Source organism: Urocitellus parryii, chromosome 1, assembly GCF_045843805.1.
Source record: "Urocitellus parryii isolate mUroPar1 chromosome 1, mUroPar1.hap1, whole genome shotgun sequence".
NCBI classification, from domain to species: Eukaryota; Metazoa; Chordata; class Mammalia; order Rodentia; family Sciuridae; genus Urocitellus; species Urocitellus parryii.
The window spans coordinates 162,752,031-162,896,209 of record NC_135531.1 but is presented as its reverse complement, the minus strand read 5'-3'; the positions used below and the strand labels follow the sequence as shown (position 1 = coordinate 162,896,209).

Below are 144,179 nucleotides of genomic sequence, written 5' to 3'. Positions count from 1 at the left end.
GCCTTCAGGTGCTGGAGGTGTCCCCGAGGAAGTGAACAGCCTATTCCCTTGTCCCATTCTTCCAACTTCGTGTTTCAGAGAGAACCTTAGGGGTGGATTCCTGTCCCGGTGACCATAGCCAGGGTCTGGTCAGTCTGGCTTTCCTCAGCCGAGAGGCCCCTCAGTCCAGGGTGAAAAGCACCTGTGCCAGGAGGTGCTCACTCCATTCTCCAGCTGCCCTGCCACTAGGGCTCCTCCCCTGGGGCCATGAAGAAGCCCTCGGTGGCAGCGGGTACCTGTGGACAGCAGCAAAGCCCCTGTGCCCAGGTTTCCAACGTTTTACTTCAAGCCAACTCAGTTGGTTCCCTGCTGCCTCTCCAGCTTGCCCGCGGGCTTCCTGAGGCCTGGGCGGCTCCCACACCTGCGCACAGCAGTCCCACACCTGCGCACAGCAGGTGCCTTTTTCACTCTCCAGGCTTCCTGCTCTGTGAGGCCCCAGGCAGGTATCCAGATCCTCCCCCACCCAGCTCTGCCACCTCCCCCAGAGCAGCTGCCTCTTGGCCTGGGGAGCCCCCATGGGCCACGTGGTCCACTCTGGGTTTTGAAATAGCCCAGGCATTTAGACAGGGAATTCTGGGGTCCCGGGACCCTGGAGTTCCCCTGGAGGGGACGTGTGTGGGGTCACCTGGGCATATTCCTTTGTTCCCAGAGTCTTCCCTCGTGGGCTCAGGGATTGCAGAGGGTCCAGGCAGGGTCTCTGAAATGCAGGGCCCAGGGATGGAGCCTCTTGCCCTGGTCACAGTGCAGGGTGGACAGTGGGGAGGAAGTCAGGTCCTGGGTCTTTGCACTTCCAAGTGGGAGCTGAGGAAGAGCCTCAGGCCTCTCTGGACCCTGCTCTTCTCCAGACCCTAATGATTTCTTTCTGAGCTTCCTCTGGCTCTGTCCCAGGGTCCTAAATCGGCCTCAGCTTCTCTGGGCCTCCCGGTCTGGTGCTAGCACCTCCAGGGACACAGTGATGCTCAGAATTTAACGCTTGGACTCTGAACACAAGACCTAGAACCCAGAAACAAAGAAGCTCACAAACACCTTTTCTGTGACCTGGGATCATAAAAGCCAGGTGTCTTGACCAGGCTCAGCTGGACAGTTTCAGGTGCCCCGGGCAGGCCCGCCCTCCCTCCTTCCCTCAAGTTGGGTCAATGGTCAGAATCTTTAAAGAAAAACAATGAATTGAGCAAAACAGAAGGTTCCTGATCTTGTGTAGAGAAGGGCTGGCCTGAGCCTCTGAGCTCCGCAGGGCTTGGTCAGGGTGGGGGGGGGTACCTGTGGGGACAGGATCGGAGCCGCAGGAGGGAGGTCGTGATAACCATTGGTGGGTTTTAGCAGGTGCCATGGCGTGAGCCTAATTTTCACCTACATTTTCTCAGTAATTGAAAGATTTCGCAGACTAGTGAAATCTCCTTTCCAAAGCCCTCAATTTTGGAACCTGGCGTAGAATGGCTCAATTTATTTTCCAAGAAAGGACTTTTGAGAAATAGATATCCATTCAATTGTTCATCAGGTTGACAAATATTTATTGAGGGCCTACTCTGTGCCAAGCATTCTTTCTGACCCTGGACATGGCTGCAAACAGGACAGACACAACCCAGCCCTCCTGCGGAGGGTCAGACAATGGGCCAGGCAGGAAATAGCCACAGGTCAGATAGGGTAAGGCTCCGAGAAATAGCAGGTCAAGGGAAGGGGACGGGGCACTCAGGCCTGGCTGGAGGGTCATAATGTTCCAGAAGGTGGTCAGGGGGAGGTGTCCCTGAGGGGCCATCTGAATGAAGTTTGGCAGGGGCTGGGAGTGGGTGGATGGAGCCCTGCAGAGGGCAGAGTAGGCAGAAGCCCTGGGCCCTCCCACCCACGAAAAATAAAAACAGGGGAAACAAAATCAGAAAAACATTCACAGAATAAAGGCCAATCCTTCCCGAGGGAGGGAGTTGGTGGTCTCTCATGGTGAGGTAGATAGAGGGACACAGTTGTCCGCTGTACCCACCGGGCTCCAGGACCCTCCCATTCACACCCAGATCTGTGGCTGTCCAGTCCTGAGGCACAATAGCAGGACAACTGCCTGTAACCTGTGCTCCCCACCCCCTGTGCGCTTCAGATCACGTCTCACACCCACGTGGCGTGAATGGCGTGTCCGAGCTGCGGGGGCTGCCAGGGGATAGACAGGAGAGCCCTTGCTGGCTTGTCACAGAGACAATGTTTGCCTTCTTCCACCGTGTTTTGAATGTACACATGCAGAAATCAGCAAGTACAAAGGTCCCAAAGGGCCACCTCTGTGTGCGTGTGCATGTGTGTGTGTGTGTGTGTGTGTGTGTGCACACGTGCGCACTGTCATTATTTTAAACGTGGGTAAGAACCTGTCCCGAACCTGTTTTTGTCTGTACATGACACATGGCAATTTATTGTTATCGCCGTCTATAGATGGGGGGTCTGAGCCTCACTGGGGGCAGAGGGGACACCTTGCCTGTGGTCACAGGCTCAAAGCCAGGGTTTGGTCAGGTCCAGCAGGGCCTTGGCCCTCCCCAGCTGGCTGCACTGGCTGCCCACACCCTGCCCCCAGCCCAGGTCCCCCCAGTACCGATGAGGAGGACGGTGGTGCCTCTGCTCAACCTGTCCCCCTTCTTCTTTCCTTCCCCGTTCTGCAGGCTCAGGAGGCCGGGGCGTGGGCAGCAACTGGACGGGCAGGAAGCGGGAAGCTCCGGGGGCCAGGCTGCGAGGGCCCTGGTGTTGGCATTTGGCCTGCTCAGGAAGCCCAGGCATGCTGCCCGGATGCCGCCTGGAAGGCAGCATCGCTTCATGCTAGCTCACGCCACTGAGCACTTCAGAGCCTCCTGCCCTGGGCCCAGCTCTGTGCCACCTTGGCAAGGCTGTCCCCACAGAGGGGTACATTGAAGGCAGGCAAGACGGGGCCCTTCACTCCCTCCTCACTCACCCCTCCCTCCACGGAACCTTGCTGAGCCTCCTTCACTGCTGGGAGCCGGGTCTGAAGGTCTCTTACATGCCCAGTGCTGTGTGTGACCTCTGCATTCTTATTTCAAAGGGCATTAAGTCAGAGGATGATGGAAGACGGGTGTTTGGGGTGGATTTGTTCAGATTGGAGGAGCCCACAGAGGTTTGGGGAGAAGGTGAGATCTGGGCGGGGCCCTGCAGTTTGGGGTGGGAAAGGGCACCCAAGCAGATCCCCTGAGCAGAGACTGGACAGTCAGAGAGGGTGTGCTGGGAGCCGAGAGAGGACCCTCTGGAATGGAAGGACAATGGGAAATCTGTTCCCCTTCTGGTCTCTGAGTGGCCACTGTGTCCCTCAATTGTCATCCTGCAAACCAAGTTTAATGATCCTCTTCTTGCTTGTCTTATCGGGAAGTTTTGAAGGTCAAAGGGACAATGGAGACTTTGCAGAGAGAGGTCACCTGCATCCTTTAGTTGAGGGCTCTCCCTGACATTCCCATGGTCCCAGGTTCAGCCTCTGTCCTGGAGGGTGGGCTAGACTCTGGTTTTGATGGTCTCCTCAGGGCTGGCCTTTGGCCACACCTCATCTGACCCCTGCATATTTGTGGAGGTCAAGATGTGTCCTGCTTGTTTGCATTCCTGGGTCCCCGTGGACCTGGCTGGTGCAGGAGGAGATGGTCAGAGCTCTGGTTGTGAAGTCTTTCTGCACCGCCCCCCCTACCGTGCTCAGGCACCTGTTGCCTGCGATCCCCAGCAAGTCGGCTCCACCTCTGAGCCGGTTTCCCTTGGTGAATGGAGAGCGACACAGGCTGTTGGTGAGGAGCTGCTTCCAGCTTCCATGAAGGGTTGTCACTGATCCAGCCACCAGGTCACCACCTCTCCAGGAACCCCGGGGGCAGGAAGGAGCCTGCGTCCTCAAGACTGAGGGGCTGGGGGGCAATGGGTGGGCGGCTACCCCCATTTACACTCACTGGACCTTCAACAGGATTTACTGACACCTTCCAGGTGCCCAGCATAACACTGAGTGCTTTGTTGCAAAATATTTAGGCTTCTAACTTCAGGAGTGGACTTCTGAGCAGATTTTAATAAGCAGTCAGTGTAAGATTATGTGGCCACAGGAGAGTCAAGCCACAGCAGGCTGAGTTCAGAGGGAGAAAAAGAGAGAGAAGCCGGGAGGTACTGGTGGCGGGGGCCAGGAGTGGGGTGAACACCAGGGGAGACCTCCCAGAGGACCTCATGGGGGGGGGGGGAGAAGTCCAAGGGCCAGGAACTGCCTGAGGAAGGCTGGCAGGGAGGACCCACAGCCCAGACCTGCTTAGCTGGAAGGGGAGGGTGGGGCTGGGTGGGAGAAGGCAGAGAGCTGCCTGCACTGCCCGGATTCCAGGGTGGAGACAGGGTGGGGCTGTCCCCGGGGCTCAAGTCCAGGCTCTTCGCAGAGCCGGGAAGGTGGGGAGCCGGGAGGGTCATTATGACAGGTGGCCCTTGCTGCAGGCCTCCTGGCCCTTTGGATAGGACACACCATGGGAAAGAAACAGCCCCTGTGCCCAGTTGGCTGTGTGGCCTCAAGTAGGTCACTATGTTTCTGGAAACATGTAAAACTATGGTAAGGACCACGTGCTGTCAACTGCCACTCCAGCCCTGGGATCTAGACACTCTTGTTATTGATGATGGACACTTTGGCTACTGCCACCCTACCAAGCCCACTCCCTACCAGTGGCAAGGTTGGCCCATCTGGCCATGCTGGTGTCACAGGACTCTCTTCCCTGGCACACCTGGTTCTGGGGATCCCTGATCCTGGAGGCGTGTACTCCACAGCCAATCAGAGGGATGCTTCCAAGTTCACTTTCACCCAGCCTCGCAGAGTAGGATCTGTGAGTGACCCCAGTTTTGCAGATGAAAAAACTGAGTTTCAGTGAATGCATGTATTTGTCAGATCATGGTGTGATACAAACCAAGTCTTCAAGAAAAAAAGAAAAAAAACTGGAACCAAAATAAAAAATTTAAATATATTTCACATGTTATGTATTTACACTTCTGTACACTAATAATTAGAAGATATCTGTAGAAGAAACTGTATTATGCTATTCATGAAAATTCTACAGGCCATGGACTGAAATTCTGGCAGGAAATTTCAAGTTCTGTTAATCTTGAAGGGAAGTATTTCCTGGAATTGGCACAACAAATAAATGATTTAAGAAGTGAAGATAACATGAGTTTTGGATACTAAAATGGGCTCCACCACTGAGATCTTCTGAGCTTAATCGGGGCTGTGTCTGTGGTTTGAAGTTCTGGTGGGCAGCCTCTTATCAACAATACAGACACACTGTGTACCTTCAGCAGGGACAGAGGACGCCCATAGAGGAACAGTCTACCTGCTGCAGTGTGGGGTTACAATGTTACTGTGCGGCACACGAAGTAACAGAGTTTCGTAGATTGGAGGTGCCTGGGGTCTCTGTGGCATTTCTCTATGGGGAGGTGGTGGGTTGCGTCTGACCTGAGCCCTGCACACTGGACTCCCTGGGGGTTGCAGTTCTGAGGAGCCAGACGGGGACTGGGGCTCGGGGCCTGAGGGAGGCCGGGCAGAGGTGGGGCGTGGAGAGATGGTGACCCCTGACACCTGGCACACTTGTGGCAGCCGGAGTCTGTGGGGCTGCTTGGCAGCCGGATGGCCTTTTCCTCTCCAGTGAACGTTTCTGGGTTCAAGACCACTCCAGCAACCATGTGACACCCAGCAAAGACTCCAGAGCTGTGAGGCTGCCCTATGGAAGCCTGTCCTGGGCTGTGACGCCCGCTCTGTGCACTCTACTGTGCAGGAAAGGCCACATCATTTTATTTCCTTGAAGGCTAATTAAATTTCACCAGAGTCCACATTCGTGTTGACCTGGCTGGAAATTCTGCCTCAGTTGCTCCACGAGATGAAATGAAATGAGACCAGGTGACACCTTCTTTAGGGCAAAGTCCTACCCACCAGTTTCCCACCTGAGATGGTCTCCAGTCCAATCCTGCCCCATGACCACTGCTGACCTCTTCCGTTCCCTCCTGCCTGGTTTCCTGTGGGTAGAGGTGTCTTCTGCTGCCTGCCGGGATCTGGCCTCCCTGAGTTCAATGTGCCCTTTGGCCACTCTGCTTGGACCCTGCCAGCCCCCACCCTCAGCATCCTCAGTCTCGAGGAGTCTCCCCTGTCTCACCACACTCAAAGGCACTTGGCTTTCCCTCTTCCCTGTCACACAAGAGCCCCAAGTTCAGGCTTTTAACTCCCCAGGCTGGGGAGCAGCCTGCCTCTAAGAGCCCCCTGGGTGGCTTGAGGTGGGACTACTGTTTACAGTGCAGGAAGCAGGGTGTGCTACTTGCTATATTTTCACCTTGGGGTGAGTTTATTAGGATGCAACCCTTTTGTAAGCTCAGGAGCATTATTTTTAAAATCTGTTTTAATGCACAATGAAGCAGAGACCCCATTTTAGGGACTTACCCAATGTCTTCTAGCTTCTGAGTGGCAGAGTCCAGAGGAACTGAATCCCAGTCTGAGTCCAGAGACTCTGGTGTTGAACACATGTGTGCATGTGCATACACACCACTGCCATTGCACATACAAACACACACACACACACACACACACACACACACACACGGGTGTGGGCCTGGGGTCAGGATATATAGGAAATTAGAATGCGGTTAGTCTGGAAAGAGGGGGAAGGTATGAATGGCCAAGAGGTCACATAGCATCCCTCTGGCCCCAAGCGTGAAAGGCAGGGCTGATTGTACCTAGGTGCCGTGGTCTCTTTGGCTGTCTGTCTTCTCCTGCACACTGTGATGCTGTTTCCTTGGGGTTCGAGGCCTGCTTCCTCTCCTGGAAGTACTCTCGCCCCTCACCACAGTCCTAGATGATTGGGTGGCAAAGAACCAAGCATGGTCGTTCTCCCTGGAGGGTACACTGCTGCCCCCAAACCTTGCCCTTGTCTGACCAGCGGCAGACAGGCTGTGACAGGCGAGTGGATCCCTTTCCTGTTCCTCCTGCGTCCAACCTCATCCTCCCAGTCCCGTTGCTCTGTCAATTGTGCAGGCACTGTTCATTTCCATGGACTGTGCTGCTAAAGTTACTTTTGTAAATTTTGTATTCAATTTCATAGAGAAATAACATTTTAAAGCTGTAAATTTCTGTAAGCATTTTAGTGTTTCAGACCTGGCTTTGTTTTAGAAGTCGTGAAGACCAGTCTTGTGCCCCCAGAGCTGGCCCACTGTAGTACTATTCATTCATTCATTTAAAAACTATCTGTTGAGGAAGCACCTCCTAGAAGGGGGTCACTGTGATAACCATCATGTACCCAACAGGCAGGCATCCTGTATCCAAGGAGACCACAGAGAAGAGGTAGAAAGCAAGTTCATAAGGAAGGATTAAGAAAGATGGGTTCAGGTGGTGACGTGGCAGAGACTGTGCAAGAGAACCCAAAGCAGGGACCCCAACAAATACTGGGACACCAATGTTCATAGCAGCACTGTTCATGGGAGCCCAAAGGTAAAAATCACCCAGATGCCCATCAACAGATGAGCAAACAAAACGTGGCACACACCTACAGTAAAATCATGTTCGGCTTTAAAAAAGGAGATGAGGCCCAGGGTACAACACAGACTTACCCTGGAGGACACCATTTAGTGAAATTCGCCAGTCACAGGAGAATGGATGCCGTGTGATTCCCCCTGCACACGGCACCCAGGGGTCAAATCCGGGGCAGAAGGAGGGCAGAAGTCACCAGAAGCGGGGACCCCGTGGGTGGGAGGGAGTCTCTCTGATGCAAGGGACGTCTGCAGATGAGAGGGGTGTCAACCACATGGCACAGTGCCTGTACTTCATGCCACTGAAGTGGACACTTGAAAGAGGGTAAACTGGGGAATTTAATGTATGTATATTTAACCAAAAAAAATTATATTGATTATTGTTTTTTTTTAATTTTTTTTTATTTTTAGTTTTCGGCGGACACAACATCTTTGTTTGTATGTGGTGCTGAGGATCGAACCTGGGCCGCACGCATGCCAGGCGAGCGCGCTACCGCTTGAGCCACATCCCAGCCCAATTATTGGTTTTCAAAGGCTACGTGGTAGGAGGTAGATGGCAGGGGTCCGGTGTGTGCTGACCTGGCTGTGGAAACCTCCAAAGAAGGAACCCTGGAGCTAGAGAGGCCGAGACCGCAGAGGCCAGCCGGCTTGGCAGGACTACAGTGTGTGGTGCCGACCTCATAGAGACGGGGTGGGACCCGTGGGCAGGGGACCCAGCTTTTATTCCAGGGCCAGTGGCAGACTACAGAGATGGTGACCCTGGGCATGACATAGCACCCTCTCAGCTCTAGAAGCTGACTCAGGCCAGCTGTGGCGTGCAGATGGCCAGGGCGAAACCGGGTGCTGAGGAATGTGAAGTGGCGATCGTGGCAGTCCAGGTGAGAGGTGAGCCCTGTCCACATCTGCATCTCAGCCTGCTTGCCCACAGCCCCCGCCTGTCCACCCCCCCCCCATCAGGCCAGCGGTCACATGTTGGGAAAGGAGCATGGGGAAATCAGAGTGTTGAAATCCACTGGTGCCTGGTCACAGGCGCTGCACTGTGGGCGCGGGCGTGGCCCCCATTGCCCCTAGGACGGCAGCCTGATTGGCTCAGCTCTGCTTGCCAGAGGAGGCAAAGGCTCAGGTCCCGGGGTGGAGCCGTGGAGAGTCAGGAGTATTCGACCTGAGAGTCAGGCAGGGCCAGCTGGACCCAGCAGCCTCTGCGCGAGCGGCTGTCTCGGGCAGAGGGGCACCTCCTCCATCTAGGTTTCCTGATCTGTCAAGGAGGCTAACAGCAGTACTTCCCTCACAAGGTTGTTGTGGGGATTTGGAAGCCAATGTGTTTCTGTGTCCAGTTCAGGGTAAACATACAGCAAAGGACAGTTACACCGACGTCATCATCACCAATGTTTTGCTGCTGTAGATCCAAAACATTTATTCCATCTGCTCTGGGTACAATAGGACCATGAGTTTAGGTCCCTTTCATTATAAGGTGGGCAACAGCTTTCTGTTGCTGGAACAAAATGCCTGAGAAAATCAATCATAAGAAGGAAAGATGTGTTTTGACTTGAGTTTCAAAGGTTTCAGTCCCTGGTCACTTGGTTCCACCACCTTGGGCCTGAGGTGGTGAGAGGACACTGTGGTGGGAGCCCAGGGCAGAGGAGGTCTGTTGACCTCATGGTGTCCAGGAAGCAGAGAAAGACAGGAAGGGGCTGGGTCCAAATATCACCTCCAAGCGCGCAGCCCCAGTGACCTGATGGGCTCCCACCAGGCCCCACCTCTTAAAGGTCCACCACCTCCAAATAGTGCCACTGGAAGGGCACCAGATTCGAACACACCAGCCTTTGGGGGACAGTCCAGATCTGAACCACAGCAGCTGCTGTTCAGCCCTCCCCGCGGCCCAGGGGCAAGCCGGGCCTCCACTTTCCCTCCTGCAGCTCCCGCAGTAGCCTCCCACCTGTGCCTCCTCAACACCCAGGTCATATGGCACTCAGATGCTGGAGTTGCCCTTCCAATGCCCATGGTCCCTGCTAAGGGGGGATCGCCCCTGTTTCATTCATCACCATGTTGACAGGGGACAGGATACGGATCCCAACTTCCAATATTTTTTCCAGAATAATTCAAAGCAGGGCCTTAAAGAGATAAGTGCACATCCAAGTTCCTAGCAGCCTCGTTCACACTGGCCAAGAGGTGGACAGCGCCCATTGGTGGATGGGGACAAAGTGTGGCTACACACGCAGGGGAGCGTTATCAGCCTTAAAGAGGAAGGACACACTGACCATGCCCAACCTTGAAGACACGGAGCCAGGTGAGCTCAGACAGCCACAAAAAGACAGAAACAACATCAACAAAACCCAGTACAACAGGATTCCACTTGTATGCATTATCTCACGTCAGATCCGTAGACAGAATGTGGATGGTGTCCCCACCGGCTGGGGAGGGTGTGGAGTTTGACATCCTGCAAGACGAAGGTGCTGTGCAGGCAGGTGGCACTGCAACATGGACATGCTTGGCCCCACGGGGCCGTGAGCTGAGCATGGCTAAGATGGTGAATCTCCTGTTACAAGGGGGTTATTTTTTTCCATCATGAGTCACTCTGAGGAGTGCAGGTGGGTTGTAACCTGGGTCCCGTGTAATTGAGAACGACAGGGTTGCAGGCTCAGGGTGACAACCAGCCACAGACGAGGCACTGTGGGAAACCGGGGCCTGGGCACGGTGTGCTGGGGAAACTGGGCTCTGTGCTGGTCCTCACGCAGGCACACTAAGGAAGCGCTGAGGGAAGCCCCCTGGGCTTGTCTGGCCTGTCCTCGGCTGTCCCTGCCCCAGCCTGGGACGAGCTCCCCTGGCTGGATCCAAGGGTCCCATCTCCACCACCCCCCCCAGGGCATTTGTCACAGGTGGTCATCTCCCTTTCTGGAACCTTCCTTTACCTGGCTTTAGGGACTCCGCCTCCCGGTCCTCCCTTACTCCCTACGGACACCATCTCAGTCTCCTTCCCTGTTTTCCCCACCGCCCTGCCCTCCCCTTGCCAATGTGCCCAGGGCTCTATCTCCTTCCACCCATACGGACTCCCCAGGATGTTAACCCCTCGATGGCGCCTGACCTCATGTCTCCATCCTGGGCCTCTCCCCCCAAGGCCTGACCTGGGGTTCTTCTCTTGCTCGATACTTCCACAGAGATGTCTATTTGACATCTTAATGACCAAATAGGAGAGCAACTTTTTTTTTTTTTTTTTTTTTTTTTTGGTACTAGGGATTGAACTCAGGGGCGCTCGACCACGGAGCCACATCCCCAGCCGTATTTTGTATTTTATTTAGAGACAAGGTCTCACCGAGTTCCTTAGCACCTTGCTGTCCTCCTGCCTCAGCCTCCCCAGCCCTTGGGGTTACAGGTGTGGGCCACCGCGCCTGCCGGAGACCCCATTTCATATACCCCAGTAGCTTCCCTTCTCAGGACATAGCAACTCCACTTCCACTTGCTCAGACCATAGACCTGGAATCAGCCTGAACCTCTCTCGCACATCCCACATTCAATTTACCAGTAAGCCCCGTCTGTCCAGGCTTTGACGTCTGTCCAGCCTTTGACGTCTGTCCGGAATCTCCGTCTTTGTTTCACTGCTATCCACTTGCTCCAGGCCCAGTAGCCGCTCGTCTCCTGCAGTAGGATCGTTGCCGCTGCCTGAGGAGTGGTTTGTCTGCTTCTGTCTTAAACTCACCTCTCAACAACTGATTCCCAGAATGACAACCAGAGTGATCCTTTGAAAACACAAGATCCCGTCCTTCTCTGATAAAATCCCCAGTGGCCTCTCCTTTCAAAACAGGATGAAAGCAGAGTTCTCACAGCACCTATATGCCCACCTAATTGGGTGCGGGTGCCTCTGTGACCTACCTTGTCCCACCAGCCCCCCTGCTGCTGTATTCCCAGCCTATTTGTAATTCTTTGAACATGCTTAGTGGCTTCCGCCCCAGGGCCTTTGTGCTTGCTCTGCCCAGAATCTTCTGCCTGCTGATAAATCTGCATGGTGCTCTCTCTGTCCTCACCTCTCTCTACTCACAGGTCTTCTTATTAGAGAGAACCCTCTGTCTCTGTATAAGGAGCCATATCCCTGCACTGGCCCTCTGCCCTTTCCTTCTCTACCCCTTACCTTGCTGTATTTTTGTCCACAATACCTAGCACCCTCTGACCCTAGGTCAGGGCTATGAGGACAGGGACCTTGCCTGACTCGTGAGCTGCTGTATCCCAAGAGCGCAGTACGATGCACACAGTGGGTCCTCATCAGCAGGTGTCCAGGGAGTCAGTATTGAGGGAGCCTGCTCAGCGTGCCCATCTGCGAGGAGGCCGCGGCCTGTCAGTGTCTCTGAGCTGTGAACTCGCGGAGCTGCGTCTTTCCCACAGGAGAGGACGTCGCTGTCGCAACAGCCTCAGAACCAGCTGCTCTAGGTGGACTTACTGGGTGATACCATGACCTGTCCCCAAACTGGAGAGCTATGTCTTGTCCCCATTTCTGCTATGGTCCCCTCAAGAGCCCACCCCACTGCTGAACCTCCAGCCGGTATCTCTATTGCCAGGGATGCCATCTGCCCTGGGCCCAGGGGGGGCTTCTGCACTGCTGGGGAAGAGCAGCGTGAGTGCCCCCGCTCGTCCTGGGAGGCTGGGCTTGCTGGCCACGGGCCGCAGAACCAAGAGCAACCTTCCCCCAGCCTGCCTCTCCAAGCTAGAATCTTTCCTTCCTCCACTCTCACCAGCTGGCCTGGCAGTGACATCTGGCAGCGCTGCACTGATTCCCAGGCTTTTTCTGTGCGTTGCCATGGAAATGGGCCCCTGGTACCCCAGAAAAATATATTCCAGTGTAGTTCATTCCCACACCTGATTGCCTTCACAGAGCCCAGAACACACACGCCCACGTGCACACACACAGTGACCTCAGTGCGAAGGGCTCTAACTGCCCGGTGACACCACATGAGAACGAGCGAGTCACACGGCAGGCACTTGAGACTCACATGGGCTGCTGTGTGGCTCACGTGCGGGTGGGGGTGGGGGGGAGTAACCTTGACTCACAAGTGCATGGCTCCTGGCAGGAGTCGCTCCAGCTCCTCCTGCATCCCGCCAGGAGGCCCATCCAGGAGGGAGGCTTTTGCTTTCCCGTGAAATCAAATCTTTGTTCTAGGTCCACTCAGGAGAAGGGGAAAGTCACCGCCTTGCTCTAGGTAAGGACCATAGCAACCACGATTCCCTCTTAGCATGCCTGCCGCTTTGTTCCTGGGCTGAGGAGGGCCCGGCTGGCCTCAGGGACCTCCTGTGTTCCCTGACCTTCCTGGGGGCCTGCCCTGCGAGGCCGAGGAGGGGCCTTGTATACTGCAGGAGCCTCAGGGGAAATTCCTGGGGTTGACAGATGAGCTCTGTCCATGTGTGCAATGCACAAGTACATGCTTCACATACACACACGTGTGTGTGTGCACAGGCTCATCTCATCTAGGCCTGCAGAGATCCTCTGGTTATCCCCCACCCAGACATCCCAGCCCACCTATCTCCCAGGCAATATGGGCTCCACGGACACCTTTCTTTTATTACACACACCTGCCAGCTCAGACTCACGTGGGCAGAGGATTTATAGAGTGGTCAACCCTTTTCCGTGTCCTTTTGCAAAGATCCTGAAAAACCAAAAATAAACACCAATGGCCGTTGCAGAGTGAGGCGCTACTCCACCCACCCAGGGGCTTACGAAGGCGCGGACCAAATCCAGCTTTCCGGCCCTCGGCGCAACCCCGACTCGAGGTCCCGACGCCCACAGTGTTGGAAGCAGGTCTCAGAGAGAGAGGTCTGCGCTCCAGATCACAGCAGCTTCTTTCACAACAGCCAAGAGGTGGAAGCCACCGAGGATCCATCCACGGATGGATGAGTAAAGAGAAAAATATGTGGTTCATATACCATGGAATGTGACTCATTCTTAAAAGAGAGGTCACTCCGACCCACGCTACCACACGGAGGGTGCTTGCTGACGTGACACAGGTGGGAAGGACTGAGGGGTGGAGGAGGAAGGTGCTCTGCTCCCGGGAGGCGCGGGGTGCTGTGGCACTTCCTCTCGGGGTGCTGGCCCTTCCTGTTGGTGTGTGGCTGGCAGCCCTGGGAAGGCCTCCCGGAGCACTCAGCCTGGGCACCTGGAATCCGGGGGAAACATACGGGGCTGGTGGTTGCCCCCATCCAAGAGGTCCAAGGACAAAAAGAGGCTGGGCTGGCCAGCTACTTGGACTGTCACCAGAGGAGGGACACTGAGGTGGCCATGGCCAATACTCTGGCATGACTGGGCAGAGAACAGGGGAGCATCTTCCCTGAATATGTGGATCATGTGCAAAGGGAGTCCTGGTGGGAAGTTCTGCCCCAAAAGGCCACCCGGGTGCAAAGAATCCCAGAAGTCCTCAGGGGTGGGCAGCTGGCCAGCCCGACAGCAGAGACAACCCCTGCCTGGTAGGAATCGAAGCCGCAAGGTCCCCAATGGAACCTCGAACCCAGAGTGTCCACAATAGTCAGGCTTGAACCTCTGCTGAGCCAGGGGGGTTGGGGGGACCAACCCCAGCCCAGGAACTGGGGGTCAGCTCTCTAAACCTCTTCCACATCGCCTGGACACACCTCAGAAGGCCTACGGAGTAGAAAAGGGAGGGGACACCTCTTTCCCTGGTGGGATCTTCTGTCCAGCCCCAGGGGCAAGTGGTCAAGGCGAGGGACACCTGATAGTTTCTCCATCATAGATGGGGTTTTAATCATGGAGATGAGGGGGTTCTTGAGATGCCAGGATGTGGGGCAGTGTCTGAGCTCCTACCTCTCCAAGATCTCCTTGGCCAGGCAGGGAGACAGCGGTCCCACCAGCATTTTGCAAGGACAGTCATTTCAAAACATGGATTTCCTGGCGGCCTGGAATCTAGAGAATTCTGCTCTTCTCTGAAGTGCTCCTCCTAGGGACAGAGTGAGCCGGACACGAGGACCCACAGGGACCTGGGTCCCAGCTCACACTCACATCACCCCTCAAACTCTGTTTTTGCTGTGACTGGCTGTTACAGTAAGTTGATTTCTTCCCCTGCAGCACCACACACACACACACACACACACACCATTGTTATTTGGTTTTGTTGCAAACTGACCACAGCCAAAGTAGGAAAGAGGGTTCCAGCAACCACAACAAAAGGACATACTTGTTTCTTTTAGATTTAAGGAAATTAGAAACACAGCACATTTAAGGCCCCACGTGATGACTTATCTTTGAAATTTTCATAATTTTGGACACAAGAACTGCAGTGCGAGCTTGGGCCACATGTCAGATGGAGCCCACTGAACACTGTCCAGTGTCCACCGCCTCTGACCTATGGGACTCTTTCTTGTGGCACTACCTAAGAAGGTGCCTTTGTAAGACTCTATGTATACAAGGGGGTAACGGCTCATGTACAGCAGGATTTCCATGGAGATTAAATGTACAACAAATACCAGGCCCTAACTGTCTAGTCAGGTCCACCAGTTTCCAGCTGTCTTGTCCACGTACTGATGGGCAAGAGGTCCTCCGCTGCCAGCTGCGTTGCTCAGTTTTCCAACATCCCTCCCTTGACGGGAGGGAAAGGACTTCAGACTCACTTGTCTTATTCTCTTTCTTGACAAGAGCTCTTGCTTATTCCCTGATCTTTTGTTTTGTACCCTTTTGTTCTCAGAAAGCAATATCCGCTCTCTCTCCTTCTGAACACAGGATTGTTCTTCTTGTTCTTGGCAGATTCCTTCTGTCCCCAGCACCATCTCCATCGCCTTTGGGATCCTTTTTATCTATTTTTTTTTTTTTTTGTCGTTCCTGAGGCTCATGTGGTTGCCTAGAGACTTTGGCTGGTTCCTGTTGAAACTGGGAAGCTGCTGGAAGCCTTTGAGAGGGGGCTTGCTGACCTGAGAGCGGCTCTGCCCGCGGAGCCCAGAGGATGGGTGTGCCCTCGGCTCCTCAGCTTCCTTGGAAGGAGCATGCCAGCCTCCTCCTCTGGGAGGAGCCAACGTGGCTCTCACTGTCCAACGTGAACTTTTCATTTAATATTCCTGCAAAATAAAGTCTCCTGCCCCATCCTGATGATTGCCTAATCCGTCTTTCCAGAGAAAAGAATCTAGTGTGATAGGAGGGACATTCGCCTGGGTTCACTGGCTGGGTGATGATGGTGGGGTGGGTGGTGGAGGCGATGGTGGTGAGGGTGGCAGTGTGTTGGAGACAGTAGTGGAGGTGATGGTGGGGATGATCTTGGTGGTGGTGAGGGTGGCAGTGTGCTGGGGAGGGCCGTGGAGGTGACGGTGGTACTGATGGCAGTGGAGGTGAGGCTGCGGGTGCTGGTGCTGACATCGCTACCGTCTTCAGCTCCACTCCTCCCCCCAGCACCAAGATAACTGGTGCCCAGCTCCTGAGATGCTCCCAGTCCCCCGGCTTCCCTCAAATGGGCGTCCCCCTTTGTCAAGGAAGTAACTCTTGACCCCGTCGCTGCCCTTCTAAGAGTGGATGGGCAAGTGGCAGCTCCTGACCTCTCTGCTTTTGTGAACTTGGACCTCTTTAAATTCCATTGTCCCTTTTAGTGGGGTTTGAGGAAGGAGCAGATACAAAAAAAGAAATTAATTTTTCCTTTAAGTGGAAGTTCCCCACTGCACTTTTGATACTTAAGTTTGGCTCCTTTTCATCCTATTTCCTGCCTTTTCCCTACTTTTTTTTTTTTTTTTATATAAGGAGCAGGTTCCATCTCAGCACACTGAAAGCCCAGTGTGAATGAGATTCTGGGCTCGCCTTGGTCTCAGCCGAGCTCCACACCACAGCTCTGTGTCTCTCAGAAAATGGAAAAGGTCTGGGCCACTTTGATTCTTGAGTTTTTCTAATAATATTTTTTTTTAAATGAAGATATACTGAGACAAAAATGAGGAAAATTAAAAGATATTTTAAACATTTGCATTTGCCAAATTCATTCTTTCAACACTGAAAAAAATTACAAAGCAATATAATTATGTTCTATTCACAAGATAATTACAGGATTTATTAAAAGTGATAGTTGGTAACATATAGGCAGAGCGGCCCGGTAATGATCTGTGGGGTAAAACAGTGTGACGAGTGTCTTCTTTGAATTTCATTTCAGCATCCAGAGACAATCTCAGCCTTCTGAGTCCTATGATTTCCGCAGACAGGCTTCCACCCCCTGTCTGTGCCCTCTCCACGGGTACACCCCTCCTGCCACCAGATGGGACCTGGAACGTGGGCCGGGCAGGCACAGAGGGCAGAGCAGGAGTGAGCGAGTGACCCAGCTGCTTTGCTCCACAGGCCCCGAGTTACTTGTGACTGAATGTCCCCAGGTCCTGCCTGACAGGGAGTCAGAAAAGAGGTTAACCAACCCACATGGTTCACCCCCCTTTCTGATGCTTGGACTTCCAGATCTTCACTCCTAGGACTTGGAACATGGGTGGAGTCCTCCAGTTCCCTGTACCTTAATAGACACTTACATACAAACCAGGGTGGGAGGGTGACCAGTCACCGTCTTCCTCCTGACCCACCCGATGAAGGGTCTGTTTCTGTTCTTCCACTCTTTCTTCTACCAGTGAGGCACCACAGGCAGATGCACATGTGCACACAGGCAGCCCTCTAAATGAACGGAACGCTGACTCTGAGATCAGACAGACACGGGTTCAAATCCCGACTCCCTGCCTGCCCTTAACAAGTAGATGACTTTGGCTTTGTCACCACCTCTCTGCTCCAGCTTCATCTGGATAAGTGATTTCATAATATTTTCAACTGCATAAGATGATTTCAGAATAAGATCATGTGAAATGACACATTACAATAACACTGGCTGGAAGTGCCCATCACGATGCCGTCGACATCGTAGGTGCTTGAGAAACCGAAGCCAGATGATTGTCATTGACTCTTTCATTCGACTAACATTTAATAAGCCTTTAGGAAGTGCCAGGTAATAGGGGGTAAGACAGCGTACCTGTCTCCCAAAAACGCGTCCTCCAGGGTCAAAGGGGGACGTGCACACAGGCAATGGGCATGCTGCATGTCACATGCCCAGGACTTGCCTCTGGGATGCGCCAAGGATGAGGGCAGTCAGGACTGCCCAGGAGGATGGACAGGAAGAGCCCAACCGGACGAGCAGTGGTTCAGTGGGCCCTGGAGTTGGGAGAACTTGCAGGAGACAGTTTGATATTCTGCCTTGTTAACTGAGCCTCAAATTACAAGTACTTTCAGTGCTGCTACATAATCTTCCCGTCATTCTGAATGACTGCATCATATTACACTGCTTCAAAATACTGTACTTATCATCACCTTTCCTCCGTCATTGGATTTTTAGGTCACCAATTTGGAGCTATCATCAATACCCCTGTGATGAACACGCATGTGACAGATTTCCCTCTCGGGAATGATTTCTGCAGGATAAGTTGTGGGTCAAAGGCTAGGAGCCTTTTTCAACAGCTCCTGTGACTCGCTGCCAAGTTGTTGTCAAAAGCCTCACATGAGGGAAGTGTCAATTTTGCTATTTTGTCAGCACAGGTATAACGGGTGCTTCCATGCTGTCTTAGTCTCCATTTCCTTGACAATGGGAACCTCAAGGCTGCTAGGGGCAGGAGAGGGCTGCGCACTGACTCAGACCCGGGTTTGGAAGGTCTGTGAGAAGCAGGGTTCGTCTTACTGAAGGGCAGGGGGACCAGGGGCCAGCCAGTGACACGAATGGCTTTCCACCTATCTTCTATGGCTGACTAAATGGATAATTAACCTCACAAAAATCACCATCGAATGTATTTAATGGGGGAAAGGTTGTCATTTCCAACCCCGACCGCTTTTTTAGGAAGGTGGCAACTGTTAAAAGGGGACTCTTGACTCTTCCACAAGCTCTTTGAAAGGTGTAGAAAAGCACTTGAAACCAGAACACCACCTGTGCATGTTCCATGATTGATTGACAAGTTGCTGTTTTCCCGTGTCCTAGAGCCAACAGGGTTCGCCTCCCTTTCTGATGCTTAGACTTCCAGACCTCTACTCCATTTTCTGTTGCTCGAATGAAGTACCTGAGACCAGGTAATTTATAAAGAATAGAAATGTAGTGCAGTTTTGCAGGCAGGGAGTCCGGGGCGTGGTGCCGGCCTCTGTCAGCCTCTGGTGAGGGCCTCCTTGCCACAGCACAACATGGCGGAGGGCAGCACGTGAAGGGTCTCTTTCTCCTCTTAGAGTCCCTGATGCCATCGTGGGGCTTCACGCTCATAACCTCGTCCAATACTAGTCTCATCCCTAAGGCCCCACCTCGCAATACCTCTCACGGGAGTTCAGAGACTCCGTTTCCACCTCCTGAACTTGGGGTGCAGATTCCAACCATAGCACCTGTCCACTGTGCCCTCAGGGGAGGGGACGAGTGAAGGTCCCTCAGGATGGAGGGGAAGATTCGAGGAAGTCCGTTCTAGAGGAGGCGAGGAGGGAAGCGCCCCTCTGCTCCCTGAGGTGGCTCCTCGGAGGGGAAGCTGGGGTGAGATGGACAGACCAGCTGCCCAGGACGCTGGCTTCCCCGGCTCAGGGAGGAGCCCTGGGGATCGCCTGGCAGGAGGCTCCTGAGAAAGTGGGACAGGCAAGGTAGAGGGGCGTGTGGCCTGTTCCCCTGGGTATGGCAGGGAGCCCGTGCAACTGAAACAGAATCCTGCACACCACCGTGTCCAGCTGGGGCAGGGACAGGAAGGAAGCCCATGCAGGAGGAAGCGGCTAGAGGAGTGAGCCGGGGCGGGGGTGTGTGTGAAGTATCTGCACCCTCCCAGGGACCCCAGCAAGGGACCCTGAGTCACTAAGAGAGGCTAGTGTGAGTGGACTCAGGACCAGAGGCAAATGGCTAATCATGGTCCTCAGCAGTGGGAGGCCACACCCTGTCCCGAAGTCCAGTTGAGACTGGTCATCCTCAGCAGACCCCCCAGGCTGAACCAGGCGGTCCACAGCAGGGTGGGTTGCAGGAACCACGAAGCTCCCGTCTACCCGCACCAACTGCCACCTCACGCCACCCACACACAGGAGAAGGTGCCTCCACCGCTCCATTCACCATTGCTATAAAGAAACATCCCATGCTAGGTACTTCATAGAGAAGAAAGGTTTATTTAACTCACAGTTTGGGAGGACCAAAGTCCAAATGGCACGATGCCGGCTCTGGTGATGTCCCCCGTGGCTGTGACACAGCATGGAGACTTGCATCGTGACAGAAGCACATGAAAGAGGGGGATCTGACATTCAGACAAGGATGACAGAGAGCTGGAAGGGGCTCTTTCAAAACTCACTCTCAGGGGGGTTCCAGGGTTCCAGAAGAGCTACTTGAGGTCCTTCAGAGGGCACGCCCTGCCATGACCTGAAATCCTCCCAGTAGAACCCGCGTCTTAAAGCTCCCGCCATGTCTAACATCATCACCCCGGGGACCGAGTCGGGCCCACTCTATCTCCATCCAAACCATGGGGGGCCAACGGCTTGCATCACAGAGGCAAAAGAACTTGGAATTCCCAGGGAATTCTGGGAAGGAGGGAGGAAGCCACGGAGGCGGGAAGGCAGGAGACGACTTGACAGCCCAAAGACAAAGCCCCTGACAAGGTCTCCCTCACTCCCCCCAGGACCCAGAGGAGCTCCATCTGGCTGATGCTGGACACTGGGTGGTGTGTGAAATAGAAAAGGAGCCTCCATTCCCAGCCTCCTCCCTCTGAACCTGAGGATTTTTTGTGATCTCTTCCTTTTCTCCAAGGCGGCCCCACAAGAGAACAATCTTTCCGGGGATCATTTTGAGAATGAGACAAGGAAATGCTTGTAAAACTGACGGCGGTGGCAGGGGGCTGGGAGCAGCAGGTGTCAGCAATGACGGTGACGATGCTGATGTGTTTCCTACCCCTTGTCCATCTCTCCTCCTCCTGCGCCCAGAGCCCTGCCCAGCCTCAGTGGCGAGTCCTGGGAGTCTGAGCCAAATGTAATGATGTAAAACACACCCGATCGCTGAGACTTCAAACAAAATTAAAACCACGTCCACCAGGATTTAGATGGATACATGTTGAAATGTCAACATTGTAAATATACCGGATACGCTACTGAAGTTAATTTACTCTCTTAATGTGGCTTCTAGAAAATTCTGAATTCCATATGTGGCTTGCATTCTATCTATGGATAGTGCTGCTGCCCTAGACAGCTGACAGCTTTTTGGAAACCGTAAGTGGTCTTTCTACAAGGGTGTGTGTGTGTGTGTGTGTGTGTGTGTGTGTAGCTGAGCTCTTGCGGGAGGCGGAATGAATCCCGTGGCTGGCCAAATCCGGCCCGAGCTTGATTCTGAGCTTGATGGGAGAGTGCTTCAGAGGCTCTGTGAAGGAGCCTGACCTGATTACATTGTTTAAAAGACACCGGCAGCAGAGTGGAACCGGGGCTGGAGGGGCTCAAAACCCAGCGCCCAGAGAAGCGTTGAAGTGAAGGAGAACCAGAGGACAGTGGCCAGCCCTGTGGGCTCTGGGGCCAGGCTAGTTGGCTGGAGTTCTAGCACTTGTACTAACTAGCTGTGTGACCTCCAGCGAGTTACCTAACTGGGCTGTGTCTTAGCTCGTTCCTCTGTAGCGGGGTCTGTTTGATCCTTGGGTTGCTACAAGGTACCGAGTCAGCGTGGGCTCCCCTAACAATAGGCCAAGTGGTTTAAAACAGATGTCGGTTTCTTGTGGATCTGGAAGCCTGAGGTCAGGGTGCCAGCCTGGTCAGGCCCTAGCAAGGGCCCTCTTCCAGGGTGCACACTGCTGACCGTGTCCCTGTGAAAGGGCACTAATCCTGCCCAACAGCAGGTGCTGGATAAACGCCAAGCCCTCCACAGGGCCCATGGCTGAAGGCACTGGCTGCGGAGACCTGACTCTGGCTGGAACTAGAAAGTGACCCAGCTGTGGGAGGCGCTGTCCCCTGGGCGGACTCACACCTGGGACTCTCCAATCAGTTCCACCGCAGGGTTGGCTGCTTCTGTCCTTGGGCTGGGCTCTGGTGGGCAGGCCGGGCCTGGAGTCTGTCCAACAAACGTCCCAGCCGTTTTCCGGGAGGTTCCTTCGCTCGCCCAGTGGCTTCGGTCCAACCTGTTCTCCTTTTGTAGCCGGGATTTTGTAAGAGTCCAAATTCCAGGCCGCCGGTCAGCAGCATGGCCTTGCTGACCACGGGAAGCCCGCCTGGAATGCAACCCCGCGGGCTGCCCAGGCCTCCTGCCCCAGGCAGTTCCCAGGGAGGCTGGTAAAGCAGGAAGGAGGTCCAGGCTCTGCACAATGGCTGCCCGGGTTCTTTATTTTTTTTTCCCCTCTGCCCTTTTTTAAAGAATGAGACACACCTGCTACCAGCTGGGACTTCTCTGCCTCAATCTGCTTTACAAATAAATCCAATCCTTGAGCCCGAGCCTTCTACTTATCGAATACTTCATGGTTCACAGAAGATTCCCAATCCTACCACAGGCTTCAGTTTTACAATGGGGTGGGGGATTAGAATTCAGAGAGGGCCAGTGACTGGCTCCAGGACACACAGCCAGGAAATGGCAGGTACAGGGGGTTGAGATTTTTCTACAAAGCAAATCAGGCAAAAATAGTGTTTGAGTTCAGTCCTCAGGACTCAGAGCTAGCCCTTCCCTCTGGGAGTGGAAGGAAGGACAGGGTCCCTTGTTCCACGCAGGTGTCATCATGGGGAGGGATTTGTCCTCGGAGGTAGCTCAGTAGTGACCTCACACTGTCCTCTCGTCACAGTTCAAATCTAGCCCCAGCTTCTCCAGTTCATCATCCACTACACACACACGCACACACACACACACAAACACACAAACACACACACATAAACACACACACACACAAAACACACACACAAACACACAAAAAAACCACACACACAAACACACACACACAAACACACACACAAACACACACACACACAAACACACACACACACACACACACACACACACAGAGCCCTGGGGATGGAAACCAGCAACCCTACAGTTGAGATGCACTCCCAGATTGCCCCCCTTTTGTATTGGGGTAAAAAAGTGCACGAGGTCCACCTTTTCACAAATTTTCAGGCCTACGGTTCAGGACTGCTAGCTCTGGGCACCCTGTCCTGCAGCAGGTCCCTGGAACTCTTCCACTTGGTGCGACTAAAACTCTCCAGCCGCTGAGCAGCGACCCCTGCAGTCCCCCCAGCCCGGCTGCCACCTCCGGGCTCTGCTGCTCTGCACTGAACCATCCTGGATCCTCCCAGACGTGGAATCCCGCCAAGCTGCCCTCCTGGGACTGCCTGCTCCATTTTTCAAAGGTCTGTCCAAGTAGCCAGGTCGGTAGGAAGAGCTCTGAGTGCCGTCCCCCGCTCAGCCCCCAGCCTGAGTCTCGATGACCTTAGGCAGATCACTAACCATCCGTCGCCAGGCCTCAGTCTTCTTCTCTGAAGAAGGGGGTGTCGAGCCTTAAAGAGCTGGTGCTCCCCTCTATGCTTCTGAACCTTCCAGAAGACGTTCCAGAAGACATCAGCTTGGCTCTGCCACTGACCACCTGGGCCCAGGGCAATGCGTGTCCCGACCCTGTACCCTCGGTGCCCTGCTCCGCCGGCCTCATCCACAGGTCCCCTGGGGCCTCCCACAGGTGGCCCAGGATCCTGTCCAGGGCCTCAGAGCAGCCTCCCAAGCCTCCCAAGCAGTGACAGTGGACATACAGGACACCACAGTGAGGCGCAGTCTCCCTCTGCACCCCCACAGCAGCCCAGGGAGGCCTGGGCACCATCCCAGAGTGGACAGGGCCCCTGGGGGGGCAGGTGCCATGTGCTCGTTTCCCTAATTGTCCTGGCTGGTCATTGTTTCTGCTGATTAATTCCCAATGAACACTGGGAGCCCAGCATGGGCCTGATTCTGCAGCTTCCTGGAGCCAGTTCCCAGATCTTTCTGGCATGGCTCCACCCTGGGCCTTCCTGCTTCCACAGCTGCCCCTCAGGGAGGGCCCCGGAGCTCACAGGGAGCCACCCTCCCACGGGACTGTGACACCAGGCCCATGGTCACCATGCTCCGTCGGTGGAGACTGAGGCTCAGGGAGGCTGAGTGGCTCCCACTGTCCCACAGCCGGTAAGACCTTGGTGGTGATGAATCTGCCCCACAGGTCTCCAGATGGCCTGTGCACCCGCAAAATGCTGGTCTCCGCTTCCTCCTCCAATCATCAGAACCCATGGCCCTGCCCTCGCAGGACTTGAATTCTTTAGAAGCAACGAGCCCCTAGACCAAAGGCAGGCCTTGTCTTCCCGAAGGTACATCTGTGACATTCGAGGGGTTTCCAAGCTAGCCGGGGGATCTCCCGGCTGCGTTAGGAATACACAAAGCCATTTGGCTTTTAATAACCTGGTGAGAAAACAGTGTGACTTTCAAGTCTTTATTAGGCCCGGAATGCATTTTCCAAAGCAAGAATGAGCTGACACAGGCAGAGTGTCAGCTGGAAAAACAAGGTCTGGGTTAGGTGGCCCAGAAAAGCCTGCTTTGGTGCCCAGAGCTTCCCATTGACTTCAATTGCTGGTTAGCACAGGCCAGCAGAAGCATTGTCCTATCTGTGAATGCGCCATTGGAAATGACCCCACACAGTTAATGGGGGCTTAATAGCGGCTTGCTTGGTCCTTGGATAGGGCTCCTGTTGTCATTTTTAGTAAGAAAATTACCCCGTCTGTCATTCCCTTTAAACCCCCAACAGTAATGATTAGCCAGGCCCCACGAGAACCTGGCCTACCCTTGACCTTGGCTGGATGGAAGCTCGGTGACCCTTTAAAGACCGTGGAATCATTTCATTCTGGCCAGCTAGGGAGGTGAGGTTGGAGCAGAAACTTGGTAGAAAATGGTCATCATTCACATTTGTCTCTTGTTTCCCATTTTTTTTCAGAGCCCAGGGTGACCCTGAGGCCACAGCGAGGTGTCTCGAGTAGGGATCAGCAAACCCAGCCCAGCCAATGCCTTGGTACAGGAGTCCTGCAGGCCTGTTACTCACGCTCTCTGTGCAGCTTTTGCCCCACCCCCACCCCCAACAGTAGAGGTAGGCAGGCCTGGCAGAGGCCACTCAGCCTGCAGAACGTTAAATATTCACTCTGATCCTTTACAGAGAAAGTCCAAGGGTCTCTGCCCTCATTCATGAAGGCCAAGTGTGAACCCTGCATCAACCCCTGACCAGCTGTGTGAACTTGGGCCAGGGCTTTGACCCCCTCTTCTTGGAATCGTTTCCTTTACCTGTTCCTTAAAGCCTAGGCCAGCACCCGTGTGCGGGGGGTGCTGCTGAGCTCTCCAACCTCCTCAGCCACAACACTCCTTTGGCCGTGGGTGGGCCTGGCTACGCGACTTTCCTGGAGCCCTGAAATGTGAGGGGCAGTCATGTGCAGGTGTGGCTTCCCCGTGCCCTGTCTTCCTCGGCCATGTTGAACAACACCACGTGCTTGAATCTGGAATATCCCCAAAGGCTCATATGCTAAAGGCTTGGGCCCGGCTGGGCACTATTAGGAGATGCTGGAAACTTTAAGAGGCAGAGCCTAGTAGGAAATCTTCAGATCATTAGTAGGGATGCCAGGGGACTGTTGCACCCCAGACTCTTCCTCTATCTCTTCCTAGCCATGAGGTGGCCAGTTTTGCTCTGCGAGGTGCCCGCACCCTGATGTGCTCCCTCTCCACAGGCCCAGAGCAGAAACCTCTAAAACTATAAGCCCCAAGGAAGCCCTCCTCTTTACAAGTGGGTTATCTCGGGTGTTCTTTACAGCAGTGAAAAGCCGACAACACAGGCCGTTGATGACCACATGCTGCAGAACTGAGACTCGCTCCAAGCTCCTTCCCCACTTGGACCCCCACTTTGATCTCCATGGAGGCGTGTGGGTGAGAGAGGAAGCTGGGTAGCTGTGGTGTCTCAGGGCTGAACTGAACTTGGGGAAAGACACAGAGCCCAGAGGAAGGAGGCAGGAAGGGCAGCATGACCTTTCTCTGGCAGAGAAGCCAGTGCCAACCACAAGCCCTCTCCAGCCAGCCTGCGGTTCGCACCTCTGACCTACGCTGCTCCCACAGGCCACTGGGAGACCCGAGCTCCTCAGGGCCACCCCAGGGTCTTAACCAACCCCGGCTCTCAGAAGGCCGGCTCCCCAAGTGACCCAGCATGGGCACTTAGTCACTGTCTGGCACGTGTGGACTGAAACAGGAGGTAAGATGGAATGGAGTGAGCCTGTCCCCGGGGTGGGCACCCACAGGAAGGCAGGCCGCGTTCATACCGATTTTTCCTCCACTGGATGAAATACTTCTGAGCACCAGTTACCAGAACCAAGTTGTCTGGCCCTGCCACTTGCCAACTAGGTGACCTTGGGCAAGTGCTTTAAAGCCTCTGTGTCTCCCTTTCTCACCTGTAGAACAGCACGGAGTCCGTGTCCGAGTCAGGTTGTAGCGAGGTACACAGAGAAAGTGCAGACAGACGCTGCTGCAGATTGGATGTGGTTTGTGTCTCCCCCAGGGGTCAGAGTACGGGAAGCGTGGCCCCAGAGTGTGGTGGTGCTGGGAAGGGGCGAGATCTATAAGAGACGGAGCCTAGTGGAATCCATTGGGTCATCAGAGATGATTGCCCTGGAAAGGAATCAATGTAGTTTCCACGGGACCCTGGTTAGATCTCTTGCATGTGTTCCACCATAACACCATCCGCCATGACGTGATACCGCCAAGGGACCCTGACCAGAGACCAAACCTGATGTTGAACTTCTGCGAAATTGGAAGCTGAATAGACCCTTTTTAAAAACAATGCGCCCAGCCTTGACTATTATAGCCATGAAAAATGGAATCTGATCTATGCCAAGCACTGGATGAATGCTGTTAGGGTCGTAGGATGCAGAATTCTGCCCCTCATTCCAACACCCTCCAGCTTGTTGGGCTCACAGCCCTCACATGCCTACGTTTGACTGCTCACATTATCCTGCCATCATCCAAGCCCAGCTCAGAAACCATTTTCTTGTCCCCAGGAAATTGGAGCAGCATTTCTTGTAGATCCTGACCCCAGGTAGGACAAAGCCTGATCCATACAGTGTCGGTCACCCTCTGGGCACCGCGCCACCCCCCCTCCCCTCTGTGAGGGCGGGGGCAGGGGAGGGGGCACCTGGCAAGCCTGGCCACACCCGGTGTGTTTGTGTGTTTCCACTTTCATGCTTCAGTTGTGGTCACCCCTGACTCATCAGTTACTTAACAAGCTCCAGGACAGTTCCTCTTCCTTGTGACACCTCGTCAACAGCCCATCTAGCTGGGAGACCACGGGCTCCACAGGACATTCTGTGGGCTCAGCCCTCCTCTTTCCCTGCTCCAAGGGCTATTCAAGGGCAAAGACACTGCTTGGTTCTTTCTCTTGCTGTGTGTGTGTGTGTGTGTGTGTGTGTGTGTGTGTAGAAATTTGCTTGTCATGGGGGGAAACGTAGACTCTCTGGCTGGCTGATCAGGAAGGTTATTATTATTATTATTATTATTATTATTATTATTATCTTTTAGTTGTAGTTGGACACAATACTTTTATTTTATTTATTTTTATGTGGTTCGAGGATCGAACCCAGCACCTCGCACATGCTAGGCGAGCGCTCTGCCGCTGAGCCCCAGTCCAGCCCCAGGAAGGTTATTATTTTTAACAAAATACTAGTAGCTTCTAATCACTGAGCATTTGCTCTAAGCCAGGCAGCCTGCTAAGCACTTGAATTAACCGGTAGAGTGCTCATGATAAGATTGGGAGGCGGGTGCTTTTTACATACTACAGCTCAGAGACTGCAGCTCAGAGAATAACTTGCCTACCGAGTGCAGCTGAAGGGTCCAGGGCAGGAATTGACCCCAGCCTGTCTGACTCCCAAACTGTGCCCTCCACCAGTGCTTCTCAAATGTTTTGGCCCACGAAGTTCAACTTGTTAAAGTTGCACACGCTGATTTGGCTGGTTTGGGCTGGGGCCGAAGACTTAGCATTTCCAAGACGCTCTCCCGCAGGTCCGTGCCTCTGGTCTGAGCGCACATTTTTAAGTCACAGAGATCTAAATGACACTCGAGTTCCTCCTGACCTGCAAGGTTGATGGCAGGATAGTCGGCAAAATTCTTTCCTAGAAGAATTTCCTGAAATGGAATGATGAGAAAGACTGTGGCCAGGAGTCTCAGGTCTGAATTCTAGCAGTTATTTCATGACCATGACCTTGGACAACTTCCACACTCAGAAACTCAGTGTCCCCGTTGGGAGGAAGAGGACAACAGTTCCACGTGAAGGAGGACCACAGAGGATAGAGGTGAAAATGCCCCTGGAAAAGGAGTCTGTAGGCTGCGGCAAAAGCTTCTAAAGTGACTCATTATTAAAGTAATAAAAACCAAAAGATTCTCATTACTAATAACAATTTCCAATTGAGAGAGCCCTATTGCATTCACTTCATTTTTCATTTATCCCCTAAACCTTTTATTATAATTTTTTTTAACCGTCTGTCTAATGATCAAGGGTCAAAGATTCATTGAGGTGTTTTATTGTGTTAATTAGGGACCTCAGCCACCGGCGCCCTGGAGCCCTGTAGAAGGCTCTGTAAAGAGTTGTTTTACACTCACAAAACGATTCTCCTAAGCTCCTTCCATCTTTGGCAAAATAAATGGAACAGGGGGAAAACATGGATCAAAAAAAAAAAAAAAGAAAGAAAGAAAGAGAGAGAGAGAGAGAGATCCCAAGGCAGTCAGGAGAGCTGGGCAAAGCTGAGGCCCACTGCGGCTTCTCCACCTTGGGGTCCAGCCCAGAGCTCAACAGATGGCTGCAGGAGACATCGTTAATCTGACCATTGGCAGGCTGGTGGAAGGGGGCATTTCTCATGAGCGCCACAGTTTTCCCTCTGCATCACACACAATGCCATGGGCTGCAAACTCTTCCTCCCACCATCAAGCGCTGATCCTGAACTCCCCTCCTCAATTCTATGCTGGCCTGAAGATGCGGTTATACCAGCCCAGGCCATGGAAGGACTGACAATCTCTGCTGTCCCCACTTGGAAGCCAGCTGCACGCTTTGCCGGAGCTTGGCGCTGACTGCTGTGCAGAGTGAAGCCATTCCTGGACAGGGACTGCGAGGGTAGGCCATCCTGGGGCTGTGGCTCCAGGCGAGCTTCTGTTGGGTCAGGCTCCTGAGCAACCTCAGCTCCACCCATGGAGTGAGAGGACCCCTGAGCTGAGCCCAGCCAGCCCACAGGATTGTGAGAATGATACAGTACAGTTCTTTGAGGTCCTTATGTGTTGGGATGGCTAGTTACATAGCAGTTGATAAATAAACCGGCAGATGTTTCTTTTGAATCTGTTTTTTTCCTAATTTCCCCTTCCATTTCTACGTCCAATAAACATTGCTATATCTTAGGCAATGGCTCACAGCCTGGTGCCCACAGCAGCAGGTACATCACTTGGAAATTTAATAGAAATGCAGATTCTAAGCCCTACTACCCCAGGCCTTACTAGATCAGAAACTGGTCCAGCAACAAACCTCAGTGAATCTCATAAAAAACTCAAGTTTAAAGACCACTGGGCTCAGACGATGGTTCTCCCTCCCAGCTGTGCATGTTTACCACCTGTGGACCTTAGACATGCACACTTGCTTTGGGCTTCCTGACTGGTGAGGCCTAGTGCGCGTGGTATTGAGCATTCCATGCTGATTTAGCTGCATGGCCACGTTGCCTGGAGGAAATAAAGATGGTCCTCATGGTCTTTGGATCCCCTAGGTCAGCACTTCAAAGCACAAAGGATTCACCTGGGATGTGGTCGAAATGCAGATTCTGATTCAATGGTGAGTCAGAACTTCAGGATTTCTACTGTAGACATCTCTCAGCCAAACCCATAAAGGATTGGCTCCAGAACCCCCATGGACACCCATGTCTGCAGACATCCAAGTCCCTGATATGAAATGCTGTGGTATTTGCATACGGCCTATGTTCATCCTCCTCTGTGCTTTAGCTTATCACCGGATGGCTTATAATACCCAATGCAATGCAGATGTTCTGTAGTAGTTGACATACTGTATTGTTCAGGGAGTGATGTTGAGAAAACAAAGTCTGTACACATTTACATTTTTTCCTGAAGAGTTTTGATCTGCAGTCAGAACCAGTAAATCAGAGGGCTGTCTGTACCCTCACTCCCAGGTGAGACTGATGTTGCACACCTCACCTGGAGGAGCCTCGCTCTGGGGAGTCACCGTCATCTGGGAGGTCTTAAAAGGCCGTTTTTAGGACCCCTACACACACTATAAATGCCTTGTCCTGGGTAGGTATATAAAATGCTATCAAAGTGGCCACCATGGCCCTTCCATGAAGATTTCAGGGTATACCCCCATTTCAGCTTTGCTTCCAAAGATTAAAAAAGATGTTGTCCAACAGACACGGAGAACGATGCTCTAAGGCAAACAGAAGGGCTCTTGTTAAGAAAGCCACTGGGCATGGCCACCGTCTAACTGGGGTGGGACAAGGAAATGTTTTGTGGCCAGATAATAAACAGCCTCGAACTTCAGACTCCAAGTTCTGAATTTTATCTACGGTTCATGGGGAGACATGGAAGTTTCTTTGTAGGGGAGTAATGTCTCTGTGCAATCAGAACCTGGTTCCCACAAATGGGAGATGGGCTTCCCTGATTGCCCATCTTTTTCATGACCACAAGATTTATATCACAGGACAGAGAGACGCCAGGGAGGCTGGGGGGCCTGGAATTAAATGCAGCAGACCCATATTTTGAAACTGGCGACTCGTCTTCCCTGAAAGTGGACCGTTCCCTTGTCTTTTGGAGAAATTTGTCCCAGGCAGAAGGAACAACAAGGTCTTTGCTTGCTGAAAGCACAGCTCGGCTCACATGTTCCAAAAGTAAGGCTCTCCATACCACGATGAACAGAAAAATGTGCGTGATGGAATGAAAATCCTGCTGCCTGGCTACCCGTGGGCAGCCTGGGTTACTATGGAAAATTCCTGATTAAAGTCAGCAGAAGAATTTCCTAGCTAGTGACTATTATTAATAGGAGGCTCAGCCTTTCGCTGACATTCAAAATTGGGTTCTTTAATATGTCACTGCACAAGCAGGTGATTAAACCCCTATGTTTTTTAAAAGCAAAAGAGAATGCACCCACCTTCAACGGGCTGAGCACCCTTTTTAATAACCCACGCGGTCCTGCTCAGTTAGCATGAGAACAAAACTGCAACCATGAAATTATTTTAACAAGACCATAAAAAAAACAATTTGCTTGAGTGATGTTCAGGGAGAAGGGGGGACCCACCCTCTCTCTAAACTAATTAAACTGTACTATATGTCCTTGGTCGGTTCCTGACATTTTTCTGGTTCACTCAGTTTGAAAGCCTGCACGAGGATCGGCGCCAGGCTCCAAAATGCCTAACTCCAAACAAAAGCAGGGTCCCTGGAGAATTCCTGGGCATCCAGCAAATTGAGGGGAGTTATTTGGGGTTAATCAATGTCCTTCAGTGACAATCACATCTTGCCTCGTGGAAAGGATGGGAAACAAGGAATCCCTGTGTGAAGCTCAACTTGGGATGAACTGAGAACCGACATTGACCTGATTATGGCTTGGTTTTATGTTTTCATAAAATCATAACCTGCTCTGGGTCGAGGCGTTGGCAGGGTCTCTCATTTCCTATCCGTCGTCCCCTCCACTCCAGCTCACACGGGGACTTGTCTTTTTCCCACTCCCTCCGGCTGTTACCAGAAGCCACTGGCAATTTCCTGCACATCTTTACAGACAAGCGCCCTATTCCCAGCTTGGAAGGGACCAGACACTGAATAATGGCTGGGAACTTTGGTTTCTGGCAAGAGAAGCAGCCGGGTTGAAGCTGAAGAGGCCTCTGGGTGTTGGTCAAAGTCAAACTGGAAGGCAGAATGAGGGTCTTGGACGCAGCCCAGCTGTGCCTGGGTGAGACAGCAACCCCCTGCTGAGAGGCACGCCCTGGGCGTGGAGCAGGGATAGCACAGCCCTCTCCAAACTCATGTTTCCAAGCCCTTTTGGAATTTCAAGAAAGCCATTCCCTTTCGGAAAAACTCTGCCATTGATGAGGCAATTCTTTAGATTCTGAAGAACTGTAAAGCGTACCATTCACTTCCATTGAAAGCCAGAGACAGAGACAGGGCGCCGTACTTGGGGGAAACAAGATGAACCCAATAGAGGTGCTCTCTGACTTCAAGGAAATGAGGCTGTCCTAGTTTCAAAGAGGAATCGGTGAAAGACAGCAGCATGAGGATCGGCAGCACTCCTGTGGTGATAAGGCCGACCGTTTTCATTACCTGCCTCAATATGCAAAGGGCGTGGGTACGTGGACATGTGGGCACACAGCTGCCAGACCCTGCTTAGCTCCTGGTGATGGATGCTCATGATCTCGGACTGCTTTCCCACTCATCCCTCCACCTCAGCCCGCAGGAAAGTCCCAGCTGGAGTTATTATGGAGGAGAAAATAGTCAGGTATAATGGACTAAGAAAGTACCGAGTTTAGGAGTCTGAACTGTGAGACCCGGCTGTGGAACTTAGAACCTGTCAAAAGGGGGACAAAACGTCCATCTCTCAGGACTCCCAGATAAAACACCTCAACCCAATGCCTGGGACATAGCCAACCCTCCATGTCAGCCCTGTCCCCTCCTGTTCCATGTGTGCCTTGTACACGGGTGGCAAGCCATTCCACAGCTCTGCCATGCTGTCCCCTCCCCATGCCTCCTCTCCAGGGCCATTGCACATTCTGTCTCCCACCATAGAGCGCCATAAAAGGGGTTATCTAGCTCTTTGAAGAACAGCTGCTCACATCCACATAGAGGAAGTGTCACCAGGAAGAGAAGCTGCCGGGAAGAGCAGCAACCCCTGCTGTGCTCCTTCCTGTTTTGAAACCCAGGGACTCACTTGCAATAGAGGATGGGCAGTAGAGGTTAGGGAAGAGGGTTCCCAGTGCCCTAGGCGAGAAGCCACCTGCGGCTGGTACTGGCATGACTGACCTGACCGGGAGCTCTCAGCCTGCTTCTGGCTTGTCGACAGGCCCTCTCTCTCTGTGGGGTCACATTCTGTTAGAAAAGCCAGGTGCTGGCCGGGCAGTGTTGGGTGGCCCCTGGTGTAGGAAAGGTGGCCCAAGGGAAGGATACTCAAGCTTCGATCCTCCTTTCCTGTCCCCATGAGACGTGGAGCTTCGGTAACCATTCCCAACTGTCTGTCTGCAGCTCATCAGAAGCACAAGACCTGGCCCTCAACCTGACACCAAGCCACCACCCGCTTTAAAGCCCCATGGCACCTCGCCTGGACGCCTGCAATTGTCTCTGACCACTGCTCTCCGTACCTCCACCCAGGTCTCCCTCACTCCCCACCGCAGTGGGCTGTCTCCTCAGACTAAGTGCGTGCATTACAGGCCTGGCCAACCAGAGTATATCACCCCAGCCAGGGTGACTGGTCCTGTGATGGGCTGTAATCTAAGCCAGTGAGTCATTGTAAGTCTCATCTGCTACACACTCACTGTGTGCCAGACACGGGCCAAACCCTGAACAGCCTCACCTCACCAGCCCACTAGTCCTCTGGGGTCAGCACTCTTACTCCTAGCTGGGGTGAGAGGGTGGGGGTAAAAATCTTGCCAAAAGAACCAAATGAGGTCACGATCAGAACTTGAACTCTATTCTTTCTGACTCTGGAACCCAAATTAAATGTGAGTGTGGACCTAAAGCGCTCTGGGTTATGTTGTCTCCCAACAAGAAGGTGTTTCGCTTTGAGGATTTGTCTTCTAGCAAAGCCGACAGGATAGTCCCATACAGACAAACCAAGGAAATAGGGACCCACCTTGGGGTCTGGCTGCCTGCAGCTCCGTGAGGTCATCCCCTCCTGCCAGCAGGGCAAGGCCAGCACTGCTTGCTGCCTTTCAATGCTAAGTCTCTCTCTCTCCCTCTCTCTCTCTCTCTTTTATTTTTCCTGGATAAAATCTACCATATTATAATAACCTGCTACATCTTGGTGGATAGATCAGCTCGTTCCTCTGAAATTGATGTGGATGTTTTCATGCATTCATCCTAGAATGAAATCTGCAAGCATCCTCCTCTTTGGTTTAGTAGGAGGTAAAATGGGCTTTGTAACAAGTCCCTGTCTCCTCAGTGCAATTTAACCGGCCAACCCGAGACAGGAAGAGTCACGCTGTGGCTGTGCCCAGGGACCTGGTGGGAAGGGCCTAGTGCTTAGAGCCATGTGACCACCAACCAGGTGCAGGAACTGGTAAACCCAGGAGCTGGGGGCACCACTGGGGCTCAGAAAGGCATACCCCAAAATGTAGGCCTGAGAAGCAAGCTTCCCTCTGTCCTCCTCCTGCCCTCCTCTTCATCCTGCCCTCCTCTTCCTCCTACCCTCCTCTTCCTCCGGCCCTCTTCTTCCTCCGGCCCTTCTTCCTCCTGTCCTCCTGTCTCACCCTCTCATCCTCTCCTGAGGGAGGCCATGGAGACTGGAATTCTCCCCTAAGGTGGGGCATAGAATTCAGGACCTTCTTTCCCCAGAGCCAACCATGAAGCCAAAACACACCACAAGTTTCCCCACCTTACCGTACAACAACTGGCCCTAAAAAACTTAAGACCCTCATTCTGGAGGGGTTCTGCCCCATACCAGACAGGGAGAAATACTTCAAAGGGAGGACTGAGAAGATTCCAGGCAGATTCTGGAAGATTCTGGCTGGGTTTCCACCCTCGGACCCCAGCATCAGTTCTGACCCATTTATCCAAACATCTCCAAGGCCAGGCTGTCTCTGCTTCAAGAGACCTGGGCACAAACACGGGTGGTTCACCTGGGGTTCTAGCCCTCCATCTGAGGGCTCTGGGCATGTAGAACTCGTACTAGACAAACATGCTCAATTCTTCTCTTGCTGGGCTCTCTTGTTACAGGGGCCGGCCGTGACACTTCAGGCAATGATTACCCCTTTCTCCCCATGGCTCTGGCTGAGAGGGCTAATCTTGGGTCTCAGGTCTGGTGCAGGGCAGAGCTCATTCAAGTCACATGCTCGGCATCAGGCTGCCACATACCAAAGGCTCCAAGATTGCAGCTCTTTTTATTCCTTTTTTTTTTTTCCTACTAAGAGGAAGAGTTGGTTTTAAGACTCATGAGTATTGGATTAATTAATTTATACCCTAATCCAAGCACATGCATCTCCTCTCTCCTTTCTCCTATTTGTCCCTTTAAAATCAAATAATAACATTCCTCCCATCAAATGATCACCGATACAGCTATTTCTTTCAAACTGGAAAGTGCACAAGACATCACTTAGTTCTCCCTGTAATAAAACCCATGATGAGGTTCTTAGAATGACCCAAATCGTAGAGTCAGAAAGTAGAATGGGGGTTGCCAGGGCAACGGGAGAAGGAACTAGGGATTGCTGTTCCAAGTGTCTAGAGTTTCAGTTTCATCACGTGATGATGATGGAGGTGATATCTGCACAGCATCATGAGTACATTTAGAATCAGTGGGCTCCATATTTTAAATGATTAAGATGATCCATTTTATATTTTGTGTATTTCACCATGATGAAAAAAATTGAAAAACAATTGGATTTTTTCTGATTATAAATTCAATATCCATGTATTCTAGAAAATCTAGAAAGTTCAGAAGAATATTAAGAAGTAATGTCATTAACATTCACATCCTGCTGCCTAGAGAATTATCATCAGTGATCTGGTGTATTTCCTACAAAATTATTATCTATGAATGTTTGTTTTTGAAGATGAATAATATTATTCCACGTTAAAAAAAAAAGTTGAGGCACTTCTTTCCAATTTAGCTGTCAAAGTTTTTCCCATGAGATAGTAGTATACATTGTCCTTAGATGATACCAATAATTCAGCATCATATTTTCCTCCAATATTTCAAGGATCATATTTTCCTCCAATAGTTCAGCCACTCTTGAGAGCCAAATATGTCGCTCAACTTTGAGGAAAACTTAGGATCCTTTGTGAGCTTGTGATGCGCCAGCTCCCTCCCTGGTCTTGACCTAGCAGACCCACACATCCTTCATCCCTTGGTCCTCTGTTTGTGGTCTTTATTGTAGTGCTGCTGTGTGTTTTCTTATTACACATATGTAACTTCAGACGTAGAATTGTAATCTGCAGATGGAAAGAAGTTAACTATATCTAGTCATTGTGAAGTGATTTATCGAAACGTTCATTTTTCAAAGCTGTCATAAACGCATAATCTAGAAGTCGAGTGATAAAGAAGTGTGTGTGGGTGGGGGGGCGTGTTTCGTGTGCGCGTGACAGGCACCGACGGCGCAGAGACCGAGCCCTCCAGCCCCGCTCCACCCTCCACGTGTCGGGCTCCTTGGCCTGCACAGGCTCCTGGGAACAGTGTGTCACTGGAGCGTGTCTGTGAGCTCAATCTGCTATCTTCTGATAAGGGAATGACTCGTCCCCTGTGGCGCGCAGTGGTCACGGCCCCTGGCCACTCCCCAGCCTCCAGAACGGCACCTGCCCTCCACTGCGGCTCCCACCGTGGTTTTCTTGTTTTCAGTGCAAATCTGAGCACAGACTCTCTTTAAACCTGTCAGTGTCCCCTACAAGGTACACTTCGGAGCTCCCTAGGCTGTGCCACCCTTCATTTTGAAACTGAGAAAGAGCCCCACAGCAAGAAAGCAAGTGAAGGCCCTCGGGACCGAGCTATCTGGAACATCTGGGTCTGGGCATGCGCATAAGAGCGTCAGAAAGGCCCTGTGCGCTGCAGGAAGGTCAGGAGAGGACGCTGGGGAGGGCGCCAGGTCCCCTGCTTTGTTATCACCTGCTCTGGGTCCAGAAGCTCATCCCAGACTCAGCTGTGATTTCAGACCCAAGGCCTTTGATTGCAAAGTCGACGAGCAATCCAGGGGGCCGGCTTCGCCTCCACAAGGCGCACCCCGTCTTGCAGGACCGGATTTACACCTGGCCTTACTATTGGCCTCCCCTCTGCAGCTCCCTGAAGGCACCCGACTGCAAGAGGTGGTGGATTAATCTTCATGGTGTAGACCGGATTGCGGGTGAGAGGCGGCTGTAGTGGGGAAGAGGGTGGGCTCTGGAGTGGAGGAGAGCCAGGTCCCAAACCCCACTACTGGGCCTGAGACCAGATGGGCCTCCCAGCAAGAAGACTTCACCTCCCCACCTCAGCGCCCATCTGCAGAGGAAGCCAGGCAGCGCTTGTCCCCGTGCTGGTCAGGTCTCCGTAAATATCCCACGGACTCATTTCCCTAAGAACCCTCTAAGGAAACTTCTGTATCAAACCCATTTCACAGATGGGGAAACTAAGATCCAGGGAGTGCCAGCAAGCACTGAATTCAAACCCATGCCTGCACCAGAGTCCCCTGCCCCACCACCACCTGCTATCAGCTTCAGTGGTACCATGACAGGAGCCTTAGAGAAACCAGGGTTAGCAAAAGCTCAGCTCCAAGCCTCCATCCAGCTCCCCTTTCCTCTAAGGAAGCCGGTGGGGAGAGTAGCACTAGCTGTGAGGAGAGGGGGTGAGGCTGGCCCCCAAGACAGCAGCTAGATGCCAGCACTCTCTCCTGCCTCTGCCAGGGCAGAATGGGTTGACTTCTTCCCGCTGTGGTAGTGGCCGCTCGGCCAGGACCCCTTCCTCTAGATTCATCGATATTGGAAGACCACACTGTGACAGGCAGGGTGGGACCCTCCTCTGGGCTCTGACTGCGGACTCTGCCTGTATCATGGCCCTTATCAACCTGGCTGGTAATTACCCTGACTCGCCCAGGGCAAGAGTACAACACTCACATATCATCCGTCCAAATCTTCAAAGTTATAAATCAAGCTAAAAAGCTGCTAAATAAAAGATGTTTTATCCACAGATCTTGACAAATACATTTGCCTAAAAGTCCAGAAGGCCAAGATGGAATTTTTAAATGTCTGTGCTGCAGTGTGGTGACATAGGTGACGACAGGTCCCCAACTCCAGCCTGACCTGTGCTCTCACTTCTCTTCGTGCCTCAGGCTCTGCCCTGTGCTGAGATGGGCCTTGCCCAGGCAGGAACACCTGAGGGTACCCCAGCCTCATGGACAGGCCCCACCATCCACGCCCCTCCCACCACAGGCTTAGAGGACTGTTCATAGCTTGTTAAGACTTGGGAGGAAAGGCCCCGGGAAGGAACCCACACATTTCCAGAAACACGCTATTTGGGCAAAAAAACCCATGGTCCCTGGGTGTTTGCACAGAGCATGATCTAAAGCAATGATGTCTCAGAGAAATATAATGGGAGCCACAAGTGTGAGCCACATGTGGAATTTCAATATACTAGTAGCCCACGTCTTTTTTAAAATGTAAAAAGAAACAGGTGAATTCAATTTTAGCGGGGTGTTTTACATTGCCCAATATGTCCACACTGTGATCATTCCAATATGTGGTCATCAGTCATTTTCTATTAGTGAGAAAGGCTTGGGGGCAGAGGCAGAGGGTGCCTATTCACAGTCAACTGACCGTGTCCATCACCATCGCTGTCCCCATTTTACAGATATGCAAAGTAAAGCTCGATGCATGGAGTGGGGCCAAGAGCTAGGTTTCATTCTGGCATTTGCCTCCCACCCCCTCATCCTGCCACCATGCTGATGGTGGGATCTAATAGTGTTTATTCCTCTATCTGACTCCTCAAATCTGCAGCCACAAATCCTTGAGGAAAGGTAGGGATAGTGGGAGCTTTCAGAGAGTCAGCCTTCTGTCACTATAATGAACTACCTGACAAAATTCACTTATCAAGAGAAAGGGGTTTTTTGGCTCATAGTTTTGGAGATTCCAGTCCCAGATTGGAAAACTGGTTGCTTTGAGCTTCTGGTGGGCATGTGAGATGGTAATGGTGGGAAGCATGAAGCAGACCAGACTCTTTACCACATGGCCAGAAAGCAAAAGAGGAAGAGGCCAGGGACCCATAGTTCCCTTTAAGGAAATGCCCCCAAATGACCTAAAGACCACGAGGCCCCCACCTCCTGAAGTTTCCACCACCTCCCAGTATCACCACTGCAGGAACAAGCATTAAATACACAGACTTTGAGGGACATAGCAGAAGGAGTGCGAGTTTTCCCACGGGAACTCCACAGGACTGTTCTGCAGTTACTACTGACACAGGCCCCAGGAGGGAGGCCTGTGGCATACAGCTCTGGGTGCCACTGGGGGACCCTTACCCAGCAAGCAACTTGGACAAGGGTTCTGGAGTCAAGGAGGGAGTTCTGAAGATCAAGCTAGCTGCTGTGGAAGCACCCCAACTTTCCAGGGCAATCTCCCACTCGTCAGAGTCCTCTTGCATCCTCTGAGCCTTGTTTTAGTTACAGAACATTCCCTGGGGACTAATTGTCTTCTCACTTCATCCACTACTCAGGGACATTGTGTATGAACTCCGGGCCTATTTCTTTATCTTGTTTTTCGGTTCTGAAGCAGGACCCTCCCGTGCCTACCTACCTCTAGGCACGAATTCACGTGGAGGGCATGGCCCCGGGATTACCTGTTGGAAAAGGAGAAGCAATAATAAAAAGGGAGCTGATATTTCTATGGCTGAGAATGAGGTCATGCATGGGAAAGCCTTTGCCCAGCTCTGGGCCAGCTCTGAAGACACAAATGCCCCGGGAATTCGCAGTCCAATGGGAGAGCGCGGCACAGAAGCAGGACAGCGAGACGGCACCTGCTGGGGGTGGCGCAGGAGGTAAACACGAGACCGTCTTGGATCTTGGATCTTGGCACCTCCCCTGAGATGGGAGAGCTTCTGCAGGAGGTGAGGACGACCTGGAACTCAGAGTCAGCTCCTCCCGGCCAGAGGAGCTGCGGTAGCACAGGGCTGGGCGCTAGAGCAGGTGAGCAGCAGGACTGACGCATCCTTGAGCTCTAGACAAGGCTTCGCTGGGACTGTGGAGTGCGGATGTGAACGCAGTGACCGCTCCAGGCTCTGCCTGTAAGGAAAGGAGAGCAATATTTGCCCTCCTTTCCCAGGTTCTCTGTCAATGTCACCGATGAGTTGACGGAGACACAGACTTGGACGTCCTCTGGGATGCCGACTTCATCTCGTGTTTACCTTCTGCGCCACCCCAGCAGGTGCCAGTGGCCTCAAGAGGTTCCCCTGCCTCCGGTTCCTTCCCCTGGGGTGACTGTCTGCAGCACGGCCAAGGTGGTCTTCCTGAAACGCAGGCTTGGTCTTGACCCTCGTGGGCAGAGAGGCCTCAGGAACTCCCCGTCTGTCAAGTTCCTAGAGGAGTCAGAACTCAGCTGATTTAAACAGAAAATAGAGGCCTGAAGAGGCTACAGGGGGAGGCACAGGAAACCACCAGATGGTGTTGGTAGCTGTCACAAGGCAGAGGGCGGGACTCGGGGCTCCACCTTCTATTGCTGCATAATGAATCCCCCCAGCACAGCGAATCCCCCCAGCATAGCGTTAGAACCACCCCCCACAGGCTCCGCTCTCCTGTGGCTCTGCAGGCTGACTGGGCTCCGCTGGTCAGTTCTCTTCCATGTGGTATTGGCAGGGTCGTGGGCATCTGAGGCTCTACTGGCCTGAGATGATTCTTTGGTCCTACCAGTGGATGCCCTGGCTGCCAGCTGGAACTTAGCTGGAAATGTCAACCAGAGCTTTTCTGATCTCCTCCAGGGATCAGTGGGGGCCCAAAAGGCAGGAATCCATGGGTGTGAAAGGAGGAGCCCAGATCTCCTGAGGCCCAACCTCAGGAGTTATCAGGCATCACGTTAGCTGTGTTCTATTGGCCAGAGCAAGTCATTGGTCAGCCCAGATGCAAAACAGTCTGCGCCCCTTCCCGGGGCCTGGAGAGGTGAATTCCGCAGCTGTCTCTGTAGGAGGCATCCCTTACTTGCTTATCCCCGATACCTTGAAATGGAGGGTGACTTTAATTAATATCTATTGGGGATTGGCTGATCAACTGATCCATTCATTTACTAATTTGTTGACTTGGGAATCACTATCACAGAATAGATCAGTAGTCTTCAAATAACGTGCTGGGAGCAGCCAGGTGGATCATCAATAAAATGGAGACACCTGTAACTTCAGATGAGAATAACACACCTTGCAAAGTATTTTTAGGTTTCATTGGCCACATGTCTGGACCCTGCCAGCTAACCCTGGGTTAGACGACCCAGTAGAAGAAAATCTTAGTCTCTAGAGAAAGAAGTTTTTATTTTTGGTGGGCCAAAACCCCCAAACAGATCCCTTCTCCCCTTGCCCCAGGTTGTCCTCTCATCTACCCTGTATCTCCGGCTCTTGCATGTTACACAGGCTCATGAAGTCAATGAATATTCTGAAGGACTAGAAAAAGGAATTTTTTTGTTGTTGTTGTTTTAAAGCTTATTGTGTTGGTCAGTTTACTGACACTGTGATAAAATACCTGAGACAGATAACTTAAAGGAGTAAAGGTTGATCCTGGCTCACGGTGCAGAGGATTCAGAGGCTTGATCCCTTTGTTTTGGACCTCTAATGAGGCAGAGCAGCATGGCAGGAGCAGGAGGTGGAACAGAGCTGTTCAGCTCAAGGCGTGCAGATGCAGAGAGCAAGAGCTGGGGTGGGACAGGAAAGGGCGGGGACAAAACAAACCCCTCCAGGGACCTACTTCCTCCAACTGGGCCCAGCCTCCTGAAGTTAGCACTACCCCCCAATTGCCCATTAAGCCACAAATTCACGAATGGATTAAATCACTGAAGAGGTCAGAGTCCTCCAACAAGCCCCACCTCTGAATGTTGCTGCACTTGGGGACCAAGCCTTCAACACGTGAGCTTTTGGGGGACACTTCAGATCCAGGCCAGAAGGCTCACCCTCATCGCCCAAACACCAACACACACACCCACTGAATGCATCCACAGATCCTGTGGGTTCTGGGAAAATGATCTTCTATCTAGTCATCCATTTCTTAAGTCTCTACCACCACCATCCCTGTCACTTATCTATAAAAATATTGCTTTGCTCTGAAACCATTGTTGCCTGTGGTTGTTTAAAAAAAAAAAAAAAAGAGGGCACCACCCTTAAATGTTTATGATAACTCCTGCTCTTTTTCTGTCCTTAAATCATGTTAAAGAGAAGTCAGACCCCCATCAAGCCAATCCCTGGTCTTCAGTGATAGGTGGATAGGTCTGTGTGGGTTAAACTGTGTTACCCAAAAAGATTCCTTGAAGCCCTGACCCCCGTGCCTTCCGGTGTGACCTGATTTGGACACAGAGATGTTGAAGATGTAATTAGCTGAGATGAGGTCATCCAGGTGCAGGAAGGGCCCTTAATCCAATATGACCAGTGTATCAGAAGAGAGAAGAAATGCAGACCCTTGGACACTCCAGGGAGAGTGCCCTGGAACGGCAGAGGCAGAGACTGGACTGTTCTATTTGCTGGCCAAGGGATGCCAGAAGACGGCCAGCCACTGTGAGAAGCCAGCAGGAGGCTAGAGAGCATTTTTCCCAAGTTCTGGACAGCCCTGCTGGCCACTGACTGGGCCCTCTGACCTCTGATGCTGTGAGCGACCTGGATGATCCTGTTCTCAGCCACCCAGTTTGTGTTCTCTCTCAGGCGCACGGATGGACACGGCTTCATCTTTGAATCTGCCGCTGGCCGAGTCTTTCCAAAGGAAGCAGGTGATTGGTTTCAGCCGGGTGAGGGTGACGAGGACTTTAGAAGCACACACATGCTCTCAGTGGATTCTAAAAGAAGAGTCATTTTGAAGTTAGAACACAGCTCCTCTTTTCTATCCCCAAATAAGTAAATAATAAGTTCTCGGGATAATAGGGGTGGGAAAGATGTTGCCTGGGAGTATCCTGGGCCCCCTCCACTTAGTCCCTGAGTGGCCTTGACCCAGGTGTCAGTTAGGCTCCTGGAGGAAGCACTGCTCATGCGACTGTCCAGAGGAAGGCCCTGCAGGGAGGGACCACGGCTGGAGGTGCCGGGAGGGTTAGGGAACAAACCAGGATGGTGGAGTTGGCCAGGAGGGCTCCGTGGGGAGAAGGTACCACTCTAGGGCTGAGGGACAAAGGAAATGGTACTCCTGGAGTCCCTGAGGAATCAAGGCATTGAGGGATGCAGAGCTGGGCAGCTGGGTGGCATCCAGCCAGGAAGGGTGGGGAGGAGAGAGAAGTCTCTCCTCCCACGGGTGCTTCCCATTGGCTGGTCCCAGCAGGAAGCCCAGAGGGAAAGGGAGCCCAGGAGCAAAGACAAAGCACAGAGGGCAGAGAGAGAAAGACTCTGGGGATTTAAATGGAGAATAACCAGTCCAGCCAGTTAGTCTCCATTCTGATCTTAGTATTTCCCTCTGCTGAATGGGCTTGAGAATACTGACCTGAAAGGCCCGCGTGTCATTAACCGGGGAATGAGTTATTAGGCACTTAGCGCAGTAATTGGCCCAGAAGTCCATTCCCGATAAACATCTGGTGATTAAATAATTGACTGAATTCTTTGATAAGGCATGCACATTAATTTTGTTTTTCTAAAAAAATAAAAACCTCACATGATAGACTTGGATAAATTATGCCTCAATTCTGTGCCATAGAAGGTACAAAGGGAATTGTGCAGCATATTAGAGATAACAAACCCCAAGTTGAATCCGGAATTCCAGAATTCAGGAAGGAGGCTTCGAGTCAATCTTATCCTAAAGAAGCACCAAGGTGTAGGCACAAGGGGAGACTGGAAGCCAGTTGATCCAAGACATTTGGTTCCTTGTAGGATGGGGGGCGGTCACATGGAGGCACAGGTGTCGGTGACTGAAACAGCAAGCACCGTCAGTGGTAGATTGGCCAGAGCACACGGGGGCCCACGTCGAGTGGTCCAAAATGGTGCCCATTTCCACGGACTGTTGACTTAAAGGTTACATGGAGGATGGGGCTTCATTGGGGCAGGTGGACTTTGAAGGGGAGGTGAGACAGGAGTCATTTTTATCCTTAGGAGCTGTTTGAATCCTCCCCCAGTTGCAGGAAGAAAGGGAAGGAATGGATTGAGTACCTCTGATTGGGGGCTGATGGTCTACAAGGTTCCTGGATGTTGCTTCAGTGAATCCTCATAGCAACCTGCGGGGACAGCCAGGAAAACATGCCCAGGGCCGCACCTTCCCACATGCTCTCTGAACTGGGTGGTCCAAGAGGAACTCAAACCTAGCATGTGATTTTTCCCCTCCCACCATATGAGGCAAACCCATTGGCCACGCTCCCAAGGTATGGTCTTAACAAATGCTACAGAGACCTTATCACCATACTGGGAGAAAAAAGAAATCAACATGGGAACAGGAAAGGAGGCCTAGATTTGAACTCCAGCCTGCCTTTGCCCCGGGAGTTGGTGCCACCACATACCAGTGACTGATCCATGATCCCAACAATGGCTTCCCCTCCACACACACAGACACATTTTAATGTCTCAAGAATCAGAATAGGTTTACAATCGATGGCATGTTAAAGTTTAGTGGATAGTAGTTCTTCCTGAGGGATACATAAAATAAGGGGAGCCCCATCATTGTAGGTCCCTTATGTTTATCAAATACAGTGGATTCTATATCCAAGCGCATCTGTGGCTCCAACCAACTGCACATAGAATATACTTGGGGAAAAAAAGAATCACATCTTTCCTGAACATGTACAGACGTTTCTGTCATTACTTCCTAAACAATACAGTGTAACAACTATTTATATATTATTAGATATTATAAATACGTTATTTAGAGTGCAAAGGAAGATGCATTCATTCATTTGTAGGTTATATGCAAAAACTATGCCATTTTATACAAGAAACTTGAGGACCACGGATTTGGGGATCTACGGGGGTCCTGGAACTAAGGCCTGCAGACACCAAGGAGTGACTGTATATCATTTTGTTGTTTTTGTTTCTCACAGATGAGTAATTTTGCTGTTTACAAGCAAGTCCGGGGGCCCCTGACCTTGCCTGTCCTGGGACATCTTGTTCTGTCTTCATTTGCCATCTCGTCCCTCCTCTAGGGTCCAGCTTGGTCCATTTGTACTGGCTACTGTTGGGTGCTTGGATTCCCTCTCCCTCGCCCTCGTGGCCCACAGAGCCCTGATTGGATAGAAGTTTCCACCCGCCAGGAGAGGCTCTCCACCCCTATCCCAGTCAGATACCGCCACAGGCATCGGGGGATGGCATTCCCACCCCTGGGGGTCAGTTGGGGGCTGGACTTGCGAGCCAGTTCCACTGTGAAGGAAAGGGTGCTGGGGACACCAAGAGAAAGCCAGTGTCCCCAGCTTTTAAAGAGGACATGAGAGATTTTCTTCTGTCCCATTGACACGGTCAGGTCTTGATGTGCCTGGCACTGCAGGGACCTCGAGGGGTACTGGGTTTGGCAGGGGAGTAACATGAAAGGAGCCAGGCTCTGGTGATATGGCTGAGCAGAGCTGCCTCCCCTCTTCCCACCCTTCTACGGGAGCACTCCCTGCTTGGCGAGATTAAAAGGTTACCTTATCATAGAAGCCACCTTGGGTTTGGCTTCTCCCTCTACGCTGGCTGGCTCCACTTCGTCCCTCAGGTCCAGCTCAGAGTCACTCCCTGTCACCTCCCTGTTGATGTGCCCCCATCAGGCCCGTCACTCCTTCATCCCATCCTGCTACTTCCTGCAGAGCCCCCGGGACTCATTAAATGTCCCTTATTTAGAGAGCAGCCTCCTCCCCACGCTGGAACATAGGCCCCAAGGGAGCAGGGGCGAGTCGGTCTTATGCTTTCCCTGTCTCCAGGACTTAGCTTGGTGTCTGGCACGTAGTAGGCTCTCACTGGGTCATTTCTGCAGGAATGAGAAGTGGACAGCTGGCCCTTGCTGGCCTTCTGAGCCAGGGCTTCTGTCTTGTTGGACACTTTTAGGATTCTTCATCTGTCTCCTCTTGGATTCAGGCTTCTGGTTTCCCTCACAGCGCCAGCTTCCGAGCTCAGGACGCCGCTTCCAGTGGATGACCAGTGGCTTCCCCTGACCACCAGCAGTCTCCTTTTGCAGATGAACTTTTAGACAACAGACAAGCATTGCGTAGGCATCTTCCGGTCTGCAGTTCCCTTCTATGCTCAGGAATGGATGATGCCATTCTCTAGACACGACCCTGGCACAGAGTTTGGACTTAGCATCCCTCTGGTCACCCCCTGCCTTCTCTGCCAGTAGCCCCCACCTCATCTGCTGTTGCAGGAAATGTTATGGTGGCGATCACGTCAGGGACCCCCAAATTCCTCAGAAGATGAACTGAGGCTCGGACAGGGAAGGAATCTGGCACTAGGCAGTGGGCACAAGTCATGGGAAGGGATCCCAGGTCCTCTCTCTCCACATTCCATGTTCTTTCCAATAACTGGCTACTTCTCTTAGATGGACACAGAGAAAACTGGGATCGAATCCTAAAGTGTTATTAACTCCAGGGTGACCTAGAGCCCATCATTTCAATTCCACGAGCCTCAATCAGCCCACCTGCAGATCGGGGTGTTTAGTGAGTTTCCTTCTGGGGTGTGTGTGTGTGTGTGTGTGTGTGCATGCATGTGTGTGTGCAGGGGTGTGTGTGTGTGTGTGTGTGTGTGTGTGCGCGCGTGCGCACGCGCACGTGTGTGGTCCTTAGAAGATTGTATCGGTTGATATAAGGATAATAAAACACTAAACAGCTTTTACTCTGAGTCTGTTTTGAAGGCCTACCTACACTGGGATTTTAAGGTTGGACCCTTAGGAATGTGCATTTGCTGCCTTGCCCCCAGCAAGAGGCTTGGTGTGAAGTGGGCACCCTCTGCTTGCCTCCTGCCTGGCCCATTGACCTTCCCCAGCCCCTGGACATCTGGTGCCTGCACTGATCCATTAGCTGCCTTGTCTGCCCCTAGAGAAGAGCAATTCAGGCCACCATGAAATATTTAAGCAGCCCTGACAGCCGATCACTTACTGCAACTGGGTTCTGTTAGGATCCTGGGTTGGGTTACAGATGAGAGGACTGAGGAGCAAAGGCAGAGAAGTCAAAGGCCCTGTGCAGGGCTGCCCGCAGAACAGGAGGGGGACACTGGAAGACAATGGTAGCTGAGGATGCCACTTTGTAAAGAAATGCAAACTTGTCAGGCTCACAGCTTGCAGGTTTCTAAAGAAAAGCCAACGCCTGGGATTCTGTTCCAGATGGCAGACAATTGCGGGCTTTAGAGTTTCAAAGGTCTGGGTTCCGATCCAGCCTGGCCATTCTCCATCTATATGATCTGGCAAGTCACTAAATTGTGCTGAGACTCAGCTTCTCTGTGCAAGGTGGAGAACACCTACCCTGTCGCCCAGATCACAATGAGATTTAAGTGCAATCAGGTGTTTGGAGGTTCCTGGGATATGTCCCCCTTCCACCCTACTGGGGACGTTGTATCTGATTTGGCTTTAGGAGTGAGTCAGGTGTCTCTTGGTACCTGTAGGATGACTGTGCTGAGGGTCACCTGCATGGGAGCCAAGTTCCCTCCATCCAGCCAGGTAAAACATACTCCAGACTCTTAGAATTTCTGTTCTGCTTCTTTCACTCCCCACCCCCACAAAAGGATCTGAGGCTACAGAGCACATTTAACTTTTATTACTGTTATATAAAAAGAGCAGGAGCAATGTTTACTGTTTACTCTATAAACATCATGAGCTCATGTTTATAGAGAGCTCACTACACGCCAGGCCTAGGGTGAGTGCTTTGCCCACGTTATCTTCTTTCAAAGATAAGCACAGTGCCCGTCCCAGCAAGCAGCAGAAGCAGAGCTGCTAAGCATCGATGGCCCTGTCTGGCTCTAAAGCCAGAGAAACCCTGACTTCTAGGTCATGGTTCTAAAATAAATGGTTTCAATGGGATCGGAAGAAAGATGGGGGAGGATTGTCCTGGAGAGCTTTAGAGTTACAATAGCAACAATGATTTTTCCTGCAGAAATGTCAAACACTAAAGGTGCTTTTATAGCTGGGGGTTCATGGCCATAAAACCAAAAACCTAAATGCCATCAGCTTCTGCTGGTGTTGGATCACATGGCACCTGCCTTATCACCGACAGCTCTGACACAGGTGCAAAGCATCCACCTATTTCCTTATCCTTTATGATCTTTTTCAACCTGAATCATGATAAAGTCTCTACAATCTAGCAAATGTTATAACTTCAAGTCTTTTGGCCTATTGCCCTTGTGGTTGGGGAGTGGGTAACTGTAAGGTCAACTGTGTGCCATAAACAATCCATGGAGTAATGTCCAGTTTGCATGATGGACACCCAAAAGCTGATGGCTGAGTGCCCATGGCCTCCGAGCTCCCTGGCAGCCCTTGCCCAAAGAAAACCAAGTGGAGTCCGAGCCAGACCTCCCTCACTCCAAGGAGACGGCAGATTCTCCAACGGGTTACCTTGGCTTGGTTGCTTGAAAGTGGGGTGCCGTCCCCCCAGGCTTGTGGTGAGACGATTGCCTCTGGCTGTGGTTTCTATAAATGAAACAGGGACTATGTCTGCCCTATTAGGTGCAAGTCAATGGGATTTGGAGGATCTGGGCTCCCTTCCCCTCACCCCCAGAATATTCCAAACTCCACCCTCATGTCCTCACAGAATCTTGACAGTTCTCTTTTAAGGTGGGCTGTCCACTCCCCATTTGACAGATAAGGAGAAGGAGGCTCAGAGAGGTAAGATGAGCTGTCCAAGGTCACACAGCCAGGAAATGGCAGGGTCTGAACCAGAGCCCAGATCTCCTTCTGAGAGGTACAACAATGTGCCCAACCACACACAGAGAGCAGGAATCCACAGGGGACCAAGCCCAGCACCTACTCCAGTCTATCCCACAGCCTCCTGCTACCATCGAGCTAGTTAAAAAGTATCTGCTACACACCTGCCAGGAGCCAGGGAATACCGGGGGGCTCTTATGCTATGACTGTGAGCAAGACGGGATTTGTGTCCCCAAGGGGCTCACCTTGTAGTGGGAGAGAAGATGACAAATGAGAGAGCTGGTAGGTTGACAGAACCATTCTTCTTGGGACTGGTGTCCATGGCAGAAATACTCAGGACTCTGGCAGGGAAGAAGGGCAGAGGTGTGAAGGCATGTCCAGCAGGGAGATCCAGGGAGGGCTCCCTGGAGGAGGGAACTTTACCTGAGAGCTACGTGACAGACAGGAGCCGCCATGGCAGGGAGAACAGGAGGGGCAGGGCCCGAGGTTAGAAGAGCTCCCCTGGCACAGAGGTGGAGACCAGAGTGTGGCCCGGAGGTCATGAATGAAGACCAGAAGGCTCTGGATGCACCCCCAAGAGCAACGCCGGACATGAAGAGCTCATGCAAGAGGTAAGACCACCAGAGGTGCATTTTAGAAAGGTGAGGGTGTGTGTGTGTGTGTGTGTGTGTGTGTGTGTGTGTGTTGGAAAGGGGGTGTGGGGGAGAGGTATACGGGGAGAGGTATATGGGAAGTTAGAGAGATGCTGCTGTAGATGCCCAGGCATGGCCAGATGAGGTTGGTGGTAATGAGATTTGGGACATGTTTAAAAACAGCATCATCTGTATTTGATGCTTTGGGGACGGACGAGCAGCAAGCCCAGGGCTGGGGGCTGTTCAGAATGACTGCCAGGCTCCTGGCTCCCGCACAGCAGGTGAGAAGCAGAGCTCTTCTGAGGGCATTGCAGCAGGATCTAGGGGAAGAGCTGAAGAGCCCCTGATGTGAGGCCACCAAAACCCTCCACCCACAGCACAAAGATAACAATCCCCCCTCTGCCCAGAGCCTTCCGGGAACCCTGGCCAGACAGGCCCCGCTGCAGCCAGATTGGGTTCTGTGCTCTCTAGATTGGGTTCCTGGAAGAGCTGTTCCATTATTGATAAGGAGCCCTCCTGACATCATTGCAAGATGATGAGGCGCTCCCCTGGCTGCCCTGCAGATCTGGGTCCTCCCGCTCAGTGGCCAGAATATGAGGGGGAGGGGACAACGCTGAAATGCAGCCAGAAGAAAGCATTCAGCACAGAGAAAAAAGATGCTGTTGTAAGAACTCACACCTCCCAGCCTTTGCTGTGTCAGGCATGCTCTTCCAAGGGACCGTACTTTTCTTAAGAACTCTAACATGGAGGCCCTATAATTATTCCCACTTCACGGAAAAGTAGGCAAAGGGAGGTTAAATAAGTTGTCCCAGGTCACCCATCTTGCAAGGGGCAAAGCCAGTTTTAAACCCGCAAATCTGGCTCCAGATTATGGACTATGGACTCCCCATTATTCTGAGTGCCTGCAGGTGCTCTTGTGGGGAACTGGAGCTGGAAGCTGAGGAAGCCATTCTGCTTTCCCTTGCTTAAAATGAGTGAGTTGGGGCTGGGGGTGTGGCCCAGTAGTAGAGAACTTGCCTATTATGCATGAGACCCAGTGTTCACCGCAGCATTGCAAACAAACAACAGATGAATTAGCTGGAAGGCCACAGGAAAACATTTAACTAAGCCCCTGTCTGGTGTTTATATAAATCTCTTAGCTTGATTTGCTAACCTCCTTCCAAGGGGGAATCTTGTCATCCCATCCTACAAGATGAGAATACTAAGGCTGGGCAGCTAGGAAATGATAGACCTGGTAACCCAAGGGGCCATGGCTGCTCCCACCTCACTGCATATGTATGTGAATAACATGTTCACACACCGTGCAAGCTCATTGCCAAGACCATGACTGTTTCCACCGGAGCACACCTGCTGCATAGTGTGCAACTGCCATCTCAGGGTCTCCATCCCCACCAAAGCCCAGTGGAAGGCCCCTTCATTCTGCGGCTCGGCTCCCACTGCTGCTGTGTTTCTTTCCTCTGATGGCGGATGCCTGCCTTACTTTTGTGATCTGAAGAGAGGAAGCGAGATCCCAGACCCATTTCTCTAATCTTCCACCGATTTACTGCTTGGAAATATGTAATTGCTTCTTTTCATTTTGCTGTCTTAGGAAATGTTTCCCTCTCCCTCTTCCTTCTCCTTCTGTCCTTCCTTTTCTGTTCACCCAACCAAATGTTCCTGAGCAGGGTGCTGTTGCAGAGAGCCCAGCGGACCAAGCAAACAGCCTGTCCCAGCTCTGCCCCTCACCACCCTGTGGCCTCGAACAAGTTCTTCCGTGCCTCACAGTCTCAGCATTACCGTCCACAAAACAGGCTACCCCTGCCACCCATGACACGTGGGTTGCCAAAGAGAGGAAACAGCAGCAGCCGAGAAATTCTCCCATGGGACACTTCATACCCAGTGGTGCTCAGTAAATATGTGCGGGGCACCACGACTTCAGTGTGGAAGGAGACAACAGGAACACTTTCCCGTCCCGCCCCACCTGCTCTTGTCAGGAAGATGTTTTTCTAGGCCACATCCAAAGCTGCCCTGAATCCTTAGGAAAACAAGGACAGACAGCGGAGAGACGGAACTAAGGTGATTCCGCCAGTTATTGAGGCTGCTGGCTTACAATCAGCAGAAAGCACCCTAGGGCTGGTCCAATCCTTGAAAGAGGCAACATGCAGGTCTGCCCCAGGTCCTGGCTCTGCCAAACCCCAGCTCTGTGACTTAGGGACAAAAGTCCCATCACCCCAGAACCTCGTGATCATTTTCCATAAAGTATCCTCAAATCTGTTATGAAGATAAAGCGAGAACTGTGTGCAAGATCAGGGCATATGGAATATGGATAGAAGGACCTTAACTTTTGTTCTCTTTTTGCTAAGTGGGCATGGTGGAGGTGGGGCGCTTGTCTAAGACAGATTTTATTGGTTAGTTAGAATTTTGGCAGCTCCATTGAGAGCACCTAAAGGGTGGGCACTTGACAATTTCATAGTCTCACTATTCAACAGAAGAAACTATCAGAAATACGCGTGTTCTGTCAATGGGAGCAAAGGTAAGTATGGCCAAGCCACGTTTCTTGCATCCAGTTTGGAGCTAGCTTCAGGGACAGCAGCCACCTGACTGTGTCTCCTGCTCCCATGGCAGAGTGGGCTCCAGGTAGGCCTTTTGGGGAGACTATGATTACTCCAGTTGTCAGCAACCATCGAAGTGAGACGAGTGGGTGATGCATGGTTAGGTAGAAGGAGTAAATTCCAGGGTTCTACAGCACAGGGAGGTGACTTGTACCTCACAATAGCCTAGTATATGTTTTAATAGTAAGTAGAAGAGAGCAGCTCAAAGGCTCCAAACAGGAAATAATGGGGAGGAAATGGAGATATTAATTCCCTGAATCCATCAGTACACACTCTGTCCATGCATTGAAATATCACACTGTATACCCCATAATTATGTACAATTGTTAATATGTTAAGGAGAACATTTTTAAATGTTAAACAAACAAAAAAAAAGTGGGACAAGCACTGTGAGCAGACCCGCACCCTCCATGATAGGTTCTGAGCTTCACAAAGCACACATAGAGCTTACTGGGCCCATTCATGCAGTCAGCTCATGCATATGCATGAAGGCGCTGTTCAGTGACCAATCCAGGGGCAGCTTCTCAGCAAAAAAAAGGAATGGGCATTAGACCAGGGAAGCCGAACTCTATTCAAATCTATGTTTTTGCTTCTTTCTTCTCTCTCAGCCTCAGTTTCCTCATTTGTACAAATGAGGACAATCTAATCAGGGCAGTGGGGAATATTGCAAGAGAAAATTGATATGAGAATTACCAAATGCAGTGATTGGAAATAGTAGGGGCTTAGCAAATGCCAGTTAAATGAAAATCTACTGGGGACTACAGAGTTGTTATGGCTTCATGTATATTTCTTGGTATCCCAGGATATGTCAGCTTGGTGTCAGGCTCTGGGCATATGGAGATGAATAAAACATGCCATTGTGGGGGCTTTGTATTCACAAGGTCCCTACATCTACAGAGTCAACCCAATATCAAAATATTTTTTAAAAATTTTTCCCTTAAACTGAATGTGCACAGACCCCACCCCCCTAGCCATCATTATTCCCCAAATAATACAGAAACTATTTACATAGAACTACATTCTATTAGGTATCACAAGTCATCCCGAAATGATTTAAAGTGGGCAGGAAGATGTGCATATGTTATATGCAAGTACTAGGCCATTTTATATACAGGACTCGAGCATGGGTAGGTCTCCTGGGAGCTTGGAATGTATAATTCAAATTAATCCTGAGAACCACTATATATGCTAGATGGCTAGGTCCCAGAGGTTCATGTGAATTGTGTCCACACAGGTCTCTGGGGTTCCTGTTCTCAGATTAGACCTACAAACCACCTTTCCTGAGAACTCTTTTCCTAAGATGGGGGGTGGAGAAGGGGCAGTTTCTGGAACCACCCCCTGCAGATAGCAAAAGATGGCTGTACTTTATTACTTGTGTGTGTGAAACACACACACACACACACACACACACACACACACAAAATATCAGGGAAGACTCCACAGAGGTAAATTTTAAACCAGGTTTGGAGAGCATGAAGTACCCTGCAATCAAAGTCACTCCTGAGCTTATCAAGTTCTCCAGGTCATTTCTTGCATTCATGAAAATGGCCACAGAGAAAACTTAGGTTCCACACACAATTCAATTTCAATGGGTTGAGCAACCCCACCCCAGTACAGCAGGACAGAAGGCAATGTTCCACTTCCAGCTGGGCTTGCTCCAGTCCAGTCGTGCCTCAGCCACTGTGTGCCACAAATCCATAGACAGTCACTATCGCAGGGTACCAAATACGACTGTGCCTGCAAATCATCAGCTGCAGGGAAACGATGGCCTCTTTGTCACTCGGGTAGTTCCAAAATCTCCCTTTCGCCTGTGTAGCTCCCCACTTCACTCTCTGCAACCCTGCTTTGTACTCCTAAGGGCTGATCTGGGCTCACAGAATCAATGGTGCCCTTTACCCACGGTACCTGGTTGGGCTCCAACAATGGGGATCCCAGGCCAGAGACTGGGGAATCAGGCAGGAAAGCGAAACAGGGCTTTTCAAATATCTGCTTCTGCCTTGCTGTGTCACCGTGGGTTGGCTGAACCCCTCAATCAAAGACCATAGCTCCTGCTGGGTACCCTCCACATGGTGCTCTCTGTGTCCTATCTCCTCAAACCCAGGAGAGATGAGAACACTGGCTATTACCAATCCCAGGGAAATGTGGAACTGTATCTTGTAGGTCCCCTTCACCTTTGTAAACAGCTCCTTCATTAAACTCTCCTCCAGTCGCCTCATTTGAGCATGCCATCTGTTTCCTCCCAGCCCCCGACTGACACCTCCAGGTTCCTAGACTGCAGCCTGCTTTGCTCCGTGCATGTATTTTTCTGGACCAGTGGAAACTAAGGCTGGAAACTTGGCTGTGATGAGATTGTCCTTTCAGATCCTCACACACCCTGTGTGCTATTCAGCTGGGGCCCTAAGAGTCACTTTGCCTCTCAGTTAGGAAAAGAGGTTTTCAGGTCTCATATGAAATCAGGAACCTCAAAGATCTGTGTGGAAAGAATCCACATGGACCATTCATCTACCACACATGGTGGTTCTCAGGATTGATTTAAATTATACATGCCCACCCCCCAGGAGAACATCTGATCTGTCAACCCTGTTTCATCAGACCCGTGGCTTGTCTTTATTCCCTAGTGATTCCCACAGACATTGCTCCAAACATGCACTCTGTGATTTTGTTCATTATGTGTAGAAAGGTAAGACATATTGTTTTCAAACCCTAGTTCTTACCAGGAACTGCAGACCATACAATAAGTGGTAGACATTGGTGCAGGAAATAGATGACTTATTCCACCTGCTTCCTGCTTTATCCACTTATTGGCTTGTAGCTCCAAACAGTTACTTAACACCCTGCTAACATCTCAGATTCCCCCCATATAAAATGCATATAATAATATCACCTCCCTTTTAGAATTTCTGAGAGGACTAAAGAAGTAACATCTATAAAGCTCTTATATAGGTGGCTTCTGATTACATCCATTATCCATCTAATCCACATAACATAGGTGTATGTGATTGTCTTAACTTTCCAGGTCTGTTTGACTTCTAAGCCTGCACACTGTCACTGTGGCCACAGAGAGTATGGCTGGCTGACAGAATTTGAAAGGGGTGTAACAAATATATTAACAATGGCCAGTATGTATCAGGTCATTAAAGCACTAGGAACCAGGATAAACGTTTTACACACATTATCCTGATTTCAACTTACAGTGATGCAGTGAGGAACCACCATCATTTTCCACGAGAAACTGGGACACCATCTTAACCAGGGTTAAGTTACGGGCACACGGTCATGCACGCCAAGTGGCACCTGTGGGACTGAACCCTGTTCCTTCCACGCACCTAACCACCAGGAAAAGACAGAGTGTCACACCTCTCGGCCAACAGAACTCAGGCATCTCCAAGAAACCTGTCTGCAGTGTAACTCATCCTAATATAGACCAGGATGGCATCGTGTGCTGCAGAAGCCAGCGGAGCTTCGCGCGGGGGCTGGCTAACGCAGCATCTGATGTCATCTATTCCATTACCCAGTGCGCAGAAGCTCATGTTTAAAAAAAAAAAAAAAAAAAAAAGTGCTGAAGAAACAGAAGGCAGGAAGGCCCAGAGCCCAGACAACTGAAAAGCAGCAGCTGGCATTACCAACGCTGATCACAGTGGCCACCAAACAGGAAGTGCCAGAGGACCCTAAATACCCAAGTGATCCCTGGTCCCACTCATACAGCAAGGAAGAATGAGGGCGCTCTGACCAGACCGTCCAGCCAGGCTGCCAGAGTCAGGGCAGCCGCACCGAGCAGGATCACTACCCCAGCAGAACCCATATGGGGGACAACAGCTCTAGTACAGTCCACCCTCTGTGCGCTCTGCCATCCCCCGGCGAGACCTCAGCTTGTTGCCCAGTCGCGGCAGAACAATTCCCCATTTCCCCTCAAACAGGTTCACCGAGGACAAAGGGAAGGACAAAGAGCAGTGGGGAAAACAAGATGTGACGTCATCCAACACAAGGACAAAGGGTGGGACAAAGGACAATCATGTGTCCAACCCAGGAAGAAAAACACTGGGGACAAAGCTAATGAGTAGGAGCCTCCTGAGAGAGAACGTGACTCAACCCTGCAGGCCCAGGCTGCCGCCGTGGTGGGGGCCACCCCTCCAGCTCTGGGGAGCTTGGGGACCACTCTGCGTAGGCCCAGCACCGCCTCCAGCCTGCGGGCTCCACGCTGTGGGCGGTCCCCTGGCAACGATGATTGGGCCAGGGGAAGGGTCAGCTGACCCAGATAGGCCAATCAGAATGCCACTGGAAGGGCCTCCCACAAGGGCGGGGCTTTTCCTTTCCCCTTTTGTGCTCCAAGTGCCCAAGGTAAAGGTTCCCTACTTTTGGCCACCTCTTTCTCTAAACGGCGGAGTCTGACTCAGCCAGTTGGTCTCCTGGGAGCAGGAACAACCAAGGTCCCTTCCAGATGGAGCTGGGACGGTCCTGTTCTGCAGACTGGATTGAGGAATGCTTAAGAGGGCGAAGACGGAGGATGAGTAAGGGAAGGACGGAGGCAGACCGAGCAGAACAGGCTTCCAGAACAAACACACCCCGGCTGGCTTTCGGTGTTGAAAACCAAGTCATTTTAATCCGAACAGCAGTCTCCCTGAAATACTGCCCCTAAGGTGGAGGTCCCCGTGAACTCTTGAGGTGTTTTTAGCTGAGTGCACTTGGAAGCACAAGGGACAGACTACTTTAGTCCTTCCCCAGACACCTCTTATGATCTTCCTTCTGAGACAGGAAAGAGGAAGGGGCTGCTCCAGGCCTGGAGCTGACAGCCTGGTTCCCAGTGCTGGCTTCAGGTGGCCCTGCAGCCTGGGTCAGGTGACCTCACCTTGCTGAACTTCAGATTCCTCCTTTGCAAAGTGGTTATTAGGATTGCAGCCACCTTCAGGGGTCAATTAAAAAAAAAAATGAAGCACAAGATACTTTGCACATGGTTAGAGGTGGATAAATAGTAACGATGTGTCTGATACATTGAACAAGCAGGACTCTTAGAAGCAACTTTATTTTTGTCTACCATTTCCCTTCAAGAATATTGTGTCATCTGACCCTTGCTCCTGAATGAGAGGATGGACAGATCCATAGGTTTTCTAATCTCTGTTGGCTCACAAAAGGTCCTGTGGTCACTTTAAGATAGAGACAACGACGGGATTCATCCCTTGTGTCTCCTCCTCCTGCTCTGGCCTGCTGCCAGCAGGAGCCGGTGGGTCTGGCTTTTCTGCTCTTTCTCTACCTTGCTAACCTAGTTTCTGGTCCATCCAAGAATCATGTCAGGATAAGAAAGGCAGGTAAGGAGGATAGGAGGGCTCTTCATTGGTTGGGCCTCTCCAAGGCTGGCTGTGCCCTTGCCCCCTCTGGCAGGTGCTTCCAGTTCACAGTGCCCCTCCTGGTGCCCTGTAGATTTTCTGGAGACAGCCTTGCTGTGCCACCTGTGATTCCAGGTACCTGTGTAAACAGAATTTTCATTTGGATCATCCTTCCCCATCGCCCCTTTGGCCTCCCCTTCCAGGGCCTTCCTTCCAGACAGGGTCCCTTTCACGATGACCCAAGGCTGACATTCTTACTATTGTTGTAAAGGTGGCCCCTGCCCTCTGTCACTCTTACCTCTGACCTGACATTGAAGGTCATGTGCCCACTTTGTCTCAGTTCTCACTGGCTGTTACAGTATTTGTGAGCATGCGCTAAACCCAGGCCCACCACATTGCCCAGTTGCAGGGCACATGAAGCTCCTTCTGAGTGTCTTAGTGGACCAGGACTGAGAGGGACAGCACCAGCACCTTTCCAGAAGAAGTCTCCAGGAACTCTTCCCTGCATGTGAGTGACCTGGTCCTTTCCTACCTCCAGAGGTGAAGGGCTTTGAGGAACATGCCACGTATGCACTTCATCTTTCGGTTCACAGAAAGTGACCATGTGCATTGTCTCACTTATTCCTCACAGCTACTCTGTTTAGGTAGTAGGAAACTGAGACACAAGCTAGTCCAAGATCCCACCCTGGGAACTGAAGAGTCAGATTTGCACACACATCTGACTCCTTTCCACTACCACAGACAGCTAAGCTCCCCAAGGAGAGGACATGTCGGAGCTCTGCGGACCTTGATCTCTGTGGCCTGGCACTTGACCCTGGATCCAGGGCACTCTGGATCCAGGGGATGTCCCCAAGACCTGCGTGGAGAGGCAGCAGATGCCTCAATACAGAGCCAACACACAGCAGGGAGGCTTCCTTGATGTGGGTAGAGGCGGCCAGTCCTGTGACTGGCAGCTGGGTACAGAGAACTGGCCAAAAAAAAGCCTCGCTTCCTTTGCACATAAAGCCTCCATTCTCAGCCGCACACACTGGCACAGGCACTCAGATCAGAGCTGCAGAGGTCAGACAATGACACAGATGCAGGCGAGAGCCAGTTTGCTTTCTCAATGCAAAACCCAGACAACGCTTGACACACACACACACACACACACACACACACGCACGCACGCGTGTTTCATACGAACTGGCATTTTTATAGGGAAAGCTGAGATTTCTTGTGCCATAATTTGGGGGTCAGATGGCAGGGAGAAGTCTCTGTGAAGACACCTCTATAACCTGTGTCCCAACTGAAAATACAGCTCACTCCCCGCCACAATTTGCATCTGTCCAGCGTCTGTTCCTTCTCCACCTCTCCAGTGTTGACACCTTCTAGTGGCCTGGGTCAGCTACTGATGAGAGATAGTCAGCACCCCTCTCCAAGGACTCAGAGTCAGGTAGAGAAGCAAGGAGAGAAAGCCAACAAGAAAATACGGGACCACAGAGGTAAAGTGGAAATGCAGTCCTGGGCCATCTGATGATGCTTCAGTTAATCACAGGTTATGCATATGACAGTGGTCTCAGAAGATGATACTAACACGGAAAAACTCCCAGCTCCTAGAGACGTCAATGTTGTAATGTCTCAGCGCAGCGCATCCCTGGTCATTTAAAGGCATAGCATGTGTGATCATATGCAGTGCCTGGCTCTTGACAATGGTGATAAATGACTGTGGTTCTAATTTATGTACTCACTATATTATGCTTTTTATCACTATTTGAGAATGCACACCTTCTGCTTACAAAAAGAAAGTTTACTACAAAGCAGCGTGTCGTGCTCACTGGCCACAGCTTAGATTCACTGCCTCTCTTGGTTGCGTGGAGAGGCTGCATGGAGGACTGACGAGACCGTCTAGGTTTACGTGAGTGCATCTGATGTTCCAATAACAAAACCTTCTGGAGATGCGCTTCTCAAAACCATGAGGCCACGCATAAGGCCACAAAGCGGGATGAGATGGGTGGGACTTGTGGTGGCTTTCCAGATATTAATGACACTGGAGGGGGAAAGCAAATTGCTGGAACATGGGCCACACCTCTCATCATAATCCTCATGGGCCATGGAGTCCACGTGGGACCGAATCTGATTCCGTGGTGGTACCCTCAGTGCTCTCTGTTCCCGTGGGCCTCTTGTGGCCAAAGTGTCCAGGTGTACATGTGATTTCCATCAGGCAAGATTGCTAAATGCAAACCTAGTACTTCATTTGTGGCTCAGTCAAAGCAATAGTGATCTAACTGGTCCAACAACGGAAACTGAGCAATCTTACTACACCACGTCCAGTGATAGGCAAAGTAAGACTGTTGCCAAGGAAATTTTGACAATGCGGACTAAGTCATCTTCAAAATGTAATGACCCCCAGACAGGTGCCATTGGGCTGAGCACAATTTTCCATGTTAGGAAAGATCTTTGGTGTGCAGATTAGAGGCCTTGGCTAAGTAGCCATCTTTGGGCCCTTTGTCCTTGGAGTACCTGGGGTCTCCTGATTCTCAGTGACCAAAGCACCCTGATTCTATTGGGTTTCCCAGCTATGAAAACAGTAACAATGGAGTAGGTCCCCACTCTGTTTGTGGATGTACCTGCAGGTTCTCCCCCATGCTGTTTCTTTAATTAACCTTCCTACCCCAGAAATAAATACTCCATATCAGAGCTGGGAAGTTCTCTCCAAGACAGGGAGCATCTGAGCTGAGACCTTTCCCTTGACAATCTGAACATCAAAACTCAATCGAGCGTTCATAGTCATTGCTTAGATCCCTGTTTCCAAAGTGATCTAGCCCAACAAGCCACTAAAGTAACATCCAAATATTATCTTGCAAAGCAAGCAAGAAAGAAATATAAAAATCAGGCTACTTCATCCTTTGTCTCTCATGAACACATTTTATGAATATTTTCTTTAAAAGATTAATCTGCTGAGGACTTGGAAAAAAAAAACGTATTTGTGTGCATTCATTAAGCCTTCAACTTTGAAGCACATTCTGGGACTAATTATTTTTTAACAAACTAATCAGCATGTTTCATTCATAAATTGGGATTTATCAGTATAGCACATGAAAGGAGAGAACATATTATTATTTTAATTTGGTTAATATACAAAAATGCGCTGTGTTCCTAATGACCTGCTTTCGCTAAATAGAGGCAGGCTGCAAATAGTAGCGGCTTTTGTTAATGAGGGTGCTGGCTCCCAGCCCCAGCTGCTGCACTAGACACTGGGTTTGCACCCTGACCTATTAGAACATGTGCTCCTCCCTCAAAAACTAAAGGCCTCCTGTTTGTTTTGCTGATAGAGCCAGTGACGCCTGCTTTGTCAGTGTGAGGAGGAGGCCTCCAGGCTGGGCTGGGGGCGCTGTGATTAGGGCTATTCACTTTTGCTGGTTATAATCCACTCACACACTCCCTGAAGCTGCGAGAGTAAGGTCTAGGCTGGGCGTGTAGCTCAGTGGTCCCGGAGTGTGCTTGGCAGGCAGAAGACCCTGGGTCTCGTCCCCAACACCAAAAGGAAAAAAAAAAAAAAAAAGAGTAAGGCCCAGCTTCACAACTGTGAGATGCCACTCTAACCTAGTGACCCGGTCTTCTCCTGCCCTGGAGTGCCTGCTGTCCAGTGTGCAGCTTGTCTGCCTTGCCCAGAAGTTTCCGGCTCTGAAGTCCTCTGATAAACGGATTTCTTTATCAGCCCAACCCAATTATCCCACTTGCTCCTGCGTCTCCTCCTTGCTTCTGGGCTGCTCCTGTACACTTGGATTTAGAGCCACTGAACCAGGAACCCAGGGTCACACAGTCTATCAAGGAGCCTGGATTATGTCCTGGATTATGGAGGCCAGTTTGGAACTGGAATCTTCCGGTCCCCTCTGGCCTACAGAACTGCTCTGGCCTCACCTAAAGTGCAGCTGAGGAGGGGTGGGGGCAGGAATCACCGCTGGCCTTTCTATGACACACTGGAGCAGGGTCCAGTCGCATTCTTTCTGTCCAGCCCTGGAGCCAGCCTGCCGAGGTCTCCACCCGGGACATCCTGATGTGGCACATTCTACAGCCAGGCGGTGCTTTGTGTGTGTGTGTGTGTGTGTGTGTGCTTTTGTGTGTTTTAAAAGAGAACATTTCCTCTCCTGGTTTCGTTTTTTTTTTTTTTTTTAATTTTCTTGGAGAAGCTATTTTTAAATTATGAAAGAAATACACATGCTCAATGGAGAAAATTTAGAAAGAGCAGAAAACTGTCCATTAGAAGTTGATCTGCAAGAGACAGCCAGCAGGCAGGACATTTGGAGTGCTGTCCACCAGCCCCTGCGCCTGTGGCGGAACAGGTGGGCTGAGGCAGGGGGAGCAGCCGGGGCTTCCCCCTAAAGCTCTGGGTAGATCTGAACCAATTCTAAAGCAAGAGGAAAAAATGGTGCTATATTTTAAATGTGTAATACAACAATCAGTCACATGATAAATGGCAATAGTGCATCTATGATTGTGCATAACTGAATTTAAAATATCTCTCTGCTCTTTGCATAACTGCATTTAGAGATCATGTCAAAAATATAAATCAATGGACACAAGGCCGGGTCAAATGGCTTTCCCGAATCCCTGCTCTCCCCAGGGTCTTTCATATACACATCACGTTTCTATCATATATCTGAGATTATATCACCTTTGCATTTTTATACTCCTCCTTAATATTATTTTCCTAGCCTTTTCCAAATCTGTAAAAAATTCTTCTACAAGATTCAATGGGACCCCAGCATTTCACTTGGTAGACTTACCAATTACTAGGTCAAGGGTAGGAACATTTTCATGTTGCTCGATTTGTTCCCAAACAGGTGGCACTGATTTACCCTGAAAGTTAGACACTTTCTTTATTTTAATTAATCTTTAATTGCACAAGAGATTCATAGAGTACATTCTTCTTGAGAAGGAAGAAAGGCACATGTCTCTTTTCTGTCATTTCTTCCAGTCTCTGAATCCCTTGGAGGTAGCTACGGTTTTCAGTCTGATGGAAGACGCTGGCAAGGCTTTACGTAGTTACCTGAGTTCTTACTTGAAATTATGCTATGAACTAATAAAAACCTACATCTCTCTTAATGATAGAAAACCTGGATTTTTCACACAGGTGGTATCATTTCATATGTACTCTATAACTTTGTTCTTTTAATACGTTTGTCTTAGAGATTGTGTCCTAAATTTCCATACATTTCCACAGCATAAACACAGACCACTCTACCTAGCCATTTCTTCGTGCATACAGATTGGGGTTCATGCCAAATCTTTTCATTTTTACAAAGAGTGCTGCCAAGTCTCCTCTTTTACATGAACAAATTATTTGGACAAGTTAAAAAAACAAATAAACAAACAAACAAACACTTGTCTCCTTTTCTACTTAAGCTTGTTTTGTTCCACTTCTTCTTCCTTACTTAAAACTAAATAGTTGACTTTCTGGGTCTTGGGCTGTGCACACTAATCTTCATCAATATTGTCAAATTGTGCAGAATGCTTTCCGTTACTTTTGTAGGGATTAGAATGCTTTGGATTTAGGCTTAATTATCAAGGATGTGATCTTGAAGGGTTTTGTCATGTCGGATGTCCCCCAAAGGTTTCTGCATACTTTCATCCATTACTCCACCCATCTCCAACACTGTGGGCCCCCGTGTGGCCTCTGACCGGTGGCACACAGCCAGCTGGGTGGATGTGACACTCTCCCCTTCACCAGCCCCATCCTCTTGAGCCCCGATCAGACACCTGATTCCCTTCGGCACCTGCCAAGCCCCTGCTCGTCTTTCCAGATAGCACTCAAGTGTCCCTCCTTGGAAGCCCTCCCTGGAGACCAGGCAGAGCAAGGCAGCCTCATGCCAGTGTCCCCATGGCACCTGTGTTTATTGGCTTTGATACTTGTTGCAGTAGCAATGTAGCCATCCCTCTCCTGTTCGAATGGGTGATCTGGGCCTCTCCATGGGGCACGGCATTTGGCCATGTTGTGGACCTTGGCAATGACAAGCACATTCTTATGGCTGTCTGTCAGCCTTCGAGGGAAAGGGACCCAGCTTATGCAGGTCTCTCCATAGACGGCTTAACACAGAAAGGCCGTAAGCAAGCAAAAAAACAAGAAACATTGGGTGACTAATTATTGGATCTCCATGGTGAGGAGCTTGATAAAAACTAATGAATAATTGGTAACAGACTCCTGTGCACAAAAATAAGAACTCTTTCTCTGGGAAGTATCTATAACATTCCTCACTTCAATATTTCTTCATGAAGTCTACAGGCTTTTTATGCAACATCTTTTTTAATGCATCACAGGAAACGATAAACTGAAAAACCTCCTCAAACAGTTGGAATGTGGTATCTTTATTGTCATAAATCTCTGAGTAGGATCTCAACTATGAAAAGAAATGTATGAAAAAAGACTGGAAATAAGTCTATCAAAACTAGAGAAGTCGGGCTAGGAGTGAATTTCTCTTCTTCTTTTTACATTTTTAACATTTTCAGACTCTTTTGCTGTGTATATGAATTTATTTTTAGTCATAGAAACAGAAACAATGTTTTTCAGTCATTTAATCAGGTTTCTAAGGAGAAAATTGTAAGTGCTCTGGGATGTGCATGCATACGTGACAAGAGAAAATAATTCCAAGAGAACTAACCAAAATTTTCAACCTTCATATTAGATAGTCACTCATTCAGTACCAACCAGGTTCCTAGGATGAGCTGGGGATTATACTGGGGCAGAGTGTATGGTGGTAAATAGTCAGATACAATCCTTGACTGCACAAAGCTTCCAGTCTAGAAAGAGCCAAGAGGGACTGGGGTTGTGGTTCAGCCATAGAGCGCTTGCCTTGCACGTGCGAGACCCTGGGTTCCATCCTCAGCACCACATAAAAAAAAATAAATGAATAAAATAAGATATTGTGTCCAACTACAACTAAAAAGTAAATATTAAAAAAAAAAGAAAGAGAGAGAAATACAATACCAAGAAATATAATACCAAGGTGGCCAGGCATGAAGGAGAAAGGAGTCCAATCCACTAGCAGGCCACCTCACGATTCCCAGAACACCCAAAGACACAGGGAAAGACTACAAATGGGTGCCCACTCTGGTATGTCCAAACACATAGGAAATGGTTCCAAAAAGGGGTTGGATGCTGAAATCTAAGGATGCCCAGAAGTCCCTTTAGTAAATTAGCATACTAATTGTGTATAACCTAATTCCCTCCTCTCCCTACTTTAAATCAGCTCTAAATGACTTATGATACATAATACAGTGCAGGTACCATGTGAATAGTTGGCATTGTTTACAGATCATGACAAGAAAAAGTCTGTATGTGTTCACTCCAGACACAATTTGTTTTCCAAATATTTTTGATCCATGGTGTGTTAAACCCAGGGATACAGAGGGCCAAGAAATACAATAAGTTTCTATGGTCTATCTATGGTTGTGTGACCTTTGGGGAAGGAAAGAATATTAGTCGTCTATTTACGTGTTGTTTGATCACTGGTTTTGAAAATGATATTCTCTAGTTCTTTAATGTCACTTGATCTCATAAATAAATGATGATAGGGCTCCATGGCTGCATGTATGTTTGAGTTTCATGAGTCCTCTGCTCTCCAGCAGAAATCCGGTTTACGTGGCATCTTCTAGGACTGGGCATGTCCCCATGAGCAGGTGTTTCCACCCTGCATCTCTGGCCGCCATCTACCTGAGGCAGGTGCTCTCCCTGCACTGTGGGAATGCTGCTGCCCCCAGCTCTGGATGAGCTGCCACTTCCAGAATCTTCTCCATATCCACAGGGCCTACCAGAGTCCATTGTACGCAGACACCTAGTGCACTTTGTTCTGAACTGAGTTCACTGGCGTTTGGCTCTCTCTGCTCACCTATGTCTCCCTAGTCAAAAATTAATTATGGTAGCTGACATTTCTTGGGCTTAGCCTTCGCACTCTGCTGAGAGCTCTCAGGATCTGACCTCACTTAATCCCCCAACAAGCCGCTCAACCACTTTCTTTCTCATTTTCCAGGTGTAGAAACTGAGGCTCAGAGAGTAAAAAGTCCTTGTCATAAGTTATCAGGCTGGCAAGTGGCAGAGGTGGGACTGAATCCATCTTGCCTGAATCGAAAGGTCTCTGAGTACTTTCCTGAATGTCTTCTAGCCAAGAGTACACAGGGGACATCTCTTATGGTGATTACTGGACATCTGTTGGAGCCACTCTGCTTTTATTTCAGAGTGTATTTGGAAAAAAGTAATGATAGCATTAACTTTCTGGCATGTCACATTGATTTTTCTATTTATATCAGAGAAACAAAATATTCCTTTTAACTTATTTACTGAAATTCTAAAACACTGAGTCCATTTATAAATAGCGTTCAGTGGATACCAACCAAGATAATACAATAACACAACACAAATTATTTATTTGAATATATAAAAATGACTAGATTCTGAAAAACACTGACTCAGAATGGCATATGGATTTGAAAGAAATATGTGAGCCCACAGGCACACAATGAAACTAACTTTTAAATTCTCGCCATGGGCTTTTTTTTTTTTTTTTTTTTTTTTTAGAGAGAGAGTGTTTCAATATTTATTTTTTAGTTTTTGGCGGACATATCTTTGTTTGTATGTGGTGCTGAGGATCGAACCCGGGCGGCACACATGCCAGGCAAGCGTGCAACCGCTTGAGCCACATCCCCAGCCCCACGCCATGGGCTTATGAATGTGCAGAATGTTGATTTAAAAATCGTATGCCAGGCTGGGCACAGCAAATCCCAGCTGCTCCGGAGGCTGAGGCAAGAGGATCTCAAATTTGAGGCCAGTCTGGGCAACTGTCTCACAATCAAAAAATAAAAAGGGGGTGGGAATTTAGCTCTGCCTTCATTCCCCAGTACCAAATAAATAAATAAAATAAAATGACATCTCAGACCCCACCTAATGAAGACTCTCAGCAGGCTCTACACTTCTAAATTTGAAGCATGTTTATTTCTTTTTCCCCCTCTCTATTTTTGGAACTTAAATAGCTGAATGGATTTTTAAAAAATTGCCTCTAAATAAAAAATGAGCTAGGGGCCTGGAGCTTCCTCTGCCTCATTTCAACTCGGAGCAAATGGTGAATTACAGCACCCCTGGACATAGTGGTTTCTAACTACCAAGCTGCCAGGCTTTTAAATAACAGCAGCACAGAGAAGTGTGGCCATAATGCTACCTATTTCCCTTGCTAAATTATTTATGCATTTATTATATTTTACATGGGCCATTGAACGTGAAGGTACTTCTGTGGGGACTAGGTCATTTCAAGAAGCCCATTACTGAGAATCAACTCAACTATATTAGAAACCGGCACATCCACTTGTACGTGGTAATGCTCATTAATATTAGATAATTACTGCCTCTGCAGTAGTTTTGGGGTGGTGGTAACTTTATGTGTGTGTATGTGCACGCAGGCACTATCCAATGACTCCAAGGCAATCCATTTCATTAAGGAGCTGTTTAACATGGAGGGTACATCAATAAAGACGAGCTTAATGCAGTCCTCAAATGTACCTAGGACAGCTCGGCCAAATGAAGCTATTACCCTGCATAATGGTGTTTTATGCAAGATTGAAATGGTTTACTGTTTATAAAAATCACTCCAGGATTTACAGTGTCTAGCCTCCCGTAAGAGTCTCCATGTGTAAAAGTTTTATGTCAACGGGAACTTCACACCTGCTATCGGGAAGTTGCTGTGTTCTCCCCAAACACACAGAACAACAATCAAATTGAGAGTCCTATTTGTAAAATGGCCCAAAATGTGCTTGTTTCTAAATTCAACCTGATAGGTATAACTATGGACTTACTTGTGACTTGTCTAGAAGAAAGAAAACAAATAATTCAACTTGAAGTCAGTGAACGCTCAGTGAAGGCCTACTGTGTGCGGGGCACAATGCCAGGGACAGGGCACTGAAGGGAGAAAAGAAGAGTCCCCGAGCAGCAGGAGCCTCTCCAGAGGGTGGCATCTAACAGCCTGGAACGGAGCAGTCCTTCCGTCGTGAAGCTGAGGGTCAACACCAGCTGCAGGGAAGCGACCGCCTCTGCATGGTGGTCACGGCCCATCAGGGGAAGGACATTTGAAAAGCAGAAAGGCCCACCGTCCTTGAGAGGCCAGCAGGGGAGGCTCTGCTGACCCCTCAAGTGCTCTCCCCTCTCCTTGCTAGAGTATGTGATTCCGTCCATGTTTCAGGTAGGGATCTTTAGGAAGGTGGGCCCGGGTCTGGTCTAGATCAAAGCTCATGGCCCAGTCCTGAGCAAGAGGTGTGTGCTGGTGGGCCTTAGGAAAAGACCTGCTCTCCATGATCAGGACAAAGCTCATGACTAGAAACTCTAGGCTCTTGGTAGTCCTCTGTCCCTCACTTCTGAAGGCCACTGTACAGTGACTAGGATTGGGGCAGCCTGTAAGACCAAGAGCCCCAGAGATTCCCACCAGCTGCCTCTTGTCTTCTTTTCAGGGGCTCTTATCAATGAGATAGATCCCCAGCCCTTTTAATTTTTTTTATTTTGAGACTTTCTAAGTTGTTTAGGGCCTTGCTAAGCTTCTGAGACTGGCCTTGAACTTGCCATCCTCTGCTGGGATTACAGGAGTGTGCCCTCTCGAGTGCTCTCAATGGGTAAGAGAAATAACCTCAGACAGCGCCCGGTACTGGGGCTCATGCCTTCTGTTATCTGCAGCTAAAGCACCTAGAACTGGCTGGGAGGGGGTTTCGGAAATAAGTTTTCCAGGGTGCTTGGAGCCTTGCTCTGGAGACGGCAGAGATGGTGTGGAAATGTCAAGTAGGTGCCAGGTTGACCAGGGCCCAAGGCCATGGCAGAAGAGTCTGGCAATGATTTCCAAACAACAGGTGCTCTCCCAGTGGGGGACACAACCGAGATGACTTCTGGGGCACAGACCAAGCAGTGCACGAGGCTGAAGCACACGGTGAGAAATGCAGTTCCTCCTCGTTCTTAGTCCTTCTCGTCACATGCAGGAGACTTTTCAGATTGGGGCTAGAACATCTCTAAGGCTCCTTTCTAAACTCATTCATCTTTCCTTTCAAAAAAAGAGGAAGAAGGTCCCAGATTCAGGGACTTGGTGTAGGTGGAGGGCAATAGCAGTGTTTTGTTTTCATGTTTATGTCTATGTTTGGTTATGAAAAGTGATACTGGATTTTGATTTGGGGTGGGGAATCAAGTTTCTTTGAATGTATGCCTATTCTGAAATGTTTTAAAGAGCAAGCCGGCTTTCAGAAAAAAAATGTCAAGTGGCAGGGTAGAAGCTACACCAATGTGACAAGACCTGTAATGCTGAAGTGAAAATCACTGAAGTCTGAAGAGCATAATCGAGTCCATCAGGGAGCTACCGGAAGCACTGTTTTCAATGGAGTCATGTAATTAGCCTCCCTGTTAAAAAGACTCAGCGAGCAAGGCCAGGCCTCGCTCAAAGGTGAGTCTTTTTAACAGGGAGGTTAAAAAGGTGGTGTTTGCAAAAAAACAAACAAACAAACAAACAAAAAAAAAACAGGTGAGAAACAATTAAACTGGAATCAAGGCAGGAGATGGGGAGGAAAAGGAGAGACTTGGGGACCAACTGTAAGAGGACGGAGAAAGAGAGAAGGTGGAGTTTGGGACAACTCCTAAATTTGGCTTGGGTGATCAAGAGGATGAATCATGGCACCTTTAAATGAGCCGCAGCAGACAGGAGGACTATGGCTGGGAGGGAGGGAGGGACAGGTGTGCAGCTGGCCAGGTAGAGCTGATGCACTTTGTTGACCATGGCTCTTGGAGTGAGTTCACCAAATCAGCTGCACCTGGAAACTTGCTCTCAATGCATATTCTTGGTTTGTCCATAGCCTTTTGTTACAGTTTGGATCTTAGTGTCTCCCAAAGGCCCAGGTGCCAAAGGCTTGGTTACCAATTTGTCACACTATTGGGAGTTGTGGGACCTTTAAGAGGTGGAGCCTAGTGGGAGGAGGTTAGGTGACCTGATGGGATATTAAGGGCTTGCCCCCGCCCCCTTCCTTTGCTTTTTGCTTCCCAGCTACCATGAGGTGAGCAGCTCCCCTGCCATATTCTCTCACCCCACATCCTGTGTCACCATAGGCCCAAAGCAACAGGACTAAGCAACCGTGGACTGAATCTTTTGAAACCATGAGTCAAAATAAACCTTTCCATCTTATAAGTTAATTTTCTCAGGTATCTTGTCACAATGATGGAAAGCTGACAACTGTTTAGCGAATCAGAAATTCTAGTCTAGTTTAACTAGTTCTCCAGGTGACTCAGACACATGCTAAGATTCAAGGGTCACTGGACAGGACAAAGAGTTCTGAGGCAAGATATCCAGCCACACCAGCTGCATTATTTCACACAAGGTCTTTCTCTGGGCCTCAGTTTCCTCAACTGCAAAATGAGGGTGTTGACTTGGCTCTAAGACTCCCTGTACGTCCCTAAATCTTTCTGGGTTTCAGTGCCCCATCCCCAAGCATCCATCACCTCCTCCTTTGTTAGTATTAGAATCCCAACTTAGCAGTTGTGAGCCCAGAATAAAGACCAATATCTCATGCCACTAGGTGTAATGGACGTGTGGCCTTTCGTGCAAGGAACATTTTTGTTTTAACCATTCCTATTCCAGTTTTTCTGTGCTACATTTTCATGAGAAACCCTTTTGAGCCTTATAATTTTATGAAACCATACTATGAGAAAAATGCAAAATACCCTCTATCTTGGGGGACAGGGCCTAGGAATCTGAATTTGATGAGTTTCCCTGGGTATAAGGCTCCCTAAAGATTGAGGTTGAGCAGTTAGAAATCACTTCTTACCATCGTTTCCTAGTAACATACATATTCCAAGAACACGGAGCAAGAGATTTGGACATAAAAGGGAAGAATCATTTTTAGTGGGTTTCTTTTCTTTTTAAAAACATAGAGATGATTTTTTTTTTTTTTTTTTTGCTTAATGATTCAAGATGGAAACTTTTTTAGCAGAAACTCTGGCCGTAAGGAAGTCATCCCACAAAGGAGCGCCTGTGAGTTTCTAGCTTTGTTGGGGCTACAGTTTTGATCTCCAACCCCCAGCTCTCTGGCCTCTGGACCTGACACCTTCCCTCCATTCTTGGGAAAGCTATTCTTTTCCCATCATTGCAGGTGAAAATCCTCCAGCACAGCTTCAGGGTGTGAGACAGCAGCTGCTTGGTGGCATGGCTGTGGCTTTGATAGAGGAAGTGAAGTGCATCCAGTCAAAACAGCAAAAGGGGTAACCCAGGTCAGCAGCCTGCTCATTTAGGGGGCCGGAGCCGCGGAATGCTCCAAGTCATTCTGCGTGATGCACGTCACAGTTTGGAAGGTCAACCCCCCTGGGCCAGCTCACCTAAATCTTTGCCAGGACACAGCCATTTCAAGTGAAGCATGTCCGTGTCCTGGACCTTTCCAAACCAGTTATTCAGTAACGATGCCTTGGAGGACTGGCTTCGCCACTCCCCAACAAAAGAGCTTGTTAACTGCGGAGTCTATGCAAATGGTAATACCTCAAGTGGGAGGGCAGGAGGAAAACAGTGGTTAAAAGGTAGAGGGCTTGCGCAGGTTGCAAAACAACAAAAGCAGAAAACACAGCCTACAATTAGTTGTTTAAAAAGGGGGTGCTTCCTAAACCCACATGCACACTTTCCAATATTGGAATGGGGTGAAGATGGGAGGTGCAATTTCATAAGACCTGCTTTTAGAACTTGGTTTTGTTTCTGTCCAGCTTGCAGTAATTATGGCAGTAATATTCCAGCTACTCTTGGAAAAGAGTATCTTCCAAAAGTAATTCCATCCTTCTCTCTTCCCCTGCCTTCATGGATCTGCCTTTGAATCTGATGTTTTAGAGTCTACCACTACACCAGAATGCTCATTAATGCTGTTAGGCAAAGTAACTGCTGGGTATTAATCTCTTGGAGACTGGACCATTTACCTGTCTGGACCTGTCTTCTCCCTACAGCTCACTAGCTGAAACCAATACCAAGGACACTGTGTCCTTCAATTCAATTACAGAAAGCTCTGGGCCATAATGCTGAAAGGATCCACTGCTTGAAACATTTCTGCATACAATGCACATGGGCTCACGCTATTGTGGTGTCTCTTTGTGTCGGGATGCAATGTTTCCTTGTGTCCCTGGGTCATGGAAATGAACTGCAACAGGGGTGATGCATCGCCTAGCTCCCATGGGCCACATTCGCAGACCAGTCCTTGTGCCTTAGGGAGCTTCACAGTGCATGGCATGGGCAGCCCAGGGTGGTGGCTCAGATTGCCATAGTCATCAGCTAGGCCCTCGTAGCTGGGTGTGGGCCCTTGGGAGAAGGCTGATAGTGTGTGTTCAAGGGCAGTGGAGAGGACATTAGAGCAGGGGTGGAGCAGAGTTCATCCTGTGTGATTACAGGGTGAGGTTTATGTCCTCCACCAGACTTTAAAAGGTCTGGTGGAGAAGGCACTGAGGCTCTGCTTCCGGGGAGGCTCCAGGTTTGGGGCGTGGTTGACCTCAAATCCCAGAGGGGCTGGGAGGCGCCTACAGGTACAGGCATTCGCCAGCCTACAACTTCTCTGAAGGTGTATTTGTGCACTGGACAGGGAGGGCTTTGTTTTGTTATCTGGTAGCACCCTTAATGTTTGGGCAGAGCTTGCTTTCCCCATAACCTGAAAGCTTTCTGGTGAGCATGCTCTATGGGAAGGGCTCTCTTCTCCCTGCAGAGTATTCCAGCCAGTACTCATCTGCAACTGGAGATCCCTTTGGAGATCCTAAATGGAGCATTGAATTGTTGTCATGGTTACCATGGGACAGTTTCTGAGGCCAGATATTTTTTCCAAGGAGGGCAGTCCTGGGCTGTGTATCCTGGGTTTCTGAGTGGGCGACAAACCTAAGAGAACTGAATCCCTCTTCCTTCTCTCCTGCCTCCAGTACCAAACAAGGAAACTGACTAATGTCTACAGTGATCTTCCTGGCTGCAGCCCGGCCCTGCCCAAACCTACTGCCTGCTGGATTTAGTCCTAGAAGATCAGGCTGACCTGGAAGCACCTGACTGTGGCTCAGGGTGTGGTTCCTCCTCCTACAGATCAAAGACAGGCTCCCAGATTCTGTAGTGCATGTAACTGCTTCTGTGTGAAAATGCTTGTGAAATAATTCTCTGCACTTAATATGCTGATAGGGAATCGACTTTTTTGAACACCTCCGATCAGCCTAGTACTTCTGTGCCTCTCATATCATTTACAAACCTAGTGAGAGTGGTGGTGGTGGACACACTATCCACGCTTTATGAGGAAGGAAGGTTTGTAGAAGTGATGCCCAGTGCTGCACAATGAGGAAGTAGCAAACCCGAGGTTCAAATTCATGGCTGTTTGGTTCTAAGGTAGTCCCTTTTCCTTTTAAGTCATAGCTGCCACTGTAGCTACTGAGAAGAATTGGTACCTTCAAGAGACCCTCTGCCATCTACTGGGAATCCATCCATTCATTCAATAAACATGTCTGGAGTCTCTCTGTGCCTGATCCACTCCTGGTCACTGGGGCATAAGGACAACTCAGACATAACCTATGCCCTCAAGAAACTAACCTACTGACAACCATCAATAATATAATTAAAAAAAAAAAGAATCTACAAGATGCTAGAGGGAGGGAAGGAGGGGAAATCATTCTGGAGGAAACACCACCTGGCTGAACCAAGTAGGTCTCAAGGCATGTCCAGTGGTGGGAAATAAAAACCAAACCAAAACAAACAAACAAACAAACAAAAAACACCAGAGTAATATCCAATCTCTGTGCTCTAGTAACTCATAGAATTACAAAGACAAGACTCATACTTATGGTACAATGACAGAGAATCTCTGATTAAGACTGAGGCACATAAATTGGGGCCATTGCAGGAAGGATACAGAAATGACAATGAAGGCACTTTTGCTTATAGGATTCTTTTTAAACTGCTATATATTTTCCTCATTAATTTTTCCATAGTCATTTCTACACTGATTCCCCCCTCACCCCCTCCCGCTTTGTTTCTTTTTCATTTCCTGCTAAAGGAAAACAATTCTTCAACATTAAGGCTTGTGCCAAGAGCAAAACTATCTCAAGCCCTGATGGTGACCATAATGCTGGGAATGTACAAGATGAAAATGACACTCAGAACTGAGCAGCAAACAACCTACATGATAGAAATTTGAGATGTGAGCCCCAAGTCAAATAGTATAAGGAATGAAATTAATTCAGATTCGAAAATAGAAGCTGTCACTTAGGAAAGACTCCATTGTCGCTGTCCGTCCATTCAAGTCTTCAGGATTCATTCACTAATGCCTCCTATCTATAATGCCTACTCCTCCAAGATCTCATAGTCCAGCACAGGTCTGAGAGACATAGACTATTACTATATAGTGTGATAAGCAAGACTGAGATGTGCATAGGCCCGTGGACACGCAAGAGAGAGAATTTAGAAAGCAGAGTTGGTGGCTTTCGAACTGACCTCTAAAACCAGGAGTTTGGCAAGCAGAGATAAGAGTAAAGGACACATAGAAAGGCACTTAAGAGTATACTCAGAGGGAGATGAGGCATTAAAGATATGCCGCCCACAAGGTGAAAAGGAACCAGACCTAGTCTGGCCTTTATCCTGAGTTAATGTGCAGACATAGAAGAGATATGAGCAGAGGACCATGATTAAATTTTCCTTTAGGAAATGTCCCTCCGCAATGCGTTAGGCTAGACCAGCACCAGCGAGACGACGGCAGCCACGCTGCTTACCGCAGCTACAGCTCTAAGACAGCATGGGAGAGTTGGGGGGTGGGGGGTGGGGGATGGTGGTGAGGGGAGAATCCATCACAAGGTCCACATTCTGGGCAAGGACCTACGCAGAGCCGGGCACCGCACAGCTGCTGGGAAGACGCGCTTCCTTATCCTGATCCCTCTGGGGCGGAGCTCGGGCCAGAGCACGTGACGCCTGGGGCACCACCTTTACTAAGGGCAGTCCTCTCGTTCATCGGCCGTTTGGTAGATATACACTTCGCTCTCCAACACCTTGACTTTATGCCACAGAATGCGAGAAGCCCATTCTCTCCCAAGTGTCCCTGGATAATCCTCCTTCAGAGCCTGTTTCGGGAAGATAAACATCGAAGGGGCCCTTTGCCCATATAAAAGATGGCGGCTTGCTGCGCCGTCTCTGGGTTGGGGGACAGGTTCTAGGCGCCCGGCCTCACTGGGCGAGGCGCAGACGGAAGGGGCGTCTCTCCAGGCAACTTTTTGACCTTCCTGGGAGGGTCTCCGCGCCCAGGAGGCGGGGCTGGGTCTGCTCGCTAGCAGCGCATTGGTCTTCCGGAAGGTGGGCGGGGCTTAAGCGGCGCTCCACCCCTCCCTCCTCGAACCGGAAGTGTCTCTTGGTCTTTCCAGCTGGTTGTCATTTCACTCGGCTCGGTCCTGAGGAGAAGGACTCAGCCGCGGCTGCTGGACCCGGGCACCGGGAGGCGGCGGCGGCGACAGCAGGGAGGAAGAGGAGGAAGAAGGAAAGAAAAAGAAGAGCCAGGCGGAGTCCGCAACGACGACAGCTGGGACTGCGGGACCGGGGTAGAGCGGCGGTGGCGGCGGCGGCGACAACGACGGCCCAGCAACCGTGAGGAGAAACAAAAGCCTTCTAAATTATAGTTTAAAAAAAACCCGGGGGAGCCGAGAGAGCGCCGGGGGGGAGGCCTTTCTCTGTAGTCTACCTGCCGTAGTGGGGTTTTCCTTCCTCCCCGCCCCCCCACCCCTGCGGAGAATCGAACTGGGAGAACTGAACAAACCGCCCCTGGGTCCCATGAGGGAGAAAAACCCCGGAGCCGCAGAGAGGGGAAGAGGCAGCAACCGCAGGACCTGCCCGCTCGCCCCCGTGGTCCGCGCACCCCCGGGCCGCCCGCTCGCCCTGTCCCGCTAACCCCTCCCGATCTCAACCCGAGAGGGGCAGACGCGGGTTTCCAGCCCCTTTCATGGGGGAGAGGAGGCCGGGGGGAGCCCGAGAACAGCGACCGCAGCAAGATCTGCACCCGGAGCCTCGGGAACAGCCCCGGAGGCCAGAACTGCGCCCAGCGAAGGAACAGAGACAGGACCAGGAACAGCAGAAACCTCCCTGCAATCGTCTTTCCATTAGTCAATGCTGATTTTCTCTCCCGCAATCAAGAATTCACCTCCCGCCCCAGATAACCTAATATAATCTATATATATAAATATATAATATATAATGTTCTTAAATTATTCCTGATTTTTTTAACCAAGCTGCCAAGAAGAGAAGAACGTATTCTCCCCCTTAGCACTATTCTAATTTTTATGTGAGTGAATCTAAACTGCTGAGGAAGACCATATGTGATTGTTAAATTATATATATATATATATATATACATATATATATTTTTACTCCGAGCAATGCTTATTCTTCTACATCCATAGATGCTTGAGAAGCTGTGTTTTTGTCATTCATGTGTATTTTCCTTTGGAAAAAGAAAGCGCCTATTTTACTAACCAAAGACTTGATTTTTACCCTCTTCGTTTTTATTCCCTCCTAGAAATCAGCCCAATTGGATTCATGTCAATATTATAAGAGATTATTTTTAGTTGCTTTTTTTCTTCTTTCAGAGAGAGACCAGAATTCCAAATCAGAGCTACTTAGGGTGATAAGCTACGATCTTTGAGCTAGCTATAAATAAGATATTTCAAGCAAACAAACAAGCAACTTAAATTGGAGTAGAGGAACAAAAACGGTGTGAGACATCAGGTTGTGTTTTTTTTTTTTTTTTGTGAGATTCTGATCCTAAAAATAATAAATGGGGGATTACGGGTTTGGAGTGCTAGTGCAAAGCAATACTGGGAACAAATCTGCTTTTCCAGTCCGATTCCATCCACATCTGCAACCTCCACACCATCACCAGAATGCCACCCCCAACCCTGCTGCTTTTATAAATAATAACACAGCTGCCAATGGCAGCAGTGCTGGGTCAGCTTGGCTCTTTCCTGCTCCAGCTACCCATAACATTCAGGATGAGATCTTGGGGTCAGAAAAAGCCAAAAGTCAGCAACAGGAACAGCAAGACCCTTTAGAGAAGCAGCAGCTCTCCCCGAGTCCAGGTCAGGAAGCTGGAATACTGCCTGAAACGGAGAAGGCAAAGTCTGAAGAAAACCAAGGGGACAGTTCTTCAGAAAACAGCAATGGGAAGGAGAAAATACGAATTGAATCACCAGTTTTGACAGGGTTTGATTATCAAGAAGCCACAGGGCTAGGTACTTCGACCCAACCCTTGACATCGAGTGCATCCTCTCTTACTGGTTTCAGTAACTGGTCAGCAGCCATAGCGCCTTCTTCATCTACAATAATCAATGAGGATGCAAGTTTCTTTCACCAGGGAGGGGTCCCTGCTGCTTCAGCTAATAATGGTGCTCTGTTGTTTCAAAATTTCCCCCATCATGTCAGCCCTGGCTTTGGAGGCAGCTTCTCCCCTCAGATCGGGCCTCTCTCACAGCACCACCCTCACCACCCTCATTTCCAGCATCATCACAGCCAGCATCAACAGCAGAGGAGGTCTCCTGCCAGCCCCCACCCGCCTCCCTTCACACACAGGAGTGCTGCTTTTAACCAGCTGCCTCATTTGGCGAATAATCTTAACAAACCCCCCTCTCCGTGGAGCAGCTACCAGAGTCCCTCTCCAACCCCGTCATCTTCCTGGAGCCCAGGAGGTGGTGGATACGGAGGCTGGGGAGGCTCCCAGGGCCGAGATCACCGCAGAGGGCTGAATGGTGGAATAACACCCCTGAACTCCATCTCACCTTTGAAGAAAAATTTTGCAAGCAATCACATTCAGCTCCAGAAGTATGCTCGTCCCACCTCTGCCTTTGCTCCAAAATCCTGGATGGAAGATAGCTTGAACAGGGCTGACAATATTTTTCCTTTTCCGGTAAGATTATGTTCCATTAATAGATTAAGATGAATAAGGAAATAGCATGGTGTAATATCTCTGGAACTAAAGAGTTCGAATTGTCCATATTCACCTCAGAGCTCTTCTTAGAAAATGAAGACTTTATCAGAAGAGTGTAATTTGGAACAAAATGTTCAGCTGATTCTTTGGCAATTTTCTAATTATAGCCTTAATTTTTCCATAGATAATTATGCATACCAGGTAGCTAGTGATGTCATGATTATTAACTATAGTATCTTTCTTGCCTGACAAGAGAAATTAGGGTCAGTTTTCCCTGCTTAGTTAGGTGAGAACAAACAATATATAAATATAAATGTATTTCATTATAGAAGCCAATGAATATTTTCTGTCCATATGAAGTAACTGTGTAACTTTAAAAAAAATTTCTTTTGACACTGTTAAGATAGTGATTCACTGAAAATTGACTATTGAATTCCAGTTTTCTCACTAGGTTGTATTTTAAACCTGGACAGTCTTATTCAGTCAACACGTAATTCCTCTCAGACCTCTGCAAATTCTGGCCCGTCTTGTGTCAGTAAGGACTACTTGTGAGAGAGGTGATCTAAAGTGTAATTTGATCACCATTTTTGTTTTATTTTTTGTGGTGCTGGGGATTGAACCCGGGTCCTTCTCCTCCAGCAGGCTAATAATTTCTTTTGAATACTATGAAACTGTTAATCTCATGGTGACTTTTTTTTTTTTTTTTTTTTTTTGATGACGCCTTTCACCCATTTGTTTACTTTCCAGTGTTAACACTAGGGGTGTAGATAATTAAACCATTCCTAAAAATAGATGCAGGCAAAGATCACTTGTCTTTCTTGCTACCAGTATATCCTGTCTCTGGCAAGAGTCACATTGTTGGACGTTTTGAACTAATGAGCAGCCAGTTTAGTTGATAGAAACAAGATAAAGGAAATTTCATCATTAGTTGAGTATCACATGCCTCATTAAATTTTTATACTTTGGGAGTATGATCATTTATGTATGTTTAGAAAAGTTAGGTGGTAAGATAACATTGAGTCAGTCATCACAACAGCCCTACAAGGTAAGTTCTATTATTATCCCCATTTTACAGATAAGGAAATTATAGCTGCTATGGGTATGAATTCTAGGTTAAAAAACAAGGATTAAAAATATGTGACCGTGTGTGTAATACAGACACGCATGTTGCAACTGGAGGGTTATTTAGAGCTCTTTCTGTAAGGGACAAAACAGTACAAAATAGTTGTAGTGTTCTCAAATTCAATGTTAGCATAAGCCTAAATATGTTTTTATTAGTAACTATTTAGTGGGACGGGAAGTTTGCCAAGAGAATCCTGTTATTCTGTGGAATTAAATATGTGTTTCTACCCTAAGAATTCAGGTACAATGTAGCTTAAAATATTTAGTTAAATTTAGTTTTAGATTTTAAAAAATGCTTGTGTTGCCTGTTGAGCAGCTGTTGACATTTGCTTTTAGACACCATTTTTACTCAAAATAAAGAGGAATTATGTTTTAGTGGTCAGATAAATGGCTGTGTAAGACATTGACAGTCCTATAAGGTCTATTTATAAAAAGTTGCTCTTGATATTCCTTTGAACATAAATTTAAAGGAAATGTAATGGAAAGGTAACATCTATGAATTATTTATGTATTGCTAATTTTAAAAATCCAAGGTGGCATTCTATAGCTTTTAACTGAATTAAAATTTGGCTCAGAATTAAACATAATTTTCATTCTTAATTTGCTATTATACGATGACAGAATGAAATTTATGCAAACTCATGATTGTTTTCTCTCATTCTCAGCTTCTTGACTTATGATAAAGATTTGCTTTGGGAAAAATAAAAAGTTCAGAGAATGAATTAAATATGCACATGTGTACATTAATATTTTTCTGTGCGGGGTTAATGGAATATTTAATGTGAAATCTTTTTGATCAATTTCTTTGGAGATTAAGCTGATTTATAAAATAATAGGCTAATACTAAAAGATATTCTTAGAAACTAACCCTTCCCTTGTCTATTTTGTTGAGAATGGAAAAAGGTCAAAGTACATGGCTCAAATATGGTAGGATAGATTTAGAAAGTAAACTGCTCATTTCTGCTCTCTTTCATCACCAGTTTTAGGAGTGTGTGTGTGTGGGGGGGGGTGTGTGTGGCTGGGAGAGACAACAAACCGGGGGGTGATTTGAAAGTCACAAGAGAAATAAGTAATATAAGAAAAAATCTCTATACAAAACAACTCCTAGTTGAAATTTGAAAAAAGTTCATAAGAAGTAAATAAACTTAGGACTGTGGTGCTTGCTTAAATGAATGCAGTTCGCGCGCGCGCGCGCGTGTGTGTGTGTGTGTGTGTGTGTGTGTGTGTGTGTTTTAAACAATAATTCTTTTGAACTACTTTTTGGCAAAAAGTGCTCTGGGTTGATATAAATTGCGTGGTTAAATTTGATATGAAAAGACTGGAAGGAACATTTCTTTGACTGGACCCAGGAGACCTAGGTTGAAATCGTGGCTCTATCAGTAGCAGGATTGTGAGGCCTCAGTTTCTTCATGAAGTGTGGAGGTGACCCAGGTGATCCCTAAAGTTCCTTATGATTCTAAAGCAGCCTACTGTGAAACTTCAACTGGGTGACTGTAATTCATCTTTTTTTTCTAAACATTCCTGGCTTATTTAAATTTATAACTTGAGCACTAATAATTTTAGGAAAGAAAGTTTATAGATATTAGTTATTAAATTTCAATTGCTGCTGAAAAGAATTCCTAAGATGTTATGGAGAGATCTTGAAGTATATTACAGAAATTATAGGCTAGAGTTTAATATGGTTACATTATAATATTGATATTCAACCAGAGATTAGCATGGAATTGTTATATTAAAGGGAATTATGTCCCTGAAATGTAACTGTTACTGGGCAATGTTTATTTTAATTTGAAAAGAACCAGAATTATTTCTATCTTTGTTTACTGCAGGCTTGGGTACACATAGAGAATTAAAATTAATGATGACATTTTTAATTAGTTTTTTGTCTAATCTCAACATTTCCTTTTATCCATGGTTATAACGCATGAGAAGATTCCAAATATGTGAATAATGCTCCCTCCAATAACTTATATGCAAAGGCATTGCATTTTAGATTTTTTTGTATTAAAATGTATTTATAGGCTATTTTTGCTTAGCCTAAAACTTCATTGTATGAATTCAGATGGCATGCCTCAAATCCTATTTTCCGGCATATTAAAGTAGTATGCATCTAATGAGAGCTAAGGTGCCTGCTCGGTTCTAAGGGTTTGACACATATTAACACATTTAATTCATTCAACAGTCCTGAGGTAGAAATTATTATTACTCACACATAAGAATCAACTCTTAACCACTGTGCTAAAGCATTGTGTACCCTCAAGTCATTATAACATAGGCAAGTTTGGGGATGAGGAGAGAAGGTCTCCAAGAAGTGTGGAAGGTGGAAGAAAAACTTTTACAACCTTTACAAGTGTTGAACAAAGCTGATTGTAGGGCTGTAGGTCCTCTGGAGGCCTGAGGTGGAGGGCCACTTGAGCCTAGAGTTTCAGATCAGCCTGTGCAATATCGACAGACCCTGTCTCTTAAACCAAACAAACAAACATAAAAGCTGATTGCAGGGTTTTGAGAGTGAAAAATAATAGGTTATATTTGTTTATCAACTTTAAATGTTAAACTAAGATAATGTTCAAGTCAGTACTTTTGTTTTTAATTTTGAGTGGTTGCTATATACCAGGTACTGGGCTAGGTGCTTTCATGTGTAGAATGTATCAACACTGTGACTTTTGGTTTTATTGACTGATTCCAAAAGGAAAAAAAAAAAACAAAAAAACCAGGGCCCATATTCTTGTGAGTACAGGAATGATTTGATCCTTACATTAAGGGGGGGAAAATCCTGTCTTGCCAAACTGATTCTGGAATTCTGGTGACCAAATCAAATAGTGAATTAGGACAACTGCCAACAATGATGTTTGAATATAGCACCACTTTAGTGGGATGCTTAGGTCCCTTGTCTTTGCAGGAAAGTAGAGGAGAGTTGCCTAGTTTGTATGCTGACACTCTGTTATCTACTGCTTAATTGTGCTCTTGCTTCTATTAGCTAAGAACTGGGAAGTCAAACACGTCTCTTAAAAAGATTAACCTAAAACTGAATGGTAGGAAATACTTTAGGACTTAGAACCAGCCCCATTTGCCCTTACTTTAGACCCAGGTACCACAGATTTGTCAAGTTGTCTTAACTAGGCAAGTAATTCTCATCACTTTAATTTAAACTCTCCTCATGTTGTCAGTTTATTGATGCTTAAATTCTGTACCACATCTTCTATTTGCAAACAAAGTCGCAGCAGTGTTTTAGTTCTGACACTCATAGTGAATTGTTGGAACCATCTCAACATGCAATCTCATTCCATTTTATTTTTCTTAATATAATCCCAAAAGGAATTTTTGCATAGGAAACATTTTCTTTGACTTAGAAAGGGGAGAAACTAACTTTCTGACTTGCAAATATGGGTTGAGAATTGAGATTCTGAAGAAACTTTGGGAAAAGCCTCCACATAAGATTTCCTCCCTCTTTGTAGATTTATTTGTTTTTCTGATGGAGTGGGAATGATCTTAGGATAGATTTTTTTTTTTTTTTGTATTCTATTTTGTCTTTGGAGAAACTGTAGAATATGGTCAACACATTGTTCCAACACCTTTCAGGAAAAACCTGTTTATTGCCTTCTTGGTGAAGGTGATGATTGCTAGTTGCAAGTAGAAAGATGCTTTCTAGTCATGAGGTTAAGATTTGGGAGTAATCCTTATTGGTGTTTGTGAAAAGAAATGGGAAAGGTGCCCTTAACTTGTGCCTAGATTTGAATTTTCCTGTCTAAATTCATTTCCTGTGTGATTTTTCTCTTCAGATAGTAGGAAAATAATCTTGGAAGCTCTATTACCACATTATTTTTAGCAATGTGTTATACTTGGGTTTTTTGGTCTCATCACAGATAAGATAATGTGAATAAGGTGTTTTTCTTTAAGTCAGAGAGCTTAGATTGTGAGCATCCATTTTAATTTTGTGGCAAATGCATTATTTCATTTTAATTGAGTAAAGGTGTCTATCAGAAATTAAAAGTATGTTTTTGCCATGATACATTTTCAAATATGTATATATGTATACACACACACACACACACACAAATATATTTAAATTTAGTGTAGATTCTCATCAAAATTTTTCTGTCACGTATTATTGAAACAGAGTGAATTACATTTTTCAAGTTCTCAGGAAATGCTTAAGATTATAAAATGATAAAATGTATGTCTTATTTTATTAAATCAGTTTCTCCATGTGTAACAAGAATAATTATTGAGAAGCTGTTTTGTGAGGCCAAATACATGGCATGGGCTGTGGATCCAAACAAACTGAAGTTTGACCCTGAATTCTAATTTGCATCATGGCCTTGAGTAAATCCCTTAAATTTGAAGGACAGTTCCTCATCAAGATAATAGTACCTAACAATGAAGGGTGAGGTACTTTAAGTATGTGGCCATATTAGGCAGCTTAAATTTTTTTAAATTTAAAATATGGCTTCCAAATATTGAATAAAATCATAAAATAATTACAAGTATAGCTTGGGTTCCTTTAAAAGATTTTGAACAATTCTTGGGCTGGGGATGTGGCTCAAGCGGTAGTGCGCTCGCCTGGCATGCATGCGGCCCGGGTTCGATCCTCAGCACCACATACCAACAAAGATGTTGTGTCCGCCAACTAAAAAATAAATATTAAAAACAATTCTTGCTTTATTTCTCAAAGTACTCCTTTTGAATCAGTTATAGATGTGACCCAGGACAGGTAAATTGTTAGAAGAATTATCAGTTTTCTTGAAGGGAAGTATTATAAATAAATAAACAAATAAATAAATACATGCACACGCACACACTTATTTATTGATTTGCAGCCTGTATTTTTTAGTATTTTGAAAGAGTTTGTCTATAGTTGTTTTATTAAGAACTTTAGAACATGTATTGCTTTTATATACACTAAAGAAGACAACATTTTAATGGAAAAATTGTGACTTTTTGGTAAGAAGTAGCAGATGATACTATAGATTTGAATTGGGTATAATTTTATTTTTATCCTGGAATTAGGTTTTGGTTTCTTATATCTTAATTTTTAGCATACATTTTTGAACACCTGCTATGTTATGGACTAGGCATAGGACTCTCAAAATTGATTTTATAGTGTGTTCTGACCTGTGATAATCTTAAGTTATACTGAACATGAATTTTTCGTGTTAAACATGATGAATAAATTATCAGCTAGCCTAACGATGTCATTTTAATCTATGATTAAACTTTAAGGCAAACTAACAGGCTCACCTTTAGGTAGGATAAAAACTATGTATAAATGTAACCATTAATGAAATGTGTGGAAACTTCCAAAAATATTTGGGCATTTGCAAATATACACTTGTGTAAGTTACCTTGAATACTTATAACGTGCTGATTTACATTCTATGACAAAATAGTACTACAAAAGGCAGACTGTAACCTATGAATAACAGAATTCAATCCCATTGATATGTCAAGGAACAACTCTATCAGCTGTCTATAGGTCCTGTCTCATGTTTCAGACTTGATTATTAAAGTTTAGAGCCATAAGCTCTGCATGTCATTTCCATATTGTAGGATATTTATTAGGTTGGACAGTTTCTTTTTGCCAAATATTTATCAAATATATCCCAGTCATTTTTATAGTCCAAAATTATTATAATTAATCCCTAGGTTTTATACATTTTAAGACCATATTTATACTTAAAACATCATGTAACCTTTTTAATAATAGTTCTTTCAAGTATTCTTGAGGATTGCGTCTAGTCCATAGGTTCATGGTGCTAGTCAGTAAAATAGCTCTTGTCAGTTTATTGTCTGTGAGACTTAAAAAGGACAGACACCTCAATATAAGAACATTACTACTAGAAAAATATCCTAATAATAGTAACGAGAGTTGAATCTGGATTTCATATATGGCTCTGACACTTTCTAGCTATGTGACCCAGGGCAAGCTACTCCAACCTTCCTGATCCTTCATTTTCTCATTTATTTTGTCTGTTTTTTTTTTTCTTTTTTTGCTTGTGTGATTTTTGAGATTAAAAAATATGTCTGATATTTGGCTTTCAGAAGATTCTGTTGTTAAACAAAAACAAGTCTTCCAATAGAAATATTAATTCAATCTTATGAATAGCAGTTTCTTTAGTTTTAAAAATAAAATGACTATACTTAGGTAATGGTGGATTGGGCTAGATAATGTTTGTTTTCTTGAACCCACTGATTCCTACCTCTACCCCCACTTTTTATAAGTTTCTTCCACAGTGTTTTTAACATTTTTTTTTTTTAGTTTTAGTTTTAGATTGACAGAACATCTTTGTTTTATTTATTTATTTATTTATTTTGTGGTGCTGCAGATTGAATGCAGTGCCTCATGCATGTGAGGCAAATGCTCAACCACTGCGCTACCCCAGCCCCGCTCTTTTATATATTTTATCATGGAAAAATGTAAACATACAATAGTAGGCAGAAGAGTCTAGCGAACTGCCATGTACTTGTCACCTGGCTTCACGAGCTGAGCTGTCTGCTCCTGGTGGCCGCTCCTGGCCGGCCTTTCTTCTGTAGTGCTAACACTCTCTCTCCTTTTACGTTATCTTAAAGTACTTCCCAGATACAGTATCATTTCATCTGAAAATGGCTCAGGTATCTCTAAAAGATAAAGGAGTCTTTAAAAAACAAAACACAACAAAAGATAGCTTTCAAGTATTTTTGTTTTTAAAGAAAGAGAGTGAGAAACTGAGGCAAAGCCGCATTTCTGAGACCGCCAGCCTGTTCCACTGCTCAGCCTCCTCTTAATCACTACAGATGACACTAATGGCCTCATCTCCTTCTCAGCCACCAAAACAAATAAAAGGTCCAGCCAAAATATCAGAACATCAGTTGGTGACCAGAAATTTGGTAGTCTTTTTTCCATCTTAGTCTTTCTCTGGGTCCTGGTTTCTGGACACTAGTGGTGGACCTCTGGAAGGAAGAATAATGAGACAGAGAACAGGAAAGGACTGAGTCTTTTGGGTTATATTTTTGTCTTTTAAGAGGAATGTAGAAGTAGCAGGCTTGGAGGCCCATGCCTGTCGCCTCAGCTACTCTGGAGTCTGAGGCAGGATCAAAAGTTCGAGGCCAGCCTTAGCAACTAAGTGAGACCCTGTCTCAAGATAAAATATTAAAGGGTTGAGTGCCCCTGGGTTCCATTCCCAAGAACTAACATCCATGTGCGCTGCCCTTGGAAGGAATGTGGAGGCTTGGGTCTTCTGCAGGTCTTGGCTCCACCAGCACTTCTCATTCCGTTCTCTTTCAGTGCACAGATGTTTGATGCTTCTGATGGGCTGGGAATAATTAACCCAGGCTAAGGGCATCCTTCTTATGAAGAGTACAGTGTGGTGGCCTGTTTCATGCTTCAGGGTGGAGGAGGGGCTTCTGCCCAGGAGACTCTGGAGATCTAAGGATGTGGCAAAAGACTTGTGAGGACCCAAAAGGTAGAGGCTGCCTGAGGATTGTTCTCCAAGCTCACAAAAAGAAGAGATGTTGGTAGTTCTGGGACAGAAGCGTCAGTTTAGGAGTAAGGATTGCGCGTTTTGGGGCGCATTCCCCTGCTGACTCTAGGCTCTGCTCGGGCCTACCAGACATGAGGAAGAAGAACCCCGATGGCCACTCAGGGTCTTCGTGGGTCTTTGTGACTTCACCTCTCTGGGCTGAGTTTTAGTAGTATTTGCTTTCCTTAAACCAATGGTCCTTTGTTCTGAATGGCTTATTAGGTAACAGAAACCTTCTGGGATACTTGTGGGTTCAGAGATTTAGGTATGTGATTATCTCTATGAAAACAGGCTGTAGGAAATAACAGAACAGCTGAATTGTCCTACTGTAGTCAGTACCTAATTTAACACGTGAGTTTCAGGCTCTTTCCCACTGTCCCACGGAGAGAAGGGGCAGAGGAAGTGTTTATTCTGTTGACTGCCAGGCCATGGGCACCTGCTGTCACATATCTCATCTCGTTTACTCCTTACCATAGTTTCATAAAGGGAGCATTATTATCTTTATTTTGAGGAAGAAATCAGTGTTCAATGCTGCTGCTGTATCAGCATTACTTGCCTACTAAGTGATGATTTTCTTTTAAAACATTTTTTAAGTTATACATGGGCACAATATCTTTATTTTGTTTATTTATTTTTATGTGGTGCTGAGGATTGAACCCAGCGCTTCAGATACGCATGGCAAGCCTTCTGTCACTGAGCCACAACCCCAGCCCATAAGTGATGATTTGAATGCAGGTCTTATGATAGATTCCAATGTTTTCTTTCTGCCAGGCAAGGTAAGAATGAGGAAGAAGGGTCTGATGGTCCAAGAACTGACTAATGGACCCTCGAATGCCAGTTCAATTTTTTTTAGTACAAATAAGTGATGATACGAAGTGTTTACCACATTAAAGATTTCTGATGCTTTCAAAATGACTGTAGTTAGTTTAGTGAAGGAGGAATTAAAGAAAATGTCTCAAAGGCTTTCTGGAGGGATCTTCTGATTCATTGGTTTAGGTGGGAAGCAGATGCAGCTGTTGATCCAGTCAGAGTGAAACACTGAAAACATTTCATCCCTTTATATGTAGTTTGTAATTCTGTTAGGGAGCATTTGGTAACATAAGAGCTCTTTGCCTCCTTTTAGAGATCATGATGAGAAAGTACTGATGGAAAAGGGAACTTGCTAAGAAATATGGGATGCTTCCTCCTAGGTCACACAACTACCTCTTTGACTTCAACCTTCGACACTTGTCTGCATTCAGATCATGTAAATAGAATGAAGGATTTCAAGCCTTGAGGATGTCAGTAGTGAAAATTCTAGTTCATGACAAGATTCATTTAAATGAACTGCCACTCACTGTGTGACTACAAGGGCAGTTAGTTAAACTCTCATAGCTTCATTTGCCTAAGATGGGACTAATAACAGTAGTGACTTCATATGGTGAGAAATTAATGAAGGCAAATGATAAATCACACAAGATGCATAACAGAGGCAGGAGGAACATATCAGCCCCTTCTCTGTTGGTGGGGATGAATTTACAGCACACTCTACGCGTGCTGTGTTAACATGTGGGTGTGAAAGTGAGAGAAGCTCATGATTCAGCAGGGAAGTAGTCCTATCTGAGCCTCTCGACATCCTGTATAATGCCCGAGTGCAGAGGCGAACTTCTGCCTGCACTGGGATGTGAGTGAGGTTCATTTGGAAGTGGGACTCTAAACGTGGAATGTATCATCAACTTTTGATGATCTGTGGAGTTAAATATCATTTGATCCAAAAAGAATATTTACATTTTGAAAAATCTTGGATTAAACTCCCATATTACCTCTGATTAATTATGGGCCCTACTGGCATCTCAAACTTCCTATTTATTTTGGCAGCTGACATACTGGCATAGACTTTCTTTTTAAACCAAAATATTTTCTTTCCCTTCTTCACCAGGGAACGTTTAAGCCAAAAAGAGAAGCTTCCATAGCCTGATAGAGATTCATAGCAGGTCTGAAAAGCAATCACAGTAACAGATATTTTACAGAAAGAGAATAAGTAAAGAGGATAGCTGATTTGGCTTTGGCTTTTAATAATTTGGTTATATTCAACTAATTATATTTTGTTTTAGACCTGGTCCAGGAATGCCAAAACATACTAACTCAAGTTTATAAACAATTGAGTGGCGGTGGGGACAGTGGTGGGTAGATGGGGTATATTTAGATGAGAAAATTGAGGCTGAGGACAGCCACTACGTCTGAGCAAAAAACTTAGCTATCAATATCCCAACATCCTGCTCCAAAAATGGAACTTGAAGGGTTACATACCTCTCATTCTCCAACGGAAGTAAGCTTTCTTTTACGTAAGAGTGAAACCTTTCAGAAAAATTTGCCTTGTGGGTTTCAAACCACGGCGTATTGGCAGACATAATGACTTTTTCCCTTGATAACATCCATAAATGTTTAGCAAATGATAGATACTACTGTTTTCTACTTATTAAAATCTGAGATCATACTGTTAAGCCACAGTTCTATCAAGGCAAGCCAAGGGGGACTGGCATATCCTAGGCAGTTGTCTGGTGACGTGACTTGATTAAAAAAAAAAAAAACAACTCAATAAATCAGTAATGAGCAAAGAACATTTGACTAATATTTTTGATAGAGAAGAGACGCAAAATTAGTAAGCCAGACGGCAGATATTCTGTCATTGGGTGAAAATAGAACTCTATACCTAAGGTACCAGATATATAAATGCCAGAGATAATATTTTAGAGTGAAAATGTAAGTTCCAGATTTGTATTGTGTTTGTTCTTAATGGTGAGCCATTTACCTCGCCAGGCTTTTTCTCAAGGAGCAACTCCCTATTTGTTGAAATTGGACTTGATTATAATCTTTTCCCGAGGTATGTATCTTAGAGGTGGAGAAGAGAGCTTTGTTTCAGATTTTGAAAACAAAGCCTCCTCTTCCTATGAAAACCTTAAAATGATTCTTGTGGAATATTTTAGGCTGGACTATACACAGCTGACCAGTCAGAGTATAAGCTACAAATCTAGTGAAGCTAACCTGTCGAATGGAATTGCTTACCTCAGTGGTTCTCAAAGTGTGTTTCCTGGCGTCACTTGAAAACTCAAAAAGGAATGTGGCTTCTTGGGCTCCACCCAGACCTACTGAGAGAGACACTGGAGGTTGACTCGGTAATCCTCGTTTTAACAAGACCTCCAGGTGATTCTGATGTTTTTTCAAGTATAAGACACATTGGCTTAGATCATCATCTGGATGTTAAAAGAAGTCGCCGTGGCTAGGTATGGTGGCACACACCTGGAATCCCAGCCACAGGGAGACTGAGCTGGGAGGTTCTCAGGTTTGAGGCAGCCAGGGCAATTTAGTGAGACCTGGTCTCAAAATAAGTTGCCACAGATGATGATGATTTTGGCTTGTGGCGTGATCACAGTTAAGTTGTTCTTCCTGACAGTGATGGATCGACAGGTTCCTGTGCTTCTTGTGGCTACTTCTGGAATGTTATGAGAAGCCCTGTGGGTAGCTGTGTGCTGACATAGGTCTTCCTATTATGCCACAGCCGGCAGCATTTTTCAGGGGCGTATGAAAGGTGGGGTCTTGCCCTTTGAAATGCTCACTTTGTTTTTTAAGAAGGTCATTTTTATTAACTTTGATTTTCATAGTGGTATTGTATAGTTTTTTCCTTTAGAAATAGTCCTGTGAAAGAGAGATGACAGAAACTTAACCAGCCAGTTTCTGACATGCAGCTCAGCATATTAAATATAAGAATTAAGATTACAAAACAAAATGAAGGCTAAATACTGTAATAAAGCGTACTTTGCTGAGCCTTGAAGATAATTGTTGCTCTTTTATTTTTGGGCATGATTATTAAGCTCACGTGTTCTAAGATCAGAAGGCCTGGGTTCAAGTTCTGCCTCCTCTACGTACATGGCAATGATAAACTTGTTTAGTCACTGTAAGCTTCAGTTTCTTCATCTGTGAAATGGGGTAATAACTGAACATCCCCAATTGCCTAGGGTTTGTGTGAGGAATAAATGAAGCTGTATGTAAGGCGTAATGCTAGCTGCTGCTGACATTAGTACTGCTGTCTCTTCTCCTGTGGTAATTTAGAAATAATTTGTGTGCTGCACCTGTCTGTCATCCCATGGGGAGAAGAAAGGTAAGGCTTCTCTTTTCAAATGGTTTTCAGAACTCTGATATCATCTTTTGTCATCCTTCTGGGTTTTGGTTATTCTTTTCTTTGTTATGTAATTCGTGGATGCCTATTTGCCAGGCACTAGCCAGCATGTTCCTGCCCTCAAAGCAAAGGGCCACCTTTATTCAAATGTGTGTCTGAAGTCCCCAGTCATGACTGCCATGACCTTTCCCTTACCTGAGGACTTGTCAGCCACTTTGGTAGGAGACCTGGGCTGGAGTCCTGACTGCTGAACTCTGCAGCACAGTATGGGCAGTAAACTGTATTTTCCCACCCCAGTGTTTCTTATTAAATGGAATAAGATGGCCTAATTTAGGAGTCTTGAGGATTAAATAAGACAATATTAAGAAGGTGCTGAATAACCTCTTCCCCCTTTAAGCTGCCAGGAGAAACTGGCAAAAGTGAGTCGAAGCAAATAAAGTTGTTGGTGTTTTTTGTTTTTAAGAGATTCTTTAATCTTTATCTGAAATCAGGACGCTTTACTTCCTTTTCTCCCAACAAATTGTTTCAGTAATTTCTTTTTAAAGAAACTTGTTATTTTGCATTGTGTATAGTGTAATGAAAGTGAATTGACTGTTAAGACTCTAAGGGGGTCTGGGAGTATACCTCAGTGGTTAGAACATGTACTGAACACCTGCGAATTCCTGGGTTTGATCCCCAAAACTAAGGAAACAAAACTCTAGAGGTTTATTTTCTTACTGACCTACCTTTGGCCCTTTGCTTTTTCATGGACAAAATGTGGTGAACTTGAATTCGTCGTTTTATCCAGATTTCTGGTTCCTGCCATATTTTCATTACAATTTATAAAATGTACATTTTGGAAGAGTCCATTTTGGAAAACTAAAATACAAAGGCGGGCAGGGGTGTGGCTCCACGGTGGAGCACTTGTGCAGCCTCCATAGAGCCCTGGGTTCCATCCCAGCACTGCCCAAACTGAAACAAAACCAAAAACCAAAACCAAAAAGACATTGGAGCTGGGAAGGAGAAATTAGAGAGCTAATCAAACCATTTCCTTTCATGGGCCAGGAAGGAGCTCTGGAGGATGGACATGCCCCGGCAGTGCTGAGCTTTCCTGTGTCCGATACTCATTACATGGATTTATGCTGATCTTCATATTTTGGTCATCAGCTCAAGTTCAGTGAAGAAGAGCTGTCACTTAAGGAATCTTTTTTTTTTTTTTTGACAGTTTACTTTCTGGGAAATGGGTCCTAGAAAATAGGTCAGTAATTATGTTTGGTTGAGTTAGTAATCAGAAGGGGCAAAATTGAGGATGGAGTTAGGAACTGAAAGCACTCTTACTCCCTTGATTGAACCTGGCTGTTGGGCAGGAAAGCTGGCATTGTTTTGCTGTGCTTATATGTTGGGTTTCTGTGTGTTTCTCTTCCTCTGCCAGCTTCCTAATGGCACAGACACTTCCAGTTTAAGTTTTTAAAATTATTGTATTTAAAAATTGAAGAAAATCAGCCGAGTAGCATAAGAATGATAAACTTTGGACCCTCTCTGAGAGCAAAATATTTACTTGAAATAGTGTGTGGTTTTTGAACTTTAAATTACCAAAGCATCATATGAAGTAAAATTTCGTTGGGTATGGTGGTGCTGGCCTGTAATCCGGGCTACTTGGGAGGCTGAGGCAGGAGGATTTCAAGTTGGATCCCAAGTTGAAGTTGTAGCAACTTAGTGAGACCCTGTCTCAAAATAAACATTTTTTAAAAGGGGCTTGGGAGGTAGCTCAGTGTCAGTGGTAGAATGCTTGCTTAACATTGGAGGCCTTAGGTTTTATTCCTGGTATTGCCAAAAAAAAAAAAAAAAAAGAAAAAAGTAATGCTATTACTATTCAAATGTAGTTTATAATAAGTATAATTCCTAATATGGTTGGGTTGTGGAGAAGAATACATATTAGACTAGGATTGGCAAGAATGTGGTGCTTGTTCCACTGGGCTTTATACTTTGCGTTTAATATAATCACCAGCAATCTGTTGAGGCGCAGTGTCCTTCCAAGTTCACATAGAGTCTGAGAATCCTTCTTGATGCATTGCAATTGATCAGAGTTTGTATAATGTTATTTACTTGTCACCCCTCAACTAAATCATAAAATTTAAAGGAAAAGGGGTAAAGGATTTGTTTTTTTCAATCACACAAAGTACTACTGAAATTTAAACTTTTCATTAGAATTTTAGCTCTAATGTACTCTACCATTTAGAAATGATCAGTTATTAAGTTTAGCAAAAATTTATGTTCCAGGCAGTGTACTTGGGGCAGAGGATGCTGTGAAATTATTTGCTAAGTTCTAGTACTCCATGTAGAAACTCACAGGGCTTCTTGACTTAATGAGAAGAGCTCTTATGAAAGAAACTAAGCAAAAACCTCTCTGTGTTCTATTCTTTTTCAACTGCTTCTCTTTGGCGTTCTTCATCAGTGATTGTCAGAATGCAAGTTCCGGAAATTCACAAGGTCGCTTACTGCTTTATTTGCCTGAAAAAGAATAATAGGCCGAGTTCTTCCTCCTACTCCATTATTTATTTTGGCAAAAGAAAACATACAGCTCTATAGTGGGAAAGGGGAAATCTACAAACAAACCTTAAGATAAGGAAGTAGGAAAGAAGAAATATTTAAACATTAAAAATGACTTGAAGGAATTCATCCATTCCTTGATGTTGCAACATTTGTGCACTAATAGAATGTGCTTGGGACATGGTGGTACAGAATGTGGGACAGCGCTTCTTCACCTGTTTTGTGCCATGGCACACATAGACAAAAGTTGTTCTCCAGGGAGCTCCTCACCTCAGACCCCTGCCAGTACCAGGGACTGATGGGATGACTGTCTTGGCATATAGGCGCCCATTTGAGGCGGACTCCCTGGGTACATTTGAAGTAGGATGCAGCTGCTGCCTTTGGGAACCTCACAGTCAGAGGACAGTCAGGTGAACAGTAACCCAGAAGTCTGGCCTTCAGTATGGGCGTGTGGGGGAGATGGGTTGTAGGGAAGGCCCAGTTATGACCTGGTTCTAGACTGCCGTGAGGAGGGCCAGTCCAGCTACGGCCGGACGGCTGGTGGAGATTCGTGACCTTCTTATGCACTTCTCTGCTCAGAGAACATACAGTGATTTAGTGCTTGACATGCAGTACGAATACTCTTAGGAATACTGACCTTCAGAAGTTCTGATTCTGGCCACATCCTCCTGCTGCTCTGTGAATCTTGCTGAGGAGAAGCTGGTGAGAAAAGAGGAGAAGTGGGCAGGAGATCTGGGCTGTGGCCACCACTCTCAGAGCAGAGCCCTGTGTTAAGACCCCGGTCTCTCCCCCACAGAGGAACCTGTATCATTCTCATCTAATATTGTTTATATCTGAATAGAATTGTGTTCAGATGCCTCAAATCACAGGGATGAACAGTTTGCATTACAGAGCAGTCCATCTGGTAAACACTGCTGAGTGAGTGTCTGTCTACATGGTGGGGCAGGGTGAGGAGTGGCCCTGCTTCAGGGAAGCATGATAATCGTACAGGGCGTGGTATTAGAGCTGCACAAGGGAGAAATGTCAGCTTGATCAAAAATGCTCTCCTGTGAAGGATAGTAGCTATCAGTTAGAGGTTCTAGAAGTTAGCTTGGAAAATAGAAAAGGGAGATCCCAACAATTAAGCAAACAAACAATAAACTTATGAGGTGATTTTTGTTTTTTAATATTTTTTTAGTTGTAGATGGACACACAGTATCTTTATTTATTTTTATGTGGTGCTGAGGATCGAACCCAGGGCCTCACTTATGCTAGGCAAGTGCTTTACCACTGAGCTACAGCCACAGCCCTGGAGGTGAATTTTTTAAGAAGCTAAAGTTTTGAGTTATAAAGTAATATTGGGCTGGGAGGCTGTGGCAGGAGGATTGCAAGTTTGAGGCCAGACTTGGTCTCAGAATAAAAAAATTAAAAGGGCTGATGATATAGCTCAGTGGTAAAGTGACCTTGAGTTCAATCTCCAGTAACAAAAAAGAAAAAAAAGAAAGAAAGAAAGAAAAAGAAAGAAAAAGAAAAAATAATATTGGGACTGTAGCTCAGTACTAGAGTGTGCTTAGAATACCCAAGTCCCTGGGTTCACTCCCTAGCGCCAAAAATAAAGAAAGAAAAGAAATAAGCAAGAAAAGTAATGGAAGAGAAAGCAGAAGTGAAGAGAGAGTTTTATGGAACCTGCCTGTCTGTCTGCTTTGGAAGCGCCATTAATATTCTGTGTGTAGGGAGTGGGTCAGAAGCATGGATCGCTGTTTCCTCTCAGAGTTTAATATGAAAAGGTTTCCTCTCCTGCATTTAACTTACCAAGCCAGATTTTAATTTGAGTTATCTGTAGTTGTTTTCATCCTGAGGACTCCCAGAGCAGTAGGATATTTGCTATATATTTAGGAGTCCCCACCCATTCTTAAAATGTACCTGGTTGAGCCAGGGTTTCAGAGAACAACGTACCCTACACCTTTCTTCCAAGTTGACATGGTAAATAAGATTGGGATGGCCTTTGGTTTTCTCATCCAGATGCTGACTCTGATCTGTGTCTTTTATTCTTTACTTATCAGGGTAAGGGCTGGATTTTTTGGGGTCCTCCTACCTTGTGCCTAGGGGGCAGGGAGAGATGGAACCTGCTTCCACAGCTCCTCATGGTTTCCTCTTTGGAGGAAGCTTTGTGAACGTAATGAGAGCTGTCCCTGTGACCCATCATTCCAGATTGAGTTTATATTGGGGGAGGGGTGATTATATCTTTTTTTAAAACGTATTTTGTGTGTGTGTGTGTGTGTGTGTGTGTGTGTGTGTGTGTGTATGTATTTGGGGATATTGTCTATATTCTGAATGAGTTGTTAGTTTAAAAAAATCTTTAGAGAATGTAAATCATTAGAATTCAAGGACAGCCTTGGTAACATAGAAAGAGATAAATCAAGTATTTTTCTTTTCTTTCATTGAGGGTATAATGTCTTTTTCATGATTAACCAGTAATATTTTTTTTGAATATTATCTAACAGATATTTGATGACTATTAGCAAACCTTGGCTTATAAGAAAATATATCTATTCTGAGAGCACTCAGAGATGCCAGTTTAGAAGTAAGTCTTGAAACAAGTTAGAAAGCTTTGCCACATTTTACAGTCTCAAGTGGTGGAAAATATAGATTTATTTATATTTTATTTAATGTTCTTAACTGATATGGAGATTAGTTTTAATGGTTTATGCTTTATTAATAAAAATGGTGCTTTGTTGGAATACATTGTTAAAAACAAAATTACTTTCTACTGAGCTCTATGTACTTTGTGGTTTTTGATGTTTTGAAAGGATAAGTAATAACATGAAGTAATAACGTACCTGATATGGAAAGGGAGTACTTTTGCTGTTTTTTGATCTCTGTCCCATGAAGTGCAACTTGTTTTCCTCTTTTACATGTAAATGCTGTTTTAAAAAGTGGTTTGTGGTGTTTGGACTTACAGGACCGCCCCAGGACATTCGATATGCACTCCCTGGAGAGTTCACTCATTGACATAATGAGAGCTGAGAATGATTCCATTAAAGGTAAGTTGAGTTGGCAGATGCCCTTCAATAGATGAATGGATTAAAAAAATGTGGCATTCATACACCATGGAGTATTACCCAGCACTAAAAAATGACAAAATCATGGAATTTGCAGGGAAATGGATGGCACTAGAGCAGATTATGCTTAGTGAAGCTAGCCAATCCCTAAAAAAACAAATACCAAATGTCTTCTTTGATATAATGAGAGCAACTAAGAACAGAGCAGGGAGGAAGAACAGGAAGAAAAGATTAACATTAAACAGAGACATGAGATGGGAGGGAAAGGGAGAGAAAAGGGAAATTGCATGGAAATGAAGGGAGACCCTCATTGCTATACAAAATTACATATAAGAGGTTGTGAGGGGAATGGGAAAATAAACAAGGAGAGAAATGAATTACAGTAGATGGGGTAGAGAGAGAAGATGGGAGGGGAGGGGAGGGGAGGGGGGATAGTAGAGGATAGGAAAGGTAGCAGAATACAACAGTTACTAATAGGGCATTATGTAAAATTGTGGATGTATAACCAACGTGATTCTGCAATCTGCATTTGGGGTAAAAATTGGGAGTTCATAACCCACTTGAATCGAATGTATGAAATATGATATGTCAAGAGCTTTGTAATGTTGTGAACAACCAATAAAAAAAAAAAAAAGGTAAGTTGAGAAATATACTATTCTATTTTAGCAGATAGTCAGAACGTATATTATCTATTTAATCTGATGAGCATATAGCCAATATTATAAAATCATATTTTGTATCAAGTAAGTGCTCTCAATTTTATACATGAACTTTTTGTTAAAAAATCAAACATATTTGATGAGCATCTATAATAGACCCATTGTGAAACCAAATTAAGTCCTGCAAGAGGACAAATTGGTAGAAGTGGGCAGTTAGCTCAAAGCATGAACTGTACTCTTATTTATTTTTAATGTATCAGGCGAAAATCTTCTCAGGGCCCTAACTGTATATGTCTACCCACTTATGCTAGTGACTGTAAACCAGCAAGAGTCAAGTCTTGATAGGTGTTTTTTTTTTTTTTTTAATTCTTCCTAGTTGTAAATTTTTAAAAGATGGCCAATAGTTTTTACAATTAAAATAAGTTTCATAATTATTATTATTATTATTTTTTTTACGTATTATGTTTAAAAAGTAGCAGTATTCCTGCTTGGCTTCTGGTCTCAATTCTGGTACTGACCAGAAAAAACATTCAGCTTGACCAGACCTATTTCTTCACCTTTATGCTATAGGTCCTTTTATCACCTGGGAGTTTCAGCAATAAAAAGCAGATGCCAGCCCCACCCGAAATGTGGGATAGGACGTGGTGGGTTCTTTTTATTGTCAGATGCAGCATGCACCTTTGTTGGGATTTACCAGACTACATGTTCTATAAAGGCCCTTCTTCTGATTCTGTGAAAACTACTCCACAAAATAAAATAAAACATTTTTCACAAAAATCGCAGTTTACTAAAAAGTGAGAACCAAGATTTTTTGTTTGTTTTTGGTAGTACTGGGGTTGGAGCTCTGGGGCACTCTACCACCAAGCTATCCCTCCAGCCCTTTTATTATCTTATTTTGACACAGGTCTGGCTAGGTTGCCCAGGCTGGCCTTGAACTTGCAATCCCCCTATCTCAGCCTCCCAGGTCACTAGGATTACAGGCATGTGCCACTGCACCCCAGCTGCAAGTTATTTTTTTTCCTCCCAAAGAAATTTGGAGTGTTTAGTATATTGGTAACCCCACTTATTTGTTAGTTAGTTCGTTCGTTCATTCGTTCGTTCATTCATTCATTCATTCATTCATTCATTCATTCATTCATTCATGTGGCCTTTAAGAGCCTGCTTTGTGCCAGATGTGGAGGTTTGTACTAAGGACAAAGGTGGCAAAGGTGGCAAGTGGTGACAAGCCAGTTAGTTTCCCTTTGAGTTTGGTTTATCATATTACTGCTGCAGTAATATGTTTAAATATTTTAAAAAGACCAGTAGGGGTCCTTTTTTTTAAAAAAAAAAAAAGGAATGCTTTGGGGCTTCTGGAGAGATGAAAAATAATGTGTACAAAAATATGCATCCATTTCACGAGATAACTTTGAAATATTAGAACTGTTTCAAGGGTCTTTAATAATATTTTGAAGGTTCTTACTGAATGCCTCCTGGGATTCTGGAAAATGATTCTGATCCAGATGCATGCTCTATCTCTTAAGAAAGATGCCTTTTCAAACTTCGTTTTGTTCGCTGCTTTCCAGCACTCTGACTTGGGCAGTCCTTCCTCCTCTCCACGCTCGTATTCTCATCATGAAAGGTGAAGAGGGTCTGAGGCCATTTCTAGCACCAGGAAAACTGCACTTAGAAGAGTAAACTCTAGGAGGAATCTGGGTGAGGTCTGGGGTTATATGATGTCAATGTCCTGGTTTTGTACCATGGTGATGTGAGATGTTACCATTTGGGGACACCAGATAAAGGGCACGTGAGAATCTCTCTGTAGTACTTTTTTTGTAACTTGGTGAGAATCTATAATTACTTCGGAATTAAAAGTTAAGTACAAAAAAAGTAGCTGAAGGACATTCATTTATTTATTTGTTACTGGGTATTGCACCCAGGGTTGCACTACCCTTGATCTACATCTCTAGTCTTTTTAATCTTTTTTATTTTGAGACAGGGTCTCTCTAAGTTGCTAAGGCTGGCCTTGCACTACCATCCTTCTGCCTCAGCCTCTGAGTTGCTGAGATTACAGGCACACACTTCTGTGCTAGGCTCTTTTATTCCTAATGTATTTAATTTTTTTTAGCCATTTTTTTAAAGCCTCCTACATACTGGATCCTAGGAATCATAGGTAGTCAAATCATTTTTCATGGTAAGTGCCTATGGTTTTTATCAGAGAAAACACAGGCTACAAACAACAGTAGATATAATTTGTTATATGACTTTTCTAAGAAGCAAACCTCTAACTGGTACTGAAATAAATACGAAGAATTTGCACACATTATTATAGGATTAACTGTAGAATTTCCTTGGTCTATCAGTTTTAGCCAGGATATCTCAGTTTTATGTCCATCTTCTAGTTTGCTAAATGGATTATTATATAAAGTTCACTTTTATTCTGTATTCCTTTTCTAAACATATTCTCAATCAATTTTCCCTTAATTCTTTTTAGCTGATTCTATAGGGAGGAAGAATCAAAAGTTAAATGATAGAAAAAATTATGTGTGATTTATCTAGTCTGGGAACCTTAAGATTTTGTGAAATTGTGATTTATAAGAAGCAGCATGGCAGGTGGAAAAACCAGGGGTTTTGGCATCAGGTCTGGATTTAAACCACCACTCTGCCACTACATTCAGTGGTGCTCATGAGGTTAAATGATATGATGTATCTGTAAAATCCAGCACGCGCCTAGTTATAGAAGACACTCAAGAAACAATATGGCATGGCATGTTACTAAATATCTATTAAGTCTTTTTTCATGTACATCAAATGAGAAAACCAGCTTCAGTTTAAGTTTAGGTATTAAGTGTGTTTTTTTCCTTCAAAGAGCAGTAAAGAATTCATAAGTAAGGGCAGTCTTACAAAGCTAGTTTATAATTTTTAAAACCAAGATCATGAACTTGATATCATTGTAGTCTGTTACTACCAGAATGTAGTGTTGTTCAGGGAAATAGTTTATTCTTATCAAACTCTGTTCTAGGTTAGATAGTTTAAGGAATATCATGCTTATTCTTAACAGTGATTCTCTTGTGAGATTTGGTTTAAAGGTAATAAGAAAATTTGAATACCTTAACAAAATAACACTGTCTTTTTAGAATAGGTATCTAAAATCTGCCAATCCATTTTGAAAGTAAATAAATAAAATACCTCTCCCAGTGCTCTGCTTCCACTGGAACAGAAATAGAAATTGGCATTCATTCTATGAGACTAGTAGACAGCAATATATCTCTCAGAATAAAAAATGTAGAAATTGAATTAGAAGGATCATTGAGGAATTTTTTAAAACATGAAGGCAGATTTTATATTTGAGTTCATTTTATATTAATAATTTTACAAAGCATGTCATGGATAATCCCATTTATTTTTAGCTTTTATGGCAGTGCTCATAGATATGTGGTTTGTGTTTGTATTTAAATAATGAAACCTAAAATGGCTACAAAACTAAAAGTTGAATTTCTTGTTGCAGCTTAATTAATTTACATGAGCAAAAAGCCAGAAAATTGAATTTATGTTTTCCATTTTGGAAAAAAAAATCTCTCTTCATATGGTGTTTAATTTTTTTATTTTAGTCATCCACAGATAAGATACTTGATTTGCCTAGAGAACTTCCAATATTGTTTTTGATTTTGTTTTTGAATGTGTTGTTGATTCCAGCTGGCTTCCTGGAAAACTTTTATCTTTTTTTTCCCCAACAAATGTTCAGGAGGACTTTGTCTTCATTTCATAATTTATATCCATTTCTTTTAAAAAATAACTTATTCTTTAACTAATTTTCTAAGAATTTTAAAGCCACTGTCATCTTCTCACAGGGGCTTCGCTCCCTGGGGAGGAACGGGGTCTGCCCTCTCTCTTATCGCTGAGTCCTTTCTCTGGTCAGCTGGCAGGTCTCTGTGTTATTTTTATCCTGGAAATTGTGCCTTGCCTTCTCCATAACCACCGCCAGCGACAGTCCACAGACGCTTGTCCCCAGAGACTGATGTCGTTTTCTTTGCTGCACACCCAGTCTCATAAGCCCAGAGCCTGAGCTACAGGCTGATTCTGAATTCTGATCACCTGCACGGCAGCTTGCGCATTGCCGCAGTATTACTGGGCTTATCAAGAATTTTTTCCCTGGATAGAAAAATATTTTACTATCATAAATGCCCAGATGCTTATTTTGGGCTTATTTTATCTTACTGAATTTGTGGGTTTTTCTAGCCTGTGAAATGGTAGTTATTATTTAGAAATAGAGCAGCATGGAATAGATTAAAACCACATGTGAGTACATCTGTTTTTGGCCATCTGAAGCATAGGTTGGGCACGGTGAAATAAAGATTCATAAAGCAGTTGTATTCAGTTTATCCTGTAAGACAGACCTACCCCCCATGTGAAGGGAATAAAAGGATTTAGGAATAAACCAAGAAGCAGTAGCTATGGAATGGACGCAGAAGGAGATGTACTGGATAAAGAGACAAAAACAGTACTTGAAAATTATCAGATGTCAGCAGAATATACAATTCACAATTTCATAGAGTGTTTAAAATTTGATATATGAAAACAATTCAACATCCAGTTTGCTTCATTTTAGTAGAATGTCAGAATGAGACAGCAAGAACAAAGGCAATTGTCAAAACATTATAGTTGTTTTTCAGATATTAACTGAATTATGAATCAGAATATCGTCCTAATTTTCCTTTGAATATGGTAAAAATGGAGTCTTTTTTCCTCGTATTGTTTGAGAATGTATCTTGCTTTCAATTTTTGGAAGAGGGGGACTTGGCATACCCACCATATTTCCTGTGAGTTTCAGGCATTTCAGATATTTAGTTTGAATGCAGGCAATAAGGGATCACATTCAGCAATGCAGGGCAATTAGAGACTGTCTTGTCCAGATGCCTGTGTGCTCAGAAAACCAATGGTGTATGCAGAGTAGAAGTGGTGCTTGTTACGCAGCTCAACACGCCACCGCCTCACTTGCTTCATGCATTCATTTAATACACATTTATTTTAAACGTTGTCCATCTACTCCAAAAACGCTTCATGTTTAATTCCTGATTGCCGAAGATGTTGTGACCTTTCATTTTAACACAGTCTTGATGTTTTTTTCTTTCTTTGCACATTATATTTAGGGGCCCTCTCCCACTACTTTTCATTGCTGTAAAATTTGTTTGGAACAAATGCTTAAATGAGTGGGCAAAGATTCCATCTGTGCCTCTTTTCTTTGTTGCTAAGCAAAAGAATTTATAATATTCTTCTTGAAGGAAATCATGAAACTCAGTTGCAAGTTTAGTACAAAAGCTTGTTTCATTAATTTCATATAAGATTTTTTTATGTCACTATAAAAGAGTGACTGTTGGGATAATTATTTAAATTTTATATCTTTATTGTGGGGAGAGAATGAATTTAGTGCTGCTGTCTAAGAAGCAATATCTGAGAAACCTTAACTTTTTTTTGATACTCACTTCTCTCAATATTCCTGTATTCCAAATTGCCATCACTCAGTTCTCTGTGTTGGAGAAGAGACATTTATACTAATAAACAGATGTCCTAGAACAGATTTTATATGGATATGCACTTTATGTAGACTGAGAGCTCTAGAAACTTACTGAGAGTTTCAATGTATAGGATTAAATTCTTTCATTTATTTAAATTATATGTTATAAACTTGAAATAATCTGGGCATAAATAAAAATGTTAAAAATTAGAGGATCTCCTACGGAAATAGGTTCTGTTGCTTTAATATTAGAAGGATTTATTTCAAGAAGGAATGGTGTAGGGGAGCAGTATCATTCTTACAGTGTTTAAACTTTCTCTGTTTAAATGGATTTGCTGTGGCAAATTGAGAACAGATAACTCAGTACCCCAGCCACCCCCAACCTTTTTACAGGATTAGATGGCCATTTTCCTTTAGAGACATCTATGGAAGAAATGGGCAGTGCAAACCAGCCAATTTTCTTGGGATTCATAATCAGATTTCTCCTTCCAGATAAATTGCTGTTATATGGTATCAAATGTCTTCTGGCAAATCCAGGGATCTTTATATGTTAGGAGTGTTCAGGATCCAGGCTCAGCCTTCTAGCTGCCCTGCATGCCTGCCCAGATCCTTCCTGAACTGCTCACTCTTTCTTGCTCTCTTTGGGTGATACCAAGTAATTCAAAGCAGCAGAGTAGGGGAGTGGCTGAGATCTCCAGAGAGTGGAAAATTGCCTTCCTTCTAAAAGCCTCCTGGGTCATGGGGAGGGGTACATACCTAAGCGTACAATTTAAACTGGGCTATAGTTAACATGGTGTGTGGCTGTTTAGACATGAAGTGGTTTCCTTTCCTTCTGAACCTCCCTTTCCTGACCGGGGACATGGAACATCCTACACAGTCTCCTTTGCCTTTACTTGTGCAAGTAGTATGGGACCTGGGCTTTCTCCTGTTGAGGTAACTGTCCTGAGGAAGAAGAGGGCATGCTTGTGGGGCAAGATGCTTTATGTCGATGCTGGTACAGGGCCTTTCCCTAACTTGAACAGCTGCCTGCTTTCTCGTTGACTTTTGATCAGGATTTATTGGATTCCTCAGGGCCCTGTGTGGGCAGAGTTTACGAGGTGTGGACTTTGAACAGCGTGTTGTGCTTTTCCAGATTTGGGGTTGCTATTGTTTCCCTCCCCCACTCCTCTCTTTAAGGGGAGGAGGGAAAGGGAATGCCTGGGAGAGAAAAAAATGTGTTGTGTGAACGTTGATTTGCTCATCAAATTGGACTGGGATCTTCCTTGCTGTGCCTCTGAACTGAAACCAGCTCAGTTCATGCTGAGCACATCTTGTACTCTGGCCAAACCCTCATGGGCCCTGGTCCTTGTGTAACATGCCCTGAAAGTCGAAAGTAGTGATCTTCTGCCATCTGCCCTCCTCACGTTTGTGATATTTGACCCTTGTTTTTATTTGTTTTGAAAATTAAACAGGCAATTGTCATATTCATGATGTGAGTCCACAATTACTTAGGCAGTCCCTTACTTTCATCTTGAATATTGAGCAGAGGAATCCTATTTTGAATTGGTGAAGCAACTCTGATTCTTACCTGGGTGAGGAGGTGAGGGTGGAGAGGAGCTGGGGAAAACAGTGTGCTATGATTGAATTTAGTTTGATACACATTCAGGGTAGGGACTGGTAAAGTAATAAAGTAGATGTGGTAACTAAACACTTCAGAGATAACAAATCAGAAAGCAAGCAATAATCAGGTAGCAAATTAATAGATACGTTTCTTTAATGACTTGCATTGTTGCATTACGTATTGTGTATGTATGGGTGGATTTTACCAGATGGACAGACAAAAATAGTAATAGTCTCCATTTAGAAGTGAAATCTGAATAAAATTTAAGGAATAAGACTTTCAGACTTCCAGCTGTTTATCTAAGAGAAAACGGGTCCACATTTCTAGATATCCATGTTGCTTGTGCTACACACCTGATTAATTTTGAGCATAGTGTACCTTTTGATAGTGTCACTTATCTTTTTTTCTTAATGTGTTTCTGTTAAATTTTTATAAAACCATGTAGAGAGGTAATTCTTGCTTTCTCACTTGCTGGTAGCTATTGAAACAGCCCCATATACTAATATCAGCTTAATAAGCCCTTTGTCATGGTGAAGGTCTTGAGGCCTTTCTTGATCCTGTTATGTAATCCTGGACTGTGTCATTGGGTGATTTTGGGGGAGGGAAAGCTGTCATAAAAATATCCAAGGTTCTCATCACATGCAGTTTAGCAACAGGAAGAGGGAATAGTTCACACTTGTGCCTCAAAAATTATTGCTTCCTGATGATATGCATGGAATTTTTACCTGAATGCTGTATGCACTTGATTAATTTATCAGCTATCTGTGCCTGGCTTGTGAATTTCTTTTTTTCCTCGTGTTGCCTCTGTTCTCCCTCTAACAGTTTAAAAGGAGAGGAAGGGGGGAGGGGAGCCAAAACCTCAGAATAAACCCACATTGAACTTGTTGCTGCTCAGCAGTAAAGTTTGTGTAAATCAGACTTTTAAACTAATTTTAAACTAGTTACTACTCTTTGAAAAAGCTGTTGTAGTGCCCATCCTCTGCTACCTCTGGCTTCATTGTTTTGTCTAATTGGCTGGTTCTGAATTCATTCCCACACCAGTGCATTCAGATCCAAAAGCAAGGCTTTGTTTTATCCCTGGTTTTACCTGTTAACCAGTCAATTAAGAACATTAGTGGAACTCTGAAGGAAAAGCAGTTCCATAATCTCTTTGGAATCCAGTTGGGCAGATGCCAGTTGCTATACATTGGGAAAGAGAAGGAGGATTTAGCCAATTAGAGGGCCCTTTTTAGTGCTTGGGAAACCAACAATACAGCACAAGTCTTAGTTTGAAGATCAGCCATGATTAATTGAAGTATAAAGAACTTAAATCTAACTTCTACTGGCTGTAATATTCCAAATAATAAATATCTACCATAGTTGCCTAAATAGAGATATTTAAATCAGCTAGCTTGATCTCTTTATTGTAATGATCAGAAGTTGTTAACATATAATATACTTCTTGAAGTTTTAAGAAACCAAAAGAGAAACATTTGGGATTGGGTTCAAATCTGACTATGCTATCACCAGCTGTGTGGCCTGAGGTTGGTCACTTTTCTTTTCTCACCTGTAATCAGAGGGGTTGATCTCAATGAATTTTAAATTACCGTAGGCAGTTCTATATAGTCTTACATTACAAAATTCAATGTTTACCGTTTCATGACAGAGTAGCACATGTTATCATGCGAGTCTGTGTGTGGCAATATTTGATATTGAGTAGCTTGTGGAAAGCGTGTGTATAAACACAAACCAGTCAACTGAATCAGTTGAATGAAGGCTTTGCTTCTAGACTACATCTTTTCTTTTTGAGATAGGCCTAAAAACTGTTTAGGAAACAGTTATTTTCTACTTGGCCTCTTGAAACATTTCTATTCTCCATTTGTGGACCATGAGTCTCTTCAGCTATAGAAATTGTTTGATGGAGCCTGTGAACCCATTAGTGACCGAGCATTCTAGTTAGATAATTGGTATGTCACTTATGTATGTGTGATTATCTTCTAAGAGCACGAGGATGCTGATGTAATGCAGGCAGAATACATTTAAATGCGTTGTGAATTCATATTGTTCCTAAGGTTATTTCGTTAACGTTTGAGTTGTTTTGTGTTTATTTGCTGGATTGGGGATGAGGGTAGAGGTCTTCCATTGTTATCCTGGAGGGAGCCTCTATGAAATAATGTTGTTCAAAGTAGGTCTTAATAGTTACAAAGGTTACAAAATACTGTTCTAGAGATCTTCTTCAACCATTCTACTTTATATTCCTGTCATTAGAATGGTCCTCAATATCAAAAAGAACATAGCATAAAAAATGAATTTAATGGAGGAATGTTGAGGAAGTCACCCTATCCTACATTGTCATCTTCACCAAAGAACATGTTGGAGTATCATTTTTGATATCTGAGCCATCTTTTTGCCCTTTAAGGCAGAGCTATGTGTGTAGGGATATCCTGGAATTATGTAACAAGGCTGTTCCTAGGGGGGAAGATGGGGACCACTAAAACCTTCTTTAAGCCATTTGACTGAAAATATCTTACCTTATAGCCTCTTCTTATAATCCAGCTCCACAAACATTGGAGCATATTCTGTGTACCAGGTAGGTTGAAGGACACTTTAGCATTTTCGATTTTGAGGTAGACCTCCCATATGGACTGTGGTGTTAACAACCAGTGCAAGTTTCAGGGCACTTTAGGTACCATTTTGTTGATTTTTACTGAGTGTCCTTTGAGAATGATCCCTAACCTGAATCTGTACAGTAACTTTTTATTTAAATTTTATCATCTCTATTTTATAGTTGAAAACCATGAAAGCTCAGTGAGATGAAACAGGATCTATAAAGTCCTTCCCCTTTCTAGTACCTAGAGGCTGGGACAGGTACACAGGGCCTCTTGTTCCTGATTCAGTGGCTCAGGCATTGATTATTGTAGCCTTTAAGGGGGAAACAAACTTTAGAAAACTTAAACACTTCAGGCTTGTTTACTTTGACAGGGAAGACATTAACACTTCCTAGTTTCAATTTAGGAGTCTAAGGACTGAATTTATGTATTTTATCATGATGATCTGTAATAAAAGATTTGGATCTCATATTTGATGGCTTTATATATTGAAGAGAGGAGGTCAGTATAGACTCACTGAGGCGACTTTTCCAAGCTAGCTTACTCTCTGCCCTGATTCTGATTCACTGGGTCTGTCATGGGACTTAAGCATGTGTCTTCCCTGAGTGATTCAGATACACTGCTCTCCCTCCCAACCCCCCCAACCCCATTCCACTTTGGGAATATCTACAAAGTTCAAGGCTGGCCAAGGCCGTTCATACAACAAATATACATCAAGCATCTGCTCTGTTCCAGGGAGTATGTTGGGCTGTTGATGTCAAGCAGGCACTAAAAACAGGTTCCCGGCCTCGTGCAGCTTATTCTCCAAATAATTAGCAGAGATATTTGAATAGCTTGTTATTTAATTTTGAAGGCTAAGAATGAAGACTCAGACCCTGAGTGTGTATAAGAAAAATAGAGACTGAGCCTTCAGAGAGAGAGAGAGAGAGAGAGAGAGCGCGAGCGAGCAAAGAGAATTCTTGGATTAGATAAGAAATTTAAGTACAATCTTCATTAAGTTTCAAAAAGCCTTTAGACCTTATATGAAATACATGATTAGATTGATGATAGGTCTGTGTGCAGAGCCAGCTAATGACTTGGTCAATTATTTTCAGGGATTTGGATTTCATTGACCAGTTTTTTTTTTTTATGTTTATTTTTTAGTCGGACACAATACTTTTATTTTATTTATTTATATCTGGTGCTGAGGATCCAGCCCAGGGCCTCGTGCATACTAGGCAAGCACTTTACCGCTGAGCCACAACCCCAGCCCCTCATTGACCAGTTTTATGGGTATCTGCTTGTCAATGCATGGATAGTGGTCTATTTTATAAAATAATGATTATAAATAAGAAAAGCACTCTTACTTTTTTTCTTTAGTATCTGTGGTCAGTCCGAACAATGTTAATTAGATTTCTTTTAGTCTGTTCTCTCTCATCTCCAAAGGTTTCAATCACAGCCACCTAGCCAGGGGTCCAAGGGCTATCATAAGTTTGTCGTTTTTAAGTGTTCATGTCAGTAGGGAGAGCCGTTTTTGGAAAATCTTTTTTACCTTGGAGGCAGTTCTACAATTCTTTATTCAGTGGATCTTTTAAAATGTGCTTCTGAAAACACATGTGTCAGTGTTTTTGCAACCTAACTTAGAAGAACTTTAACTTATTGCATTGACTTTTTTTCCCCTGGATTATTTACAAATTTTGTGCTATCCATTGGTTGGTTTTCTACTTTTCTTTTTCACTATATTATCCATTTTTTTTTTTAAAGCTGGCTTTGGCTAGTTTTGTTTGGACCAAAATTATGCCTAGTTTTGTAGAGCTTTAAAAATTGCCATTAATCACTGGTATCATAACATCCTCTTAAGGCAAGTTATCTTGTAGCTCTGTCCTCTAAATGTGGCAGCCGAGTCAGAAGGCTCTGGCAAGGATAAAAATAGCCTCCTGCCTGCTTCTCTGCTGTTGGCTTTCCTGGCAGTAGGAAATCTTTTGAATTCCTTAATTGGGTCAGTTCCTTGCTGGCTTCTCTAGAGACATTCCCTTCTGCCTGAAATTCTGAGATGCTTTTAGATCTTACAACTTTGCACCTGTCGTGAGTTGTAGTCAATCTTTCCTTTACATGAAACCTTCCTTACTCTATAGGAATTTATTCCATCCACTTTTAATTGTAGATCACTATATATTTTTTGCCACTATTACAGTCTGTTTTTCACTGTCCTATTACAATTTAAAAATTAAATTTGAGTTCTTAGTGCAAAAAGGAAACCCTCCTTGATTTAATTAATAGGAAAAAATTTAAGTTGAATTTTCAAAATTCTCCTTTCCTAAAAATCCTTCTGGCTACTTGCTAGTTTGGCTATGATAAAAGTAAGGAGTTAGGTTTTTCTTCCTTTTTTTTTTTTTTTTTTAATTTCCTGGAGAAGAATTGTATCCCTGTTTGTAACCAAGGACACTAGCAAACTTTTCATTTCTCTGGAACTGAAAGATTCCCATATTTTCCTTTCCTTCGCCAAGGTTCCAGTTTGGGACTGACTAGCCAAGAGGAACCCTCCATCTCCTTTCTCTCACAAATGGAAAGTTATTGATTTTCTCTGGATCATAGTTAGGGAGGGGAAAGAAATTAATATTATTTAGGCACCTATTGTATCCTGGAAACTTTTCTTGCTATTCTGCAAAAAAATTATCTCAGGATTGTTTCACAACAGCTATGTGAAGTAAATAGAAATATGAACCTCTGTTTTCCTGAGATTCAATAAAGCTAAGTATTTGACACAGGTCACGAGATGAGATAAGTTTGATTCTGCCTTTCCCACTGTGTCTTTCAAGGCAGAGAGACCACCAGTTGCTGACTTTGTTTCCTTCACTCATATATTCATTAATTCATTTGACAATATTTTATTGAGCACTTTTCTCTTCTTGCTCAGGATGCAAAACTCAAAATCCATCCTCAAAGATTTTGTTGCCCTAGAGCAAGAGGTAGCTTAAAATGGATAACTTAGGTACAGTATGAAAAGTGTCAGGATTCTGTATGGAGCACTGGGGGTTATCTGAGCCCGAGCATGGGGTGGCTTGGGGCAGAGAGGACTTCCCATAGGATGTGAACCTAAGGAATTGTCTGGACAAGAGGGTGGAGGCTTGGGTTGACACATTGGAGGCAGGCAGAGGAGGGTGCTGAAGAGAGAGAGTAACCTACAAGTAGAATTTATGAACCAGGAGTTCTGAATGGCTGGATGCCTGATGTGAGAGGGGAAATGGCAGTGTGCAGAGATAGGAAAGGGCATGAATTCAAGGATTTTTATAAGCTCTGGCTTTGAAACTGAAAGCCAGATTCATGTCAGAGAGGGCTTTTGTTTGGCCTAAACTCTGTGTGTGTGCGCGTTTAATGAATTTTAAATGGCTCTTTGGGAAGAAACAAGACTCTCCAGTTGGTGTCAGTCCCAACCAGTTCTGCCTTTGTAATTTTGCATAGAAATGCCTTTATGGGAAGTTGGTTGGAGCACAGACAGATCAGGGATACAATAAACTTGCGATTTTGATTTGGGAAATTATTTTTACATTGATAGAGTAAATTACTAAAAATTATCTTCATAGCATGAAGTTACAGAACATATTGAATAAGTTTTGTTAGTTCCTATTAATATTGGTTCTGCATTTATGTAAAGTTGGTGTTTGCATCCAGTGACCTGCCATGTGTTGTCCAGATCCCCACAGCGCCATCTTGCTGCGAGTGTCAGGCAGTGTGGGTAAAAACAGCAGATGTAGAAGAGGTAGGTGGAGTGTTTTCTTTAAAAAAACATGTGTGTCTGGGTGTGATGGTACACACCTGTAATCCCAGCGACTCAGGAGGTTGAGGCATGAGGATTGCCAAGTTTGAGGGCCGCCTCAGCAAATTGGTGAAACCCTTAGCAACTTAGTGAGACCCTGACCTAAAATTAAAAATAAGGGGCTGGGGTTGTGGCTCAGTGGTAGAGTGCTTGCCCAGCATGCGTAAGGCACTGGGTTCGATTATCAGCACCACATAATGATAAATAAATAAAATAAAGATATCGTGTCCAGCTACAACTAAAAATATATTTTTTTTAAAATGAGATAAAATGGGCTGGAGATGTGGCTCAATGGTACAGTGCCTCTGCGTTCAATCCCAGCACCTGCCCCCCGCAAAAACAAACAAACATTTGTGGCAGCATAACTTTGATTTACTTAGATGTGAACTAAATAAAATTAGCAAGAACAGAGGCAGGAGTAGCACCTCTAGTTAAACAATTGCTACAGATGTTTGTGTGTGAATATATAGGTGTGTAGTTAAAAGTCCTTAATGGTGTTCTCTGAAAACTCCTCCCCTCCTTTTTCTTTGAACTAAATTTTTATAGCTTGAGGCAATCGAAAAAAATAACTTAGGATTCCATGCTCCTTGTCAGTCTATGAGACTAAAGGTATGTTTTGGACAGCCTTGCAGAGTCATTCCTTATTATGGTTCTTTGGTTGGTGCCATGTCACCAACGATGCTGGCATGCCTCTGACAAAGAGAAGATCATAGCATGACACCTAGTAGCACTGAGGAACACTTAGTGTTTTTCAGCTCTTGTTTGAAATGGAAGTATTTATTTTATCTTTCCCTTATGAATCCTTACTAGCAATAATAAGTGTTCCTCTTTAGGAAATAGGTTTTACCTAATTAGAAAGTAATGCATATATACATTGCTCACATAATCAAGTAATTGCTTCTAGTCTGTCCTTCTTTCATCTCTTTGATGAGCTTGCTGGGAGTCTTAAAAGAATATGATAGTACATACTGTTCTTGTGAGCACTCCTCACCCCACCTGTTCTCTGTCAGTCTGTTTGGTAAATATTGGTTCTTTCCAACTCATAGACGCTCATGGATGCCTACTGTAGAATTATCTAGTTGGTGTATGGGTCTTTTCTAGGCTGTAGAATTTGGTGGTGTGGTTCCTCAGAGTCACATGATCAGTTGCCTGTATTGGGCTGGGTTGAGTCATGTCACCAAATATAGCCTACGCCTTCTGCATGATGTATGCAAGGCATCTGGCTCCAAATGCCACAGCTGGCCTCCAGAGACTACTACTTTTCTTGTCATAATAGCCCTTAAGAGAAGTAGTGCTGATCAGGCAGTGTTTTTTTAATATTTGTAACACAATCAATACCAAGAGCCTTTGAAGGTTGAGTTTTACTCATCAAATAGAGTTAAGAGTCACTTGCAAATCCTAGTGCCTTCTTTCTCCCTTCAAAATTAAATTACAAATGTACTCAAACCTGGGTTCTGTTTGTAGATAGGTGAGTTATCACAAACTAGCCAAATGAAACCACAGGCACTAGGTTCTGGTCACATTCAGGTATCTCAGTTATTTTTGTTTTCCTTGTGGATTCTGGTGTTTAGGGTTCAGTGGAATGAGATAGCCTGGGGCTTGTGCAGAAGGCTCAGGTTGCTGAATTTGAAGAGCTCTAGTTCCTAAGGGCTGGGGGAGGGATGGTGATTATGTAAAAGAGATGAGAAGCAGCCAGATGCCGAAACGATTGCCTACAATTTGGCAAGTTAATTTAAAAAGAGGCTTCCTTTTGGGAAGGGTCTTCTAAAGAAGGTAAATCTGAAGCAAAAATCAAAAAAACTCTTCAGAAAACTATCTCAGAACCCCGCACATTGATGTTTATGGCAGCTTATTTATAATTGCTAAAACTTGGAAGCAACTGAGAATCCTTCAGTAGGTGAATGGATAAATAAACTATGGTCCATGCAGACAACCGAATACTTGTTACTCAGCGCTAAAAAGAAATGAGCTATCGAGCCCCAAAAGACAGAGAGGAAATTTAAATGTTTGCTACTCAGTGAAAGGCTTTTATTCTGGATTTCAACTCCGTGACATTCTGGAAAGGGCAAAACTGTGGATCCAGCCAAAAGATCTAGGGAAGAATGATTAAGTGGCTGGCGTCCTGAGAACTTCTAGGGCGGTGAAGCTGCTTCGCGGGTGACTGATGCTGGACATATGGCACTGTACGCCGATCAGACCTGCGGACTGCACAGTGCCAAGATGGACCTCGTGTCGACTGTGACCTCCGGGATAGCCAAGTGGAGGTTCATGGTGTGACAATGTGCCACTCTGGTGTGCGATGTCTATCATTGTGAGGCTCTGCACGCGGGAGGCAGCGGGTGTAGGAAATCTGTGTACCTTCCTCATAGTTTTGCTGTGAAACTAAAACTACTCTTAAAAAAAATCAGGTCTTTAGATAGATGGACTAAAAGAAATATGCCTCAACTACAGCCACCCCTTGGTGGGAAGGTAGCATGTGGAGCCCTGGGTGCTGTCAGTGTCATGGCCCTGGAAGGGCGGAGGGATATTAGAGCGGAAGTGAAACAGGCTGTGCGAGGAGTCCCGGGGGCACTCGCCAAGGCCGCCTTGGGGACTCCCAGGAGGGACGGGAGGAGCTCTATTCTTAACTGTAAGTGACTCTGGATAGTTTAGTTGTGGAAAGAATTTACAGAAGAGTAGGGCAGACAGGTTGGGGAAGCATTGTGAATGTTCCCCAGAAAATCTTCTAAGTGTCACTGCTTGAATCTTAAAATCGAAGTAGAAAGAATAACTGGCTGTTTAAGGAAATGTCATGAGCGTACTTGCTACTTGGAGACCAAATTTGAATCTAGCTTGACAAGAATCATATTACAAGATCAGGTCAAAAAAATCAAAAACAAGTATCTTTTTGTGTGTGTGTGTGTCTAGGTGAGGGGTAGAATTACTATATTCAGAAAGGCTAAGAGCAGAAAAGGTGTCCAAGGTCACCTATCCTTGGAGTGAGGGTCTGTCTCTTTAGGAACTGTGCAGTGAGGCAAACTCTCTACTGAGTTAAGGGCATCTTCTAAGTAAAAGATACCCCAAAAGATGAGTTTCTGATGAGATAGAACTTCCTTGGTTCAGCTGGGCCAGCCAGTTTGGTAATTTGTCTTTTGCATTCTCATTGTTATTGTTTTTCTCCTTCTTTAGTATCAAATAAGAAACATTTGGTTCATATAGAACAGCCATGACTTCAATTGTACTGAAAGCATTAAAAAAGTTAGAACATCTCCTTAGAATAATAATCTAAGGATTATATTAATCTTCAATTTCAATTAATATAATTAAATATTTTTATTTCTGTATTGAATAAATCATCTTTTAAGCATGTTTTATAACACATGAAGGTGGTATGTGATAGCTCCTTGTTAGTGCGTTTACTGGAGTATTCTACAGCTACCCTGGTCATACATGCGTTCCATCCCAGCTGGTTGGCTGCTACTTGGAGTTAGGTGATTCAGAAACTGGGCTTCGCCCCCTGAAGTTTTTAACAGTTCAAGTCATGTTCCTGTGCTTAGCATCTGAAGTATATACTTTAAAAAATATATATTTGTGACAAGTAACAAGATCCAGGCTAGTTAAAACAATTGTAATGGAGTTTACTAGATTTAGATACTTGTCTGTACGTTACCATTAATGAATGAAGCCAGTTTGTAGAAACAAATTGAAATGTAGAAATTAATTTTTACCTTCTTCGCTCTTATCTCCATACCTGCTGTCACTCCCCAAGAAGGAATAAGCTGAAATTTTAAGTGGAACAATTTAACTTTAGAATGCCATTTTATTTGGTTTAAACTGAGTTCTGATTTTTCATGATAGACTCCAGGCTTTGGGTTTGGATTGATTAAAGCTGCTGGCCGTAAAGAACAGTTTTCTCTTCTCATGGCAGGAGTTCATTACCATGGAGACCGTTTCAGAGACATGGGATTCTAAAACAGGGAAGGTCTAAAGTTCCTTCCAGAAAAACTGTTATTATGTGGCTGCACACTTGCTCGGGTCCTGAGTATTCAGCAAGCTAGGAAAAGTCTCACTCCAGGCTCAGGGCTTGAGACAACCTCTTTATCCACTTTTCAGAGCCTTCAGAGTCACAGTTCTGAGAGGTCTGAGAGGTCAGTACTAAAGGAGTGTTGGTAGTTCTGAGTCAATTTTAAATTTGCACACTATTCCTGATTCATAGAGTGCTGGACCATGGCAGAGAGTGACCCACCAAGGTTTTCTGTCCATTTCTTAGCAAGTCTTGCTGAGGGCTCATCACCCTTCTTCTAATGGGTGTGGATGGGCATGTGAGCTATGGAAACTTAAAATATACCATAGTGATTTTATTTTATATCTTCTAGTGTATGTAGTATGCACTCTTGAGAAGCTGTGGTCTAGGTTCTTCAACTTACATGTAAAAGCTCTTCCAAAACATAAATGTCATTCCTTCAGGGTAGAAAAGATCCATTGCCTTTCCCCCATTTATTATGGCTATGATTTTTGAAGACAGCTTATCCAACATTTTTAGTATGTCTATAAATTCATTAAGGAGGGGCACCTTGGATGATCATTTTAGGTTAAACATTTTTGAACTACTGCAAAATTCAGAGGAATCTCAGGATTTAGTAAGAGCCTATTATTCTTGGGTATAATGTTAGGGACTTTCGTTATTTCTTACTATGTGTAAGTGCCATTAGACAGTCTTTAGTATGTATTGACCAAAGTCTGAATTTAAGCTTGTCTGTACATTCAGGCATCAGCTAGCACTTTTGTTATGGGCCACATAGGAAAATATTATTGCTAATTAGATATTTGTAAAAAGTAACAAAAAACTGCACAAATGAAAAAATGTGAAGATTGCTATTATAAGTTGGAGTTACAACACAATGGTATAAAGAAAATTACTTTGGGTGGGGATTTGGAAATTGGAATGACTTAGTTGTTAAACATGAGGGATATTGTATTTTGTCTCCTCCAAACTTTCTCTTTTTGAATTTTGGGGAACATGTTGATTCATTGTTTTCTATAGCACCACAAAGTTTGGTCTTATAATACAGATTTTTAAATACTTTGCCTATTAAAAGCAATCAGTTCAGCTGTTATTGAATGAGTTTAAACCATCAATGAAAAAAATAAATTTAGTAACGGCCTTCTTTTACCTTCAGGTCGTCTAAACTATTCATACCCAGGATCCGATAGCTCTCTGCTTATTAATGGTAAGTGATAATTGATTTACCACAGTGAAGTTCACAAAGCAGAAGTCAGTACTAGGGGAGAAAATACAATTAATAGAGAAATTGTACTTCAATTAGTAGAGAAAATGACATTAATTGTTCTGCAATGATAGTTGAAAGTTGCTACTAATAAGCTATTTTAAAATAATTCTTTCCCCTAAAAATTGGGCAGGATTTTTTTTTTTTTAAGAAAACTTGGGTGCTGATTCCCTGTCTTGAAATTGCTAACAGTAAATGAGAATTCCACATGATAGATAAAGACCAGCTTTATTGAACATTACCTTCTGAAGAGTGACCTTTGAAATGTCAACATAAAAGCCATTTCTGTGTCAATGGAAAACTGTGCCAGAAAAAAGAGGATAATCAGAGATCTAAAACCAGATAGAGGCAGCCCGAGACCACAGTGCTTGACATTGGGAAAGACAAGGTCATTCACTGCTGCCAAAGGAGATCAGGGAAAATGAAGTTTGTTGGCTTTTACAGTACCTTCTGTAGATTCTCTCATTACCTGTTCTAAATTTTACTTCTGTGCTAATGAGTATGTGTGTAGAAGCAAGTTGAGCTTTACAGAGAAGGGCATCTCCTCATAGAATTAAAGAATTGCAAAGTGTCTGTTTTTTAGTGTTTAGAATAGCTGAGTAGAATGCACAGGTCTTGCTGATTTCTTTTCTTCTCATTTACTGTTGCTGTGTTTTCTTGGCCAAAGTTCATTTTAAGTCCTACAGTCTCCAAGAAGTATTCTCGACCAAATAGCTGTGTTCTCATTATTTCCCAATCAACAACCAGAAAACAAAACAAAACAAATCAAAACAACAACAACAACAAAACCTTGTCTATGGTATGTGGTGAATTGAAAATTAGTTTTGTGAGTGCATCTCCTTTTGGTTAGTGTGTAAAGTCTGTGTGCTGTGAGTTATAGGCTTGTCGAGCCAGAAAATGTTGGAAGGAGATTTGATTGATGAGACTTTGGTCTCAGACTTTGATCTCTTCATGCTATAGTGCGAGAAATAATATCATCATAATAATAGTTACAACAGAAAGCAATGCCTTAGGATTCCAGCATAAATAAAGATAATAGTAATATATAATAATAATTCCATGGTATAATATTCTAGCATAAAAGTGTGTAGTCCCAAATCCAAACCCAGGGGTGACAGTATCATCAGGATAAAGAGGATGTACCTGCCCTGAAGCAGGTTTCGCTTTTCCTGGGAACTAGTTCCTGCTCAGGTCCAGGTTCTGCGAAGTTCAGGGACCCACCATGTGGCTTACTGCTGTGTGTTCTCAGGCAGTGGGATCAAAGCTTCTGTGTCCCATTCCCCTCAGGAGGTTATTCAGTTGGATCAGTTGCCTTCAGGCTGCATCTTTGTTGAGGTAATAAGAACTCTCTAGTGGGTTTTTCTTTAAAGCAAAATTCATTTAATTAAAAAAATCCTCTATGATTATGAAGTTGCCTTTCCTTTTTTCTCCATTAATAGCCTTTCTTTATGAATAGGTTAGTTTTAATGACCCTTATTTGGCAAAGAAAACCACCCCTACAACATTTATGTTTTGAAATTTTACTGCTTCATAAACTCTGGAATGGTTGGTTTTTACTGCTGCTCATATGGAAGTTTTGGTTATTATAAAGGTGTGTTGGCTGAGGTTAGCATTGACTCAAACCAAGAGACATGAAATAAAAGAAGAACCAAAAGAGATGTCAACAAGGGGAACCTTCCTGGCTCCTCAAGCCAGGAGCAGCAGTGCAAGGTCTTGCCTTGGCCTCTGGCCTTGATTGTAACAAATGTGATCAAGTGTTAGGTTTTAGTGACCAACCAGCTAGGATCAGCTGCCAGTATATTCATTTATAAGGAAGAAAAACATTCCAGGTAGGTTGGATGCTGGTAATAGACCCATTCTCTCTACAGTAGAAAAGTCCAGATTATAGCAGAATATTGCTGAAAAATCATGAAATTGAACAGGTGAGGTGGTGCATGCCTGTAATCCCAGTGGCTCTGGAGGCCGAGACAGGAGAATAGAGAGTTCAAAGCCAGCCTCAGTAATGGTGAGGCACTAAGCAACTCAGTGAGACCCTATTTCTAAATAAAATACAAAATAAGGTTGGGGATGTGGCTCACTGGTTGATGCCCTGATTTCAGTCCCCAGTTAAAAAAATAAAATAAAATCATGAAATTGAATCTAGGCCGGGAAGGAGGCATTGAGACCAGCCCTTATTCACCTTCATTTAGATGTGGGCATTGTCTGTTCCCTACTCAAATTCATAAAACATCCTCTAGAGCAGATCACTTATAGAAATCATCTATAGAGGTAATTTCATTTCATTCCTGTATATTTCTTACTAGCTTTGTTCTTGCTGTATCTCAGGTTTTGGGTAGCTATATTAAAAATCTCATGTCATGAATTGTGCTTAATGAAGATAAACTCAAGAATTACAGATACCTGCCACCTCCTGAGGTTGTGGTGACAATTATAAATGCATATAAATCATTTCACATGACACCTGGCACATGTTAATCAAACTAAAATAATTATAGTGATTTTTTTGGTCATAAATTTTAGTGCTAAAGGAAAAATTACAAAACAATGGGTTAAGAGGATTTTTAAAAAAACTGTCCACTATTAAACATGCTTTCTGTGTCTACTACTGAGATGGATGACCTAAAACTTGGTTCGACGTCCCAGTGCAGTCCCTCCATATCTTATGGCCATGGAACCTTTTATTAGAGCTGAAAATAAATGCTTAATACATGGTGTCAAATTGCAGTTATAGAAGGGAACTCTAGGGACCTGTCTGTCCTTGTCTGCTGTAGCCAGTCTGTTCAGGCTGTAAGAGGCCCGTAGAGGTGGTGGCCTGGCCTCTGTACTGTTCAGCTGTGACTTTCAGAGCTCTCTTTCCAAGTATCTGAGCCTAGAGGCATTTCTTGTTTGGTTTGGATGAAAGTAGTTAGAGCTGCTGTTAGCTTCTTTTTCAGGTGAACATTGTAACACAAACATTTGAATTTCCACTATGATTTTATTATCCAACTTGTTTTGAAATGTTCAAGCAATCTCAAAGCTTTTGAGGAAGAAATGGGGTTTAAGTTCTAAATAAATAAAGGAAAAAAAAAAGAGCCTTCCACAAGTTTTGGCAGTTTATATTGGAATAACCTTGACATTTGCCTGTACACAGATAAAAGGAGCTTACTCATCCACGGATCAAATTACTTATTATTATTTGGCCCTGCTCCTCATCAGCTTTCATGCTACCCGGTGACCTTCATATGTCACTTATGACTTTTAAGAGTCATTGCCAATATAATTCAGCAAATAATGATTTTAAAAAAAACTCTGCTAAGAATATTGCAGAATTCATTTCAGAAAATTATTCAACTTGTTGCTGTGTGAGATTAGTTATAGAGGTTTTTTGTTTTGTTTTGTTTTGTTTGCAGGGAGGTCAGGGGATCTTGGGGGAAAATTCTTAGATTTCGAATGTATTTTAAAAAACTCACTTTGTGTCCACTTTTTGGATACTGTTTTATTTTGCTGGAGCTGCCACAACAAGTACTGCAGGTGGTGTGCCTTAGACAACAGATTTCCCTCATCCTGGAGGCTAGGTGTATTCTCAGGGTGATTTCTTCTGAACAGCTCTCCCTGGCTTTTAGGCTGTTGTGTGTTCACGTGCTCTTCCCTCTGTGCTTGTCTGTGTCCGTCTCTTCTTAGAAGGACCCCAGTGATATTGGATTATGGCCCACCCCAATGACCTCATTTAACTTCAGCCCTTAAATACCCTATCTCCAAGTGCAGTCATGTCCTGAGGCCCTGGAGGCTAGGACTTCAACTTTGAATTTTGTGAGTGGGTGGGGGGGACAGAATTCAGCCCGTTAGCTGATGCCTTTGACAGTACATCTTATGTCATAGGAATGCAGTGAGCATATCCATTTTCTCATGGCACAGCTTGGTTAAGCTCTGCGGTAGATGTTAGGTGAGAGATTAATTTTTTTTTTTTTAACTTAAGGAGACTATGCAGTTGCCACCACCTCTGTATAAAAGTGCTGTGCATTGCTCTCTTTTTAAAATGCTTATTTTTCCCATCTCCTGTTTCACTTCTTCAGCCCTTAGGATTAGCTTCTTCAAAAATGAACCTATGCCCCCCAAAAAATTATAGAACAACAGGAAAATGTTAGTTTTTTTAAACAGATTTATCTATATATTCCTTTCTTCTAAGGCTGTCTGTTCATTTAGAAGCATCAACTAAATATTTGTTTGTTCCAGTGAAGGAGATTAGTAAGACAGTTTTTAAAGGCTAGCATAGAACAACATCTCCTTAGCTATAGTTGTTTGGAATGGAAGGAGGGAAGATGTCTGCTTGGGGTAGGGGCAGAAATCTATTAAAAAGGAGGGTATCATTTACCCAGGAGCACTGTGGATGATAGTCACTGAAATGTATGATATGGTTCTGGTGGCTAGAATACGGGGGGCCTGGTTAACTATCCTTTCATGAAAAAGGTGATGTGGGAACATTGTAAACTCATGTCCTCTACAGTTGTTCGTTTAGAATAGTAATGAAAAGCCCAGAGGAACTCTTGAAGATTAAACTAAGAATGACACATTTGACTTGTTTTTGAAAAAGGGGGAGATTACTTACTAAGCATGTGACTGTCCATCACATAAGCATGTGATATCTTCCCCTGGTCTCTCATTTGTTCCTTTTTCTTTCTAATAAACTGAGAATTAGAGGTATGCAGAAACTAGGGTTGCCCTTCTCTTGGGCAACTCTTTACAAATTAATAATGCATATCTTTACCATAGCTTATGAATGTTCTTTGAATGTTGTTGTACCTACAAGCTAATAAAAACTCAAGTCAGCTTGACATTGGGAATTGTAACTAGTAAGCATATATGTGGATTAAAAATTAGTGAGCCTGATAAATTTGAGGTTGATTAAAAAGGTAATTTGAATGACTATTGGCCTCCTTGTGTCATTCTTGAGCCATCCTCCTGCCTCCTGCAGCGATGGGGTCAAGCTTTCTGGTTCCACCATCTTTATTCTTTTGTTCCCAGATTTGCAACTTTTAGTTTGAGCCTGTAATTTTAAGATTTACTGATTTGGCTAATTTTCCCCAGTTTTTTTTTTTTTTTTTTGAGTCAAGTTTTCTTTGTGTTGCTCACTCCTGGTTTCAATTGATTCTCCTACTTCAGTCCTGAGTAGCTGGGACTACAGAAGCTCCTCACAATGTCCGGTTTCCCCACATTTTCCTGCAGAAAAGTCAGTTCTTTCCATCTGAGCCACCACCCTTTTTATTTTCCCCCAGTAGAGTGCCTGCTTCCTTCTCAGCAAGAGGGCAGCCACAGGGAAAACAGTGGGAAGCCTGAGGTAGACCAGGAGCCTGAAGAGGCTCCGCTCTGCACTGCCTGCTGAAACTTACTAATATTTTATCTTTCCTGGCCTAAGTCTTCTTCCTTCCAGAATCATGGCTGTCATGTAGGAAAGGGAGTGTTTCTTTAGTAACATTTGTTTGTCTTTAATGCAGATACTAAGTACCAAGAAGAAAACCAGAAATGGCCCATCAGCCAATAGAGCAATGCCACATACACAGTAGTCATGAATTCAGGTAGTACAGAAGTAGATGGAACAAGAAGCAAAGGCCTTCTTTCTTTTCCTATTCTAGTTTTTCTCTTTTTCAGGATCTTGTGGTTGTTTTGGAAAAAATGCTAATACATATTTTAACATCTCTCTATATTTTTACTTTTAAGTTTACACAAGGATCATATAATATACACTTAGACACTGCATGCAAACTAGATCTTAAGAGAGCTTCCGCATTAGCCCATGAGCATGTGCCACATTTTAATATGGTTGCATACTAGATGCTTTCTCTTTATGAATGTATCATATTATGGACACTTATCCATTGTTACAGCAAATGAGAAAAAGATACTTTTGAAGAGATAAATAATATTTTATTTTTACAATGAAATATGTATATATGTGGAGGGAGAAGGAAAAGTCCTTGACAGTCTTTCTGTACCTTCTTGGCAAATCAAGCCCTGTAGATTAATGGAATATTTTAGTAAGGGGAATTTCATGATGAGCACAGGGCTAATAAGAAGAAAAACATGTATAAGCAGTCCTGTAAAGACATTATAGAAATAAAATATTTACTAATACATCTAATAACATGTAACTGGAAATTTAAAAAAATTATCACCATATTGCTTAAAGCCCATTTTAACATTCTAGACTCCTATTAATTCTGAATGTAAATTATTGAGGACTTTATAAATCAAAGCTAAGTAATAAAAATAAAGGTAGCTACACATATGTATGGCATTCATTTTAACTCAGATGGGGAATGGGAGATTTTTATTTAGTGGTGTTTACACGTGTATTTTTCAAATCTTTAAATAATTTATTCTTAAATAGTTAAAGGAAAATTCTGAGCAGAGTTTATTTCAGCTAAGTTTAGAACTTGCCTAAAACAGATTTCTTTGAACATAATTAAAGCCATTTTGTTCCTTGCTACTTCCTCAGATGCTTGCAAAACATCAGATAGCAAGCAACACTTTATAGTCATGAGCTTAGACATCTTCCTGACATTTTTCTCAGGAAAGTGATGGGAATCTGTTTCAGTGTATTTCACCAAAAAGTTTGCTTCAAATATAATTTGAAATAAATGAGAAGAGGGTACTTAGTACATCTTTTATACATGGAGTAAAGTGGCACCATTTAGCATTCTGTTCTGGGTATATAGATGTGTTCACTTCATGGAAGAGTCACTGAATTTATGGTTCATTTACTTTTCCTTTATTGGATGTCAAAATAATTTATAAACTATTATAATAACTGGAAATAAAAATTTACACATTCTTATTTTGTGTGTTCCAGAATGTCATTCCCTCCCCCAGCTTTATTAATTAATTCATCTATTTGGGCAGTTTTTGTAGTTTGCAAGGATGTATACCTGTAGTTGATTTTTCCTGTTATATAGGACAGTGTCTGCATAGTTTTCAGATATTTGGTCTTAGAATCTAACCATGAATTCCTCTATATTAACCAGCTTAATTTTGTATAACATTATCAAATTTTGAAAGTATACATTTGAAGATTTTGAGATGTTTTATTTTTAACTGTTCCTGAAACGACATAAGTAAATAGAAGCTATGAGCATTTTCACGTTAGTTTTGTAGCTTTTAAAATCCTACTCTTTTCAAGTATCTCTGTCTCAGAAATCCAAGCAGCATGAATCTTCTTTTTAAGATAGACAGAACCAACCAAGATCTTCAAATCATTGTTTTCCCAAGTTCCCTTGTCTTCAAAACAGTTGTGTAAATGGAGGCTCTTAAGCAGGCATCTGCTTTTGTGATACTATTTGTCTTTCCAACCTCTGTCTGGTAAGTTGGAAAATACCTATTCCTCTTAAACTTAAAACCTATGAAGTTTTTCTCAAGGAAGGCTTTATTTTGTTTCAGTCTGCTTAGTCAGGTACTTTGGTGAAATCCTGTTTTATCTAGTAATGGTAGAAGTGTATTTTAATATGAGATGTAATTTCATTTTGGAAAATAACTCCTGTGATGCTTCTAAGTTATACATACTTAGAACTTATACTTACTTAGAAGGCGAAGAATGAAGACCCTGACCATTTTGTAATGTGACTTCTAAAAGGTGCTATACCTTCTAACTCAAAAACCTATCCCACCGTCCTGTTAAACCTCGTCCCTAGCCAAGCCGTAGGCTTCTGTTCTGGTTTACTATCCCTGAACTTTACAGCATCCCGCCTACAGCCCTGCCAGGCCTCAGGTGCTATTCCTCTGACTTTCCCTGAAGGACCATCTCAGATGCCAGCTAATCAGATTTGTCGCTTCTCTTCTGTCCTGTCACTCCTACCATATAACTAGGAGAGTTAACTAAGGACTGTGTTCCAAGACCCCGTAGATGACTGAAGCCAAGGATAGTATTGAACCCTACATATACTAAGGTTAAATACATAAATATACATATTGAGAGATATGTATATATATACACACAAATATATGATAAAATTTAATGTACAGATTGAGCATAGTTAAGAGATTAGCAATAACCAATAATAAAAGCAGAGCTCCTATAACATATACTGTAATAAATGTTTTGTGAATGTGATCTCTGTCTCTGAAAATACATCTCAAAAGTGACAAACAGGCAGGTAGCATGAACAGCTTGAATTCTCTAGGTGAAGGGACGATTCAGGTTCCATATTTCATCATGGTACTCAGATGGTGCAATTTAAAACTTATGAGTTGTTTATTTCTGGAATTTCCTGTTTAGTATTTTTGGACTGAAGTGGACACCTGATAACCAAAGCTTAGGACAGAAACCAGGGATGAGGGGAGAACTGTGTAGCAGCAGGCATGGTACATTATCCTTGTGTTGGCTTATGTGGCCTGTGACACATAAAGTCGCCAGTCCTTTGAGGACAGGCCCTTGTGCTGTTATCCATAGTGCTAGCAAGATAGGACATTTACAAAAAGTTTGTTGTACAGAATTGAGGGCTTTGACTGTCAGGGCTTTAAGTGCCAATTTGTTTGTTTCTCCAAAATTTCCTGATTCAAGGTTTGTGCTCTTGTTTCCTGGATATTCAATGATTCCCTTTTCCTTTCCCCTTGGCTATAGCCTACCTGGTGATATAATACCCAGCCTTTTACTTTTCACCATTTGGGTTTGGTAGAAGATTTGATTAGGGTCACAAAAAATTGTTGGTTAAAAAGAAGCTTTAAATTGCTTAAATATTCATTTGTTATGATTTTTTTTATTAGGAATGAACTGAGAAATACTGTAAAAATGTTGTTTATCCTGTAGTGGTGAAAAGACATGAATTAAATACCAGTATATCTACTAAATTGCTAGTGAACAGGAAAATCTGAAAAAATATGATTAATATACTAGTTGGTTTAAATCTTGTTACATGCTGTTTCAGTTTTATAATGGTTTGGACTTTGGGTGACAACTACAGCCAAAAGTTTCCCTTAAAACAAGTAAGATTCAGTAAAGATTTACAATGTCTTTGAAGAACTTTTAAAAAATGCATTCAGTTGACTTCTTACCATTCAGTTCCTTGTTTTGGAAACATTAACCAGGACATAAAGAATACAGCCAAATTTTGTTTCAAAAGCTGATAGATGAAATCTCAGTTGATTCTTTTGACAATGTTTGAAAGGTTGTTTTTTTGTTTTTTTGTTTTGTTTTGTTTTGTTTGTTTTTTGTTTTGTTTTGTTTTTTTTTCTTCTCATTTGACATGCAGCAAGGACATATGGGCGAAGGAGAGGTAACATTATTGTTTCTAACTTTTGAATGTATTGGTTGTGTTTGGAGAGGACCCAAGCTTGCACTTTCTATAGCCTTTGAGGGGAAGGAAGGGGTAAGGGAAGGCAAAGCACAGAAACACAGCTTTGATCCTCCATGGCCTCTGTGTCCTAGTTGGCATTCCAGACATTGTGTTTTGAAGGAGTTAATGAGCTCTAGTCAAATTGCCAGAATGCTGGGATTTTGATTTAAATTCATGTGACTTCCCTATATTACATTAGATATTCAACTTACTTATATCTAAAGATTCCCCCCCCCCTTTTCTTTTTGAGGGAATTTCTTCGGAGAAAAAAAATTTAAAAGCAATAATGTAGACTAGTCTCAAAATACCTCATTATCTTTGAGGCTCAATTTCACTTAAAGTAATTTGGGTCAGCTGATTTTACCAAGTAAGCATAAAACATTTGGTTTAAAATAGGCTGAGCTAAATAAATGACTTCCTATATATTTCAAATACTGGGGGGGGGGAAGCTCTAGAAGTGTTAGGGAATCTTAAAGACTCATTTCCTAGAGGTGCCTGAATAAACCTTATTTTTGCTGTCTGTAATAGTTTTGCCATTTTCCAAGCAAGAAGACAGTTAAATAGCTAAGATGTAAAATCTAAGTGATTTTTAAAGATCATTCAGAAAACAATATCTAATTTTACAATTACTTTTTGTCTTCATTTGACATGGTATTTAGGATAAATGTGCAGTAAAGATACTGTTATTGTTTGTGTTTAGTAATGAAAATTAAAGACAAGGGTGGCCGCAAAAGGGTATTGGGATGTTCTGATAAGGGAAGAGCACTTGAAATAAGTTTTAGAGGACCCATTAGCAAGTTCCTTTTGTAGAACTTAGATGTAAATTGGCATCTGAACAGTGACAAAAAACAGTGGTTGAGAGATTTTGCAGTTATTTGTAGCTGTGTGTTTTGTTGATGGTGTACAAGTTCCTATTTTCTGTCAGGTAAACATGGGAAGACTGTCCACACAGAGGCATCTCTGGTCTTTTCTCCTTTTCTGGCAATATCATTTTCAAACAACAAATTTAGTGACTAGTTTTTAGAAATAGACAACATCCTTGGTGAGCTAATAATTACTCAGCTAATAACAAATGTGTCTTTAGCATGCCTGTGGGTCTTATATTCAGACAGTGAACTTGGGTAACAATAGAATAGTAGGTGGGTTTTGGTTGTATCCCCTTAGTAAAGGTAAACAAAATGAGCGTTCACTTAAAAATTGACTTGTTCATTTCAAACCCATTCTTAGAGGAAATTGGGCAGGCTGTGCTATTTGATCTGTTGAAGAAATTTAAGGGCTTAGCATCTTACAGTCAGATCCCATACTTAGTGTCCATATCTAGTGTGCCGGCGGCCCTGGGGCCCTGCCAAGGCAGTGCAGTCTGCTGCCAACTGCTTTCAAAGGAGTGCTCTCTCCTGCTGGACTTCCCTTTCACCTCGCTGAGGCTTCTTGGTCCCAGTGGGATACTCGAACAGCCCTCTATTTAACCATGTACTTTCTCTGACTCAGTTGGGACTTAAAGGTGATGGGGACTAAAGAGCATATCTAAGTGATCCTATTATTCAGTGAGAAAAATAAAAGCAGTTTTATTGGATCTGCTGCTTTCCTTGTTCTTATGCATAGTAATCAGTGACAAGCAGCATTTCCTGTTAGCTTTCTGTCCTGCTTTCTATTTCAGGTCAGTCTTCATTGTTCCCAATGGAAGATGGGTTCCTGGATGATGGCCGTGGGGATCAGCCTCTTCATGGCGGCCTTGGCTCCCCTCACTGCTTCACTCACCAGAACGGGGAACGGGTCGAGCGGTATTCTCGCAAGGTGTTCGTGGGCGGATTGCCTCCTGACATTGATGAAGGTATATTTAGAAAAAGTAGGGTGCCTGTGGTGGCACATAGTAGGGCTCTCGTCTTTCTAGCTGCGGTGCCATCTGACTCCGGAATTCGGACTCCATGGCATTGTTGTCTCCTGCCTTCCTGTCCTACAGAGCCTAGGTGCAGCGGTGAGGAAGGCAGGCTTCGGGGACCTGCTGAAGCAAGGGGTGTATTCAGTGAGAAAGAGCGTGGGTCGCTGGGAAACGGGCAGCCATTCTGTTGTCATGAGCACACGTGGTGCTGCTCATCCTGCCTTGGCCAACTCAGTTATATGTCTCCATCTTTCTTTCCCACCTTTTATAAGTGCTTCATAAATGTGCGGTTCATTGTTTCAGACTTTTAAATCTTAGGTTAATAGTGAACTTTTGATAAATGTAGTCTACAATTGTAGCACAAGAAAAGGAATCTTAAAAGTTATTCATTCAGCAAATATTTACTTGCTTTCTAAATGCTGTGCACCACCCTCAGGCTTGTTTACAACAGTAAACAAGATGGAATGTCCCTGCTTGCATAGAGTTGATATTCTGGTTAGGGAAGGCCCATTAAAAATATGTACACATGCAAAAATACCAGAGTAAGTATTGAAAAGCAAACATGGTGACCTGAGCTAGTGATGCAAGTGGTGAAGGAAAGTCTCTTTGTGGAGGTGAAATGTGAACTGAGACTTTAGTCAGGGGCCAGCCATGCCAAGGGTTAGTGGGACCAGTTATCTAGGAATCCGCAATTCATCTCTGGATCTAAGTAACTCTAAGTAAAATTCAAAGTAGACATACAGTGATCATATATCTTGGTTGCTTTCTTCTAAACTTCTTTGGTCTTGGTTTCCTGAATGGACATGGAAGTAAACTAATTCATATTTTAAGAATAGAGCAGGTTTCTCTAAAAATCTGTTGTGTCCAATAATAATATTTAATAACTCACCATTTAGACTGGAATTAAAACTTATCAAGCCACTTCATTTTCTACAAGATGATCAGTCTTTTGGAAGGCTGAGACAGTAAGGGTTCTGAAAAGTCAAAGATTGAAATAAACACAAGGTTTGGTTTGTTCCCCCCCCACACACACACACACAATGAAATGTCTTGGGGAAATTTCAATTTAGTCTGAAACCATCTCTATCCTTTCCTTAGAGAGCATATCTTGAAGAGTATTGTGTTCCATAGAATTATGTTCTAAAAATTTCAGGATTTATGAGGAATATAGAGGCAGAACATTTAAAACCAAGTGAATCTGTACCTGCAACATGAACAAAAAGAGAATTAACCACTGGACATGTCACAGACATGGATGTTATGATGGCCGTGGGGATCAGCCTCTTCATAGGACCAGCGCTGCAGGGTTGTGAGGACTCAATGCAGCGTGTGTTCTGGGTAGAACTCCAGATCAAAAATTGAAGGAAGAAGCTCAGCATGGCAGGGGCAGCCTCAGGGAGTACTAAATATGTCCCAAACCACTAGGGCAGTGTGAGAAGAGGCAGAGGGAACCGGGCCTCTGGACCTGAGGACGTGCAAGTGGTCAGATGTCCTTCAGGGTTGGAGACGCACCTGTGGTGAGAGAGCCCTGGTGGTCCTCATTCCAGTGTGCTTAGAGCAGAGTGGGGCTTATATGTGCATCTCTGGAGCCCAGGCTTTCTGTCATTCTCTTTTCCATCTTCGGCTGACGTCATTCTCCTATTTACCAGTCTCACATGAGTCCCCTGTAATATAGAAACAGGCGGAGCAGAACAGACTGTCCTGCTTCACAGTCGGGGGGAAATGAAAACAGTCCCTCCAGGATGGAATTTGAACGTAGTCCCCATCTCAATTTTTTGTTCTTCCTGACTTTCATCAGGTTTCCTTTACAATGCTTAACCAATTTTTTGCAGAAGCTTTTTGGAAATATATTTTCCTAGAATTTACCTGCTAGTTATCCAAATATATGATGAGGCACAAATAATATCATTAAATTAATGGTTAAGTATGATCAAGTCTTCACTTTTCTCTCTCTCTCTCTCTTTTTTTTTTTTTTTTTTTTTTTTTTGCTATCTTTCCCTTCTTTCCTTCTCCCTTCCTGCCTGACTTAGGTTTCTTGCTGTCCAAGGAGGTGGGCTGATAAGAGGAGCAATGACAAAGTCAAGGGGTGTGTTTTCCTGTATGTGCACAGGGCCCAGGAGCCTTGGCAGCAGCAGGCATGGTGTGTACAGGAGTCAGGGCCAACCCAAGCCGGAGCACCAAGCTAGGAGACAGAGGAGTCTAGCAGGGGCTGGAAGATTGGTTATACTGAACAAGTAATAAGGGTGTTGCAGACCAGAGGAGCTAAGTTTCTCACCATGAGAAGGGAACTTACAAATATGGAGGGAAGGCTAGAAAAAACTGAGAATTTAGAGTAGAACTGGGAATATTAATGTAAGATCATAGGTTTTTATAATACACAGATATAGAAATAGCCATCAACATGCATGTACATGTGCATATTTCATTTGTTTTCTAGCTTTGTCCACTGGGCAGACTTGGAAATAATGAAAACTCACTAGTAATGAACCTGTGGCACACCCAAATTTTAGTTTTTTAAGTATCTTTTGCCACCAAAAGGAACCAGGACTTCATAAAAAAAAATAGTTGATTCTAGAGCTTGAGCAATGGAAGGTCAGGATGAGTCTCAAGTATCTTCTTGTGCCACAAATTATGGAAGTGTTTAAAAATAATGGTAGGGACATGGCAGAGGACAAGGAAGTTCCTATGGGCAAAATCAGGGATAATATTTTTTGACAAAGTGAGCATCAAAATAAATAAGGAGAGAATTGGATTATATGACTTATAAAAAAGTAGGCCTAGAGCTGGGGTGTAGCTCAGTGGCAGAACGCCTGCTTGGCATCCTTGAGGCCCTGGGTTCAATCTCCAACATCTCAGAAAATAAATTTTTAAAAATCTTTGTTGATATAAATAAATGAATAAAAGGGAAAGAAGTATTACTATTTAATCCTAACTAGTAAATGTAGAAGGAATGATGAAAATTGGTAATTATCATTTGGCGATCATCATTGAGGTAGTGGATAGAAGCAGGACTCTTCAGGATGCCAAGGCTAATGAGGAAATAGGATATTGGTGACTACACAATATTTCTTTGTAATACACTTATCAGATACAAAGGGGGAAGTGATCTCCTTGAGATGGAGAACCCAGGCAGATACCAACTTGACCAGTGATCAAGCTTAACATGTCCAGTGTAGTAGGATAGGACAGCAGACTGTCATCATGGTGGTATTTGTATTCAAATGTGTAGCATGAATCTGGTCATTAGTAAACAGAGTACAGACTCACATCAAGGGTCCTTGACTTATCACAAATTACCAAAGACTGAATAGCTTATTAACAACAGAAATTTCCCACAGTTCTGTAGGCTGAGAAGTTTAAGATCCAGGCCATAGCAGGCTCAGTGTCTGATAAGGGCTGGTTCCTCATAGCAGCTATCTTTTCATTGTAAGCACACATGGAAGAAGGGATAAAGACTGTCTCTGAGGCCTCTCTTACAAGGGCATTGATCACATTGATGAGGACCCTGCCCCCAAGACTCAATCATCTACTGAAGGCCACATTTCCAAATACCTCACGCTTGAGGTTAGGTTTCAACATGTGAATCTGGGCAGGGGTGGGGAAGGGACACAGATATTCAGAGCATAGCAGCATCCTGTAGAATGAATGTGAAAAATGGAAGAAAGGGGAGCGGTTCCTAATTAAAAAGGACCAGTGCTGCAGGGTTGTGAGGGCTCAATGCAGCCTATGTTCTAGGTAGAACTCCGGATCAAAAGGGGAAACAGGGACATTGTTGGGATAGTTTGAAATGTAAATGGAGTCTGTGAATTGGGTGGTAGTGTTGTACCCATGTTGATTTCCTGATTGTGAATACTCTATATATTGGTATATAAGGAGGTGACCTTGCTCTGAGCAGATACCAACTGTCGTGTTTTGGGGTTACAGAGTATCTTGTCAGAAAAAGATGGTGTGTGGGTGGATTGCTAGATTGGTTCATGCATGTGCAGATGGAGTGGGGAAGGGGAAGGGAGAAGGAAGAGGGTGAAGGCAAATGTGCCCAACATTGATAGCTGGTGAATCTGGCTGAAAGGAGTTCTGTGAACTGTTCTCAGAGATGGCAGATTTAAAGCTTTTGTTAATAAACTACTACTTTAAAAAAGTAACCCTAAAATATTTGAATTTTTTTCTTGTTCATTAGATGAGATCACAGCTAGTTTTCGTCGCTTCGGCCCTTTGATTGTGGACTGGCCTCATAAAGCAGAGAGCAAATCTTATTTTCCTCCTAAAGGTAATTCCCAAGATTCAGTATACAAGTACAGTTTAACCTTATATTGTTCAGCGTTCAGCCTTTTCATAAATGTTTACCTTCATCGCAACATTTCCTATTTTTCAGCTTATATTTTTCTAAGTGATCTTTAACATTTCTATATAACTTACTTTTAATTCAAATTCAATTCTACTCTATTTTAGTACAAAAGTGAATTATGCATTGATATTATCAGATTTTTGGTATGAATATTAAGTTTTAAATTTTTTTATATTTTTCTATTCCTTTTCCTTTCCTTGGTATTAATTTATACTTTCTATCTCTTGAAGAATCACAAAGAAGATAGGAAAAAGTATAAGCCCTTTCTTCTTTTTTTCTTAGGCTATGCATTCCTGCTATTTCAAGATGAAAGCTCTGTTCAGGCTCTCATTGATGCATGCATTGAAGAAGAAGGAAAGCTCTACCTGTGTGTATCAAGTCCCACCATCAAGGATAAGCCAGTAAGTGCAGTCTAGCGTAAAATAGCTGTTAGTTTTTGCCTCGATCCATCTGCTGTATTTGAAAAACATCTTGATGTGTCTGTTGAACTTAATCAACATGTTAAGTAGAATCTAAATAAAAAGTTTTTGTTATTGTCAGGTTCCTAACATTGACATTCTGTATATCGTGCACATTATTTTGACATTGAATGTGTAGTTAGTTGAAATATTTGGTAAGTCTTCACTTGAAAAAAAAAAACATTTTGCAAAGGTAAAGCAGCTGAATTTCTTCTGAAGAATAAAACTCAAATCACAAGTATGTTCCATGTCTTTCTATCTCTATCCTCTCTTGGATCAAGATTTTACCCAAAGAATCCTTAACTTTTTACCTGTGATGCTTTCCCAAAGTAGAATTGATTATGTGTATTCTCGTAAAGGTATATTGGGTGCTATTTTTTCTTCCTGGAAGTTTTTCTTTATCATAGAATTTCATCATTAGGGAGTGTAGTGATAAACTTGACCAATCAGCAGTTCCTTCTCAGCCAGGTAGCAGTTAGTGAAGAGACACTTCTCTATCATCCAGATAAAGTGGTGCAGGAGCACAGCATGGGGTGCCCACTCAGGCAGTGATTTGTGGAGCTTGTATTGGTATCTGGGTCAGGAACATACTTTTGAGTTCCTGTGGCCTGGATTCTTTCTGCTTGACTTGTTTATGTTCCACACCAATTCTTATAGGTGTTTGAATTGGGTACCTCTGGCTTCAGACATTATTGGTGTGCATATTTGGAAATACCTTACGTTTGGTGTGGGCACCTGTAGCAGTTAGTAAATGCAAACAAATTTAAATGAGGTACATGATTCTCGATTGATTGTGATTGACATACTGAGTCTTTATCACAAAATGGTTTATTACAGATATCAGTGATATTTTTACTTTGAAATGTTTTTTGAAATAATGCAACAGATTTATTAAAATCAGAAATAATTTGCATTTTCTGTACATATGTTGATTTGGACATTCAATCCTAGTTTATCACTATAAGCTGATCAGTGTCAGATACCATGCTAATTTTTAGTTATGCAGATATTGAGGGGTTGGATAGAGTAGAAGACCCAATAAGCTGAAAAAGAGCTAATTATCTTACAAATAAATAAGGACCTGCTAAGTGATTTAGCTTATAGTAGACATTGAAATTGAACTTTCCACCTTGGTTTAGTTTGCTCTAACAGATGAAATGAAGGGTTAGGATATAGATTATTTTTAAGTCTTTGAGCTTTATACCTTTTTTGATTTGTCATGACATAGATTTTGACTTTTAAAGATACAATACTCTTCGATAATTTTAGACCTTTTGATAATGAGACACTTTTGGTTTCTGCACTCCCTAGGTACAGATTCGGCCCTGGAATCTCAGTGACAGTGACTTTGTGATGGATGGTTCACAGCCACTTGACCCAAGAAAAACTATATTTGTTGGGGGTGTTCCTCGACCATTACGAGCTGGTATGATCAAACATCCAAAAACACTCCCTGCCCTTTAAAATAAGAAATATAAAGATCATTAGGATGAACTCTTAATGAGTGTTTGACCTCATTGTCTAAGAGTGAGAGTTCTAGCAATCAGTTTTGTGAGGGTTTGAATTTACATGCTCTGCTCTGAGTGGCCTTGGACAAATGACATAATTTCTCTGATTTTCAATTTCCCCATCTGTCAAGACAGTGGAAAGTGCATGTGCTTTGTAGGGTTATTTTGGATAGAATGGGGTAACCGAAGTGAAGGGCTCACATTATCTTTCTCATCATTGTCTGAAGAAAAAAGAAGCCCTTGCAAAGTAGCTTATGTATTGAGCCACTCAGTGCTGGTTTCCCATGTCCTCAGTTGCTCAGCAGCTATTTACTGAGCTCAGCTGTTTGCTGAGAGCTGTTTACTGGCTCTCAGCAGTGCATCATGTTTTTAGAGTAGTAATTACAGAAGAAATTACATTTCCACCATCTAGTAGCTTGGGGTTTAATAGCATGAATGAGGTAAAGAACGTAAGATGAACAGAAATGCAGTTTCAGAATTGTAACAGTTCATGGAAAGGATGCTTTAATTATTTCAAATTTTATATGAGAAATAGATGAATAGCTAGACTATAGGAAAAGGTAACCGGTTTTGATGGAGAGAGGCTGCAAAGCCCCTCTTAATTAGTGTTTAATTAGTTATTTATAATAAGAAAGACCTTGCTAACTGGTGACTATACAACAATAACATGGATAGGAAGCAAAACTGGTTGCCAAGACCAGGACTGTCACTTAACAATCTGAGACTTTGGACAGATGGATCATCTTTGTGCCTCAATTTCCTTAGGAAATTCTTACCTATTTCCTAGAGTTGTTGTGAAGATTAGAAAAGAACATGTAAAACCACAGAGCCCCTGCCCACAATTAAAAAATTGATGATTAACCCACTGTACTACTGGTCATAGTAATGAGTTTAATTAATAATGACTGTAATAATGTGAGCTCGGAGGAAAATGAATTACTTTGAAGGAAACCGTCGATGAACCAGATGAATTTTCCTGATTTAAATGCTCCCTTTGCTCCCCTCATTCAGTGGAGCTGGCTATGATAATGGATCGGCTGTATGGAGGTGTGTGCTATGCTGGGATCGACACGGACCCTGAGCTGAAATACCCAAAAGGAGCTGGGCGAGTGGCATTCTCTAATCAACAGAGCTACATAGCTGCTATCAGTGCCCGCTTTGTCCAGCTGCAGCACGGAGAGATAGATAAACGGGTAAGTCCTAGGCTGCTGAATGGGGGATTTTTGTATTGCTGTAATTGACAGCTGGCAGTTCTGCCTATAGAGTCAGTCACATGTGGGCTCTAAGAATTGCCTCTGAATTTCTTTTCTTTGATTTTTGGATAGCTGGACTAGGACACTGGACACCATAACAACTTTACTTGAGTTAATTTAATCTTTCCTAGACTGTCACCCCATCCTTTCATTCATTCAATAAAAATTTACTGAATCCTCAGTTATGGAAACATGAATGCATATAATATCTCCTGATTTTTAAAAAAATCTTGGAACATCATGAATACCCCTGTAAGTCTATTTCTCAATGCATGGTGGTAACGTGTTATTGAATTAATTCACTTCTAGATCCACCTTGCTTAGAAATCTTTCATTGTAATAGATGAAATAGAAGGAATCATCTTTTTATTAGCAGTCTGTTTTTCCACCTAAAATTAGGTAGTATTACTTAGCGTTATTTTCAACACTTTTTAAATTCCTCTTTGTTGGATTTACCCTCTGAATCACAAGACTGGGAAAGAAACCTTTTTCCAGTATATTATATCAGCACTCTGTATTCTATTATGTTTTATTTTTTTTCCACAGATTTATTCCTTTTCTTTGTGTTTCATGCATTCCACAGATGTTTTAGTGCCTAGGATAAGAAGTGACCGTACTCATGAGCCCACATTCTGATAGAACCATATTTTATGCCAGTATTACTGAATATGTGGCCTGTGAGCCAAAGGCCAGGCCAGAAACTGTTAGTAGGTTGTGGTGAGATAGGAATTTACACCAGAATCTGAATCCACTGCATGACCAGGTGCAGTGCTGGGTTCAGCCGACAATGGTTTTTGATGAGAAAGACCTTCCTCATGAGGGAGGCAGCGTGCTGAGGTGCATTCTGGTGCAAGCCCTATTTTGCGGCAGACCAGCAATCTCATTAGTGCTGATGTTGATACCCAGCACTCGGGGGCCTTGTGCTAAAGTCTTTATTGATTGGTTTTCCCGTGCCATTCTCACTCCGAGGTGTGGAAGCTGGCAAGTCAGTAGTGGTCTACACACACCGTTTATGTTTCACATCATGTGTTTTCTGCTTCAGTGGCAGTAAACATTTTGAAATAATAGTGGTCATTTACAATACTGTGATTACGTTAAGCAGAAAGGTGTACATTATAAACTCCGGTAAAAGGGGCAAGACTCATTGCAGTGTATGTTAACATGCCTATTTGCTTTTTATTCACACTGAAAAATATCTGCACCTCACTGTAATATAAATTTCTACTGTAAGTTTCGGAGTTGTGTTCATCAGAAATTCAGGCTCAATTTATGTCCTCTACAATGACATCCTGTGACATATTCTTGCCACTCTGTAGATGACATTGAGTGGCCTAGAGGCCCAAGCCTCAGGACCAGCTCTGTCTGCCCTTGGCATCTTCCATGTCACTCCTGTCCCTTCCTTCCTGGCTAACCTTTGTGAGGATTCCTTTCAGAACTGGATGGCCCCAGTGGTACCAATACTGTGATGTGAGGGAACCTCCACTACGGGTGTCTCCTGCACTAAGAATGACCAGCTGTCTTCTAGCTGAGAGCCATGTGACTTTTATTTGTCGAGAGGCTCCAATGACAGGTTGGCCTATTGAGTACTGAACAGCCCAGTTTTATAAATTCACCTCTGACTTTTAGACTCAAGTAAACCATTCTTACTGACAAAACTAAACAAGGTTTCAGATTGTGAGTGCCCTGGCCAGGTCCTGTTTCACCAGCATTCCAGGGTTGTGATTATGACCCTTGATATGGATGCTGTTAAATAGAAACTGTGAGCCCACTCGGTGACAACTCAGATGCTGGTAATGCAGAAGTCAGGCCCCTTCCCACTGGTCACGGTCATGGAGTGCTATTTTATGGAACCTGGGAGCTCTTCATAGGTTTTGTTTAAATTACAATTGCACCTATGACAAAAGTCCAGATCCACTAGTGAAAACAAGGGTTTGAAAATTCCCCATGAGTTTAATCTCATAGTGTGCTGTTCTGAACAGCTGGCTTCACTTTCTGATTTCTAGTGAGATCCTCTTTTCCCTCTGAAGGATATTTATTTAATAAGATGAAACCATAAAAGCAAAAGGTGTAAAAGTCTTATAACCAAAGTTCTTAAAAGATGGTCCGTCTTCATTGCACTAAAGGACTTGTTGGCCTTCCCTTTTGGGCGCGTTGGCACAGATTCATCCAGATGGTGGAGGGAACCGCACTGTATTCCTGGTAAGAGGTGCCTGGTCCAGTCACGACAAATGTGAACTCCCTCTTTATTGTTTCGTTGCAGGTGGAAGTTAAGCCATATGTCTTGGATGATCAGCTGTGTGATGAATGTCAGGGGGCCCGTTGCGGGGGCAAATTCGCCCCATTTTTCTGTGCTAATGTTACCTGTCTGCAGTATTACTGTGAATATTGCTGGGCTGCTATTCATTCTCGTGCTGGCAGGGAATTCCACAAGCCCCTGGTGAAGGAAGGCGGCGACCGCCCTCGGCACATTTCATTCCGCTGGAACTAAAGGCTACCTAACTACAGTGCTCGTTTCCAGGCCTCAGAATAAGTGCACTCTTCGTCCTTCTGACCCTTCCTCAGCCTCTTCACGCTGGCATGTCCTTTTGTAGCAGTGTGTAACTTAACAATAGTATAATGAAAAGAGTGACCTATGGTATAGGTGTTTTGTAGATCCTTGTGTCACTGCAAACAACGTGTCTGAACTCCTTTTTGTATTGGCACCTGCTGCGTGGAAGTTCTGTTCTCTTGCTTTGCTGGAGACCAAGAGGGTCCCAACTTCCTGCAGCATTTTCTTAGAGGAGAGAGAGAAATATTAACAGAGAAATGAAACAATAGAGTATTTTGGGTTTTTAATTAAATTATTGTTAATAGTATAACATATAAGAATACTTTTATTAAGATAACCATGCAACAAGAACACTATCGGTCTGTTCTGACACAGTTCCCCCCAGGGAAGTGCTTCTGCCTTTTCCTTCCTTTTCTTCCTTTTTTTTTTTCTCTCTCTTTTTTCCATCCCCTTCTAATGCTTTTAACAGCAATGGAGGAAGTGAACAGTCACTACCAGGAAAGAGCGTGTTACAGCACACAGATGCCTTAGCAAGGGTGAGCAGCGTTGTAATTCATATTAAGGGTCCTGAGGCTGAAGAGAACTCACTCTGCCTCAGCGTTATTAGGACATCAGAAAAAATAGTCAAGTAGGCAGAGCTAGGTTTACTTTCTTTCAAATATTTAAAAAATTTTAAAAATTCAGAATGTAAGAATTGGGTGAATTTACTACTGAGGGGAGTGCACTTATTTATTTAACTGACTTATTTGGTCACAGCCCCAGGAAACCTACCAAAGCTAGAATTCATGACAACTGGTGGGAGAACTAGCATTTCCTCTCCTGAAGAACAAATGTGTGCATTTTGTTTTTGATATTATATACAAACTCTATATCCTAATTCACTAACACTCGTCAGGTGTCAGCCTTTGCTCTCCATTTTGACATTAAAAGCAACAGATCTAGAGATACCTCAAGGATTCCATTTTTAATTTTGTTTCAGAACACTCGTAGCCAAAACCCGGAGACAAAAAAACAATATACAAATTGGCTGCTGATTGGCTTACTTTTAGATTTAAACTTACTTTGGATATCCTGTAATTTAGTTGTAACATAGAAAATGGAAAAAAGTTTTAAAAAAAGTTAAGTAGTTGCAAAGTGTTTTGCACTGTTGAACTAAGTAACTGTGTAAATCTGTGCAAAGGTACGTATGTTTATCTTACTCTTCCTATAAAATAACCTTACAGTTTCAGAACTTAGCATGGGACATAGTCAGTGTTTGAAGTGCCAACTTCATCAAGTAATGCATGCTTTCTTATAAATAAAATTCTTGCTTCGAAAGGCGTTCTTATGTGTTGAACAGTATGCTTCAGGAGTAAATTTAAAATAGTCTCTTGAAGTCCTAGTCATGGAAGTAACTTTTATTTTAATTGACATTCTTTTATTAAATGCCCTATCAACAATTCAAAGGATTCTTATCAGTGTGCAAAACAGTAAACAACAACAACAACAACATAACGGCAATCTTGCTAGTTGTGCTACCTAACAGTTACCATCTTGGATCCTTCAAAACCAAAGACTTGCCCAGCACTGCTGTGGAACCATCTGGCTGATGACCCCCACTGATTATCTTTAGGAAAAGCAGTCCTTTATTTTTGATACAGGCTTTAATGAACTATACCTGTTAAGTTCCAAAGGTCAAAATGGAGGCATTGCTGTCTAGGAGTCTAACACAGAGAGGGAGCTGCTTTTCAAGAACTCCCTGTGAACAGTAAAGCAGTCATGCGATGGAGGGTGCTCTCGCGTAGCTAGCTGGTCAGGGACTTTTGTTTTCCTTTTCTCCTGAACCACATGATTCTGATCAGAATGTTCATTTGCCTCTTTTGATTCTTTTCCATGCTTGTAGGTGGCTTGGGGTGTGCTATGTGCTGTTCCTACTCAGTAAACAGGTGTGGTGAGTTAACAAGAAACAACACTGTTTGAAAACTAGCTTTGGATAATAATTTTCCCCTTTGTACATGACCTGCTGAATTTCGGTACAGTGTTTTTGTAGCTAACTTATTTTGTCATGCACATAATGTATATTTGTTATGCACTACTTTTGTATATCTTGTTTTTCCAACAGTGAACATTTTTAGGCACACTTTTCACTGACGGGATATCTCTTTATGCAATACCTCAATTTTTCATATTGCAAAGAGTAGCTTTTTGTACTTTTATTACTGAGAGATCTTCATATACTTCATTTTTTTAATATAAATAATTTTAATAAATTTTATTTTCTTATATTCTGCTTTTTATACATTTCAGTGCTCTGCATACATTTTAAATTATGAATGTTGTGCACTGGCAATGCTATTTTAGAGTCTGCAGAGAAGAGAAAGCATGTTGCTTAAACATCCCTCCCCGGCACCAGCTCTTGGTGTGCCTGTAATTTAAAAATAGTCTATGTAAAGTCACAAATTAATGAAAAAAAAAATTCGCATGAAAATGACAGATAACACTGTAGTTCCTAAAAGAAAAAAAATTAAATGCATAAGCATAGGGTAGAAATTTAAAATAACAAAATTGTCTACAGCTTCTTACTAAGTTTTTAAAATTATTCATAAAACGCAGACATTTTTGGTGAATGTTTAGCCATTTTTAATCTTAATAAATTGATGTTAAGTGTTTGATTCAGAGATGTCTGCTCTTTTAAATTATATATAAGGAAAAAAAAATAGCCTGCCATGGGACAGGTGTGTAATGTTAGTATGCATGACTAATGTAAGAAATTGTTATTCTACTAATATTTACTTGTGATTGTGTGACAAGCGTGTTTACAGATTATTTGGTTACACTTCAATTTACAGGGCATAAACAATGATTATCTATTACTCTGAATTTTATTGATTACATGTCCTTCAGATTACATGGGATTGTAGTTGGGAGTTACCATGTAACTCAAACATAATTAACATGTAATTAGTTTACAGATTTTAGGGTCTCACTTCAATTTACCAAGCATGTAGTTCTAGCGCACTAGCATGGCACCAGCCATGTACTTACAATGTAGTTACAGAGTAATTACATGGTTATTTTTGCAATGTAAAATAAAGTGTTTCTGATTATTTTCTATGTAAAGGAACCCTCGCCCTCCCTTTTCCGGTCCCCACGCTTTGGTATAATATATATACTTCTCCATACACAGACCTCTGCAGAATGCAAAATAAAACTTGCAGTGAATGAATTTAGCATTTTATGAGAGTGCTGTTGGAAAGACTTGATAACTCACCCCTTTTGTTTTGAAGAGTTGAATCTTCTGTTAAAAGGTGATTTAAAACTTGAATGTGATGAATTGTGGCAAGTTAACTTCAAGTTATGTGCAATACTTATTTCAAACTTTTGAAAGATCTTTGCAGTGTAATTCTTTGTTTTTAATTGCAGACATTTAAAAATGTCATTTTCTACTGTTAAGAGTAATCCTCTTTCTTGCTGGTGTTTCTAAAGAAAAGAATCAGAAATCAATCTTTCTACTAATGTAAATTTGAGATTATTTTTAAAAATGGAATAAAAGAGGTTTTGGTCATTTGCTTTATTTTATTATCTTATTTTAAAGCTACTGTGATTGATAGCATTGTAAGAATTGGGACAATATTGTATTCAACTTTTATTTTTTATATTTTTAAAATTTAAAGTATAATTAGTTTTTATAATTTTCATCAGATTTTTGTTATATTTTTTGGAAGTGAAACTTTTAGCAAGTGGGTGTCTAGTTTTTACTAATCCCTAATTTTTTTCCCAGTGTATTGCTCATATTATCAGAAGGAAAAGTTATTTAAGTGTGTCAGTTAATTGTACTACTTGGCTGAATTTCCATATAGTTTTTACTGTGTATGGGGAGGTTGTAGTATTTATTATAGCATTTTAAATAAGGGTAATTCATTTTTTATTAAAGTCATTTTCACGTTAAGTTCCTATTTTTGTATGTTCTACTCTTAAGTTATATAACACAGTTCCTTTTTTAAAAGAGTTCATTTGTTGAAGTGCTAGTGGAAAATTAATGTTATTAAATAGTTTGCAAATGACTATTTATACCAGTATGCATATAATTTTTAAATATTTGTAATGTGAGATGTTGAATGAATAAAACTTTTAACTCAGATTTCTTTTAATATTTCTTTTCAACATAAGTACATTATGTTTCTGTGGTTGGGAAAATATCGATTAAAAAAATATTAGATATACCTTTGGACCAAGGCAGGGCAACCGACAAGGAAAATTGTTCAGTGGGGGTGCCCGTGGCGAACGCCCCTTGCTGGCTTCAGCCTGGAAATGTGGGCGGCTTGCGGTGTCCCTGAGCGGGCTGTTGGCTCACAGGCCCCAGAGTTCCTTTTATTTGTAGCCCTCTCAGCCTGGATCTGAGTGTTCAGCCACCTGCCTAAGGCCAAATGTCAAAAAAAAAAAAAAAAAAAAAAGTAAAAGAACAAATGTTAACGTAATGAAGTCCACATCCGGGAGTTTCAGTTTGGGGTGTTTGTCAGGAAAGATTTCTGGCTCCTCTGCCAGAGGACTTAAAAACAATCTCTCTTTTTTTCCTTTTTTTGGTGCTGGGGAATGGAACCACGGGTCTCACTCATGCTCAGCACATGCTCTGCCACCGAGCTATACTCCCAGTTCAAAAAGCAAGTCTCGTCTGACTTTGAAGGCCTAGTTTTCTCTAGACCCCAGGTGACAGGATATGGCCTCTGGGATCGTGGTCTCTGCATCATGTGAATCAGAAATATCACCTTTGAGTTGGTTCATGGGGGGTATAGACTACTGAGTGCTATAATGTGTTCGTATTTATATTTTTAGACTATACACTTCCAGGTTAAGGGTTGGTTGTGACAAAACATGTGACCTGAGAATCTCCTGTTTTGTCAGAGGTAACGTCTCCTCTTTTCTTCCCACTAGTGCAGCCTTCTCAGGACTGGAGGCAGGTCTGACCCTGAGGCAGGCGGACTGCGGGATTGTTGGCTTCTAGACTGTCTTTCCCTGCATGCAGCTTTCCTGGTCACTGGGATATTTTTAAATATTTGTAATGTGAGATGTTGAATGAATAAAACTGGGGGTTAGGGTGGGGCCAGGGATTCTGACCTGCTGGCAGGGCTTTGACTTGGTCGCAGTATCCCAGACTGCCCTTCAGATTTCAGGGAAGGCCCCTGAGGAAGCCCAGGGACATCAGAGATGGGGGTGGCATTTGGTTGCCACCTCCACGATCCTCTTAGGCCTTCTGAGATGGTTTCAGCATTTTAAGAGGAAAAAGAGAGGAAGGGAGACATGAGCATATTTAGTTTCTTTAATTTGGGAAATATTTATTTTAAGCACGTGAAACATCACAATGTGCTCAACTGTCTTGGCGCAGGGTGGACATGGAGGAGCAGCGCCCCTGCTGTTGGCAGGCCCAGGGTGGTGAGCCCAGGACTCCCAGCTGCCTGCCCTACTGGCTGTTCACCCAAACCCACTGTGTTCTTAACCATCCAGTTATTTCATAACCTCATTGGGTAGTGGGTTTGTTTTCATGCTGCGTTCACAAAGAAAATAAATGAAATTTTAGATTTTTTCTTTAAGTTTGAGAAACTCTCTTAAAGAAAGTTTGATTTAAAAATTCCCAGGAAAAGTGTATTCCTGATTTTAAAAATTAAGGAGCAGTTACAGGTGTTGATGAGATGAGTGAAAACGTTTAAGGGTGTATTTTTCCCTGAAGTATGTGTGGGGTGACAGTAATACCCATGAAGAAATGCCAATATTTACTTCTCAAGTTGAGGACCAGGAGCACTGCTGTCAGACTCCGAGTCTGACAGGCTTTGGAACAGCTACCTGTTTGTGGGGTTTTGATTTTTTTCTTCTTTGTTCATTCTGCATCAATCCAAAATTGAATGCACATCTCCTTGAAAATAATTTTATTAAAAAGAACAAAAAAATGTAAAAGCCACATCATTAACTGAACTTAGGAAATGAGGCCACCTATTCCTTGAAAAAGTAGAACTGTGCCTTAGCTGCAGGCTTGAAGCTCTCCAGTGAAGAAACCTATTTATTTTGTTGGAAGTGATCCTTCCCCCAATTTCTTAGAATATAAACTCTGTTTGCAGGTGGCCCAGGATCCGAAGGAACATACTTTGAAAAACATGATTGTGACATTTTAGTATTATTTACTAGTTTCAGAGAGCCTTAGAAACCCCACTTTTTTTGTATTGGGGATTGAACCAGGGCCTCACACATTAGGCAAGGGCTCCACTGAACATCCCCAGCCCTTTTTATTTTATTTTGAGATGGGATCTTGGCAGGCTGCCCAGGCTGGCCTCTGATGTGGTCCTGCTGCAACCTCCTGGGTGGCTGGGATAATAGGTATGCACCACTGTACCCCCATAGAATCCCACTTAGCAACCTGCACAGGTGTTCTGTGAAGTTCTGCACAGGTACTTAGCCCCTAGTTAGTCACATCCAGAGCTGATTCCCATGTCCACATTTGTTTTTACTGGGGTCCTATCCACCTATCTAGCTTCCAGCCCCTGTCCCATTTCTAATTCATCTCCTTAATTCCCACCCCATAAATAAATAAAGATAAAAATAGAAAAAGAAGTTACTCTGTGGATAAACCAGCATCTTGCAGAGCCCTGTCCGTCACACATTCCCTGACTTGGACTAGCCCTTTTTCTCAGAAGTACCACAAGCCCCGCTTCAAACAAACAACCTGTACTTAACATCTGCCATTCTGTGATATGAGAGCTTTCTGAGAATTCGTGTCATTTCCTCCTTCAAAAGTTTTCTTTGCAAACTTTCCCCAGCACACCTCCTCCAAGCACTGAGGATCCGAATCCTGGCTTTGAGTAAACTAAGAATTCCCAACTCTCACCTAGCAGTACCGATTTGGTGCCTTATTAGAGAACATTCTGTTCTGTCATGAGTTGAGTTTTCTCAGGATATTTTAAGTTCTAATCTTTCTCTAGTCAAATTGGGTGTCACTGTTGGTCGCCTGGAAAAAGTGTCTTATTTTGATTCAGCATGGTGACCAGAGTTGGAAAAGTACAGTTTGTCTCAAGGAAGTTAAAAATGAACAGCAGTGTCCAAATCCAGAATGTGAGCAAACTGCCAGTGTTTTGTACTGCATATAATCTGATTAAGTGTCATGAAAAACTGCTCTTGGGCAGATGGGGGCGGAGGGTGGTGGTGAATCAGCGAATACAGACGCCAAGGCAAAGCGTGATCTTCTTCCTTTTCTTTGGAGGTCTATTTCAGGAAGCAGAACTTCAATACCACAAAAATGTCAATGTGATCAAGCAAATGTCACCATTTTAAAGAGATTATTTTCAACTCTTCTTCCAACCCCTGCAACATCATAAGAGACAAAAAACAGATCTAGTCATGACTCCCAGCACCCTCTAAAGCCAATAGGGCATTTGAAGCGTGATCTGAAATGAGTTCCTCTCCAGGAGAACCTGGAGGGCCATGGTAATCTAGATTTGTGAACCACCAAAAATGATTTTAGGTAGCATCCAGTGAGGACTCGGAGCCTCCTATCTGAGACAAGTGGTGTTGCCCTTGTGTCTATAACTGTGGGATATTTGATGGCAGTGACCTGCTGGGACAGGGTGGGCTGTGGTGGGAAAATGGAATGGCCTCCAACATCACAGGCCTCTCAGCGTCCCTGACTGCAGTGGCCGAAAGATTTGGTTCTGGAAGAGGAAACTACTCATTGCCGATCACTTGTTCTGTGTCAGGCACTTACACACATCAGCAAGGTTAATGCCCCCTTGAAAGAACATGGGACTATCCCACAGAGAAGGTGAATGCTGCAGCAAGGCCACAGCTCAGGCCCCGTGAAGCCCAGATTCCTATTCTCATCTGTGCAGTCTCCATGGCTTCCCGGGAAACCTCAGCCACTGGGTTAGCAATGAACAGGATCAGGAATTTTTTTGTTTTTAAAAAAGTTGTACTTTGTAAAACCAAATTACCATCCCTAACCCTAACCTTATTACAAGTGCTATATTCAAAAATATAAGCTATGAAACAAACGTTGTAAGAGGGAGTGTGAGTTCTGATGGTGAGTCCTCACGTGAGTTCACCTTCTCCCTAAGGACTGACCTCTAAGTCTACTAAGAGATGCGCTGCAGATCATGGATTGGCCAGTTGGGGGCAGTAAGGAGGCCACACTAATGTCCTTGAGTTCTATCAACCAGGTGGCCCCGCTGTCCCCCTGCAGGTCTGTCTGCCTTACTGGTCTCCTGTGAGCCCAAGCCTGTGGTCCTGTGGCCATTTTCAGGAGTGGGGACAAAAGGTTCACATGCTATTTCTACTCACTGTGGGGAAGTAGAGATGGCTGAGTCCATGTGCTTTCTCTTTGATTCCACCACAGTGGAAAAACACACAGCAGTTGGGGTGGGAAACAAAGGAAAAGGACAGCCCTGTTCCCTAGTAGTGTGCGCTGGATTTCCAGAAGTAAACGTTTCTGGGAGTAAGAACGGCATCTCCTGGCCTCGGTGGAGTGCTTCCCAGGTGCCAGGTGTTGTGCCACAGAAGCCCTTTTCCCCACAACCCAGGGAGACAGGTACAGGAGTTCTACTCCATTTA

General features: G+C 44.7%; 1 protein-coding gene across 3 annotated transcripts; it reads left to right on the top strand.

Annotated features, from left to right (window-relative positions):
* Positions 1 to 74,054: 74,054 nt before the first annotated feature.
* On the top strand, positions 74,055 to 139,699 carry Cpeb4 (cytoplasmic polyadenylation element binding protein 4). 3 transcript variants are annotated; one of them, XM_026414797.2, is made up of 9 exons: positions 74,055 to 76,552; positions 94,818 to 94,899; positions 114,211 to 114,261; positions 125,278 to 125,451; positions 129,677 to 129,766; positions 130,127 to 130,245; positions 131,614 to 131,728; positions 132,822 to 133,003; positions 135,324 to 139,699. In XM_026414797.2, the coding sequence occupies exons 1-9, from the start codon at positions 75,428 to 75,430 to the stop codon at positions 135,549 to 135,551; spliced, it is 2,166 nt and encodes a 721-aa protein (XP_026270582.1). In that variant the 5' UTR covers positions 74,055 to 75,427; the 3' UTR covers positions 135,552 to 139,699. The 3 variants fall into 3 exon arrangements, with proteins under 3 accessions (XP_026270582.1, XP_026270583.1, XP_026270584.1); XM_026414799.2 differs by lacking the exon at positions 74,055 to 76,552 and adding an exon at positions 77,441 to 77,618; XM_026414798.2 differs by lacking the exon at positions 114,211 to 114,261.
* The last annotated feature ends 4,480 nt before the right edge of the window (positions 139,700 to 144,179 follow it).

Bases quoted from the DNA above. Each gene is read 5' to 3' on its own strand.
- Cpeb4 (XM_026414797.2), top strand. From the start codon at position 75,428: ATGGGGGATTACGGGTTTGGAGTGCTAGTGCAAAGCAATACTGGGAAC. The intron at 76,553-94,817 runs GTAAGATTATGT...TTGGACTTACAG, and splicing joins ACAATATTTTTCCTTTTCCG to GACCGCCCCAGGACATTCGA. The intron at 131,729-132,821 runs GTATGATCAAAC...CCCCTCATTCAG, and splicing joins TCCTCGACCATTACGAGCTG to TGGAGCTGGCTATGATAATG.